Below are 121,896 nucleotides of genomic sequence, written 5' to 3'. Positions count from 1 at the left end.
GTTAATTTTCTATCAAGCCAGATCTGCTTTTTGAAATTTGCATGGAGAGCCTTGGAAATTAAGTGGCAGCACGAATCTCTCAAAGTGGAACATGTGCTGTTCTGTCAGCCTGGTTAAGCCAAGGTCAAGATCCAGTATTCAGTAAGGGGCCTATCAGCTCTATTTATATAATGTGCCTTGGAAAGTTGGAGGCAGCACAAGTCTCTCCTGCTTCCTTCAGCCTCCCTGACTGCCCAGAACTGAGAGGTGTAATGCCCTTCTCATGGCTTTCTGCCTGCCCTATTAGGTTGGGTCACACGAACCATTCAACCCAATATAAAGGGAAAGGGAAAGGACCCCTGACAGTTAAGTCCAGTCACAGACGACTCTGGGGTTGCAGCGCTCATCTCGCTTTACAGGCCGAGGGAGCCGGCGTTTGTCCAGACAGTTTGTCTGGGTAGGGGAACAAAAAAGTGGGCAGTTATCCTCACAGGGTTCACAGTCCAATCACTTCCCTACCATCCAGCACCTGCACTCAGACCCAGTCCAAGTGATTCCCCCCATTCTCAGCCCAATTCAGTATTTCCTGTCCCTCTCCAGGTGGTTTGTCCATCCCTTTTTCATAAACAAAGGGAGGGAAACCTGCAGCCCTCCAGATATTGCTGGACTGTCTCAAGAAGCTCAGCCAGCAAGTTCAAGGGTGATGGAAGATGTAGACCAGCAAACACTTATCAAGGTCATAGGTGCTCCATCCCTGTTGTAAACAGATCATCATGGAATCTTACAATGTTCCTGCCAACATTTCATTCTTTTTTTCTTTTTTAAAAAGAAAAGAATTAAAGGAATTTAATTCTGCCTAGGCTCAGTTCAATGCTGAGCTGGTTTAGGGAATGCTTTAAGAAGGCACCGCTATTGTGGAGAACGCATTAAAGGCCTTTACAAGAAGCAGGTGATTATGAAGCATTTGCTCCTGTGATGACCGAAATGGAAGGAAGAATCAAAATAACAATGCTGGCTTTGTTCACCAGCTGCTAATGATTATAGCATCACCCTTGGAAATGCCTGAAAAGAGATGGCAAGAAAAAAAGAATGTTAAATGCTATTGGGCACAACAGCTACGGCACAAGCAAATCTGGTGATCTTGTGTTTTCCCATGGTGGCTGTGCGGATCAACACACAACTGCTAGCGACTGCCAACACCATCTGGCATAATCGAGCAAAGGTGGCAGCAGCAAGAACAGGACAACCCACCTACCAAAGAAGAGCTGGATGAATGACAGACGTGGGGAGGGACATATGCCATGAAAAACTCGAGAGCAATGACTGGATCCTGGGAAATGAACCAATTGTGGAGGCGATATGTGGGAGTGCTAATGGGGAAGCTGCAGGAACAAGGACTGTGCTTCTTGTGGTGCGTACCAAAACCTTGCTGTATGTGGCTCTTAAGAACTTTGATCAGGCTGACATGGTATCCATCTGCTCCCAAAACTTACGCACTCAATAAGTTGTAATTTATATGCAGTGCACTAAGCTTTAATATGATTGGTGGCTCCCCCCTCCAACACGGGACAACAGCCCTCCCCTCCCTCATGGGAGATGTATGATAGCTTGGCAGGCTTTAATTACTAGGACGTAATTTTTGAAAATGAAATGTCCCAGTGTAGTTATTTGCATAAGGTGGTATCCAGTGGTTACTCATACAGACTCTTCAAAGTAAGATAAGTCCATTTATTTCCAAGTATGATTTAGTTGGACAAATATTTCTTTTGAGTGTATAAAGTATTTAAATCCTATTTATGGAGTGTCACATTTTACTTGCTTTTAACAAACTAAGCTCATGCCTAAATAGTTGAAATTCCAACAGTAGTCAGCAGAGGGAAACCTGGGCTTACACAATCCAATGCCCTCAAAATGCTGTTTCCTATGTGAAAGGCATATGGTTACCTACTTAAGTGTTTTAACAATTATCCATAGTACTCCCTTCCAGCCTCAAATCAGATGTTTATGCCTTTAATGTCCCTCCTCCTCTGCTTCTGTTTTCTACATATATAAACAACTTATCCTCTTTCTAATGTCACTGTCAAGATACCCACATACTCTCTACTTGATGGGAAAGTGCTCCCTGGTTCCATTTAATTAATGAAGCCCATAATTTCTCTTTGACCTCATTAATGTCTGATCTTGTCTTTCTAACTTAAACAGGGAGCTTTTTATGATCTAGTCTAGGCATGGCCAAACTTGGCCCTCCAGCTGTTTTGGGGCTACAACTCCCATCATCCCTAGCTAACAGGACCAGTGGTCAGGGATGATGGGAACTGTAGTCCCAAAACAAATCACATAAATGACATTACCTAGAAAGTGAGAAGTGATTTGAGTGAAAGGGTGGAAGCTTGACAAAGAAAGCGTCACAAATCACTTTTGCGTTATATCCAACACAAGATGTCAGCAAAGAAAAAAAAGGGGTGGGGACTAATGGGTTAAAAGAAATGAAACAAAGGAACAAGCACAAACAACTGTTTGGACAAAATGTATGGTGTTGCTTTTGTGTAGCATAATGTAGTGTGGTGTTGTGTTTGTGTGTGTTCATTCATTCATTGGTATGGGGAGCCTTGATGGAGACAAAACAAAGCTCAAAAGCAACTTCAAGATGAAATAGCTCCACTTTCTTGGATTCAGCATAAGTTTTGAATTATGAGCGTTATTTGTTACATTCTTTGTGGAGGTAGCATGCTTAGTATGCTATGAATTTAGGACAATAGGAATAGGTGACGCCAAGGAGGAGGAATCAGTTTCTCATTATGACATCAAGTCTCATAAACAATAGCAGCAGCATGTATATATTGCAATTTTATTTCATCTGCTCAAACAAAACAAAGTTAGCATTTTAAGAAATTTTAAAATGACACAATATGGTAAAAATAGCAGAGAATTAACTGAAAAACTCAAAAGGAGGTAAAACTAAATGCATGAAAATTCAACATTCATTAGTGTTTCATCTTCAGTTTTGATTGACACTTGATGCTTGCAAACTTTTTGAACAATGAACTTTGTTTCATGACAACTCTGAAGAGATTTCAGCACCAGCACTAAGATTTGTACATTCAGTTTGTTTGCAATTGACTTGTTAGCCACTTGTATATGAATAGGACAGATTTATCACAGATCAGATCACAGTGTTGAGGAAAGCAATACCTTCCTGGAATTAAAAGTGATCCCCTAAACCATATTCAGCTTAAGGCATCCGCTGTACAAAAGCACAGGAACCATCATAACATTTTTTTAAAAGAACAGTAATTAAAATAACCTAAGCTTCCTCTGTAGCTCATTTTAATTACAGGACTATCTAGCAATGGCATAGCTGTCATTAAAACAGCCTTAATTTACAGTTTAACTAAAATTGGATTTCCTGGAACGGTCCAATTCAGGATCACATAACTATGCATGTAGAAAGAGTACAAAGACCTGTTTCTTTTTTCCTTTTGCACAGAAATCATGTTATTTTTAGACCAAGGCACAAAACGTTTAGTGCATTAACCAGTTTCGTTCACAATCTAGTAACTCAGTTTTCTTACCTTTGGACCACTTACACCTCTAACATTCTGCTAGGCTATCTCTGAATTTTCTTTACAAACAAAATCAGACATGATTTCTGAAAAGAGTAAGCATTTAGGGTTATACTGTTTAATCAGAAATTACTTTTAAAAGATGAAAATGCCTCCTCTTAATTTGAGAGCAACATCTGTTTGCCTTGTTATTTTAAAAAATGCCTTCAACTAATGCATGCAGATAACACTTTAAAAAAAAATGTAACCACTGATTTTTGGATCATATTTTATATGTCATACTTCCATCTTACAGAAAGAGGGGAAACAGAGAATGTCCTCAATGAAAACTTGAAGCAGCAATAAGCAGCTGTTAATTTGCTTTGGTGCCCAACACTTGGGAGGATATGGTAAATAAAGCTTTCTTATGAACTAAACTGGATGAAAGTGGGTAATTCAAGAAAATGAGTAATTCTGTCCATAGCCACAAGTTATTTTTTTCAAATCAGCATAGCTCACAAGATAAATATGGCACTATTATATAGCATGGAGAATTTAAGAGGCAGTGGGAATTAGAGATTGTTGCACATTATTGGCCGAATTACAACATTTAAAATGGCAGGATTCCCCACCCCATCCCTTTCTGGAAGTCTGTATGGGATATCTTAGTAAAGGTTTGGACACTGGAACAGGAGATGGAACAAAGTGAATTTCATCTTTGAAGAATATGTTGTTGCCACCACTGTTCTTAAGACTTTCCATTGTGTGACTTTGTGCATCAATATTTGACCTAGACTACCTAGGTCAGGGCATGGCCAAACCTGGCCCTCCAGCTGTTTTGGGACTACGGTTCCCATCATCCCTGACCACTGGTCCTGTTAGCTAGGGATGATGGGGAGTTGTAATCCCAAAACAGCTGGAGGGCCAAATTTGGCCATGCCTGACCTAGGTCCACTGCATGGTTAAAGGAACAGGAGCAAACTGTAGGAAAATGTGCACCTTTCCTGGCATGACCTGCTCACCCCCCAGCTCCTTAACCCTGGTTACAGGCAGCACTGGCACCAAAAGCTTTTCCAGTCCTGGTTAAAATATGGTATTGTCAAGTTTACGGCCAGTGATGATGCAACCATTAACCACGATTCAGAGATGGGGAGAAGGGCAGGAGGAATTTACGTTGGGGAGAGGTTGGGAAGAAGTACATGACCTCATGACCTGCTCCTAGTCACTTAAACTGGGATTAAAGGATTGGCAGCATAAATAACCCTTGCACTATGCTCACTCCCAAATTAAGTAGAAACTGACCTCAATGCACAGGTTCAAGTAGCTGTTGTGGAAAGACTGCTCTGTACTACTTTTGTATGCCTCTTTTTAAAAAAATTACCTCTAAGTTTAATCATGATGCTTAACTTTATACCAAGTTAAGAAAAAGAAGCAAAATCGCTTAAGGGTTTCCAAACCTCTTACTGAAGCATTACTAATTTTGAAATACAAACAAAATGATACAAAAAAATTATTAAGTATCTGCTTCTATTTAACATGGTTACTGATAAGTCACAACATTTTCCTTATTATTACACATGCATGCAATATAAGGAAAAATAGTGCAGTAATTAATACAAATTTTTTTAAATAAAAAAAAGTCGCCCTACCCCCAACCCTACACCTCCCAAGTTTTGCCTGGGCGTTAACTAGGCCTTACTGTAAAAAGGCTACTTAATATTTGTGGCATGCAAGGATGTTTTAAATTAAAAAGTCAACTCTGTGGTTGTGTTATATTACAAAAATGTCTACATGCATAAATCTTAAAAGCTCAAAAACCTACGGTAAGTCTCTAACAATCTAACAATTTACATTTGACCATTGATTTGTTTTCTGGAGAAGTCTTAGATTTGGTAAAGCATTACAATTTAGGAAGGCATCTACATCTTTATACTCAGGACAGCATTTGCATTTTCCCCTACAAAAATGTACGAAGGCTAACTAGAGAGGCTTCCTATCATAAGATTCCAAAACTCAATATATCATCACATCCTAGAAGATCCCTCATTCACCAATATTGTATTTTACAACATACTCTTATCTGTTATTTATTTTGTGAACTGAAGTCATGTTTGATCTTTAATTCATGGAAACACCCCATATGATAGGAAGACTAACCTGAGATACATTTGTACAACAGTATAACTTGCTAAATCCTTCACTAAGAAAACCTCTCTGAAAAGCCTTCCCAAGCTTTTCTCCCTCTCCTCTCTCTCTCTCTCTTTTAGTCTTAATGAATTGTGAATGTGCAGCTTCATCTCGATATGAAAACATTTCAATGCACTGTGATCTCGTCTGACAGTATAGGATTTTCTGCATAAATCGTTACCGCAACTTAAGAACATTTTCCACCAGGTTTAAAGTCAGAAAACAGCAGCAAAGGGAAATCGTATACCGAAGTGATGTCTGAAAGCTTTCAGAATCTTGCCCTTCTTCCAAGTGTATTTTTTCCATTTTCTTCTAACAGCTCGCAAAATGTAGTCGATTTTGTGCCAAGACCAGTGGTCACAACGGCTAAGTCCTACTATGCTGTATTCGACTTGCTCAGTTCTTGCCGGATTGCTGATTTGGAAAGAGGAGGGAAATTGCTGTTAAAACTCTTCAGTATCTCAACAGAGAAAGGATGTGGTCTGTTCATTTGAGAAAACCTGTATCAAGACAGTGTTTCCTCAACCGTAGTACAGACAATGTGGCTATAGGTAAAAGGTAAAGGTATAGGACCCCTGGATGGTTAAGTCCAGTCAAAGGCGACTACGGGGTTGTGGCACTCATCTGTCTTCAGGCTGAGGGAGCTACATTATAGTGTGGTAGTCCCAAAAAGACTAATAAACTGAAAGTGAATTCTGACAAGATGAAGGCTCTGTTGCTAGGTGTTTCTAGGGTCTGAGAATTAGATAGACAGCACACTCTAAATGGGATTATCTTTCCCATGAAAAACCAGGTACATAGTCTGGGTGTTTTCCTGGATCCAGATTTGTCCAGGGAAGCCCAAGTGGCTCTGGTGGTGCTGAGTGCCCTTTTCCAGCTCTAGCTGGTTTACAGCTACTGTTACTCTTGGATGGATAGCCTTGTCACAGTAAACCATGCTCTGGTAATCTAATGTTCTGGGAGTGCCACAGCCAGCCCAAGTACATAATAAAGTGGGGCAGGGTCTTAGGACATTTACTATTTATCCAGAGCTTTTAATCTGCAGTCTGCTTTAAATTCCAAGTTTATATTCGAACATCACCTTTTGAAGGCAGGCCAGTTTAACAGATATTTACATCACCATTTTATAGAAAGGGAGGTTGAGGCAAAACAGTGACTTGCCCCAAAACTAGATATCAATTCAGGTAGGAGTGGATAGAGGCCTCATGGACCTGAAGCCAAACTCTTGATCAGTTGAAACATACTCCTCCATTCTAACTGTGATAGTGGAACATTTGGGGGTCAGGATCATTTGCCAATGAAAGGTGAGCATGTGAGGTCTGAGAATTTTCCATTTCAAATCCCTAACTCATTCATACAATTCCATTCTTAAAATCCTGAAAACCAGTCATAGGTTGAAATACTCACCATCAATTAACTCTTCTTTTAGTTTCGTTAATTCCTTCCTCATTTCATCTAAAATATCCTATGGTATCAGAACAGAATTAAAAAGTCAAAAGTTTTGCCCAAGGCAATTTAAAAGGTATCAAAATTGAAAAAGATTTAACAAGCCTACTTTTAAATTTCAAGTAGCGACACTCCAAATGAGGTGCTTCTATGACCTAGATCAAATTATAATTTCCCCCTACTTTTGTATAGCGCTTGTGCACAGAGAAAATCCAGTGAACACAAGCTCAAAATGTAGAGCTAATTCTTCTCCACCATACAAATCTGGGAATTGATCACATGCTGATTGTTGCATCTATTTGTGGAAACTCAGGGATCTCAGTGGCAAGATAGGCAAGGGTGATGGGATAAGGAAGAAAAGGGTGATTTTGCTGCCTCACTGTGTTCAGAAAAACCCCCTCCCAGAGGAAATGTTATGTAAAACTGGGGCAGTATTGATGTAATGCCTTAAAAAGAAGTGTTTATTTACAGTGAAACTAGCGAAGTAGCAATTCTATGTCAGATTAGGAGGTATTCTTACCTACTTCATAACCACAATTTATGAAGCCAGAAACAGGTTTAAGGCCTGTGCACTTTGCCCATGTCCCCTCTGCCATTCATTCAGAGATCCTGCTCATTTAAAACTAGAGTTCCTTATTAAGGTCAAAACTGGGAATTCTGGTTTAATGTCTGTTAATTAACCAGGATATTAAGCCCAGAAGCTTAATAATATCCGTGGGATGCATGTTTAACCACCTATGTTGGCAGTTTGACAACTGGTTATAACCTTTTCATTAAAGTGTTTCATAGTGACTGAAGGCAGCTATATTTAGATGTTTTCTGTAGATGTTTTCAATAGACTGCTTTAAGACCTGCATACTAAGCATATTTGTGGTTTTTAAAAATGTTTTATTGTTGTACTTTATATTCTTTCCATCATGTTGTACACCATCATGCTGCTCAAATGGCGGAGAAATTATAGAAATAAAGTTTGTTGTCAACCAGAAATAATTAAAGTCAATATCATAAACAACATTAGGACCAGAGTTCTAGTATAAAATATTTACCTGTTTCAATCTGTCATAGTCTAGCCCTTCAGACTGTACTCCATTTGTACTGGGTTGCCCAGAGGATGCAGATTTTGGTCTGTGAAGAACAAACAAACATGGTTCAAGTTAACTATGCTACCAGCAATTCAATTTATAAGAACAGTGATCTACTGCCTACCATGCCTTTACACACACACCCCGCCAAGTAGTTAAGAAGTTTAATTATTCTGTTTTCTTGACTGATGAGCAAACTGCTTCTGCTGGACCCAGATGGTCTTTTGCTCAAATTGAAAAATATCGGAAGAATGGCAGTCTGACCATTAAAAGTAGAATGCTGCGTTGTTGATTTTAAATGGAAGTTTCACTTCTGAGTGCATTCCTTTACATTAAAGGTTATATCCTGCCTTGATATAAAGTCTTCAAAGCAGCTACAATATTAAATTATAATTATAATAATTCTCTGTCCTTCTAAAAACACACAGCTAATGGAAGGCCATGGGATGTTTGGTTACGTGGCACATTAGTGTGTTCATTGCTGGTGAAGCTTGGACCCAAACTTCACTATCAGTGAACAATGGACTCCTTCTGTCCACAGGCTTTTGATCTAGTGGAGGAATCCACTAAAGGTATTACTTTAGTCAGGCACTGTCTCAGCCACCACACCAGATGGAGCTAGTAGAAAGCTGCCCCGGAAACAGAATTAACCAGCACCTCCATGGACAGATGTGAGTCCAAAATGACCCCACAGCTGCGCACCTGGTCTTTAGGCGCAGAGTTACCCCGTTCAGAACCAGGGAGTCCCCCACACCTGACCCCCCGAAACAGTACTTATGTCTTCTTGGGATTCAATGTCAGTCCATTAACTGCCATCCAACCGCATCCAGTCACTCACACAGGACCTTCACCACCATCACTAGTTCCAATTTGAGTGATTTTTATCTCCAATTTTTGTGTGTGAAATCACTGCAAGAGATCTTGGGAGTCCTTATAGGTCCCCAATAGAGAAGGTGGTTCTGTTCAATTACGAACTACCTGAAAGAGTCTCATGGAACTCTTTTCAGCAGATGCAATAGAGGCGGCGAAGAATGTCTTCTTCGCTGCTGCTATCACCACTTGGTAGGCTCGACGTTGAGCTCTAACTCATGTTTGGTCCGATTCAGAACAAATTTTTCTCCACCAGCGCTCTAGCCATCTCAGCAATTGTTTCACTGTCCTCAGCCTGGGGGAAACACTCTGTAGCGAAATCATTTTTCAACTCCTTATTAATGCTGAACTCATACACAATCTACTACTTAAGTTTAGTATAACTTTATTCTAAATATATTACTTGTTTAATTCCTGAGGGAAAATTGCTATGACAATGTAAAATTAATAATTCAATATCAGGCTTTCTTGAAAAAGGAAAGTAACCTCACCCTTTTTTATTACTGATCTTCATCTTTCACTGCATGCTTTGTCATAACAAACAAACAAAAATCTTTAAAGGACAAATAATTGAAGGGCTAAAAGGTATTTGATTCTTCCACTCCTTGGTACAAGATTCATTTGATATGGAACACTATCTATAGCCATAAAATACTTAGGTTTGCATTTTAATATCCAATTTTTAAAAATAAAACTCCTCTGTTCCAGTCACATTGGGGTGGGTGGGGGTTGTACCCTGCAAACAAAAGACAACTACCTCGAGATAATGGGTGACTTGCTTCCATTCATTGCACTCGTTCTTTCCCAAGGCTTTCTTGTTAGCTCTGCAGGAGATAAAAATCACTGGATGTTACTTACATACATTTGTTTACTGCTGTATAAAAGTCCTTCTCTGAGCTGTTAACAACAGTACTTTAAAAAGAGTAATCTTTATGAGCTAAGATGACTTGTACGGCTCTAATCACTTTGCGCCTGGCTGTGTACCACAGATTTAAGCAGTGATATTGAAAAACTTGCTGTCTTGTGTACTCCATCCATTTCCCAATAATCCATATTGAATTTTACCCCCAGCATGCCGAGGCAATGCTTTCAGTAAGTGATACACTGTGACCTGAAAGTCTTTCCAGGGAGACAGAGACAATTTAGACCCCAGCTATTAGGGCATTTTGTTCCCATGTACAACCATCGTACAAACTCAATCATCCTGTGGGCCTCTCACTTCAGAGATTTTTTTTAAGCTCCTGCTAAGAATTTTGCAATGCTGAATCACTGGTTATCATCTACCTCACTGCCCTTTACCTATTTCCTTTCAACCAGTCCTTTAAAAGGAAATATGTGCTATATTCCCCTTTTTTAAAAACTGGTTGAAAGGAAGAGTAAAAAAAAGGGAGCCCATATACAAGCCCCATTACGATAGGTTAAGATGGAAACGGTGGCTTCAATCCCACCTGATGTACACACAACACCTTGAACAGAGACCCCCAAACTCAGCCCTCCAGATGTTTTGGGACTGCAACTCCCATCATCCCTAGCTAACAGGACCAGTGGTCAGGGATGATGGGAATTGTAGTCCCAAAACATCTGGAGGGCTGAGTTTGGGGTTGCCTGACCTTGAAGAACTCACAAGAGGTGGTGGGCTCTCCTTTTTTGGAGGTTTTTAAGCTGAGGTTCGATGGCCATCTGCCATGGATGCTTTAGCTGAGATTGCTGCATTGCAGGGGGTTAGACTGGATGAGGCTTGGGGTTCCTTCCAATACTATAATTCTATTATTCTAGGAATTCAAACATTTCTATCTTAAGAAATTTGTTGCATCCATATTTACAGTAAGCAACAGCATCCAATTAAAAGCTGCAGAGATTGCTATTTTGCTTGTCAAACTAGAAATCTGTTCTAGATACAGAGCTTAAGTTGTTACTGACATACTTGATTTTGGAAAGTGAACCTTAAAAGCAAGGACAATGAATGCACAGAATTTGTGTCAGCTATGTGAATGTCACAGTTTTGTACAACTTACCAGGTGTGCTTGTTGAAGGAGGCTTTGAAGCTGAATGCTCTGGTTCTTCCTATTTAAATTAGATGAAAAATACAATCAACCTGCAAGTCTAGTCAAAATTTCCAGAAGTGAGGTGACATAATCAGATGGAACATTTAAAGTTATTGGGTTTTTTTTAGCAGATATGAAGCACCGAAGCAGTTTTCCCCATTAAGGCAAGTTAATCTCAAAAATTAAAATACAGGTAATTTGCATCTTATGTGAGGGTTTGGTTCTGAGGGTCCATGTATAAACACAAAAACGTGTAAAACCACTCTGCAAGGTGGAAGGCTGCTTACCCAGGTGTGGGAAGGTGGCCTAAGAGCTCTGGCAGGGTCTCAGAGCCCTCCTGCTGCCTTCTCAAAGCCCAGCAAGAAAGGCAGGAGGTGCAAGTGCTCTGAGAGGATGCCAGGTAAGCTCACAATCGCAGCTGTGTGGTGTGTGCAAAGCTGTGATCACGTAAATAAAATAAGCATAAGGTGTGAGTTACCTGTAATTTGGTTATATGATATGTTGCATATTGTGCCAGATTAATTTGTCAACTTACATTTTTTTCATCCTTTGTTTCTGCTTCTGATGATCCCTTCTCAGCAATTCGTCTCCTTCAAGCAGGGACAAAAAGTGAACTCAGTTACTCCTTATTCAACACTGCTTGCCAATGTATGGCTTTGCTATCGCTCCTTGGCAGCTTGTGAAAATTGTCCTCATTGAAACAAATGACACTCAACATGCAAAAACTTAAGTGTGCAACACTGAAAATGTGCTCACATCGTAGGCGCATCATACACTATGCATACCAAGAATCTGAGGTGTTTATAGCTCTTTGCCATTTGCTCCCATGATGGGAAAAACACACCTGCCAAACCTGTACAGTGAGAACTATATTAAAGATGTAAAAATTAAACTATCATCTTACCTTCTTGCCAGCAGGGCACTCATTTCTTCCATTAAGCCACTTCCTCCAAGCGGGAGCGGCCCATTCCCACGGCCAGTATCTGTTTTGGGCGAAGCAGAGCTCGCTCCTCCACTGGTATTAGGAGAATCTTCATTCTAAAATTGACAAGGCCCAAGAGTAAAGACATGTAAATTATATTGTTAGAATGAGGAGTCAGATTTTCTAGATGGCAACAAAGATCTGAAATAGTCTGGGGAAAGTTCGAAGTATTTTAATAATTACCGGTAGGTCGCCTAATTTGACTAAGCGAAAGCCCAGCCATACCCCAGGGCTGAGGAGCCTCCAAGATGTGCTCCTTGTTTTGTTTATTTGCGGAAGCAGCAGAAGCACAGCAGCAGCCTGTCCACCTATCAAATTTGACCTGCAAGGCCAATACTGGGTTACATCTGAACAGTATCCCATTACAATCGTACCTTGGATCCCGAACGTCTTGGTACTCGGACGTTTTGGCTCCCGAACGCTGCAAAACTAAAAGTGAGTGTTCCGGTTTGCAAACGTTCTTTGGAACCCGAACGTCCGATGGGGCTTCCGCGGCTTCCAATTGGCTGCAGGAGCTTCCTGCAGCCAATCAGAAGCCGCGCTTTGATTTCCGAACATTTTGGAAGTTGAACGGATTCTGTTCAACTTCCGAGGTACCACTGTATAGTTAATTCTAATAAAGTTAGATATAGGCATTTTAGAGACATTATTGATCACTGTTCTAGCCATTCGTTATGAACAGTCTGAGCAGATGAAGACCTTAATTCAAAAATTAAAATTAAAATGTCTGGAACTGTGCTTACCCGCGATACTTTTCTGAGTTTGGCTCCAGCAAGAGCAGCTGCTAGTCCTGTTAAAGGACGGTGGTCTTCATACATCGATCCCATGGAAAAACCCGCAGGAGGCAGAGGAGGGGCCGGAGGTGGGGGTGGAACCTGGTTAGGAAGGGGGGGAGGTGGTGGGGGAGGCGGCCCCGATGGTGGAAGAGGGGGAGGGGGAGGGGGTCCAGGGGGAGGGGGGACTGCTGGTGGTGACTGGACAGGGCCAGGTGGGAGAGGGGGTGGGGGTGGGGGTGCAGGTGGTCCTTGGATAACACCTAATTAAAAACACACACATAAAAACCAAACAAAAATTGTGACAAAAAGGGAAGACTGTCAGGAAACCAATTCTATACTACATTAAGGGGAAAAAAACCTAGATGGTCCCCATGCTGGTTTCAATATCAAAGAAAAACATTCCTTCATTCTAATAGTAATGAACAGACAATTCAGCTTGAAATAAAACTACCCTCAAAACTTCTTAAGAGGAAACAGAGATGCCACAAACAAAATTCATGTGAATGTTTTGAGGGACGTGATATTGAGCAGCCTTTGCACAACGTTATCAAAAAACAAAACAGACCCCTACTGTAAAAGACAGAGGTAAAACATGATGTACACAAGAAAAATCTATGCACAGAAGCCCAATGACATAGGAAGAGCCTGCTGGATCAGATCAAGGACACATTTAGTCCAGGACTCTGTTCACATGGTGGCCAAATGCATATGGGAAGCCCATAAGCAGGACAGGAACACAACAGTACTCTCCTGCTCATGATTCCCAATAACAGGTATTGAGAGCATATAGCCCTCATATAGTCATTGATAGCTTTATCCTCCATGAATGTACTGAACCCTACTTGAAAGCTGTGCAAGTTGGTGTCTATTACTACATCGTGTGGTACCAAATGCCATAGTTTAACTACGCACTGCATCAGGAGTGAGGAATTGGATTCAGCTGGTGGGCCAAATGCTGCGTTCTCTCGCCCTCCAAGGGTGACTCTGACCTGTCAAGCATCAGACAGCACTATGATACCAGGTGACCCATTTACCTCTGTATTCAAGCCCAGACAAGTGCTGCTTGAAGCTACCAATCAGCTGGTCAACTCTGGCTGGAATCTGCTGGCTATGGGGTTCCCCATAAGTAAATTCATAGGGCAGCCAACTCCAATTGGTTTGCTCTCACCAGCAATCTGCTGATCAGTTGTGACAGGGGGAGCCTCCCTTGGCAGTGCACTTTAAGATCCCCCAGGTGTGCACTGGCAGGCACATTTCTACCTGCCCCACACCTGACATCACAGATGATGTCAGATGTGAGAAAGATGGGTGTGGTTTGCTAGGGAGACAGCAATGAGGGGGAAACTGGGAGCTGTACTAGGAAGTTTCCCATGCCTAAACTAGGTGAATTAAGTAATTCATTTTGTATGTCTTTAATCTCCCAGGGTTCACCTTCACTGGATGATCTCAGGTTCTAGAACTAAAAGAGCAAGAAAAACTTGTCTATTCCCTTTTGTACACCTCCATTATGCCTACCCCCTTTTCACCAACGAAAAAGCTCTGAGCTGCTCCATCACCTTCATCATTTTGCCCACATTCTGCACCTTTTCCAGTTCTACTACATTTCTTCTTTATTTGTATTTATTGAATTTATATACTGCCCTGTATCTGAAGACCACAGGGTGGTTTACAACATAAAAACACAAAATACATAATATAAGAAAAATAAAAAATACCCTCCTTTCAAGGTGATGATCACAACATCAATAATGTTTGTATCCCCACTATAAGTCTAAAGAACATAGGCCTAAATTCCACCAATTTAAGCAAACCTAAGACAAGATACCTTATACATTTGCACCTCATGCCCGTGCTTATTTCCAGAAATATTAATACAGCATACATTAGTGAGTTAGAAGACTTTTAAATGTTGGTAGAATGAGTAGTTTTGCCCCACTGCCTGGATGAAAAATAAGATTAGATTTTTTATTTTTTTTAAATCCCTAACCAAGGGTGGTCCACAATTACAGAAGTAAATTTACTATGGAATGCAAGTTGATTTTCATCTGTCCTTGCAGTGGTGGAACACCTCAAATCAATAAAGGGTTGCCTGCTCCTGAGTTGTGAGTTATTTAGAGTAACAGACTCTTTAAAATGTTTAGCCCAGACTGAGGGAAACATTAAAAGGATCAATTCATCTTGTTATAAACCATATTTGTATCACAATAAGTAACTGCCTTTGGGTTCCTCAGAAATTTCAGCTACATATTAAATCGATGCAACACCTGAAATTTAAAAACTATTTTGGATACACAAACAAACCAAATTAAAGTATGTGTAAATGGACGTATTAAATCTTACTAATTATGCTTTCCGTATACTTTTTGTGAATAATACTGAACTGAGAAAAACCCAATTCACAGTCAACATTCTTCACTTAATGTCCAATGATTAAAAAGCAAGAAACCACCTAGCAAAACTCTTTCAGCTGACTTCCAGAAATGAAAAAACAAAAACAGAATACACTATTTAAATTTGACTGAAAAAACGTATCTCCACTTTTCAAAGTTTCACAATTCCTCATGACATTCTGCTGAACTTTTGCTGAGGGTATTAAGATCACTGCAGCTTTTCAACATGCTAATTCTTCAGGATAAATCAAGTTTCAGGTGCAAATTAGTTTTGAGTGCATTCCTGATTAGTTAATTAGTAGCAGTAACGGAAACCTTACCCTGCTGGGACGGAGGAGGTTCAATCGGCTGAGAGGCTGTCTGCAAGACTGGCTCAGAAGCAGAGGAGTCTCCCAGCACAGAGTTTAGAGAGTTCTCAACAGAGGCAGGGGGAGCTGCAGAGGGAGAAGGGAGAACACTAGGCTTGGATGAGGGAGTCGAGGCATATGGGGAACTTGGAGAGGAAGCTTGAGGTCCAGAGAGCGAGAGAGGCTGAAAGGAAGGTGGCGGCGTTGGACCAGAGGTAGGTGGCGAAGGTGCTGGATAATTTGCCAGTTCTGGAAGACCATTGGGTGCAGTAGGGGATGGGGACAACTGGGAGAGTTGAGCGGTTACTGGAATGGGGAGAACAGGCTTTGGGCCAGTGGCTTTGCCTGGGGGGCTGCTAATCATTACAGGAGGAGAAGGGGGAAGAGGTGCAAAACTAGAAGCAGACCAAGTAGTGGACTTGGTACTAGGGGGCAAAGGGGCTGGGGGGTTCACGGGTGAAGGTGGCCGAGAATTTTTGTTTACTTGACGAGGAACTGTGGCGTAATGCGGAAGGACGGGGTGAAAGGCAGAGCCCAAAGATGTAGCAAAACGTGACGCAGAGTGCCTTAGTGGTGGTGTAGGGGGAGAGGAAACCGATTGTGCAGAAGTCACATTAGCATAATCCGGAGTAGAGTCTGACATTGCTTTAGCATATGAAGGAGGTGGTGCCGAAGGAGGCTGGCAACTGGAGTATTCAGGAAGTGAAGTACTATACGGGGAGTTGTCGTAAGATGGAGCTGGACAGAAGATGGAAAGCAGCAGCAAAGGCAGGATAAAAGAGGAGAGAGAGAAAAAGGGAGCTAATGAAGCAACAAAACCAGCATTCAAACAAAATGTATAAATGTAGACTATAGTTAGTACCAGAGGATTAGGCACAAGTAAATTACTGTTAGGAGAATTTATACACTGTCAACAGATGCTTCCAATTTTGCCATATATATTTGTGCCAACATTTGAATTTACAAGCACATTCTGGAAATGCAAAAACAACAACAATGCCCAAACCCCTCCACTACACAGTAAGTTCTCAAAGGTAATCAGCAAAATCAATTGGCTGGAATCAAATGAAGTGATCTTAAGATTTTATTTTTTTTAAATACTACTGAATGACAATTTCAGCATATGAACAGTGCATTTTCTGCTCAGATGTAGGCACCATTGTCATGGTTTAGGTATCATTTTAAATCATAGTTAAAGTTAAACTATGATTTAATGTGAACAAACAGTGTGCTGTTGCACAGTCCTTGAAAGTCCCTGCTGTACTCCTCCCCAACACCTTCAACAAACCCGAGGCTGGTTTCACATTACATGTGAATCGAGACTAGCAGCCTGAGCAAAAGACAAAATTTCTTCTTGGCTTACCACTCATGGTTTGTTGAGAGAGAATCAACTCACAGGCATGGGATAGCATGCAACATACAGCCAGCCACCCTGCTCGTTCACATTAAAGCATAGTCTAAGTTTAACAATGATTTAAAATGGTATCTGAACCAGGCCACAGAGTTCAGCAAGACTTGCTCCCAGGTAAGTGAGAACAGGATTGCAGTTGAAAGCTCACACTTCATCAACAGTAAGTAGAAACTATGCCCCAAAAGTAAGAACTGCATGTGAAACATGAGAAATTAGAAAATTCTTCCTCAAAAGTGACTGGCTTATACAAATTTCCACTTTACAGATCGTTCATTCTTCAAGAAAATATTTTATTAATTAGAAACAGGAAATACAGTAGAAAAAAGTAGCTGAGAATTCAGGATTGCAAATAGCCATTTGCCTGCTTGCCTTTGTCAAGCAAGAACTGCCTCCTGTTTACAAGGCAAGGCAGAATCTAGCTTCAGGATATTGGAAGAGAAATCAGTTCTTTTAGAGTGCTGATGTGCCACTTGCGGCTATCAAAAATATTTGCAGGCATACTAGTAAAAAATGTGGGCTAATAATTTTTGTGGACTTATGAGCAAATCTGCACAAACCAAGTCTATGTTTATTACACCGAGAAACAAAATATTTTACACAGCTACAGGCATTGCCTGCATATGCTATTACACTAGCTTCATTCAGACGAGAACAAATGCAGGAGAGGAGATCAGAAGCTTCCTTTTCCATTTTTGTATTAAGTGCATTTCAGTGTCTCATCTGAAGCCTAAACTGTAATTAAGATTAACTAAAGTTAGCCAAAACCAACCAGCTTCACGAACTATAGTTTATGAAGTTGGCTTGTTGCTACTAACCATAGTTCCTCCAGGTTCAGACAACATGGCAAGCTGTGGTTAATCAAATGCAGAAGCAAAAGCTTCTGAATTCCTCTCACATTTACACCATAGAATAAAAGCGCTCATTCCCAGGGAAAGCTGGGCTACTGTTAATGTTATGTCCAAACAAGAACATTGTGCTGTAATGAACTTGCATCCATTCCTGAAGTTCTAGGTTTTATACTCAAGAGTGACGCACATTTCCTGAGTCATTTGGCCTCAAGAAAACACACACACACCGGCCTGCACTCCTGTTCAGCAATGAAGCAAGTCCTATGCTGTAGATTTATACACAAGTCTCTGAGGCATGTAGCCTTGGAAGAATATAAAAAGAAGAATGTCACATTCCCCAAAAAGAGATGACCCAACTTTCTGATCACGTAAAACAAAAAAAGATTAACAGTCAGGCATCCTAAGCATTCTGTGCTACTCTATCATAGCAAGGACTATTGGCTGGGTCATATTTTATTGGATCTGTTGCACCAATGGTCAGTTTATATCTCCTATTTTATTGGTTGGTCTTTGGAAACAAACTAAGATTATGAAAGTTTTTCTCAAGTTAACCATTTATCAATGTAGTCAACTACAACAACAACAACGAAAACCATAGCTCTGCGTTCAAAGAAGAACTAACCGAAGAATACAGATCCATCTTTGATCCAAGTAATTTTGTACAGTGACGCATCTAAAATACTATCCATACAACTTGCTAAAAGACTCTTGCAAGACTCTTTGCACGAGGTCTGCCTACTGACATTAAACTCTCATGCCAAACATTCAATTACGCAGACAACTGACGGACGTCAATGTCAAAGTTTCCTCTCAATAACCAAGTTTGGCTGGTAAAACTGCCAGAGAACTTGGCCATCAAATCCCTAGTGTGCTTATGGTTGGAGCCACACGGAGAGAACGAACACTGCCCAATATAAGCAGCATTTCTCAAGCACAACACGCCTCTCACCCAAGTCCTGAAAGGTAAGGGACATACAGGGCCCAAGCTGCAGGTGGAAGGCAACTGCCTAAGGTTACAGGACAGGATAGAGGAGGCTAAGGCGGAGAGGAAAGGGAGGACAACAAGAGGGCAAGAACAGAAACAGAGCCCAGGATAAGAGGAGGATTTAAAGTTCTGGCAATGGGATTAGCATTAAGGGACAGAGATACTGAGTTATGAGAATATGTAGTTCTCTTAGCACAGAACTCTAGGTTTCCTTCTTAAGTGATCAATGTAGGATTTCTTTCCTAACTGATGTTATATAAACTGCTTCTTAAGATTAACAGAAAAAAGAAAGAAGGCTCAAAAACACCATCCTACACATATACTATTTGAGAAATACAGAAAGTTTGGTTGCTGGCAATAAGGTTCCAATTTTTGGAAGTTAGTTTACAGGAAAACGGGAAATAAGCCATTTTAATTCATGATTACTTTGATCAATTTCATCACGTTAACAGTTCAAAACAACACACTGCAATTCTTACCAGCGCTTGACAGTTTTCTTTCTCTTTCCCATTCCAGCTGCTCTCTTTCCAGTTGGTCCTGGTGCTCCCTTTCTTGCCTTTCCCATTCTGCTCTCTCCTGCTCCTGCCTTTCCCGTTCTTGCCTCTCTCTCTCTAGGCGCTCCTGCCGGTCTCGCTCTTGCCGCTCCCGCTCCAGCCGCTCCCTCTCCAGGTGCTCCTGTTCTAGCCGCTCCCGTTCCAGCCTCTCCTTCTCCAGCCTCTCGCGCTCCAGTCTCTCTCGTTCTAGTCGCTCCCTCTCCAGCCTCTCGCGCTCCAGCCTGTCGCGTTCCAGCCGCTCCCTTTCCAACTCCTTTTGCCGTTGCTGCTCCTGCAGCTGCCTGCAACAGAGGAAAACGGGGAGTGTTAAAATGAAGAGCCAAATCCAAATTAAAGGCCACCTGGCTACGAACACATACACAGTGAGCCAGTGTGTGACATAATAATCAGTACTGGAAACTCAAGATATATAAGCTAGACATCAAATGGTTCCTTAAACCAAGGTTAAAGTAAAGGAAAAGGACCCCTGACAGTTAAGTCCAGTCACGAATGACTCTGAGGTTGCGGTGCTCATCTTGCTTTACAGGCCGAGGGAGCCGGCGTTTGTCCGCAGACAGTTTTTCCGGGTTATGTGGCCAGGATGACTAAGCCGTTTCTGGCGCAATGGAACACTGAAACCAGAGCGGTGCACGTAAATGCTGCTTACATTCCCGCAAGAGAATGTACATTTGGGGTCAAGATGGCTCTGATGTCTTTTTTTTTATTGATTATCAGCTAAACATCTGGCTAGTTCAGATGACAACCTTGAGCAAGGTCAAGAAGTTTGAGAACTTAAAAGTAGAAAAGTCACTTGATCTAGGGACAGTCCATCTATATGTTGGCCGACTCCGACCTCTTTTTCTTAATGGCGACACAGAGCATTCATAACGTAAGAATATTCTTCACAACTGTGAGCAAGCTACAATAATTAACTATAATATCGTTCACTGCTTCTGCTCAGGGGGCACAGAAAAAATCATTTTGGTTCTTGAAATTCATTCTGATTGTGCAGATAAAATATGACTGATAGAATTCTCCAGGATGTGGTATTAAGTGTGTGAAAACAGTCAAGAACCCCAGGCATGCACCTCAAGATGGTGGAGATGTCAGGTGCACCTGACACCTGGCTAATTTTGAACACAGCTAATAATTTATATCCCACTCTTCAGACAATAGTCTCCATACCACTTCTTATTGAATTTGAATTTTTAGCTTGCCTGTTGATCCAGAAGCATCCCCAAGGAAGTTTACGTAAATAATAATAAAAAGTTACTTCTACCCACATGGCACTGCTCTAGGATAGCTTTCAAATAATGAATCAAGAATTTTGGTAGGCTTTAAATGAGGTAATTACATGCCAGAGTGACGCAGGCCCTAGTCTACCTGGCAAAGGTGGAATTAGAAACTTCCCTATGCAAGGAATAAGGGTGACAGACTGAAAAAAGCTTTAGTTGTGGCAATATAGGCTTTTAGGGGCCTCAAGGGAATGGCAGGTCTTCTTAGTTGGGAGAAAGGCAGGAGAAAGAAGGTAACGGGTGGACAGTGGAAAGCAGACAAAACTTTGCGCTGGGGTTGGAAATGCTACTACAGCACTGAGGAAGAATTTTAGATGGTGTCCGTGAGGGGAGGAGAGCTCCAGAATGTCTTAGAACGGCAAACTCTGACTGCTACCACTAGGCGGAGCTCAAATCATAGAAATACAGTAATAGAATCATATAATTGTAGAGTTGGAAGGGACCCGGAGTCCCACATGACGTAGTCTTGCAAGCACAAGAGAAGCTATATGAAATATTGCACAGGTAACACCTTACTGCCACAAAGATGTAAATTATATAAAACCACTCAAGTTAGTTGTAGTGAGTAATGGGTGATAATTTCATGCATACATGTTGGGAGCATCTATTGTTGAGCCAATTTGGGGGTATGTGTGTCTTAAATAGATTATTTCCTGTTATTACAAACATGCTAAGATTCCGTTCCCCTGCAGCATATCTGAAGTGAATCTAGCACACCCTAAAGATAAGGTTCTTATTGATTTTTTTTAAAAAAATGACTACAAAGTGTCACGACAGCATATCGGAATATCCTGGGACCACTGAAGAAAGCACTTTCTTTTTTGCCGGAAATTCACTGGCCTGATAATGACTTTGGAACAGGAAAGGGATTTTCAATGAACTACTGCAGAGATTTGTTCCCTTTTGTTGCTTTCTGAAACAATGGCTAAAAATACTCAGAATGATGCACATACATTGTTAATACATTAATTAAAATCTCTCTCTTTTTGCTAAAGACTATTTGCTGCTATGTAACATTTGAGGTCCTGATATCCATGCTTACAGAGACACGGATGCATGACCCTGTTTCTCAAAATATTCTACAGCAAATTGATGCAGCCATTCCCACATTACAAAACTGATTTTAGAAAAGAATAAAGTGATACATGTGAAGATAACACTAAGACATCCAAGCCAGTCTCTAAGGTTGACTGGTAACTACTACGCTTTATAAAACAACTCATGAGCGGCACCACAATTTTAAAGATTTTTAGGGGTGTTTGCATATAAAATGCTGGTTCAACATCCTTGCAATCGTAATTTAACGCTCTGTGCAGCAGTGGATTTGAACCACCATGTGCACCAATTTCCTGAAGAAGCAATTCTTAGCACCAAGCCACTGAAAATTGAACCTTTTACAGCAAACCTTGTGAATTGCTGGATACTTCACAGAAGTGATTTGAAAAGCAAGCTCTGTTTTCTTCACATCAGAAGGATCACCCAACAGAGGGCAGTAGAGATTTACAGCTTCCACACATTTGTATCATTCTTCATTGTAGTTCGCCTCAATTCCCAAACCAATTTAGCTAGTTTTAACTTGTTCCCTTTTAATCTGTGCATTTTAAACTTTTTCAGTTTTAAATTTTGCTCCAGCTCACTTGGAATCACAATGACCCTTCTCATATATAGAATAACAGCACCTACAACTTTAATGTCCTTAGTAACGTTTCTGGAATTTTCTTGGAATTTTTGCAGAAGATAAAATGGAAAGTATCATATTCAACTATTATAGTCACAAGGTGACTGACTACATTCACACCTGCTTAGTTTCAAAAACTCTGCAGCATCAGCACTCTCCAAGTCCATTCATTAAGACTCCTATCCTGTCATCTTGTTAATTCAGTGCTTAAATTTCCAATTAATGTTTAAGTTATTGCTGCCATATCCCCGAACATGCATTATAAAGCCATAGATTTAGCTTCAGTTCATGTGGAAAACAACCTCCAAGCTAGCTAATTAGCAGGAAGAGATTATTCCAGCTGAGGTTCTATTAATTTACCCATCTCCTGTTTTCCCTTTGGGAAATGATTTACCTTTGTTTAAAAGATGCATCTCTCCATAAATACAAGCATTCGACTCACATAAAGAATGGTGGGCTAGTTCTGCCTAAACCTACCTCAAATACTGTTTAAGTAAGAATGAATGACCCTCAGATAATTGGAGGAAGGTTAGGATACAAATGCAACAAAACCCTACGCATGGATCCAGTGAAGAAACAGGATGAATGGAAAGGCCTTCCCTTAATCTAGAAGGGAAGTTCCTGATTGATATAAGCCAATTTCCCCCTCCTTCTACAGTCCCCTGTTGCATCTCATGCCATTTCAGAAGAAATTTCATTTCCCTGGCAGTGTAAGAGGCTGCAACACAACAGGGGAAAGCCCCACTCAGTTAAGTGCAACTCATCTTATTGCAAAAGTTGGATGCAACCAAGCCTGTCAGTTTTTCAGTTACTTCCTAAGATTTCAAACCCTAAAGTGTTGTAAGGAAAAAATGTAGGATAGTGAAATTCCCTTCACAATGATGCAGAATCAATTAAAAGTGATTAGGCTTGCCCCTGCAGTTAAGGAACAACACAGCTAATCTCATAAATCTACCTTTTTGTTTAGAGTGTTCTTTCCACTTACACCCAGGTTAAGTGGGGTTAATATATTAAATGCATTTCATTTATCAAATTAATTTATTTACTAATTTATTAACTGCATCATGTCCCAGAACTGGTCTCTGGGTGTCTCCCAAAGCAAGGCAAAACACTTAAAACTGTAACCTAAAATCATAACACAATCTGCAATTTAAAACATGATTTTTTACCAGACCCTCCGGGTGTCCCTATTTTCCATGGACAGCCCCAGATTTACAAAAGCTGGTTTCTGATTTGATCCCAGAATGTCCTGCTTTTCCTTAGTGAAGACACTGGGAGGGGAGGAAGACCCAAAGAAAATACGGGCGGCAACAAGGCCGTTAGGGGCAAAGGCAGGAAGATATCCTACTTCTCTCCTCCCACTAACACACACAGAGACAAAAATATAAGTAAACAAGGCTTCTAATGTAAATGTATATTTCTCTCTGGCACATGCTGCAGGCCACACCCCAAGAGGAACACAGTCGTACCTTGGTTGACGAACGCCTTACCAGTTGAACGTTTTGGTTCTAGAACGCCGCAAATCCGGAAGTGAGTGTTTTGGTTTGTGAACTTTCTTTTGGAAGCCGAATGTCTGGCGGGGCTTCCGATTGGCTGCAGGAAGCTCCTACAACCAATCAGAAGCTGCACCTTGGAAGTCAAATGGACTTCTGGAACTGATTCTGTTTGGCTTCCAAGGTACGACTGTACAGTGGTACCTCGGGTTACATACGCTTCAGGTTACATACACTTCAGGTTACAGACTCCGCTAACCCAGAAATATTACCTCGGGTTAAGAACTTTGTTTCAGGATGAGAACAGAAATCGTGCTCCGACAGCGCGGCGTCAGCGGGAGGCCCCAGTCGCTAAAGTGGTACCTCAGGTTAAGAACAGTTTCAGGTTAAGAACGGACCTCCAGAACGAATTAAGTACTTAACTTGAGGTACCACTGTACATGGTTCTGGTTGGCTTGTGAACACCCACAGAAGGAATACATGGTTCCCTGTTCCCCACCCCAGTTATAAATCTTTGGGGTTTTTATTGTCTTCATGAAAAAAATGGGAGAGGAATGAACAAAATAATCCACCACCCTAACTAAGCCATTTCTGTGGAAGGGAGATGCTAGAGACAGGAGTGGGACCTGCTGGTAGTGACTCTGTTGACTGGCTAAGCAGAAAAGATGGGCAGAAGCATCTGGGAAGCCTCTTGGTAGGTGGAAATGTATTAATAATGACTGTGGTCAGAGGAGAAAGACTGGACCGTGGCTTTGAGGGTCAACAGAGGAGCCTCCACTGTAAAAGCTTGACCCTTCTTTTGACCAATGCTGAAAGGGAGATAAAAATGTTCTATAAAAAAACAGTTTCTTTCAGTTTCTTTTTTCTTTAAGTCACTAAAGCTATTTTTAGTGTCCTACTTTTCTCTTCTTTAAAAACGCAAAAATAAATTCCTGTCCCAGATTTCTAAGGAATGGAAGTAGAGTAACTTTTTAAAAATGGAAAACTTATTTAACATCTTACAATTACTTATTTCTTGATTAAATAGCTAGTTCGGGTTAATTAAAATACCTATTCTCATGATTAAACTACCTTTTAGCTGCATTATACTCAAACTGGGCTAATATATCTCAAAAGGAAATTTATACTTCAGAAGAAAAGCATTTACAACTTGAAAAGCTGATCCTCATTTGCTTTTAATATCCCTTTAAAATATCAGCTTGGCAGATCTTTAATCTTTTCTTGCATGAAAAGAATACAAACTGTTTTTCCTGGTTTTATATTGTCAGTGTTGAAATATTCTAGACACAATGGCACAGGGGGAATCTTCCTTACATATCAATACTAAGAAGGATACCATGCTAACTCCTAAAATATACTAGGAGTTATTGTTATATCAGCAACAATATTTCCATGCTGCCCATATCCAAAAATTTTCTGGGTAGCGTACATAAAAACTGCCATATTATTATATGAACTGGGGAGGTGGGGTGGGAATCACTGCAGAGATTGAGCACTGCACAGCTGGAATGCTATCAGAAAGAAGGCCCTTCCTTTCATAGTCACCCATCAGGTATCACTTGGTAGTGACACTGCAACTTCACTGTCGAGGTAGAATATGGGAGGAGCCAATGCTTCAGGTAAACTGGCTCCAAGCCATTTATGGGTTTGAAGGTTAAAAACAGCACTTTTAATTGGTTCCAGAAATGGACTAGAAGAGTGGAGCTGATAAAATATTATAAATATTATAAAATATATTCAAAATGTTGACTTCTAGTTAACAACCTTTCAACCCTATACTGGACCAACTGAAGTTCCAAAGGCATGCTCAAGTACAATGCATAATGGTAATTTAAACTATTGTTGACTCCACAACTGATTAATCTTTATTAGGATCAACAAAAAGTCACAAAAATGTGGCAAACTTTTGAGTTGGAAAACTCTTAATCAGACTGCAAGATGAGCATATCTCGCCTAGGGTGCTACAGTTATCAAGCTGCATTGCTAGGTTACAAGCCAGACTTTATTTTCTTAAACAATGTGGAAAACAGCCACGACTGCTTTATTCCAGTAGTTAAGTGGAAGGCACGTACTTTATCTGTAGTTCCTGGAAGGGACAAACTGAACCTGCAATCCCCATTCTGGAACTAAGTCTACAAGCTTGCCTAATAGCTACAACTTATAGCCTTTTAAAAAACAAAACCTTTTCCACATCCCACCAGACCTGGATTTCTGCAACATCTTACAGATATGGTATTCTGGAGAACTTGAAAGTTTGTCACATTTTATTTTTTTTTACTTTTTGGGTTGGTCCGAATGAAGGCATTGCCCAGTTGGAGTTGTTGTTTTTCCCCTTATGTGCCTTTAAGCAAACTGCTGTAGAAAATACTGACATGTTACTGAATTCAGAACCTTCAAAGAAGTTAACAAAGGCAACTTCAACCAAACTAGCAAGCAAGCTTACAGAAGTTCCTAACCTACTTTGTTACTGTACCTTTCTACACGCACAAGTTTCAGTGATTTTGCTTCATCTACAGCCTGAGAGTACCAACACACACACTCTCCACTAGTCAACAAATATTTCTTGCCTGATCACCTGAAAGCGCTTCTGAGATGTCACACATGGAAAGCTTATTTAAGAGCTTGAAGACTACCTAAAAATAGAGTCTGCATTGATTTTTCTGGGCAAAAGTGTAATCAACCTCTTCAAAGATTAAAGTCACTCTGGTGTCTTAAAAGTCATTCAAAAGCTATTTTGAAATTTGCTAGTTTGGTTTACTAAAGTTGTTTTAAAAAAATAAATACTGCAGGATAGGTTAGGAATTTAAAAGCACACAGTAACCAAAATGTCTTTATTTACACCCTCATCACAAACATTCAAAAGCATGGATTAGAATCATCAGCCAAATTGTACATTTTCTATATTATCCTATATTATCAAATGGATATCAGTCTAGTTCAACAGTTCCTAATATTTTGGGGCCTGGGGGCACATTTGAAAATCTAATAAACTGTCACAAGCACCACAAAATGCCCATTTCACAAAAGAAAAGCTAGCAATACTCAGAAACCCTCCCCTTCCAACAAAACAAAAAAACAGGCAAAATACCCACTAAACACAGACAAGCTCCCCCCACCCAAAACAGAACAGGCAGTCACTCCAAAAAACCTATCTAATTTTAAAATTAAAAAATAAAAATTAGAAGGGAAAGGGTGCACAGTGGGCACCTGGAGCTGCCTGAGAGTGAGAAGCGCTCATGAGGTCCCAGATCTAGTCTATTATTTTTAAAAGCTGTAGAGCAGAATGCTGCTGTACGCACAGCTAAAAAACTTGTTTTGGTTACATACACCCATATTCAAATGCTCCTGTGATAGAAAAATGCCTATAAATTTACACAGAGACAAATCCCCCTCAAGTGATTTTCAAAAGTAATACTTCTAGGTATTTTCATTAACTTTCATTACATGAAGCCGGCTAGACTTTCACTAAGTGTGTGGAAATGGGTTAAGAGTAATTCAGCTTCTTTGGAAAAATTAAAACTGATTACTTACAGCAGAAGCCGGTCAACCTTTGGTCCATCATACCTCTGAAGGATAAGTGGAGGCCTATACACTTTCATTGTTTCTGAAGTCTATATACTAATTCTTACAGCTGCCCTCTTTATAAGCATAGGCATGTAGTAATTGCTTTATTTATAGATATTAACTCAATCAGCTACCAACTGATATAAGATACAGCAACGGATTTACATTCATGACATTCGCACCCCTTCTAGCTGCTATATTAACATCATGAATCGTTTAAAGATATATTATGAACTAATGCTCTATTTAAACACAACAGTTAGGATCTTTTATTCTGAGAATCTTAAAATGGGGTTCCGGATATTATATTCAACGGAGAATGCATTAGAACTGAACAAGCCCAGCAATTATTTTAGCTGTTTGTTGTTATCTGTGTTGGTGTCAACCATCCTGAAAGACTCTAGAACAGCAGAAATCAATGAGGTACCCTCCAGATGTTTTTGGACTACAACTCCCCGACCAGCACGAAGGCTTGCTGGGTGGGACTGGTAGTCCACAATTCCTGGAGAGCACGATATTGGCATGGGCAGTAGCTGCAGAGATAGCCAAACAGGAGGCAATCCACATTTGACAAATATTTACTTCACATTAAGAGAAGTGCTGTATGTGTACAACAACAAATGCACAATCTAAAACTATGATTCACTAGTTCTGATCATTTCCTTACTTTCAAACACTACCCATACTTTTGTGCTTACAAAAGAAATAACAGCAACAAGTTATCATTTAATCCTACCCTCCTGTCTCCCTAGAACATATTCTTATGCCTGAAGCACCCCTTACAGATCTATTAGCTACTATCAGTGCTCAAGTGTTCTTATAAGAACTTCCCACCTCCAAAATGTTTAATATCAGTAACCTATAATTGCTTGGTTCTTAGCCTTTCCTTGATGGACATCTTATAAATAAATCCCATTAAGTTTGCTGGTGCTTATAAGCGTATAAAGGATGGCTGCCTTTAGCACTTTAAAGAAAGCTGAAAATAATACAATTAAACCAGCAGTTCCCTTTGGGAATCTCCTTTTAAATACCTAAATTCCCTCTTTCCCCGCTCAGTCGTCTTCTTCTTCTTCCTTAGTATGCTGTACCCAATTCCTTCAGAACTGCTTCATAGGGTCTGCTTTCTAAACATGTTATCATCTGTGTACATTTCCGATGAACCTTTTCCAATTGTTGAAATTAAACTTAAGCTCAAGGAATCATTCCAAAACCCCAAAGAAAAACAAACTAGCATGAACAACTTGGGAAAGCTGCCTGTCCTATATATCTGACTGGGTGACATCACTTTATTTCTTACAAAAATGGCTCCTGTAGGCCATTTTGCACTTCAAAGTTGGTATTGATTGTTTTATATATTTCCTCTAACACTAAATATAAGACTGCAAAATGCAGAAAGTTAAAGAAATCAATATAATAACAAGTATAATTCTATTAGGTCCATTAACATTAAGTAGTAAACCATAGCCTTGGTAAAATGTAGTTTTACAACAGAAACAAAACAAAAAAACCCTCTAGAAAGAAATACATCAACACAAAAATTACTCCCCACATATTTCTGTTTATTAAACAATGGCTTTGTGTAATGTACACATCTTGCCCTGCAGCTTAACAAAACACAGTGTGAAGCCATTTTGGGGGTGGGGGTTGGCTTATGAACCTTGGTTTGTTTTAACTAGGTCTTGGCAGTACATGTGAACCCAATACCCACCATTAACCAAACCACAAAACTATGATACAAGAGCAGCTGGAAAACAAACCAATGTTTGGTGAAATAAATCATGGTTTGTTTGATCACCTTGCTAAATCATGGCTTAAACAAGCAATGGCTAGGCATCACATGCAAAATGGACCAATCTGTATGGAAATATACATGTTTACTCAGAGAAGCCCATGCTGCACTTTCTGATGTACTATGAAAAGCCTCACATGAACAAATATTTATTTATTAAATATCTACATTGCACTTCATCCAAGGATCAAAGGGTGGTTTACAATATAAAAACACAAAAATACATACCATAGTACCAAACAATAACTGCCCCCCCAATAAATACTTGCCCAATCACCATCATAATAGTACTGTTTTATGCAAAACCACACTAACCTTCTCTGGATTTCTAAATCTTCTTGTGATGGGCCATTTTGCACCTGTGGGGGAAGTTGTGCATTTTGTCGAGGCAACGTTGGACCTAGTAAAGCAAGTTACACTTCAGCTGTTATGCAAAAGTCACATGTAAAGTCCAATAAGAAATCAACTTTCAAATTTTGACTACTTATTAAATTTCCAGCAAATAGCCTACAAAATACATAAAACAAACTGAGCATCGCCATCAATATTGCTCCACATCTTTTCAAAATGTAAACTGATATATTCAGCAAGAATATGATGAGTGTGGAGAAAACACATATTTATAAACCTTTAAAAGATTCCAAAATTTTAAAACAATTCTTTGGGAAGCAAGATTACTGTATATACTCGAGTATAAGCCAACTTTTTCAGCAGATTTTTTACACTGAAAAAGCCCCCCTCGGCTTATACTCGAATAAGCTGACGGTCCTCTCTTGACAGTTTTACTACCCTCAAAAGTTTTCGGTGTGGCTGCCTGGAAAAGGACATTCTCTGCGGCCTTCCCTAAGTGGTGGAATTCCCTCCCTACATAACGCAGTTTTCCTGGGCCTCCAGCAGCTGAGCTGCATACTTTTAGGACCCACCCCATTCCCATGACTGTTAATTTGTTTTAAACTGTTCATAACATTGTATTTTAAATTGTTGTGAGCTGCAGGCCTTCTGGTGAAAGCAAGGTAACAAATTTATTAAATCTTCATCATCATCATCAGTAAAGGAGCTGCTAGAAATAATTGTTCTAGGATATGTGATCAACAGTTCAAAATGAAGCACCAGCTGCAGCGTGTTAAATAGCAGATCATGTGCTGTGTGGTGACTTACAGGTCAGTCTCATACATGTCCTCAAAATAAAATGCAAACAAGTTATATATGGTATTTACTCCAGGACAAGGGAGCCTTTTCTCCTGTGGTTTTTCTCCTAGTTTTAGTTCTGACAGTTATTTTGCATGCAACTTTAAAAAACAATTCTTTTTCAGGCACCTGACATATTTATTGAGATGTTTATTCTGCCTGTTTCTTTAAAAAATCAATCTTTTTTACTTGAAACATGATCCATGAAGTGTGGTGAGAGGGGCTTTGTGACTGTCACAAAGATGGCAACCTTATATAGCAGGACTGGTGAAACTTTGTCCCTCCAGATGTTGCTTGACTAAAACTCCCATCTGGAGTTCTGGCCACGCTGGCTGGGACTGATGGGCCAAAGGTTCACTAGTCCTGCTGTATGTTTGCACTCTCACAATAGCCATATAGGACTCTTGCATCAGTATCCACCCTAAATTTTCAATCCAAACTCCTTTTTTTAAGCCACCATCTCAAAGCTAAACTAGATGTGACTGCTGTCACATATTTGATGTTATATTTTGCAAAAATTAAATGAAAAAGCAATGTAGATGAGGACAGTGGATTGTTGGGCAAGATTTTTAATCATTCCACCCCACCTCATGGTACCAACTAAAAACATCCCCACCCCAAACCAATATTTTCTTTGTCTGAATAGCAGAGGAAATTGTTAAATAACCCCTGCCCACAGCCCTAATACTGATCAGAGCTATATGCTGCTGTTTAAATCTTTAACAACAGATAATTCACATATTTAATGTATCATCTAGTTTGTCCCTGAGGGGTTTGATGACTGTGAAGCACTGATGAATATATCAGTCACTTAATGCTATGTCTCTCCATTGTTGCAGAGAGCCCTGGGAAAAAGGGGGAGGGGTGGAATGGCTGGCTCTCTTTCAAGAAAAACCATTTTGCATACAGTATAGTTGAAAGGCAACAGGAATGCAACCAACTGCACTACAATGTATGATTAGAGTTCATTGTTATTCAAGCCTGAGAGGTCAGTTGAATTCAAAGTACTGCTGGATAAATCGGCTTGCTGGTCTTATTCACATTCATCAGATGGCACAGAGAACACCCATGTTCTAATTTTGCTGTTCATGCTCCATCAGAAGGCCAATATGAGACCACTTTAATGTTATGTTTTAAGCAATTGCTTCCATTAATTAAATCTGGGTCTTTCCTAAAAGCCATTTCAGGGAACGAATGATTTTTAGCAGGTCTTCTAATTAAGATGTCTTTGTTTTTGACTGACAGAGCTAAGTTTTAAAAATCTGAAGCCTTGGACTATTAATGCATTGACTTGCTGGGTCTTCTGCCTAGCAGTTGTTCCTATAGTACCTGTGCAAAGCTCTCTTCGCAATAAAGAAAACACCAAAGCTATTTCATGCTCAAAAGTTTATGTGGACTTCAGTTGTCAAAATGAGTTCAATAAACAGTTCTTTTTTGCACAGCTGGGAGCCCATCCAAGGAGAAGGAAAGCTCTGACCCTAAACCTCTGCTGCCTTGTGGCCATAATCATTTTAAGCTTGGTTCAAACAGTAGAGAGCCATGGGCTTCAAGAGGCACCCTTGGTTGGATATCACCCATTGTGTTATATTGCACACAAATGCTAATAATACTTGCATTAAAGACAAATATATGTATTTCCTAAGCAGGGCCACAATATTTTAAATGCAGTATTTTAAGGAATAAAGATAATGCTCTTCCTGAAGGTTTGTGGATCCAAACTGTAGTTTCATCTACGCATTCTTGAAGGTGATTCTTACCCTCTATTGAGGAAGTTCTTATTTCATTCCACCTGGTAGTTTACCTAACACAAATTCTAGAAATACTGCACAGGGACTTGCTGCAGTCTCTTCCCAAATATAAATAATTACTCACTCTACAATACCCATGAAGTGAACTGTGATGCACGTAAGACTGATTTGCTAATCCTTCACCATACAGGATAGCAGCATTCTGTTATGTACAGTCATAGGATTAAGGCATCTACTTCTAACTAACTCATGTCTATTGGAAAGATAACAGCTTAGGTTAAAATATGTATCTGGACCTTCTACTCCAACTCAAGATAAACAGAACGAAGTAAGATTGAACAATAAGCCACTATTCAAAAACTGTTGTGGAAATTTGTAGCAGCCTTACCAGAGTCTTGTGAATTTAACACTTCTAAGGCATGCATCATGGCACTTGCGAAGACATTGGCATCTTCTTTGCTGCCAAAGTTGAGCCCATACACTTGCCTAGCATCCCGCCACTGATGAAACGTCTGTGTTGCTTGATTGTACTTCAATCCTTTTGGAATGGCACAATTTATTACCACCTAAAAAAATAGTAAAGTATAGTTATGGCTTAAAGGTGCTTTGTAGCATTTTCACCTATGGATGTGTAGTGACTAGTGGGGTGCCACAGGGTTCTGTCTTGGGCCCGGTCTTATTCAACATCTTTATCAACAACTTGGATGATGGACTCAAGGGCATCCTGATCAAATTTGCAGAAGACACCAAACTGGGAGGGGTGGCTAACACCCCAGAGGACAGGGTCACACTTCAAAACGACCTTGACAGATTAGAGAACTGGGCAAAAACAAACAAGATGAATTTTAACAGGGAGAAATGTAAAGTATTGCACTTGGGCAAAAAAAATGAGAGGCACAAATACAAGATGGGTGACACCTGGCTTGAGAGCAGTACATGTGAAAAGGATATAGGAGTCTTGGTTGACCACAAACTTGACATGAGCCAACAGTGTGACGCGGCAGCTAAAAAAGCCAATGCAATTCTGGGCTGCATCAATAGGAGTATAGCATCTAGATCAAGGGAAGTAATAGTGCCACTGTATTCTGCTCTTGTCAGACCTCACCTGGAGTACTGTGTCCAGTTCTGGGCACCACAGTTCAAGAAGGACACTGACAAACTGGAACGTGTCCAGAGGAGGGCAACCAAAATGGTCAAAGGCCTGGAAACGATGCCTTATGAGGAACGGCTAAGGGAGCTGGGCATGTTTAGCCTGGAGAAGAGGAGGTTAAGGGGTGATATGATAGCCATGTTCAAATATATAAAAGGATGTCACATAGAGGAGGGAGAAAGGTTGTTTTCTGCTGCTCCAGAGAAGCGGACACGGAGCAATGGATCCAAACTACAAGAAAGAAGATTCCACCTAAACATTAGGAAGAACTTCCTGACAGTAAGAGCTGTTCGACAGTGGAATTTGCTGCCAAGGAGTGTGGTGGAGTCTCCTTCTTTGGAGGTCTTTAAGCAGAGGCTTGACAACCATATGTCAGGAGTGCTCTGATGGTGTTTCCTGCTTGGCAGGGGGTTGGACTCGATGGCCCTTGTGGTCTCTTCCAACTCTATGATTCTATGATTCCTTCCCCCTTCCCCTTGTTCCAAAAGAATGCGAGAGATTTGCTTATGGTCCTGCCTAAGGGGCCCAATGCCTTGGAATACACTTCCTGTTATCAGCAAATGTCCCCTTCCCTATTGATTTTCCTCAATTATATTGTTTTAATTATCATCCATAAAAAAACCCTGCAGTGCCAGCTAGGTCACTCCAAATAATAATTAAAAAAACACCCCCCACCAATATATTATAAAACAGTAATTTTCCAATGAAAATGCGTAAACGGTCGTTAAATAAATATATTTCACAGCGTTTGACTATATTGTTTAGCGTTAATAGAAATGGGCTGAGAAGAAACTTAAGAGGCAGTTAATGAGCAACTATGTGCACAGATGGAAGAAAATGCTAAGTACAACTCCTCTTGCGACTCATTCATTCAGACACGTATTTCTCATAGTTCCAACTTCATTTAGGGATTTTTCCCTTATTTTTTTAAAAAAGGCAGAGGTACATATATACCCCAGTACCAGGCATACCCTCTCTGACTAGAACAGAGGGCTAGGTGTAACACAGTATCACTTCTCTTCCATCCTCCTGCCCCAATGAGTGCAGCTCCAGGTGAGATCTTGCATTGGAAACAGGTGCTGGGCCAGTAGGGCAGTACAGAAGAGTTGCGCCAGAAGCGGTTTAGTCCTGCTGGCTACATAACCTGGAAAGCTGTCTGTGGACAAACGCCGGCTCCCTCGGCCTGAAAGAGAGATGAACGCCACAACCCCATAGTCACCTTTGACTGGACTTAACCGTCCAGGGGTCCTTTACCTTTACCTTATAGAAGAGGGCTAGGGAAGAAAAGCAGCACCTGCAGATGAGACCTGCCTTTGTGTCACTTGATTTGTCTGTGGGGAAAGGCTTGGGGATAGATTACAGAGACTATTATTCCCATGTTTTTATGTCCTCTTTCTCCATTGATCTTTGATTTATGTTTGGAACCGTTGGCATATGCAATTAGACAGAACAGAAAGATTTATGGTTTGTGCATGAGCAAGTGGAATTTAGATTAGCTTTGTCTGAAGATGATTTGCTACTATTTGTTAGCAGGCCTGAAACAGTTATATCAGAATTTATCAGATCAATGGATAAGTTTAGTCAGATTCCAGGATGAACAATAAAGTGGTTAAAATAAGAATGCCAGAGGGCAAGTCTAAATTGCCTGCTGTGTATGTCTTTCACTAAGCATTTTCACTAGGGATTTTGGTTTCTACAGATATTTCTCAAATCATTAAATTAAGCTTAAATAGGTTCATACCTGAGATCAGGCACTACTTAAACTTAGCACTTAGGGGTAGAGTTAACACATTTAAGATGTACTGCCATGAACAATAATTTTTCTTAGCGGTATTTGTCAACAAATTTCCAAGCATATTTTCAGAAGTTTAATGTATTATTTCTGATGTTTATTTGGGGTAATTCACCACCTCGTATATCACTTAAAATAATAAAATGGAAAGATGATTTAATTTTCCATATTTTATGTTATACTACAAGGCATAAACAAGTGGCAAGTTTCTTTTTCTAGGAGTACCCCCAGCATGGGCAATTCGATTTTTTTTAAAAAAATGATATTTATTGAAAATTTTTGAATTACAAAAGAAAACAAAGAAGAAAAAGAGAGAGAAAAAACAAAGAAAAAACAAACCAGTCAAACAATACAGATTAATAGAAATCAAAATCAAAAAATAGCACAACACGCTCAAAAAATAAAAATATACCACAAACATTTAAAAACAAATCCAATATTCTCAAATCCTTAACTGTCATTACCGTCTTTCTTTAACCTCCTCCGCCTCCCTTTTTTTGTATCCTGGTTATTAATTGTCGCAGCAAATCCTTTCCATATTTCATAATATTCTGTCATTTCTTTACCTTAATCTATTTTAATCTTATCTTACTATAAAAACCTTAAAGCTTAAAACTTAAATCTTATTTTTACCAATTTCTCATAACCATAATATTCTTACATAATTCTTTAAACATTTTTGCTAAAGCCAAATAATTTCGTTCCAACATTTTTCTAACATTCATCAATTTTATAAAACAATCCTAATAAAAAAACAAACAAACAAACAAACAAACAATCCAATCTTCATCCAGCGTCTCTTCCTCCTGGTCCCAGGTTTTGTCAGTCCTTTCTATCTCATCAATCTAGCGCATTAACCTGGCAATCTTATGTCCGAGGCCCTTAAGTCCCTTCCATATCCCTTCCGCAGCTCTTCTTCATATTTATAGCTGTATTTTCCTTTATCTCCTGCTCCTTTCACTCTTGGGAACTCCAGCTTGACAATGCTTTTGACCCATCTCGACAAATCAGCCCCTTTTCCATAGTCCAGACTAAGCTCCATGTGGTATTTAAGAACATGTTTCAAAGTCCCTCCAAAATTAAGAGCCCCCACAACCCCAAACATCTCACGGCCCATTGCCAGACTTGAAAAGTCCAAACCTCCCTGCATAGGGGGGTCTATCCAACCCCCCATTTCCAAACCAAACCAAACTTTATCTTTCCAAATCTGGCCCAGCATGGGCAATTTGAGAGGTGGCTCATGTAATACCTCTTTTGGGATGGGTGGTGCTGCAGTCTATACATGTAAAAAAGGGTCTACATCACCAATTTCAGCAACTAGGGAGTCACTGTGTATGCTGGCTTGCCGGCTATAATTTGATCCATATGCTGATAGTTAAATTAACTTCATGGGGTAACCCTGATTTAAAGATAATTCTTTCTATGGAAGAAGTGGCTAGATTCTGGGATTTATACATTAGATGAGCTGACAGGAACAGATGGAGAATTTTTACAGTTTTCTTTATTGAGGGCCAGTTACTATTTACCAATGAGTGCTGAATGACAATATTTTCATTACAGCACCTGTTGGTGTCTATTTATGGTCCATCTGCAGTGCTTGCTTATACCCCAGGTGAGAGATGGGGTGGGATTCCCGTACAAGATGGCTTTGTTCTGTTTCTCAGCTGTGGCTTGACATCTTTATGGTGGGCTGTACATGTGACCTATTGTGGATTGATGTCTGCATGGCCTGGTGGCATGACAAAATGTGTATTGTTACTTTTACTTTTGTAGAGTGTTCCACATACAGGATATGTCTTGAGGGAAGGATATCAGAGTAGAAGGTGATCGAAGGGAAGGGTAGGCATTACAGAATGAGATGTTGAAGGGATGATGACAGGTATTTGTGCCTGATATTCCTCATTAAACTCCCCCTTATCGCAGCATCAATGGATAATCTAACACTGTCCCCTTCAGTCTGCTGGTTCTTCTGCTGGATACCAGGTCAGTTCGCAATGAATGCTAATCCATGATCTGAGTGTGGTTCAGCAGGCTGACCTGGTTGAGGCTGGGTCTCACCGAGACCTGGGTGGGGCAGCCGGGTAGGCCAATTTGACTCAGCTCTGCCCACCCAGGTACTTGGTGTGACATCAGCCCAGAATGGAGAGACTATTCACATACCACCATCATGTACCACCTTCCTTGGAGCAGCACTAGAGGGTCTGCATCTGACACTGGGCCTAAGAGACCAGTTAAGCATGCTATTGGTGTACTGGCCACCCTGCTGCTCATCAGCCTCCCTGACTGAGCTTGTCTCAAGTGTGATGCTGGAGAACCCCAGTTCTGTGGTTTTGGGTGACTTCAACATTCATGCTGAGCATGCCTCAGGTCCAGTCTGGGAGTTCATTGCCTCCATGGCAACCATGGGCCTGTCTCAAGTGGTCATGGGTCCAATGCAGAGAGCAGGAAATAGCCTTGATTTAGTCTTTGCTCCATGTGGTGTGGGAGGTTGTCTGGAAATGGGGTAGTGGTGAATATCACTTCGTTGTCATGGTCAGTCCGGTCATGCCCTTTACTGAGCCCTTTCCAGCTCTACAATATTCTTCTTGAGGTGAAGCAACCAGAACTCTACACAATATTCCAGGTGCAGCTGCACTAAAGATTTGCACAATGATCTTCATTTTGTCTTCAAAACATTATCAATTACATACCTTCGACTCCTCGGTCATGAATCTGTTGCAACAAATGTTTCTGTTTTCTAAGTCCCTGATACCCTGATCCTTCAAGAGGTAAGCAATACACATACTAATATTGGTTTTTAAAAATCAGAATGTTGAAGTCACAAATGCAATCCTTTCCGCTTAAGCAGACTGGGACTTTAGTAAAGTTCACAAAGAAATCACACTGTGAGGGTGAGTACAATGAGGGACCCTTGCTATTTTCTAAGTGGCATGATGTAAAAACATAATAATCCTATTTTCTTCATCTGAAACTGTGAATAGGAACTAGCTGGCTTGTTAAATCAATAAATGAAACTTTGATCTCACCTACACCAACTCTTTGGATTCTACATTCCAAAACCCCCGGGTACCGTATTTTTCGCACCATAGGACGCAATTTTTCCCTCCTAAAAAGCAAGGGTGTGTGTGTGTGTGTGTGCGTCCTATGGAGCGAATGCAGGGGGGAGGAAGGCGGGAAAAGCCCCCAAGAGCTGCACACAAGCTTCGTGTGCTCTTGCGGGCTTTTCCCCAGGAGGGAGAAGGGACTGACTGGCTGCATCAGTCCCTTCTCCCACCTCCCAGAAAAGCCAGGAGAAGCCGCGCAGCCCCTTTAAAGAGCTGGCGGCTTCTGCGGGCTCTCCAGGAGGTGGGGGAAGCTGCAGCGGATTCCCTCCTCCCCGGCTCCCTTTGAAGCAGCAAAGTGGGAGGGGTGCAGCTTACACTCGTGTAAGCAGCTCTTCTCCCACCTTCCTGCTTCAAAGCAACCACGGAGGAGGGAAAGAAGGGGACCATGGATCCTCTGCTTGCGGCTGCAGAGGATTCCCTCCTCCTGGGCTCCCTTTGAAGCAGCAAAGTTTCCTGCTTCAAAGTGGAGGGAATCCACTGCAGTTGCGAGCAGAGGATCCATGGCTCCGCTTCCTTCCCTCGAAGCAGGGTGCGGGGGTGCAGGGGGGAAAGAGGGCAGGAAATAGATGCCGGGCAGGAAGACACAACCACACTTTGACCACTGGAAAGTCCACCTCAGCCTCCCCAGATTTCCACTGAGACGGCCAGGCTAATCTCGATGGCCATAAATCAGGCTCAGCATTATTAACTGGACTTAGATAAGCCATGGTTCCCCTTCCTTCCCTCCTCTGAGGCTCGATTTAAAGCAGCAAAGCGGACAGGAGCCGCCCGCTTTGCTGCTTTAAATAGTTTAGTGCAACATTTGATTCAGAATATTTTTTTGTGTGTTTTCCTCCTCTAAAAACTAGGTGCGCCCTATGGTCAGGTGCGCCCTATGGTGCGAAAAATACGGTAATTCCACTCAGTTGGCATAATTTATTTTTTGGTAAAAGAGACAAGAGATGATAAAAAATGTAGATTTGTGGTGAAAATCGCCTGAAAGCCTCTGACCTGTTTGACTGTCCTATTATTCTATTAAGTAAAAGGATCTGAGGTGGATCCAAAAGTTCATCTCCTTCCATCAATGTAAGAGAACATTTACATCTGACCAACTAAAATAAAAGGCCATTTTAATTATTTGAGCTTAATCACTTACCTGATGATCCTGAATCTTTCTGCCAACTACTCTAAATGTATTGTTGCCTGTATGATGATATATATGAACTCTGCTAAATCCAGTAGATCCACCAGCTGGTACCCACTTCTTATTAGCATCATCATAGACCATTACAGCAGCCCGTGCTTGGCAGATGCTCTGCTCACTGTGAAAACAAGGGAAAACAAATTATTAAAAGGAAAAAAACAACAAGTGATGTTAAATGTCCTATATGAAAGGAAACACCTTTTCAAAACAAAGGCAACATTCTACCACTCATTTCCCATTCTGAAACGTTCATACATAGTTTCATTAGTCCAATCAGACACTGTTCCCAAACAGTTCATCTAATTCTTCTGAATAGGGGAAGAGGAGGGATGACCACAGTGGACCAATTTATGTCATTAAAATAATAATAATCCAATCTTGCAATTCATACGTTTCTAACCCACTTTTCAAAGCACAAATCTTCACAAAATGGCTTATAATATTAAATTGGTATAAATACAGCTTTAAAATGACTGAAAATAAACATTGTAAATACAGCAACAACTTGGGCTCACAGTGCCTTAAGGACTGCCTAAGCCTTTATATCCCAGTTTGATGACAGAGGTCATCCAGAGTAGCACTGCTAGTTATCCCCCCCCCCCCAATGTTAGAGGCCTGACCGGACTCAACCAGAAGTTCAGTATTTAGTGACACTGGTCCCAGGTTATGGAACATTCTTCCAACAGAGATTCAGTAAGCATCCTTGCTTTTAACTATTAGGCTTCTCTTTATTTATTTATTTTTAAATACAGGTAGGCCTCCACAGTTGCTTAAAACAAACCATGGTTTAATCTGAACGTTTAATATGCTAGTGAATGCTACTCACAGAGCCCCCCCTCCCTCCTATTGCACCATGGATGAAACAAGCTAGAATCTGGCTTGTCGTGCCAACAGAACACAGGCTCCTGGTTTTGTTTCCTCAAGCAAACCACAAAACGCTAGCCAGTAAGAAACCTTGGCTACCACTTATGACTTGTTTGGAGGAAACAAACCAACAGCCCCAGATTTGGACAACATAACAAGACAGACTGTGACTTGTTTAATTTGTGGTGGAAAAGCAGAGATGGGATGCCACAGGAACCTTTGAACATTGTGTAGCAGTATACTGCTCATTCTCATTAAATCATGGTTTGTTTTAAACTAAGGTTTAATATGAGATGTGAACCAGACCTATTCAACATGCAACTTCAGAGCACAGATTCTTCTTCCATTTATAACTGCCCAAATATTCAATGAACCATATTAATCTGGGAATAACTGGCTTTTAGCCCAGATTCCAAGGGACATAAAGCAGAGTGTGGCTCAATAGGATTTACAAAAAGGATCATAATGTTAAAAAGCCTGCTAACATAATCTACTGGTCTGAACAAATAGCTGCTAGGTTCATCCAAGGCATTATCCAACCAGCACAGAACACATACTTGAGTATTGGAGACTGGCTGGAAATTATTCAGTATGGCAGGGTTCAAGTCAAACTGGGCAACTATAAAGTAACCTGAATGTTCTTAGTCAAACCTAAAATCAAAAGTTGCATTTTAATCTTTTCAGAAGACCATCTCTCACTACTACATATTTATTTATTAAATTTTATTATAATTTCCAGTGCTACATAATAACATGAAGCAAACTGAAAGCAACAATGCATTCAGAAAAATATAGAAAAAATAACATTAAAAAACCCTGCTATCTTGTAGGACAGGGGTTAGCAACCTTTTTCAGCCATGGGCCGGTCCACCGTCCCTCAGACCATGTGGTGGGCCAGACTATATTTTTTGGGGGGGAATGAACGAATTCCTACGCCCCACAAATAACCCAGAGATGCATTTTAAATAAAAGCACACATTCTACTCATGTAAAAACACCAGGCAGGCCCCACAAATAACCCAGAGTTGCATTTTGAAGAAAAGGACACATTCTACTCATGTAAAAACATGCTGATTCCTGGACCATCCGTGGGCTGGAGTGAGAAGGCGACTGGGCCGCATCCAGCCCGCAGGCCTTAGGCTGCCTACCCCTGTTATAGGAGGATCAAATATTTTGTCAAATGAGCCATTAACCTGCAGATTTATGTTGACAACACCCCAGGCAGTTTTCAGCACTTTCATCCCCCCACCCCCAAAAATTAAATAGCAGTATAAACTTCCATATATTTAGTTGTCATGTCTTAAAATATTTGTCTGAACTTGTTTCATTATAATAGTTAAACCACACTAAATACACGTTTGAAATATGTCAGTTCAACTATTTTTTTGCTTTTGCGATTATATAGCATATAAATTTAACATGAAATGCTAGTTTTGATTTGTTCTCTAAATATAAATTAAATAAAAATGTTAACACAGGCTGTATCAATTAAGGGCAGCAATTTTTTTTAAAAAATTCTTTCTAGAAAACCACCACATTACTCTATAGAAACGGGGGGTGGGGAGAGTATCACATTCAGCTATTTTTTAAGTATAAACCATTTATTCAGTATAATCTTGAAGTATAAACAACCCATTCAAGTTCTGCCCTTCCCCGCTAGAAAACATCCACCATGATACAGGAAAAACAGGACTAAAAATACAATAGAATCAGATATCAAAAATGAAACATAAAAACAATGACTACATAGCTCATCCTCAAAGAAACTGCAAGGACATCTGCTTCATGAGTGAGACAAACTAGCTTGTGGTGTTTGACGCATACTTTCCCAGCTGTTATTTGGATAGCTCTTTTTTTAGATACAACAACCCTACTTCTAGATCCAACAGAAATGCCCAGAGTACAATGCCCTTTCCTCAAAGACTTGGGAAAAGTTAAAGTCAATGTACTTCAGTAAAGTACACTGAAACCAGACCATTTGCACAGTCCTAAAACATTCTCAGGTCATGGTTGTTGAATAAAAATGAGAAGATAGTCTGCTAGTTTAAGAGAACACAAGCAGTAGAGTCAGTGCATAGATGAGCGTTATGAACATCAAGAGTGAAGTCCGTTCTCTATCACAAACTATGTTAATCTATCTTTAAACATTTGTTACAGCACAATCCTAGACATGGTCTACTCACAAGTAACTCCCAGTGTGCTCAAAGGGGCTTATTCCCAGATAAGTGGGTACAGGATTTCAGCATGTATAAACTGAAGTGTTGGTGGAGGAAAAAGAGGTCACAATTAACCTGGATTGGGGTTATTTATGAAGACTTAGGATATTACCTAGAAAACTATAACCTGTTTTATATAGCAGCCTTGCAGCAAGACAGTCATCTCTTCATATTTAACTGGCTTACTGAAATAAACCTGCACAGAATTAGTCCAGATCACCCACCAACACAAATGTAGCAGCTCTGCTGCACTAATAAGCGAGCAGCTAGAGCTTGTGGTTTGTTGTAGAAGCCTTTTAAGCAGTGGGTACCAGCATGCTACTAATCTGTGTTAAACCATAGTTATTTTCTAATGTTAAGTGCTAACTGCATTCCAATGTTAAATGCTGGTTCCTGACCAAAGAGCTCACCATGCTGACTAGGTTAGCTTTTCTGGCATTTAAGATCTTAAGCAGATACTCAGTGGTAAAGCATTTAGGGGCATGTTAGTGATATCTCCATCACAATTCTGATGCAGATATTGGATGCAAAACACAGATCATGCCACTTGCCTTACTCAGACTTTATACCCCTGTCTATACTTGGTACAAAGTAGAAGTTATTTTAGTTAAGGCTGTTTCTAGAGTACACCAATGTATGTCAGCTGTGTTATTTATTGCAAAGGTATTTAGTCTCTTCATGCTATAAACGGAAAAAACCAAATCAATAACCCCAGAGTATTTGCACCGTCACCAATAGACAACATGAAGCCTAGCTAGACAAGACAAGAATACTTAACTAGTTTTTCCAGAGGGAATTGCAGTTTGAGAACTAAATCAAAATGTGCAAGCACAATAACTGAGAGCTTTCAATGCACAGTGTATCAAAATGAGGTACTGGAGAAAATGCAGTATTTTACTGGTATGCATTGTTTGTTGGAGCCTCCCCCCTAACTCCTGCTCTGAATCCTTTTTTATACACATTATATATATTTTTATACATATCAGACCTACTCATTCATTACCCTGCTGGATGGGAGGGAAATCAGGTCTTGGGTTGATTAACATCCGATACCCTTTTAAATGTGTTGTGGAACCATGAGCTAGTTTTCAATTAAGTTTTACTCAGAGTAGAACCACAGGAATTAATGAGCTGGGTTAGGCCCATTATTTTCAACAGGTCTACTCTAAACTTTAGTAGAATGCCACCCATGATTTACAGTGAACAAACTTTATCTATTAAAAGGTAAATCAATTCAAAGTCGCTTTTTCTTTGCCTTTTCAGTTGCAGTTTTTCCTCTAGATTATGCTACTGTTATATAAACTGAAGATTTGTTTTCCTAACAAAATAATTTACTATGCTAGTTAAATGTAAGATTTATTTGGATTTAGTTATAAATGGCATTACTGAGATAGTAACTGTTCAATCTTAAACACTAACTTTGTTTGGAAAACCAGTAATGACTCATTTTCCCCTTTTAAAATGTTTTTGGAAAGCAGCATGCTTTAAGCAACTAAGATACAAAATTATATTGGTACAAAAACCTTTTCTTGGCACACAGCCCATTTTTGTTTTTTGTTTAAAAACATTTTATCTATGATGCAAGGAGAAACCAGATCAACCTTTCTGTTTATCCTAATAATAAGAAAACGAGTAGTACCTGAGCAGTTCAAGTACTGTTCAGTAAAGAATGACTTTCACCATTAATCCTAAAAGGTTCAAAAGGATAAATATAACTATCTTACAAGTACTCGGAGAAAACGCTTCATGTGGGATATCAGTCACTCCCTTATGTCTGTCAGAAAGTCACATATGCAGGAACATCTTCCAAATGTACCTTTAATTCTTATTTTGTTAATTGTTTTGTAGTGCTCAAGCTATTTGTGCTAAAAATAGTTTGCTGCATATAAAAAACTACGCGCAACAATTAATTTCTTGTTATCAGAAAGAGATCAACCTCTTTTCAACAACAATTTAAATTAATTTAAAAGTTTGTATTATCTTTCAGAAGCCGAATTTCTGTACGTTTTATCACAAGCAAGAGCTATGGTGTGTACTTACATTGCTACAGGGAGCTGGAGCACAGCCAAGGGTATATCTGCCAGTTTCATGGTTTGCTGCTCTTTGTCAGACAATCTTAAAATTCTCATAGTAAAATGTATAACCCCACACAATGGGTATTTCTCAAGACTTTTGAGTGCTCAACTAGACTAGAAGCTTGAAAGTAATGTCCCAATTTCTAATTAAGTCAGAGAGTAGTCTTGCAAGAATGTAACTGGTCCCTAAAATAAACATGCCACTGAAATCTTAGCCATATGCTATAATTCTTTTCCTTCCTGAACTCATTCTCTAAATGTAGTAGGTAACAGTGAAGTGTATGCAGGACTCAACTGGAGAAACTCTTACCAAGCTACTACAAAGTAACTATCACAGGCATTCAGGCAAGGGCATTTTCTTCTGCATAAAGTGTTATGAAGGAATACAAGCAGAAAATCGGCATGGAAGATTTCACAGGTTGTGCAGAAAAGATCGATGAGCACAATGCATCCATCCCAGCAATTCTGTTTAAGGGCAGGTTAAAAATACCTTAAAAAATAGAGCAGCACAGACAGGTCCTACTCCTGCAAAATCATTCCTCAACTGTTTAATCATGGTATTTCTCCACAGGAATCATTCCACATCGCTCCTTCATATGGGAGATTACACCGAAACAGTCCTGCTGAATGCAACTCGATCCGCAAGAAATTAAAATACACAATATATATCTGACTGCCTCTCCCAATACGAACCTATCCGGACCCTTCATCTGAGGGCATTCTCCATGTGAGGGAGGTTCACCAAGAGCAAAGCCTTTTGCGTTGGGACTCCCTAGCTGTGGAATTCTCCTTAGTGAGGTCTAAAAGGAGGTCATCATTAACCTCCTTTTAGCACCAAAATAAAACTCATCTTTTATCCCAGGCATTTGCTGGGAATATGACAAGCTGGTTGACGGCCTACTTGATAAGAATGTCCTTGCTGTTGAAATTTTTGTTGTTTTTCTTTGATGGAATGATTTTATTGAAACTGATTTTATTGAAACTTCAGCTGCTTTAGAATGCAACTGCAGTTGGTCCAAAATGCAGACACTGCCGGTGAGATGATCAGACCACCTGGCAGGATCTTACTGGACATAAGGGTGAGGGCCCTTTTACATGGGGACCCTGTGACACTGGAAGTCCCTCTCAGTAGAAAAGCAATCAAATGCCCTGGCTTCAAGGATTTTGGAATAACTTTTTTCTTACTTGCCTTCCATAAGCGATGTTTTGTTGTTCGGACTATGGCTATTCTCTGCTGTTCTACTGGATTTTCTGGGGGGTTGGGGGGCAATTCTATTTCTTTTGTAGAGTCATGTTTTTCTGTATGTTGCATTTTATTGTTGTAAGCCACTTTTAGCAGGCCCCACCTAGAAATGCTTTAAAATAAACAAACTCCCATCAACCCCAGCCAGATACAGAGCACAAAGTTTTGGAAGACTGGCCTAGTCTTGGGCAGAACTGTCTGCCCTCTTTGATCACTAGATGTCCTTAGGCTGCAAGGAAGCAAGGGGTCATCATAGCACATGACAGCTACTTGAGGCAAGTACCGTATTTTTTGCTCTATAAGACTCACTTTTTCCCTCCTAAAAAGTAAGGGGAAATGTGTGTGCGTCTTATGGAACGAATGCAGGCTGCGCAGCTATCCCAGAACCCAGAACAGCAAGAGGGATCGCTGTGCAGCGAACCCTCTTGATGTTCTGGCTTCTGAGATTCAGAATATTTTTTTCTTGTTTTCCTCCTCCAAAAACTAGGTGCGTCTTATGGTCTGGTGCGTCTTATAGAGTGAAAAATACGGTACTCATTTTTTGTGACATCAAAACTTGCATGGGTGTCTGAATATGAGCACAATATGCACAATATGCAATCCATCAAGTATGCTATTTTTAGTTTTACTTTTAGCATTTAAAAATGCTTATGAATTAAACTATTAATAGTGCAGGAAATTTTATTACTATATGTCAGGGACGTTCAACTCCCGAGAGACTGCGATCTACTCCCACAATAAAAAGCTGGCAGTGATCTACCCATTTTGGGGGGGAGGGACACCAAAATTGTTTTTTTTTTTTTTAGGGGAGCGAGTGAGGGCCAGGGCTGGATGCTTCCCCCCACGGAGGAAATTAATTGAGCCGCTAGCTGCAGTCAACTTGTTGGACATCCCTGTATATGTTAAAAAGAAGCATCTAACAGATTCATTTTCAGCTGTAAAGGTTCTGGCACTCGCCTACTATCAAAGGACAGCTTCACAATACAATGAATGCTCACTACATATTCCAATGCTGAACACTAATGCTTGAAGGCAAGCTTATGGCAAACAAGTAAATACGTGCTTGCTAAGCATGTGCTACTTCATGATGTTCATGATGGGAACATGCTGCAGAATAAGCAGGATACATATTAGACAACCAATCCTATTCTGGGAATACCAGCTGGTATTCTAAGGCAACCTGGAATTGTGATGCATTAAACCACATCAGTGTACGCAGTCTTGCCTTTCACTTTCTTGTAACAAACTTTGAGCAAGCTGTACAGAAAAGCTTACAAGATACAGTTGTACCTTGGTTCTGGAACACCTTGTTACTCGAACATTTAGCCTCCCGAACACCACAAACCTGGAAGTGTGTGTTGCTGTTTTCGAACATTTTTTGGAAGCTGAACGTCCAATGCAGCTTCCGCGGCTTCTAATTGAGTGCAGGAAGCTCCTGGAGCCAATTGGAAGTGGCACCTTGGTTTTTGAACATTTTTGGAAGTCGAACAGACATCCGGAATGGATTCTGTTCAAGACCCAAGGTACGACTGTACCTACCATGTTAGAGCAGCATTACCATTCCTGCATTAAGTCTATGCAGTCTCTGTCAGAACTCTGCCATAACTAATTTACATGGAGCAATTTTTGAGAAATGACTTAATTCCTCTCACAGTCACAACTGCTCAGTATACACATATAGAATATATGGAGGGAAAATGTATTCTTGTCTCTGGTGCAGATTTTGAGGGTACACAGAGGGTTGCAGAGAAGAGGAAAGGAATGAAAAGTCTATTGTGCAAGCTGGATACAACCCTTAGTTCTTGAACGAGTAGATAGTAATCTAGATTCCCCCACCCCCAAACAAGGGGTTAGTTACACACTATAGACAGGCGAACTTTTAGAGATAGCATTGAAACAGTTTACCATTGTAGCAGATCACTTTACAAGAGGTGTATGTGTTGTTTTCAAGTACTTAAGCACAATTGTTACTCTTCTACAAGAACCGTAGAAGTAATTTAAGACTTACTGGTGGAATTTTTTTTAAAAGAAAAATTGTCTTTCTTCATATACAAATAGAATAATGTATGGAGTATGCATGCCACCTACCTAAGTGTTATAAATCACTTGTGTAGAACAGCCCTTGGGGAACAAGAATGCCGTATCAATCAGCAAGTGCTCTTAAGCTTTCTAAAAAGTTCTATTTGCTAAATAATAAATAATTGTAGACTAGGTGGCATTTCTTAACCTGTTTGCTAATCATCTGCAGGGTTTTTTGTTTGTTTGTTTGTTTTAGCATTCACCAGATATTTTAAAGGAAAACAGTTTCGTCTCTTGCACTGAAGAACCACTATTCATATTGTTAATTAATGTTATGTTCTGAAAAGCTTTGCACAAATTGTGAAGTGAGAATCAGTACAAACAAGGAGGCAGGGGGGAATGCCTTAAAAACAGATGCAAAATATTCAGTGAAGACTGCAAAACATAGTAGATGGCAGGCGCTAGCCTTGAAACTCCTCCCAGTATCTTGACAGCTAAAAGGAAAAAAAGCCCACAATGGCTAGCACCACCTTTTAGCGAGTATTACTTGATTCAACTAAAAGCCAGTCAAAAGTGCCTTTACTGTAGCTCTCTATCCTCTTGCTGGCTATAGGGGAAATAATTTTGCTTAAGTAGTGTCAAACCATTTGGGTATGTTTTTATTTTATTTCAAAAACTGAAAGACCACCCTTCAGCTAGGGCTGGGCAGTATCTGGTTTTCAACATCATGATATACCACCAGTTAAACAACGTGATACGCCAATATATCACGATGTCTGAGATATAATGGAGCTATGTAGAGACACTGGCTGACTTCACTGTTCCCCTCCCCCCGTTGTGATTTTTGCCAGCCCCTGCTCTTGTGATTCACTGCCACTTGCAGGAGGCAGAGGAGAGGTGAGCTGGCAGAGTTAATAGGGGCTACAGGAATCAAGAGAAACATTGGCTGGCTTCATGGTTTTTCCCACTGTGATTTTTGCATAGCTCACACACACACATCATGATTTGCGATATATTGCCAGGTCAAAAATTATGAAACTGATATCACAATATAGACGTCCAACCACTTTGGATGACATACCGATATATTGCCCAGCCCTACTGTGGAGGAAGCTTCTGAGATCTTCAGAACTTGAAAAAGCTGCTCTCCCAGACCACATTAACTTACTGGGTATGTAAGGGATAAGGCAAGTCTCTCAATCTGCATTCCAGATCTTTAGTGTCATTATTATTAGCACAGCATCTGCTAATGAATATTTTGATGACGCTCCAGTAAGAAACAGTAGTCCTAGTACACATGCCTAGTACACCCTTAATGAAGGTCAAACAGGTGCTGGGGAGCCTTATGTTCCATAATTTAAGAAAGGTGGGCTATAAATCACTACACATAAATAGTAAAAAATAATGGTGACTGGAAGTGTTCCACACAACATATCAACCGTTTTCATCTATTTAAAAAACGGTACAAATTGATGTTATTATCTACAAGGTGCCTGAATTCTGCATACAGATGACGACCATTTTGAACAGGGGTTCCATTCCTGGAGTCCGCACATGTCAGTGGAGAATGCATAAGCCTGTTCCGCCCTCTCCCGTGTCCCAAAAGACCCACACATTGGCTGTCTTGTGTCGACTGGACAAGCGCAAAATGGTTGCGGCTTGTACTTAAGTGAACACTTTTCCTCATAGGAACTCTCCCATTGGTTGAGATTGAGGGAGGAAGGTTCACTCCCTTCGTTCACATAATGAGACTGCAGGACATTGCCTCCCGTGTAGAAGTTAAATCCACAGCACACCCAAGACAAATTTTACTACAACCCAACCACGATTCAGGAGACAGGAAACATTCAGACATATGTCTGTACTGTACTTATTATACAGTAGTAATAGACGTAGTGTAGTATAGCAGATAAGACTAGTACCTGAGAGACTATGTTTCAAATCCCAACTCAGCCATAAAGATCACTGGGTGACCTTGGGCCAGTCACTGCCTCTCAGCCTAACCTACCTCACAGGGTTGTTTGGGGGATTAAATGAAGAGGGGCAGAACCATGCACACCACTTTGTGCACTTTGGAGAAAAAGTTGGGATACAATTAAGCAGTAAGGGTATTTTAAAATCTTAAAACGTTCACTGCTTCTTAAAGCTAATGCAATCAGGTCTTCTGCTCATACTGACTTTTCATAAATTGAGCTCTCATTTCTATCATTCCAGGGCTAGATAAAAAGCAGTAGTTATTCAATGTGTGCATACAGATGAACACATTTAAAATCAGCTCTTGAAATGTCAAATCTCATAATGGCACCGTCTGTGCCTTTTCTATTGTGCAGTTTCATTTAATTGCTATGGCACATATCTCTAAGTTCCAAACCAGCACAGTATCCCAATGCCCTTATGCCACAGAAAGTTGTTCAAAATGCATCTAAATTTTTAGACAACACCAAATATAGAATTATTGTTATGATAAGCAAGCCTCAACAGCTCAGTCAAGAAGTCAGTCAAACCATGCTTTGGCCATCAGAAATATGCTCCCACTAACCACAGTTAGTACACAGGGTACCACCCAAACCAGAACTAGAAATCCATTTTGAGGAAATCTATAGTTAGCAGTAAACAGAATTTGTGGAGTTTAGACATCAGAGCTAAGTATTTTTATTTTTAATTATTTATAGAAAATATTTGTAGCAGTTTACAACAATATAAAATATAAATGCATAAAATACAACATATTTAAAACAACCAAATAAAAATAAAAAAGTAAAAAATTATCCAGTAGCACCTTATAGACAAACTAAGTTTGTTCTGGTATAAGCTTGGTTGGGCTATAAGGTGCGACTGGACAATTTTTTACTTTTTTATTTTTATTTCGATGGCGTCAGACCAACACAGCTAGCTACCTGAAGTTAAAACAACCAAGATATCCAATTCACCTAAAGAACATACAACTAGCATACCGTCAAAAATATCCCAGCTAGATCTGACAAACAGCACTTAGAAGCCTAGATTAGCCCCCAAAGGCTATGATGCCAAAAAACAAAACAAAAAACAAACAAACTGCAGGGCAGGAAGTACAGGAAAGAAACAGAGCACAAAAGGAGAGAAGCAGCCAAACATGAGGCACATTCCTATAAATTGAGCCAATAGTTTCAAGGTACTGTACATGTTTTAGCAATCCATGTTACAGTCCAAGCATTCAATTGTATGCATCCTTTAGATGAGCAGCGTTATTTCAAAAATTCACACACTTTAATGACAAACTCTCTGCTTCATGACCACAGGAAATAACCTATACATCATCTACCACTGACCTATATATAATTGGCAATGCTAGTAAAGACCGTACTACTGACTCACTCCACTAGTGTGGCATATGGCCAATATTCTTTTAGAGGGATTACCATTCAATTATTTCCATGCGGACTTGAACAGGAAGTATTTTATCACTTCAGATGCTGTTAACGGCAGTAACCTTCTAAGACAAAAATGGACTCCCACAGAAGGTGGAGGAGGTTTTTAAGCAGAAGTTGGGTGGCCATCTGTCATAGATGCTTTAGTTGAGATTCCTGCATTGCAGGGGGTTGGACTAGATGACTAGAAGGGGGATACCTTCCAAATCTACAATGGTATGTTTCTATGACCTTGCTCACATTTGTTTATGTAAGTAGTTTTCAAGTTGGAACTGGTGAATCCTGGAGTTCTTTGGAAGCTTATCAGGGAATCATCTATGACTCAATCAATACTGGCAGAAAGGCTTTTCTGAAGACAGGCTTGTCCACTGCTACTAAACATTCCCTACAATGTAGATAAAAATGGCTGAAAAGATACAACCAATTGTATAGTGTGCATGTCTGTTTGTTGAAACATTTCACTGAATGTACATGTACATCCAGCTATTCTGTCCAGCTCAAGAGATTCCTATCAGGCCCACTTAATTGTTAAAGCATAACTAATCTGTGTTAAGTGGCCCCGGGTATGCATTCTTATGGATCATGGAGATTTCCCTATTTTAGACTATGCAAGACTGACTTCAGCATAGCCCGCCTCAAAGCATGAAACCCAAAACTGTTTGCAAAATGCTGGGGTTCTGTGACAAATGACAAGAGAAGGACAGTATTCCCTGGAAGTGGAAGACAAAGAATTTGAAAACCACTTTTAAAGTGACAAACAATATCTATCCTATTCAAAGAGACATATTGGTTTCAAGAAAATGCATTAACCCTCGGGGCCCCTTCCAACTCTACAATAAACCAACAAAGGAAAGATATGACAAATGTGAACAGCACTAGTTTCAAAACATATTCTTGGGTGTTCCAAATGCACTTAAAAATCACATCCACACATACACTATGCCCTACTCAGTAGGGCCTACTCTCTGACAATTCTCCAGTTACACTAGCTCACACACTGGAAGACTTCACTCAATCTGGCCCATCATTTTTTATGGGAGTCAGTTCTATAGTTTAGCTATGAAGAAGCACTTTCTTTTATCCACCCTGAATCTTCTAACACTCTGCTTCATAGGGTGTCCAAAAGATCTAGTGCAGGGATCTGCAACCTTTAAGACAAAAAGAGCCACTTGGACCCGTTTCCGAAGAAAAAAAAACTGGGAGCCGCAAAACTCGTCATTATAAAAATAACTTTTTTGTCACTTTTTTATTATTTCTTTGTTTGACCCCTCAGAATTACTCCTCCTCATAGAAATAAACGTTAAATTAACAAGTTACCTTTTTTTGTATGTGTGTTCTTCACTCCCCTTCAAAACAGTGACCAGCGTACATGCCCCCTTTCAATGCAGTGACCAGCGTACATGCCCCTTACAATGTAGTGGGCGGGCGGGAAGGTGACGTCGGGCCGGTGCGTGACTAACGCACGCACTGCCCCCATGCGACGTCACAGCCAGTACAGTGCCCGCCACAGTGGGGAGTGTCGGGGCGCACAATGCGCCTCCTCCCCTTGCTAGTATCTGCCCCAGAGCCGCGGCAAAGGTGTAAAAGAGCCACATGCGGCTCCGGAGCCGCGGGTTGCCTACCCCTGATCTAGTGTTATGAGAGAGGGAGAAAAACTTTTTCTATCTACTTTCTCCAAGCTGCACATAATTCTCTATACTTCTATCATGCCGCCTCTTACTTGCCTTTTTCTAAATTGAAAACTCCCCAAAGTTACAACTTTTCTTCATAGGGGAGTTGCTTTATCCCCTTGATAATTTTGGTTGCTCTTTCTGAAACGTTTACAACTCTAGAATATCCTTTTTGAGGTGAGGCGAGCAGGACTGTACAAAGTATTCCACATGTGGCCGCACCACAGATTTATATAATGGCATTATGTTCCTGGCAGTTTTATTTTCAATCCATTTCTTAATGATCCCTAGCATAGAATCTGCTATTTTCAGTCACCACGCACTGGGTTGACATCTTCATCGAACAATCTACTATGACCCCAAGGTTCCTGGAGGTTCACCTCCAGTTCAGACCCCATGAGTATTTATGTGGAATTAATGCTTTTTGTCCCAACATGCATTACTTTACACTAGTTCAGAACGAATTGCATTCGCCATTTTACCAACAATTCACTCAGTTTGGAGAGGTCTTTTTGGAGCTCTTCATGATCTCTTTTTCCTTTTATTGACTCTGAACAATTTAGTATCTTTGTCACCAAACTTGACCACCTCACTGCATGCTCCTAATTCTAGATCATTTATGAACAAGTTAAAAAACACATGCCTCAATACCAATCCTTGTGGGCCTCAACTTCCTACTTCTCTCCATATTTCCCCTTCATCAATTTTACTTCCTGCATGCATCCCATCTTCTTATACCTCTACATCTAAACCGCCATGACATTCCCAATATCCTATGCCGCCTCAGTGTTTAACAACTAATTACTGTAAACTCACACAGTTCAGGAACAGTCCACAGGACAAGCCCCCCCCCCCCCCCCCGCTGCCAATATTGGAAGGTCTGGGTTATTCCAGCAATCCTCATTGTAATCACAGGCCTAGCAGGCCTAACTATTACAACTGCCAGCTTAAAATGTTAAGCCTATTAGCCATGCAGTCTTGTGTACTCCAAAGTAAACCTCACTTAGTTTAGTGTGGCTTACTCAAAGGTAGTAGGTGAAGGGTATACAACTGCAGCCTAAGGCATCTTTAGAAATAACTGTTTAAAAGGCTATTTGCAGGGTACATGCTGAGAGAATGTGAGTTAGCAACAGCCAAGACTCCATCATAGCAGGTCTATCATAGCATGATGTAGAATTTGGTGTGCTTTTAAACCAAGTTTTTATTTTCTCATGGAGCACAAACAGCTTACAATAAACAATGCAGCATAATGCCAATTATACAAATAAGGCATTACTGGCGTAAATTGATACTCCGAAACACTCATTTTTTTTTCTGCCAATGCTCCATGTATCCGATTAAGCCCTTCTATGTTCCACAGAAATGATGCCAGCTGCATTTGCTGCTGAGTGCCTCTAGAAAGTCAGGTTCTAATCTTGCCAATTTCATCTGAATATCTCATGGTTTAAATCGCAAATTACAGATGCCATGAGAAATTCCATCACAATTACAGGTTAAGAACAAAGTACACATTACCCTAAACACACCTCAAACGGTCAATGCTGGAGGCAGAAAAACACAGAGCATTAATTTTAAGATGGAATTTGGCTGGGTAGAGGACAGTAATAGAAACCTCTGGTTGAGAGAAAGCCAGGATGCTCTCCTTTCCTCCAGTCAAGAGACTTTTGGCACTGCTCCTTTAGTTTACTGAGACTGGGAGAGTGAGATTCGCCACTCCAAGTCTGACCCATTTTGTCAAGAATCCATTCACCAGCACAGTTCTGCCATGAACTTGCTAAAACAGAAAATGCTAAATGTGAAATTAATATTATATTATTTATTAGACTTGTGCATCTCCTATGCCAAAGCTTCAAGGCAACTTTCAACAAACAAGTAAGAAGTAAAATTAATAATTACATAAATATAATTACATCTCATAAAATCAATCACCACATAACTACGATCACTACATAAAACTTTTGGCTAGAATATTCTACCTCATACAACTCCCCCCCAAACCCAGCATTCCTGCTGTAGATGCTGACAATGGAATATGTTGCCAAAAGTTTGGAAAAGTGAAGTATTAATCACAAAGAAAAAATTCCATATTGTCAGTGATACTGCAGATGGGTATTTTGAAATTTTAGGTCTCTGATCAATTGCTGAAGCACAGCGAAGTGTTTCTTGTTACCAGCATTTGCACTACATCATATTTAACATATTGCAGTAACTCCAGAGTGAAGAATCGCCTTACAACTTTGAGAGGAGTATTCCTAGAAGGCAATATATGATTTAGCCCAAAGTAAGAAATAGTTTCATTTACCTATTGCACTTTCCAAATCTCTATTTTGATGATAAGTGACTATTATTTCTAGGTTGCAGATCATATTCCCCAAGCCATGAGACTGAATAATTGCAGATTTGGTTGCTGAGGCAGCAGTACTACAAGGACAAACAGTGGGAATCCCATAAAGGAATTAAGCTGTTCCAAACAGGCTCATCTGCTATCATGAGGCATTTCACAAACTGTACATATTCCTATTTCCATGTGACATATTGACCCAGTTCAGATCATCACCATCCAAATGCAGTCACTTGCTATAAAGTGGTCCACAAAACTTTACTTAACTAATACAGCACAAAGAATAGAATTTAATTGGAGAGACACAAGTTGGATTGGCAGTGCTTTGAAGGGAACCTAACTGCAAAAAGAAATAGCTTATTGTTCCTTAGTCACAAATGAGGGGTTTTTTTCGGGGCGGAGGCAGGGAGAACAGTGCCAGGCTTGCAAGCCCTAGAACAGTTATAGCAACAATTTTCTCTCCAAAACTGCATATCAGTTCTTGCACATCATGTCATCATAGATGAGAAGTTCCAACCATAAGTTTGATAACTGCACATCTCTGTATGAAATAATACATTTAAAAGAATGGCCAGCATTACTTGTTCAGTACTTAGACTAGATACAAACTACTATGGACAATTTTTACAATATTCAGGCTACAGGTTTACTGCCAAGAAAATCATCTGAAATGAAGTTTATTTTTTTTAAAGCTAGGAAAAATAGTTCCATATATATTTTGGTGCTCTGTGAACAGGTGGAAAGATCAGATGCACCTGCCTTGTCAGCCATTTGGTACAGCTGCAAGATTAAAGACACAAGTACTGCTAATTACATCTCAGTGAAATTAGTTATAATGTATTCAGAGTTATTCTTCAAACAAAAGGCACTTTAATTTTAAGATTCTTCTCAACTGAGAGATTTTGCACTAAAACGAGCTTACTGATATATATTGCATTAGAAGAATATATAAACATCTACATGCAATTACAGACTATTGTCTATTTTGAGACAAGCAAACTGTGAAATTGTAAATCAATGCTGTTTCTAAACTAGCATATGTTATCAAATAAGAGCTCATAATACAAACTTCCAATAGCGCTGTGATGGTTTATGCCAGACATTTTATGAAAATCAAAGCAATTTTAGTACCACACGGATAAATAAAAATCACTGAACAGAACAGTCATGTGACCACAGAATAGGCAAAATTTACCCATGAATGTTCATGTGACACAAAGCAGTCAAACTGATCTATTTTAAAAATTATGATTTGTACTCTTAGCCCACCCTTCACTCCATGGTCCAAGGGTGGGTTCCAAAAATATAACCATTAAAATAAACACCATTAAAATAAGAAAATAAGAGTGGTAAGCACCACCAGTATCAGCATAACACTTTAAACCATGGATAGGCAAACTAAGTCCCGGGGGCTGGATCTGGCCCAATTGCCTTCTCAATCCGGCCAGCAGACAGTCTGGGAATCAGCGTGTTTTTACATGAGTAGAATGTGTGCTTTTATTTAAAATGAACCTTTGGTTTATTTGTGGGGCATAGGAATTCGTTCATCTCCCCCCCCCCAAAAAAATATAGTCTGGCCCCCCACAAGGTCTGAGGGACAGTGGACCGGCCCCCTACTAAAGAAGTTTGCTGACCCCTGGTTTAAACTAATGGGCACAGTTCCAGGTGAGTTGCAATTCCAAGACCGCATGCAAGCGTTTTCCCATGTCACAATGACTTCCATCATGTTGGGCATATACCATCACCAGTAAGTAATGTGGCAGGGCTCACGGGTTTTATGCCTTCTAGCATTTTAAAAAACGTTCAAGATGTGACTGAGTGAATGCAAGCAGCATGAAACTGTTCCTCCACTTTACAGGGGAAAGGCAATGATGCTTTATGACTGGCTAAGTACTGGAATTATGCAATACTACATTCCTACCTTTGAAAGAATACCAAAACCAATGGCAGATTTTCAGTCGTCTGATCGCTTATCATGGCACAAATAAATGCTATTTTATGGGTTATGCTGGGAGGGGGGGACAGGACCAGCGAAACACCTTAGCTATACACAACAGTAGCATATATTTTATTTATTATATATACAGTCCAACTTTCCTCTAAGGAGCTCAGGCCAGCATACATGGTTCATCAGCACCAACACTTTATCCACAACAACCGGAGAACATGATGAGAGTGCTACCGTGCTCATGGCCCTGCTTGTGTGCTGGTTTGCAACTGTGGGAACAGAAAGCTGGACTAGGTAGGCATTCAGTCTGATGTACTCAGGTTCTTAAGTAGGTTAGACTGAGAGATATGTGGCCGCCAACGGTTTGGCCTCATTTGGAATTTTGAGGGTACCATGGGCACCAACACCCCTGGGCTGTTTCTTACCCTGATTCCACACATACTAGGGGGGGAAACAGGCATGCACATGCACACATGTGGCATTCGGAAGGCAACAGAGTTAACGCAGATTTCCTGAAGTGTACATGGTTTTGCATAAAGGTAAAAGGTAAAGGGACCCCTGACCACTAGGTCCAGTCGTGACCGACTCTGGGGTTACGGCGATCATCTCGCTTTATTGGCCAAGGCAGCCGGCGTACAGCTTCCGGGTCATGTGACCAGCATGACTAAGCCGCTTGTGGCGAACCAGAGCAGCACACGGAAACGCCGTTTACCTTCCCGCCAGAGCAGTACCTATTTATCTACTTGCACTTTGACATGCTTTCGAACTGCTAGGTTGGCAGGAGCAGGGACCGAGCAACGGGAGCTCACCCCGTCACAGGGATTCAAACCGCTGACCTTCTGATCAGCAAGCCCTAGGCTCTGTGGTTTAACCCACAGCGCCACCTGCGTCCCACATGGTTTTGCATAGGGTCACACAAAAAACCCACCATTAGATTAAAGCTTACATTGGTAAACTGCACAGTAAAAATCAAGAGTTCCCATTCTTTTCAGCACCACAGAAACACTGATCCAAGACACAGGTGCTCATGGGATCTTCATGATTTTTTTCCCCACACAGTAAAACCCATTGCTAAATTAGAGAACACACTGTGGATACAGAGCAGGCCTATGATTTCATGGCAGGGTGTGTGTGTTTTTTGGGGGGGAGGGGTAAATTAGGAATAAACAGGCATGTGGAGGATAAATCAGGACTGAGATTATGATATGTAGGTATGGGGGAGGCAGCAATAGTAATCTCTTCCCCTGTGCCATGATCTTGCTATTGCGTCCTGGTGTCCCAAGAACAAAAAAAGCAAAACAAAACCCAGATCTGCAAAATGCAACCACACACCACAAATCTAGTTTGGCCTTACAGCAAATGAAAAAGCAAATAAAAACCACAGAATTGCAGGTGTAAGAGAGATACCTGACTGCCAAACCTACTTCGGTGAATATAGATCCCTCTTCGCAAGCAGCAAGCATTTCTGTACAGATAGAAACTTGTGTTGGAAATGCACAGAGGCCAGTCCTAGGACATGTGGACAGCAAATTGTAAGAGAAGCATGTAATCCTAGAGTCAGCTGAAAGATTCTTTAACATGTCAACAAAGACTCAAAGGTACAACCTCCTATGTTGGGTAGTATTATGATTACAATGGTACACCTCAGGTTAAGGACTATTCTTCTACTGCCTGGGAACTGAAACAAAACATCCCTTCTTGGATTACTACTGATAGACATGGTACGGCTCAACAGTGAATCTTCGTTCCAAGGTAAATGAATGTGCAGTTTGAGAACTATAATACATGCTCCTTTCTCAAAGACACTGGCATGAATGATTCTTCAGTATTTATCTATAGCAGAGTGCTATAATGCATGCATCTTTAGACAGTGGCACAGCCCTAAACGTGTCTTCCAAAAATTGTGAGGAATCTTCTGAGAAACTGCTAGATCCTCATCTCAATACCATTATGAAGTTTCCACCCCAAAATGGGAAAGTACTACTGCCCAAAACAATAAGGCTGGCATTTAAGATCAAAGCACATTTATTAAAGACAGACTGGTATTGCCCTATGATCTTCCAGACAAATGTAGAATTTAATTAAAAGGCAGCTAGCTGCTTTTTCCCTCACTCAAGTTTGTTTTATTACTTCTGTTGTATCATGTATCAACATGCATCTATTAAAAAACAAAGTCATAAAAATAATGAATGGAAAAATGAGCAAGCAAGATATAGCCTAGCTATATATCCTCTCCCTTCACCTTTCTCCAATCCACTGCCTTAAAACCATACCTTGTGCCAGAAAACTCGAAACAAAAATATCCAGAACTTCAAGATTTCATGCTCAATATGTTGTATATAAACCATCCAAGACAGATAAATATTCAGCCAACATCCTCTTACCTGTCAATGACAATCTCCAAGTTTTCCTCTGCAACTTGTTCCATCATCCAACTATAGTTATACATATTTTAAAAGCCCTTTGAATATTTAGATTAAAAATTGCCTTTAAAAAAACTTTACACGGGGGGAGTTGGCTTTTAAAGTTAAGCCTCAAAAAAGCAATCGATCAGTCATGCATTGAGTCCCAAATGTCTGTTTCATCCAGTCGAGGAGAAACAGGTGCTGCAAACTCTCAAGGCAAAGAAATTTAAGAGTAGATTTAGCACGGCACAAAACAGAAGTTAAAAAAAAAAAGCAAATTACCAAAGTTAAAAGCTTTAGAAGTTTAGTAGCTCTGAAGCTGTGATCTACACAATATTGATCAAATGTTAAAAAGCAGCTTTGACTTTTAAAAGCTGTTTTAAGTTTGCATTCACTTTCTCAGACTAGCTGCTATTATAATCTTTCTCTGTGAGACTACCGACAGAGTATCCTTAATATTGTTACAGCCCATTAAAGAGCACTGGTGCAGCCCAATGTGAAGAGGAGAAAAAAATATACTCAGGATAGCATCATCAGGTAAAGAGGCAATATAAAATAATCTTTTCCTGCCGTCCAAGGAGTCCTTGTGAGCTACACTCTTTTCTCAGCTCTGAACCATCCCTCGACTGTCTGCTCTGACAGGCAAGCTTCTGTAAAAGGATGAAGCAGCTTTTTCAGCCTTTTCAGGACTGGATCGACAACTGGCCACCCACCTGTCAATCACATGACATCAGACAATTCAAATTTGAAACTGGGAGTAGGCACAACTTTGCTCTTTAAAAGCCAGCAGCAGAGCCATATCTCCTAACTTAGCACTGTGGGAAAACTTAGTGCTGACGTGAGGAACCCTCCAGATACTGCTGTAGTACCACTCCCATAATCCCTAGCTATTGACCAGTCTTGCTGGGGATTATGGGAATTATATTCAGCAACATCTGAAGGGTGAAGGCTTCATCACTCCTGACTTAATGCTTAGATCAAAGGTAACAACAGATCTCTGTGCCTGATATCATATGACATCATGATGTCAGGTAGCTGATATGTAGGCATAGCCTTGTAAGCCAAACTGAGAGGCCTGGGAAGCCTAAGTAGGCCCACAAGCTGGATGTTCCCCACCCCTACCCTATAAGGATCATTCTTGGGTGTTCAGGTTTCTCTATTCTCTGCCTTGTTTCAGATGTATATTCATTTCCTGAGATTGTAATAGAACTCATTTGAGCACAAGCTGGGGTACAAGACATCAAATTTTAGATGAGGTACCATGAGGCACCTATCTACATGGAAGTGATGTGGTGACAGTGATAGGTGTCTGCTTCTTTCACAAAAATCATATTTTACTAGAAAACCAGTTTCTACCATGCAATCCATGGTTTCCAGCCAAGGCTGAATGAATGTCATGATTCTCTAGAAAAGAGCAGCAAATTGTGGTAAGTTTGTCTGATATGGGACTTAGGAGGAAAACCAGTTTCTGAACCTTAAGAGCATCCCCACACCATTTCTTGCAAGTTGTTCCTGAAGTTCAGTAGACTTTCAGAGGAGCACAGTGAACTGCCAGTAAGTGGGTGGGAAAGTCTATTCCAACCTATTCTATGTGTAAAACTCCACTTAATGATTGTTAGGATCATAGCTGTCAACTTTTCCCTTTTCTTGCGAGGAATCCTATTCGGAATAAGGGAATTTCCTGTAAAAAAGGGAAACGTTGACAGCTATGGTTAGGATTCAACCCATAGTCTAGAATAAATCAGCAATTTTTTTTCATATGGTTGGAAATACAGGTGTGTCAATCTTCGGAGAATAAAGACTATGTCACTTTTTATGTAACCAGGGTTATAACATACGTTAAATGATCTAAACTTGTATCCAATCTTTAACAAATTTAAGTGTTGTGTCCAATTCTTCCATTTGCAGAAGAACCTTGATCTCTCGGCTAATGGAAATGGAGGGGAGGTGGTTTTTGCAGATTCCCTGTTTCCCCTGTAGCTCCCTACACCACCTTCCACGCTGCTCTCTTCCACAATGCCTCCAACCTTCTGGAGCAACCGGGGGTGTGGGCAAAAGCTTTATCCCCTCCTCTTCCATTAGCAGAGGCTTCCACTGGATCAAAAGCTCTTCTACCACCTGAAGGCACAACAGGATTCAACCCTGATGTTACAACAGGTATATAGAGGAATAAAATGAATATGCAGAGCAAACAATTTAACATATTGTGCTCCAAGTAACACTGTTGCATGGCAACAAGAATCTACTGCAGGGAAGTAGAAAACCTTTTGATTTGCCAAATTACAGTTCTTTCTGGGAAAAAAGGGAAGTCAAGCAGTAGAGGAAACTAAACCTAGGTCTTGAGGAAAGCTGCAGTTCATCTAATGAACTGATTGTCCACTGCCAGAACTCCCTACTCAGCCTGCTCTTTGACTCTCTCCCATACACCCACAAGACCACATTTTCAGTGCCTTCAGAAATTGTGTCCCAGCTTACTCCAATAACAAATAATTCTAAAGAATAACTACATCCTCGGTAGAAATTTACCATTTCCAGAAATTATGAATCCATAGGGGGGGGGGGAAGTGTGGTGGGTTTTTTTTTAATGGACATTTTGGTAAATTCAGAAATATGCAATACTTATTTTTGTAAGTATTTGCAATACTTATTTTGGTATCAGAGCTAAGCTTCCTTCACTACTTTGAGAGCATAAAATTTCTTCAGTTAGCTCCAGAGAAAAACTAGTAAAGGAAGAACTTTTCCCAGAAGCACCCATACAAAAACCTTTTCCAATGCTCTAAATTAGTTTGTATTTGCTGACCTCAGCTAATGAAATGTTCTCATTAAGCATGCATACCAGTAGCTCCAGACATGTATATGTCTCCCTCATCTTAGTTTTGATTAACACATAGCTGATTAACACATAGTTTAATCAAGCTATCCAAAAGCACACCTTTAATTCGACTCTCCAGAGAGCCTGGATGAAGTTAACAGGTTACCTGTAAATCACTACCACCGTTTTTTGCATCCATTCTGCACCCATGGCAACTCCTTGTCACCTATCAAGACCCTTTCACTTCTGGATCTTGAGAGGAAATTCTCACCAGGTGTAGTCTGGCCTGTTTAAGCAATAGGTTTCCACCTAGGTTTCAGTGTTCAGTCTTGAAGTTCAACTGTTTGGTTCAGATCAGGCTGCTCTAGCCCCCATCATGGTGAGCTTTGGACACATTCTTGGATGGGCTGTACTATGGGTCTAGGAAGAGGATTACTTCACCGGACAGGCTGCTCCAACCGTTTTCCTTTATTTAGCTAGCTTGGTCCCCTTTTCCTTCCCTGCTCCTTGATATTCCTTTCCATGTTCTGGTTTGTTGTTCTGAACTTGCTTCAGTTAGGAGATTTTATGGAACGCGCTTCCTCTCCCAGTGATACTCAAGCTTAAGTTTCACAAGGTCACAAGATTCAGGGATTTGCATAGCTTGGACATCCACAGCTCCAGTAAGTCCAGGGACATTAATCAGTCTGGTGCTAATGAAGAACTCCAGGCTCACTCCCACCACCTCCTCCTCTCACATCTAGAAGGACCTTGTTGAAGCATCCCTTTCCTTTTGAACTCTGCTCTTTTCTTCCGCTTTAAGTTTATTCCCACTGGCACTAGCAATGTGTACTACTCCAAAAGATAATCTCATCCCCTACATACCTAACCAATCACTGTACTTTGCAGGAGAGTGCATCCTGCAGATATCATCCTATCAGGAAGTCTACTTCGCACAATATTGGAATCAGGCCTTTAGTCATGGTGACACCTGCCCTTTTCAATTCCTTCGTTGCATATCAGACAGGTTGCTGTAACGGCTAAAGACATTCCTATTTTAAGGAGTCTTCAAAAATCTTTATCACAGTTGGTATCTGTATTAAATTTGAATTGCTTTTATGTATGTGCTGTTATTGTTTTTGGATAGGCAACTGTTTTATATCTGTAAACTGCTTTGGCATGCCCCATGGGAAGTGATTTATAAATGAAATTGACAATGATAATGATGATATCTAATTCCTCCTCTTATACCAGTTGGGCTCTACTTATATCTCTCTCTCTCTCTCTCTCTCTCTCAACTCTCCTTTTATTTGGTCAGGGGCTTTTCCCACCTCAAACTGCCCTAGCTGCAACTAAGCAGCCAATCCGACTTTAATGCTACTTGATTAATCAGTCCTTTTTCATTCTGTAACAACTTTTATATTAATCAATGTCTTAACTTGTAATAAAATTCTACATTTTTAAAATTCTGAATTCTGGTTTGTTGTTGACTTCCTCTCTCTATATATATATTATGACTTGAAGGGTAATCTCCCTTTGGGGTACCATGTCTCTAAACTAGAGATATATTATTACATGTATCAGTCAAGTACAAGTGTACACAAGTGTGTTTGCATGAATGTATGATCTAGAACACACAAGTGACATCCACACAATATACTCAAAGCTGTCTTATATCACTTTAACCATCAACACCCCCCCCCCAAAATCATTGGAACTGTAGCTTGTAAGGGTTCTCAAAATTGTAGCTGTAAGGAGCTTCTCAACCTTAATAAACTACCTCCACAGCCTCTCTCAACTCAAAGACCCACCCACACTGCAAGGCACGCTCTTGGCCTGTCCCCCCCCCCCCCCCGCAATCTAAGATGATGGGGGATGGGGGCTTAATCTGAATCCTTTGTTATGATCCGTTCAGTGATGCAGTTTTTATTTTCAGGAACTCCAAACTCCCCTCTTTCTTTCACTGGCTGGTAGAAGTCTTTTTATTCTAGCAGGCTTTTGCCTACTGCAGTCATTGTTAATTGTCATCTCCACTGTTGTTACATTTAAATGGATTTTAATGCTATATGTTTTATCTATTATTGTTGTTGCATTTAGTAATTTATATTTCTATTGTATTGTGATTTTTTTGAGTCTGAAAAACAACATATACTTTTAAAAAAAAACAAACAGTGCAACTGAATTGCATCTGAAAACCTATTAGTCAGTGGGACTCTTATTACATCAGTGTAGTTTGCTCTTTTTGGCCAGGACCAGTTAATAACTGGTGTTCCATATTCTGGATCAGCTGATATTTCTGAATGATCTTCAAATGTAACTCAGGTGCAGGGCATAGTAGTAAATCTGCTCAGGTATTTTATCAGTGAATGTTTAACACTGACAGTCAGTTCAGTGAGCTGTTTACAGTACTGAGATTTTAAAATATCCAAATGAATTTGCTTTGGCAAATGGGAAAACTCTTTGACAGAGTGTGATCGGATTGCTTAAGGAATGTGCCCAACACCCACCAAATTATGCAGTAAAAGGTGGGCTGGTATTAGTGAACACTGCATTCAATTTGCAAAGCTGCAATGACATTAGTGGGCTCAGTGATCAATATAAGTGATGCCAGACCCATTATAAATATGACCCCCAATTCCAACTTCTAAAAATGAATGGGCAAAAGACAAATCAGAATCTACTAGTGGGTTGGTAGATGACTTGAAAGACTTTCCAACTCATAACTGTTTAACAACAGCAAGAACAAAAGTCCTCTTCTTTCTTCTTTCGTATTAGGCTGTTAGGATCCCTGCTGATCTGTAGTAAATTTGTACGTATTTTTGCATGTCAACTGATAATAGTGTACAGTAGTCACACTATATGTGAAGGTCCAGTTACAGAGGCAGCATGAATACAGTGGTACCTCGGGTTACATACACTTCAGGTTACATACGCTTCAGGTTACAGACTCAACTAACTCAGAAATAGTGCTTCAGGTTAAGAACTTTGCTTCAGGATGAGAAGAGAAATTGTGCTCCGGCGGCGCGGCAGCAGCAGGAGGCCCCGTTAGCTAATGTGGTGCTTCAGGTTAAGAACAGTTTCAGGTTAAGAATGGACCTCTGGAATGAATTAAGTACTTACCCCGAGGTACCACTGTACACAAATTCACATACTGTATAGCCAAAATTTACCTGGTTGCTTTCTGGCGGGAAGGGTGGCAGGATGAAGTCCCACACAGAAGCCCTCTCAGTGTCTCCATTATCTCTCCTTCACTCCTCCACACATGGCAGTTGCATACCGCTTTCCCTCCTCTTTGGGGTATTGCAGTGAGAGTCAGGAGCAGCAACCCAGTTCCCTTACTGATGACCATGACAGTGGGGTGATCAGCTTTGGTGGCGGTGGCAGCCTTCTGGGCAATGGTTGCAGTGGAGGAGGAGGAGAGACAAAGGTGGAAGGGAGGAGACAGGGATGCAGACAGAAGTGCCAGCTCCATCCATTCTAGCCTTTTTCTTTAGCCTGCATCTCTCTCTGCCGCCGCCGCCGCCCTCCTCCTCCTCCTCCTCCCTTCCACCTTTGTCTCTCCCGCACCACAACTTCCCGGCTGGTTGCCGCAGCCAAGGGAGCTGGCACTGGGGCCCCCTGGAGAGAAACAAAATACTGAAAGCTACAAGCTGGAGTTGAGCACATGTAATTGATTCAGCGCAAGTTAAATGTGCATGTGATGCGACAACACTGTATATAGCTCATGGCATGGCATGGATAACGAACTCTGTCCCTTGGGTCACCATTTGGTATCTGACTCCAAACCCATCATTTTGCACTCTGGATTGGTGAATCTTGAAAGAGTTCTAGTAAACAAAAACAAACAAACAAACAAACAAAAACAAGTTGGATCCCTCAACCCCGACATCTGCACACGCTTGCTCTGTAAGGCAACGGAATTGCACAAGCCACTACTTTTTATCAGGACAGAATATACAGTATATTGCCTGCAACATTGTTATCAAGCGTGCGAATGCAAATTCCCTCGGAATGGTTTAATAATTTGAAAGCAAAGGTCCTTTGGAGAACCTACTAGCCAAGGTTTTGTTTTTAAATGAAGAAGTTGGGGATCAAACCTAGGCCTTCAGCATGCGACACATGTGCCCTACACCTATGCTTTCACATTTTCACTCATTACAATGAATGCTTCACTGCTCAATAGCAGATGTAGCAAACGACAGCCTCCCTCACAAATTTGGAGGTGAAGAACTGAGCAGCAGTTGGTTAGCAATCCCCAGTTCCACAACACGATTGCTTCATTTAAGACAAAAGTCACAATCCTGGACTTAGCTCAGCATGACAGCATGAAGACCAAGTGTCTAAGGCCTTCCAGAAGTAATTGCAGGGCAAAACATTTTATTATTCTTATTGTTAAATTTGTATACTGCCCTTCATCTGTAGATCTCAGGGAGGTTCACAAAATCAAAATACAATATGAAAACACAAAATACATAATAAAAACAAACAGAAAACACCCACAAACCAATAACCACCCACAAACAGATTTAAAAGTGTATATATAGGAAGTTAACCAGCCCAAAGCCTGCTTGAAAAGGAATGTTTATCCCTCATGTCAAAGGGAAACACTTTTGCACAAACCATGGTGTTGAGTATCCCCACTATATTGTTTGTGTGTGCTCAAATGCATACACATGCATGCACACACACACATTTTATTTTTAAAAAGAACTTGTTTTGGTATAGCTCCAGACCAGCAGGACAGTCAGACAGACATTTATTTAATTTGTACATCACTCTTCATCCGAAGATCACAGGGTGGTTCACAACATAAAAATATGACATGAGAACACAGAATACACAAGACAAAAACAAACCAATACCCCCTCCCAAAAGCACATTTAAAAGGCTATAGAATGTTTAATCAGCCAAAAGCCTGGTTATAGAAAACTGTTTTTGCCTGGTGCCTAAAGATATGTAATGAAGGTGCCAGGCAAACATCCCTGGGGAGAGTGTTGCTTCATGCTAACCACAATTTAGAACAAACGATGGTATAAGTTGATAAACCATTGGTCTAATCATGTTTACAGTGCTTGTCTGCTTTTTCTGCCTTCCCATCTCCACAATGAAGCAGTTTTTCGGAGTAGAAAATTTGCCTCAACTGCAATTTGTCAATTCGACATTATGCCAAACCAACCATGTTTTTCAAACCCACTTCAACACATGGATTTCAATTCCAGTTTGCAACTATAGTTCTTCAATTCAGCTAAAAGATGGGAGGTCAGAGGTACCCATGTTTGACTTTATGTCTGAGCTTCTTCCAAAGTCCACAATTTTTTGACTGGAATTTGTAACCAAGCCAAAAACTGTTGCCAGATTGTTGGCCCTATACCAACAGCAGCTGCAAAGAAGACCTCTGCACCCCTCTTTCCTGCTTGAAAACATTGAGCCAAGCTTGACCTGGGCTACTGTTCTGCATGTGTCCTGTATCTCTGCACAGCAGCAAAAGCATCCCTCCCTCTCTTGCTCCAGAGTAGAAAATGGAATCAGTGGGGCTCTGGACACTTTGCCATGTAGTTGCCAAACACCCAAACATGGACATAGGAAGGAAGCAGGATGACCAGAAACCTGCCAGACAATCCCCACCCACCTCTCTATCTGCAGCGCTTCAAGTATGTGAAGAAGTCTTGCTCATCATGCTCACCCAACAGCAATTCACTATGGTGAATAAAACTGCCAGGGCCAGTTTCATTGGACGTTCATTACATCTGAATCAACGTTTGACTAGCACTGCAACCCAGATTTGATCCTGGGGTTCATTTATCAAGGTGTGGTTGGAATTTATGACTGAACACAGACAATGTCAAGGTGACACTGAAGTTTTACCAGTACAGTTGAATTTGAACTTTTATGGCCATGCACTCCCGAAAAATCATAGATAATTCACCAATGAGAGCATATGCTTACATACAGTCATACCTCGGGTTAAAGACGCTTCAGGTTAAATCTTTTCAGTTTGCATCCCGTGGTGATCTGGAAGTAACGGAACGGGTTACTTCCAGGTTTCGCCGCTCACACAGACGCTCAAAATGACGTCATGCGCATGCGCAGAAGTGGCGAATCGTGACCCACGCACGTGTGCAGACATGGGTTGCGTTCCTCTCAGGTTGCAAACGGGGCTCTGGAACGGATCCCGTTCGCAACCAGAGGTACCACTGTATGTATGTATGTACGCATGTATTTATTTATTTATTTTACATATGGCGCATGTAAGACGCTAATTCAGTATGTCACATCGACTTAAAAGGGCATCAGACAGCTGAGCAGTAAAAAACATCTGCATCAAACATTGTGGATCCAACATCATCGTGGATTCAACAAATGGGTTAAAGCACTTCCTAGGAAGATATCGTTAGTCTGTATCTCTGTCCCCTGCATGTCACATTTCTGAAAAAAATCAACGGGCACACTTCCCTCAGAGGCTAACAGGGGGAAAGGGCCATAGTTCAGTGGTGGAGCAACTGCTTTGCAATGTAGAATGTGTCACATTCAATTTCTAGCCTATCCAGGCAGGACTGAGTGAGCGCCCAGACGGAAAAACTCTAGAGAATCACTGCCAATCAGTATACACAATTCTGAACTAGATGGTCTGATTCAGTATGAGGTAGCTTCCTAAATGTCTATAATCGTATAAAAGAAAATCCTAAAGTGGGAAACGATGACTGAAAACAGCAGGGCCATTCAAGTCAAACATTTAACCCACAACTGAACCAAAAGGAAATGTGTCTAGGATCTGCACTGGATTAAAACATGTTCAACTATTCATCCTAACAATTAATATGGGGGGAAACAAGACAACACCCTTGTACTCTCAACCACTGTGAGGTAAACCTATTTTCCCCAGGAACAAGCAACACTGATATTTCCCCAAGTTGAAATTTGATTTTTCAGTTTATGGTATGACTATAGTCATGCCAATAATATGTTCAACACACTTTGAGTTTATATTGTTTGTACTGTTGTCACCCTCTGGTAAGGTCTTCTCTCCTTTTATCAGACGTTGCATTAAAGCTTGGTAAAAATGTATAAACATAGACACAAGTTATAAATTACATTTCTAAAATAACATGAAGCATCTTGGTGTCTCAAACAGAGTATCAGATTGTTCTAAAGTAACTGAAAATACTTTCTTTGGAAAAAACACAGGAAGTTTGTTTTCTTGCTAATGTGCTGAATTTACTGCTTTTGATACTACCAATGATTTCATATTTACATATTAGCAAAAACTTATTTTTACTTTCAGCTGAAATTTCACATTATGGATGTGCACATCTGCAAGGAAATGGATATCTAATAAATGATCTCAAAAATTCTGCATGACCTTTAGAAAATTCTCTCTCCCCATTACCCCTCCCCACAATGAAATGTAGGAAAACTTGAAGTTACCAATCTATAAAAACACCACAGTGAAACATTACACCAAAAACACCTTCCTTTGTTTTACAGAAGTGACCTGGTTCACACATTACACTAAATCATTGGTTCCCAAAGTGGATAGTACCACCCCTTGGGAAGCAGTGGGATTGCCTAGGACAGTGGTTTTCAACCAGTGTGTCGTGGCACCCTGGGGTGCCTTGAATGATGGTCAGGGGTGCCGTGGGCAACACTGGCCTCTGTCCCTCTTTCCTTCCCTCCCTCCTCTGATGCCCTCGTATCTCTGCCTCCCAAAGGCTTGTGCGGCTGTTTCTTGCAGCAGCCCTGGCTACAAGCTCCCCAGGCGAATGGTGCCTCTGGGGCTGGCCAGGGGGTGCTTTCCAGGCCCCTGTAGGGCAGTGTGAGGAGGCATCTCTCTTTGGGGCAAGGGGGGCAGCTCAGAGACCAAGGGCGGCAGCAGTGGCTCCCTGGAGGACTTCCAAGGAGAGAGAAGAAATTGAGGGAACACTCCACAAAGGAGGGTGTTTGAAAAGGGGTGAGGGGCTGCCGGCTCTGCAGGCAAAGGGTGACATAATCTGGCTCCTGAGCCCCACAGGGTGCCGCAGAAAGAATGTAGTTGATCAAGGGAGCCGTGGACCCAAAAATGTGGACCCCCCCCCTGACCCTGGGGGTGCTAAGAGGCAAGGGGGCAGCAGAGAGGTGCTGGACACATAAATGACTTTAAGACTTTGAAAATCTGGCATCCCTGGATCAAGTTCACCAATTTTGATGAATTAAGCTAAATAGTTTTAATTGGATTTTTAATAAATGTCTGATTAATTGCTACTGTTTTGAATTCTTTTTGTGTCGTTCTCTTCCTTAGTGGGTAGTGCAAACCACTATTCTGTATAATGCTTTTTATAGGGTTGAGTAGGGGGTGCTGCCCTAGAATTTGCTCTTGGGGTTCCCCTAACCCTCTGAAATAGAATTGTGGGTGGTGTGAAAGGGGAGGGGAGGATACGTCATCCTCAAAGTCATTCCACATGTGCAATGATTTAGCTGAATATAACGCAAAAGTTTAATATGAACAAGCAGTGCGCTGATTAAATTGTGTCATTCTTTCTCCCATTTCCTTTTATGCTGTTGGGAACAAACCATAGTCTGGTTTGTTGAGTTATCTGAACCCAAACTTGCAGTTTCTTGCCCCCAAACAAATCATAAGTGGCAAGTCAAGAACAAACCTTGGCTTCTGCCTTATGATTATTTGGAAATACACAAATCACAAGTCCAGGTCCAGATGACACAATAAGCCATACCAGGTACAAGAGTGGGGGAGGAGTGAAGCAGCAACTTTGACACTGCTTGTCCATGATCAGAAAAAAACAAACAAACTGTGGTTCAGGCTTCAGACTGCGATTTCTTTGGAGTGAAACCAGAATGTAGCTCATACACAAAATCATTTGCTTATCTGCAGATTGTGGCTAAGTGTGGCATCTGACTGAAACCACTAGTGAGGAAAGCAGAAGGAGGGGAAATGTTTCAGAAACCATACTCAAACTCAAGCTTTGGTTTTATCACATTTCAAATGACAAAGTAAGAAAAATCCCTGGACATTTTATATAAAATGATACATATATCTTCAAGATGGCCCATTATTGGTTCATTCAAGCAACACCACTTAATGAACCTGAGTCCAACGGAAGTAATACATATGTTCTGTACCCAGATAGAATGAAAAACTCTACATTGCTTTTTTATTGCTGAAATGTTTCTCTTTTGTATAGCCTCTGTATTGCCTAGATTCATATTATAACCAAGTTTTCATACATGTTATTAGTTGCATAAATGCACTAAAACATCTAAATTACTTACTATTTCAACATGTGCAAAAGCTCACAATGGTCTACAGCACTTGTTCACTCAGATAACTAAAGTTAAAAAAACCCAGCTATTCATATAGTCTGCTTTACAAATACTTCAGATTTGACTCAAACATGTTATCCCACCACTCTGCAGTACTTGTTTATACTCAGAGACCTTACTACTTAAAGGTATTGAATATCACCAACATTAGACATAACCATTTTCAAAGGCACCAACAGTAATTGTTGCAAAGGAACGGAATTTAAAACACCAATGGCATATCTAACTCCTTGACTGCGTACATTCCTGCCTGTGGTCAAAATCACTAAAAATATTCAATGTTTCACCATACTGGAAGATGAATAATCTTCCCAACACTTCACACAATACAACATTTACCAAGATGGCAAAGTGGAGGGAGGTCACCCACCTGACTGGCCTACTTGTCTAAGTGCCCACAGCAATGCATCTCCTTGACTTCGTTTCATTTTTTCAGAATCCTAAGTAACCAAGAGGAGAGGAGAGAAAGACTATATACTCTTTTCTTGTACTGTCTTCACAATCCTTCCAGAGTAGATCAATGAGAGGAGACTGAGAATCAGGAGTCCTCCTGCCCCAATTCCCATGGTGACTTGCAGTTCTAAACCAGAGCAAAACCAAAGTTGCTACATTACATGTCTGTACTGAATAGAAATAGTGATTTCACTACTTCCTGGGAAAACACGCAATCCATACTTCTGCGAATTCATGACACTGGCTTAATAGGACCATGCCACAGAAGATGTTCTTGTAAATGCTAACAGAATTAATGAGGTTTTAAAACAGCTGTTCTTGTTTTGTTTCATACATATTAACTTGCCATTATATAATTATATTAACTTATATTTATAATATTGCATTGCTATTATATTAAATTACATTTCAAAGCCATTATTTGTACCTGAATATAGCTATAGCAGCACCTATTGTTTCAAACTGGTATTATCAACCCATTACGAACAATAGGCCACAAAACTTGAATACCTCTTAAAGATACAGCAGGGACATAAAGTCACTACTAAACAGTTATGTTCTGGCTAGGATAAATTCTATGCTCATAATAATAAATTAGCCAATAGATCACGGAATACTTTTTTAAAGTATGTGTTTTAAATAGTAACAAACTTGTTTGCTCCCCCTTCATGTACTTGCTTAGTTAAAACATTTCGTGTGCATTAAGGACCTTAATACTTGCAATAAAAATCCAAAGAACGTACGTTCTAGTCTTTAAAAAGTATTGAAAATATTAAAGTTTAAGAAAACTAATTGTGCAAGTTTTGTTGTAAGTAGTTTGTACAGTAAAATGACTGACTGAGAAATCAAGGGCAGCCAATTTAGCATACTAATGGCCTCACTTCTGAAGAAATGTTTGCCAGGAATACAGCTTACTTCAGCTAGCCGACATAAGTTTAAATACATAGTAGCCCATCAACACCAACACTAGAACACATATCAATACATCTTTTTGCCATGTGTTCAACACATTACAGACATACCCTACAATTAATGGGAGGCACTTTTAAAAGGGTTTCAGTGTGTCCACAAAAGGACTCACAACCATACAACCATCCTTAAAAAAAAAAAAAATCTGTAGTATCTGGGTATTCTAAGACACAATCAAATGCAAACGAAAGTTGTAGAAATTCTGATATTTGAACTTAAAACATCAAATATCAGATTATAATTTCTAATCTGTTTCTAATATTCTAATACACACTTCTGGAAAAGTAAATGGGAAGATTTCAGAAACGCTACTATGTAATCCATAATAGACTGAACTAAAGGTAAACAAATACATAGGGCACTCAGCTCAAATTCAGTTAGAACACACAATATATAGCATTTTCTGGTTGTGTGTTGTATAAATATAGCTGGTTTCTTCAATATATTCACAGAGGATTTGTAAAGTACATTTATACCTCGCTCACACACTAGGAGGACACCCAACAATGAAATGAATGAACAAAACCACAGATTTATAAACGGACCAAGTGAGAGCCATGAGAAGTACTAAACGTGGGTGCAGGCTGCCAAGACTGCACAGCTTATGTACGTTCTCTGCTAAACTTTTTTTCAGAAGAAAGTACTTAAAATTCCTGGTGAAGTCAAGTTACTTGACATTTTGTCTCACTAAAAGAAGTGGTGGGCCATATCATGTGAATCTTATTGTATTACATTCTAAAGGGCTTGGCAACTGTTGGTCATTAATCTTTAACACAAAGGAAATTCAAATACAGTGACAACATTTTTTTTTTGGGGGGGGGAGTAATTTAGTCCCAGTCCCAATAGTTTAAACTACAAGGATAGGGTCCCCCTGGAGCCTGGTCAACAGCCTAGCAAGTCCCCTGTTCAAAGTCTTGCGTCAAAGTGGTGAAAGAATATAAAATACAGAAATTAAAAACCGTTTAGCCATGGGAGTGGGGGAGGGGAGATACCCACTTCACTACTGACAATATGTGAAGAAACCCCTTTTAAAGCAAAAACAGAAAACCCACTCAAACACATATTCGTCATTGCTAGTGTTGTGTATGTGATTTTCTCCTATTTATCGATTACACAAAGAAAAACCCAGCAGGGGCTGCTGCAGTGCAACATACGCCGATTTCAGATTGGAGCGGGGAGGGGGGGGGAGATTCTTTTTCACTTCTACGCCTTGAATTCTGTAGCTGGGGCGAACGGATAGGTGATTCTATGCCTTGCTTTTAACCGCGAATAAAGGGCACCGAAAATAGCCCGTCCTCTTTCCCTCCAGCTCCAGTTGCCCCTCCCAAAGAAAATAAAGGTGGTTTTTCAACCCTCCAAACGAACCAGTGTCACCTTTCCCCCTTCCTTTCTGTGCAACCCCCCCCCCCACACACCCCAAAAGCTCTTCCACAACCCTTGCTTGCAACAAAAGCTCTGCACGCCAGATGAGCCATTATTATCCCTATGGTCACACCATCAGCACAATCCCTTTTCTTTTTCTCCTGCCGGCAAACACGCACACGCAAACTTCCCCCCATTCTAGAGAAAAGAACAATGCGGGGGGGGGGGGGAGAGAGATAGGGAGAAGGACATGCAACTACAACACCGCGGGCAACCAATGCAAAATTTGGAAGGGAGGGAGAGGGGGAAAACATGGGGGTGAGAAAAGAAACCCCCCCCAACCCTTTTTCGCCGCAGCTCCTTCCCTCCAAACCGGCCGACACTTCCCATATCCCGCCCGAGGCTTCCCTATTAAGACGACCCCCCCCCCCAGTCATGCCCACCCCGTCGGGGTTTCCCCCTCGAGCCCTCAGTCGCTCCACTCGGGAGGGGGCCCTTCCTCAACCCACCCGCGCAAGGCTTCCCCGTTCTCGGCTGCAACCTCTTCCCCCTCCTCCACCACCCCAAACCGTCGCAACAACAACAAGAAAAGCCCTCCATGGACACGAACCCACAAGGCCCCCCTCTCGGCATAATGGTTCCCCTCCTTGCAGAGGAGGAAAGAGCAAAAAGGCTCCCCCCAAACACACACACACCAATGCATGCATGCATGCACACGCACACACTTCACCTCATGTTGCTGCCCAGGGGCCGGGGGGGGCGTCTTCCCCCCCGCTCCTCGCTCTTCTCTCCTCAGGAGCCGGCTGGGTCGTTCTCAATAGGCGACGAGTGCGGAGGGAGGGAGGGGAGGAGGAAGAGGAGCAGCAGCAGCAGCAGCAGCGGGGAGGGGGGTCCCCCCGCAGGCGCCAGCCAGTCCCTGCCTTGGCAACCCTGAGACTGGCTCGCCTTGCCTTGCCTGCGCCCTCCGGCTCGGCTGCTTTGGCCCAACCCGACCACAGCGGGGAGTCCAAGGAGGGAGGGAAGAAAGGGAGGGAGGAGGGAGGAATGGCGCACGCGGGGGGGGGAGGAGGAGCGGGAGGAGGGGAGAACAAGAGAAGGTGGGAGCGTCGGGAACGCGAGGGGCAGCGCGCGAGCGGCTCGCTCGAGACGCCGGCTTGCATAGGGGGGGCGGGGACGCAGGGGGGGGACGCCAAGGGGGCGGAGCAGAGCAAGCCCCGCCTCCTTGGCTGCTCTGCATTCCCTGTGCATTCCATGCGGCTTCTGGCGCGGGGTGGGGGGGAGGTTGGTGGAAGCGCCGTAGAGAGATGTGGGAGCAACCAACTGCGGAGGAGGAGGAGGAGGAGGAAGCCACTGCGGTGAGCTCATACGCTTTGGCGACCCCTGCTGACCGCCCGGGTGGTTCCCTTGCGCACCTTGGGCGCGTGTGCGGGTGTGGCGCGCAGCTGAACCCCCCCCCCGCCATCGCAGACGACGGTGGTGATGGTGCACTTCCCGAGCCCACGACCGAAAAGGCTGGAATCTGCAGTCTCCAGAAGACTGCCCTCTCTGGAACGAGCCGTTTGCAGATCGTCACAAGGGACTATGGGCACGGAATGGCTAATTTTCCTCTGCTGGTTTCTCCTCCAGGCTTCCCGTGCTTAAAGCATACGGTATTTCGATGTTCTGCTCCGCACAGCATCCTGCATTTGTTAGCGGCTGCGTGCCGTGTAGGTTACTAAGGACACGTGCGTTGCATATATTACTGTTCAAGCCGCTGGTTACTGTTCAGTCCTTTCTACCGCGAGACCTGCCTTGAATTCTTTATTGCTCAACGCCCCGGTTGCTTTTCTGCTTTGCCTGGTTCTCATGCGCCTTGTTATTCAATCCACATTTACCTAAAGTTTCTGGACTTTAGTCTCGGCGTGGTCCTCCTGTATTCAGCGTGCAGATTGCCACCAGTGCGCACCACTTTCCAGTTAACGCGTCCCAATTGTGAATATGACTCCTGTTTCAATTCCAATCTTGGTTTCTCTTCCATGGTTCAGGAAGAAGAGCATATTAAATCCGTGGAAGAAATCCCACTGCTGTACCCAAGTTTAGCTGCACCTATGCTATGCATAACACCAGTACTCAGCATATTCGCCTGGAAATGAATCTCATTTGTTTCCATTGTTCTATCCTGGAAGTGCACTTAAGGTCACATTTTGAAATGCACACTTGAGAGTAGGTCCCATTGAACTCAGAAGGGCCTTATTTCCAAGTAAGTATAACTGGATTGGGCTGTATGTCTGGTTGTATCCAAATATTCTGGCTTCCTGCTCAGTCCCATGCGTGCCTCTTCAGAAATAACTCAAACGAAATTCAGTAGGACTTACAATCAAATATTTCCGGGGATGTAGCTGTGTCCATCTGTTGCAGCAAAAAGCAACAAATAGTCTCGTGGCGCCATAAAGACTAAGAGACTTTATCATGACATAAGCTTTCGTTGACTTGAGCTCACTTCATCAGATGCATAAATCATTAGTCATCAGATAAATATGCACACATATGGATTTGAAGGGGTGGGTGTAAGGTTGGAATTAAATGACCGTGCAAAGGGTATACAGGCTGTGACAACCTGATGAAGTGGGATTCTAGTCCATTACGGCTTAAGGCATGATCAAAATACTTTGTTCATTTTCCCAAGTAAGTGTGTGTATAAGGTTAGGTATGAGGTTGTCTTGTTTGAGGATTGGCATAAGTTCTAAATGCAACAGACTATTGTGGTTAGGTCAAAGGCTTGACGAAAGTCTAATTTTAGGCCATGAATAAATGATATGTACTGCCTTTCTGTTCCTTCAGCTTCTCAAATTAATCATTGAAGCTGAACCCCATAACAATGACATTTGCCTTGTTTTCTGCATTGTTAGCTTATATTGCTTTTGTTTTTTTAAAAAATAATGACATGTTTATTCTCCATGGATAAGAATTTGCTGGCTACTTCCTTGTTATTTCTAGCTGAGTTATTTCTCCAATTTATATATGATTAGTCTTCTGTAGAAATGCTGAAATAAAAAGAAAATAACGCTTCGTAAGAACAAGGTTGAAGAAGTGCTAATGTTGCATTTAAGAGTAACCGCTCCAAGGTTTATCCTGGAAAGGAAAAATACTCCCCCCATCTTTGCGCACTGTTTATTGATTATTCATCCTGACTTGTTTTGAGGGAGATTAGACAACATTGGCTCTTCAATTCGCATTCAGTCTTATTTGTTTGCAGGGAGATTAGACGATGTTGCATCAAAGCAAGGGTCATCCCACAACTTCCCAGTGCATTTTCCTGACTCTTTCCTTATCAAGAAGAATCCAATCTTTTGGGGGAAGTGGGTTTGTTGCACAAAATGTCCCAATCAACTATAATTGCACAACCAGAATTTGCCAGTGTGTGATTGAATTGATCTTGAAAATAGAGACAACCTGGAAGCACCCACTGTGTGTAAACGTACCCGTGTGATGGGAACGGGGAACCCTTTTCAGCCTGAGGGCCACATTGTCTTCTGAGCAATGTTCCAGGGGCCACATGTCGGTGATTGCGGGTGGCAAAGGCTAAAGTGGGCAGAGCAAAATACACACACTCACACATCCCTCTCTACCCTCCATCAAATAGATTGTTTCTGTGCATTTCTCACCTAGGTATCTGCAGTGATGCATTTATTTATTTATTTATTTATTTACTTACTTACTTACTTATTCATTAACTTCCTTTGAGTGTATTTATGCCCAAGGCAGCTTATACTATAAAACAGAGCAAACAATGTCAGTGCTGGTTCCGTAACATTTCAGTTAAAACAATACAGTCAAGAGACTTCCGGGGTGGCGCCATCGGTAATGGTGGACTCCCTCTGATCCGGAGGGACTGGTTCTACGGGAATCGGGTCTGTTCCGCTACAGCGAAGCGGGGACCCTTGAAAAAATCACAGGCGGGTGAAGCCTGTGACCGTGGGACTCGGCGGGCACCTTTTGCGCCCCCCCAATCTGCAAAGGAGCCCAATTACGGGCTCCGGAGTGAAGCCGGGAAGCGGCGCGGTGCTGAGAGTCAACTGCTTCTTCCGTGGAGCGAAGCCGCACAGCCGCTACCGGAGAGCGCTACCTTTTTCCTGTGACAATCTGGCTACAAAACAACTACCCGTGAGTAAGTTAATTTTGGAAATAAAGGAGAACAAAGACGTAATTTGATACCGAAGCGGGGAGGCATAAACAGGAAGTCTGCCTTCCGTTCTTTGTAAATAGAGTAAAGCAATGAACTTGTAAGCTAAAACCTTGAAAGACGCTTGAAAAAGACTATAATTCTAACATCAAAACAAGCAATCTCCCCCCTTGGCTGCAGGAGAGGAGGGGGGAAAGGTGTGAACTGTATTTCCCTGCAAAAAGAGAGAAAAGGAAGCTAAAATCCACCGCTTAAAACCTGGGAACGGGCTGTCAATGGACAATAAGAATGCCGTACTGTGAAATGCGCTGTTGGTGAATAGAGTACTTTTTGACAGCTAACTCTGCTGGTGAGATACAGTGTTTCTGGCTGGCTTCTCCTGGTTTTAAAGTAACTGGAAAATAACTGAAATTGAAACTGTTGTCTATTTTGTGAATTGGGGGATTAAAAAAAAGGTCATTTATTTTAAGGCAACAACTTCTGACTGCTACTGTGTCCCCCTGGAGGAAGTTTGAAATTGTTACCATAACAACTGGGCCAGGGGAATTTTCCACTTCAAAACAAGCCTGGAATTTTCCACTTCAAAACAAATCCTGGTCGTGGGACTGACCTTGGGCTTTAACTAGAGTGTTATGGCAGATGGAAAAGAGAAGATAGATTTGCCTCAGGAAAAAACAACGAGGTCTGGTAGATCTTTTCGCCCAGACGCTGGGCTGCAGCGAAGAGCATCAACATCTGGCCCTTCTGGCCCCTCTGCATCATCAGGGGCTGCATTTGTACAACCTAGACCTAAAGGAATGGCATCCGAAGATGTTTTAGCTCAGGCATTAGGCAAAATTAATGAATCTCTGGAAAAACTAAGTAAACAAGTAGCTGAAGCATCAATTAAAATTGATCAAAATACTACAAGTATTAACAATTTGGGACAGAAGGTAAATACTAATACAGAAACTATTGAGAAACTGCTACAGGAATCTACTTTGACCCGAAAGACAGCTGAAGAAGCAAAGGAAATAGCAGTTGCTGTAGAAGAGAAGATACCACCGATACATAGGCAACTTGAAGACCACAGGTCGATATTGTCTATGATTGAATGGAAGGAGAAACAAACGAATTTGAGGATCAGGGCCGTACCTGAACTTGAGAAAGACAATCTGAGTGACTTTCTTATGCAGGAATTTGCAGACTTTTGGAACCCAGATTTGGAGAAGGAAGATTTTAAGATAGTGAGTGCTTTCAGGCTTGGAAGAGGAGGGAAGAAGAACAGGGTGAGAGACTGTTTGATCACCCTCCGAACAAAAGAGGAGAGAGACAAAATCTTGAGTCTGCACTTCCAGAAGACTTTGGAAATACATCAGTCAAAAGTGGAGATATTTAAAGATATTCCGAAATATCTTCTGGACCTTAGGTCCAATTATGGAGATTTGGTTGCCCTGTTGAGAAGCAACAGAATCATCTTTAGGTGGGAATTTCCCCAAGGCCTATCTTTTAGCTTCAAAGGAAGAAAGATAAAAATAAGATCAGTGGACGACAAAGAAAGATTTTTGAAAGACCACGGAGAAGACCTACAGAAAGAATTTGGAGAAGAGTTAAGAGCACTAGAAAGAGGAATATTAGACATAGCAAAACTACCTTTTGGATTAAAAGACTGCCCAGAGAAGGTGATACCACCGACAGAGCAGGAACAGGCACTTGGTGCAGTTGGAGGAAAAGTAAAGTAACTACATCATGGCTCTGCAACTATTAAGCTGGAATTGTAATCGTCTCAACTCCCCCCAGAAAAGTAAAAGAGTGCTTCATTTATTAAAAAAGGAACAATTGGACTTGATTTGTCTACAGGAAACACATGTGATAAGGCTACATAGAAAAGTATTGATCAATAAAAGACTGGGCCAGGAGTTTATTTCATCGGATAAAGTTAAAAAAAGAGGAGTAGTGATTTATGCAAAGGAGAGACTATCACCGAAATTTATCTTTAAAGATGACCAAGGAAGATTTGTGGCAATTGAAATTCAAATACAAGGAGAGAAATTCTTAATAGTAGGCGTTTACGCACCAAATGAGGGGAAATCTGAATTCTTTAAAAAGTTGCATGAGACCTTGATGGACTATTTGGACTATAATGTGATTTTGATGGGAGATATGAACGAAGTGGTATCTACACATATGGACAAGGCACAAAGACAGGTAGTCACTAAGGATGGCAAACTACCGAAAACCTTTTTTGAGATGACAGATAACTTGGACATAGTTGATATCTGGAGAACAAAGAATCCCTTGGCTAGAGAGGGAACCTTCTTCTCTGAAGCCAAAATGACATGGACAAGAATTGACCAAATATGGGTAACTAGAGGAATGGCACCAAAGACAAGAAAAGTGGAAATTTGCCCAAAAACCTGCTCCGACCATAATGCTGTGAAGATGGAGATGAAACTAACACCAATTGGCTCCTTCAGATGGAGGATGAATGACACCTTATTTAGAGATGAAGAAGTGACTAAGAAGGCCCAAAAAACCTTGAGAGACTATTTCGAGACAAATATGAACACTAATGTTGAAAAAAGAGTAATCTGGGACGCAAGCAAAGCTGTTATGAGAGGGTTCTTGATACAACAGAATGCAATAAAGAAGAGAATTCAAAATGAGAAGAAGGATAAAATATTGGAGAAAATAAAGGAAAGTGAAAAGAAATTGAGAGCAAAACCAAAGTCGCAAGAGATCTTGAGAGAAATAAAGTTATATCAAGTACAATACATGAAAATGATGAATCAGGAGATAGAATGGAAAATTAAACAAATGAGACAAAAGACATTTGAGTCGGCTAATAAATGTGGGAAATTGTTGGCTTGGCAAATGAAAAAAAGACAAAAACTAAATACTATTATAAATTTAGAAGTGGAAGGAAAGAACATACAGAACCCAGTTGAGATTAGAAACTGTTTCCAGAGGTATTTTAAACAACTATATGCACAAGGGCCACAGAAAGAAATTGATGTAGACCGATTTTTGAAAATAAATGGATTACAAAAAATCTCTCAAGAAAATAAATTAATGCTGAACTATAAAATAACTGAACAGGAGGTAGAAGGTGCCATTCAGAATATGCAATTAGGTAAATCTCCAGGACCGGATGGACTGACTTCTAGATACTACAGATCTCTAAGAGAATGGTTAGTACTACCTTTAAAGGAAGTCTGCAACGAAATAATGGATGGGAAAAGGGCACCTGAGTCGTGGAAAGAAGCATATATTACACTTATACCGAAAACAGAGACTGAAAAGACGCAGCTTAAGAACTACCGCCCCATATCACTGCTTAATGTAGATTATAAAATCTTTGCAGACATTTTGGCTAAAAGACTAAAAAAAGTGTTAGTGGAAGAGATTCATAAAGATCAAGCAGGCTTTCTCCCGGGTAGACACTTGTCTGATAATATGAGAAACATAATCAATATTTTAGAAAAATTACAAGTGAATATTAATACCAAGGCAGTTTTGATATTTGTGGACACGGAGAATGCTTTTGACAACATTTCTTGGAGTTTTATGAAGAAGAATCTACAGGGGATGGGGGTAGGTCAGGGTTTTGGAAACGGTATAAGTGCAATTTATTCAGAACAAAAGGCTAAATTAATTGTTAATAACGTGGTGACGGAGGAATTTAAGATAGAAAAAGGGACACGACAAGGTTGCCCAATCTCCCCACTGCTTTTTATATCGGTCCTGGAGGTCCTGTTGAATATGATTAGAAGGGACCAATTGGTTAAAGGTATACAAGTCGGAGCTAAACAGTACAAATTGAGAGCATTTGCAGATGACTTAGTATTGACATTACAGGAGCCAGAATCTAGTACCAAAAGAGTTTTGGAACTGATTCAAGAATTTGGTCAGGTTGCAGGATTTAAACTAAATAAGTTAAAAACAATGGTCTTAGAGAAAATTTTAACAGAGATTGAGAGAGAGAGGTTTCAGAATGAGACAGGTTTAACAGTGGTTGAGAAAGTGAAATACCTGGGGATTAACATGACAGCTAAAAATGGGAATTTATTTAAAGACAATTATGAAAAATGCTGGACTGAAGTGAAAAAAGATTTAGAAATCTGGTCATAGAATCATAGAGTTGGAAGAGACCACAAGGGCCATCGAGTCCAACCCCCTGCCAAGCAGGAAACACCATCAGAGCACTCCTGACATATGGTTGTCAAGCCTCTGCTTAAAGACCTCCAAAGAAGGAGACTCCACCACACTCCTTGGCAGCAAATTCCACTGTCGAACAGCTCTTACTGTCAGGAAGTTCTTCCTAATGTTTAGGTGGAATCTTCTTTCTTGTAGTTTGGATCCATTGCTCCGTGTCCGCTTCTCTGGAGCAGCAGAAAACAACCTTTCTCCCTCCTCTATGTGACATCCTTTTATATATTTGAACATGGCTATCATATCACCCCTTAACCTCCTCTTCTCCAGGCTAAACATGCCCAGCTCCCTTAGCCGTTCCTCATAAGGCATCGTTTCCAGGCCTTTGACCATTTTGGTTGCCCTCCTCTGGACACGTTCCAGTTTGTCAGTGTCCTTCTTGAACTGTGGTGCCCAGAACTGGACACAGTACTCCAGGTGAGGTCTGACCAGAGCAGAATACAGTGGCACTATTACTTCCCTTGATCTAGATGCTATACTCCTATTGATGCAGCCCAGAATTGCATTGGCTTTTTTAGCTGCCGCGTCACACTGTTGGCTCATGTCAAGTTTGTGGTCAACCAAGACTCCCAGATCCTTTTCACATGTACTGCTCTCAAGCCAGGTGTCCCCCATCTTGTATTTGTGCCTCTCATTTTTTTTGCCCAAGTGCAATACTTTACATTTCTCCCTGTTAAAATTCATCTTGTTTGTTTTTGCCCAGTTCTCTAATCTGTCAAGGTCGTTTTGAAGTGTGATCCTGTCCTCTGGGGTGTTAGCCACCCCTCCCAGTTTGGTGTCATCTGCAAATTTGATCAGGATGCCCTTGAGTCCATCATCCAAGTCGTTGATAAAGATGTTGAATAAGACCGGGCCCAAGACAGAACCCTGTGGCACCCCACTAGTCACTCTTCTCCAGGATGAAGAGGAACCATTGATGAGCACCCTTTGGGTTCGGTCAGTCAGCCAGTTACAAATCCACTGAGTGGTAGCATAGTCAAGACCGCATTTTACCAGCTTCTTTACAAGAATATCATGGGGCACCTTGTCAAATGCCTTGCTGAAATCAAGGTAGGCTACATCCACTGCGTTCCCTTCATCTACCAGGCTTGTAATTCTGTCAAAAAACGAGATCAGGTTAGTCTGACATGACTTATTTTTCAGAAATCCATGCTGACTATTGGTGATCACAGCATTCCTTTCTAGGTGCTCACAGACTGTTTGCTTAATGATCTGCTCCAGAATCTTCCCTGGTATTGATGTCAGACTGACTGGGTGATAATTATTTGGGTCCTCTCTTTCCCCCTTTTTGAAAATAGGGACAACATTTGCCCTCCTCCAGTCTGCCAAATTAGCTTTCACTGCTAGGCCGTATTGCTGCGATAAAAATGAATGTATTGCCTAGAATGTTGTTTCTGTTTCAAACATTGCAAATTTTGGATAAAATTGATTGCTTCAAGAAGTGGCAGAGAGAGATTTCTAGATTTGTCTGGCAGGGCAAGAAGCCTAGAATAAAATTTAAAATACTAACGGATGCAAAGGAAAGAGGTGGATTTGCCCTGCCAGACCTTAGACTTTATTATGAATCAGCAGCTTTTTGCTGGCTGAAAGAATGGCTGCTTCTTGAAAACACAGACATTTTGGATTTAGAAGGTTTTAATAATGTATTTGGATGGCATGCATATTTATGGTATGATAAGGTCAAAGCACATAAAGCATTTAAAAATCATATTGTCAGGAAAGCATTGTTTAATGTCTGGATAAGATATAAGGACTTACTCGAAAATAAAACCCCAAGGTGGTTGTCACCGATGGAAGCGAAGGCTCAGAAAAAGCTCAATATGGAGGCCAAATGGCCGAAATATTGGGAAATTTTGGAACAAGAGGGAGACAGATTGAAATTGCAGAGTTTTGAAAAACTAAAAAATAAAGTGCGAGATTGGCTTCATTATTATCAGATAATGGAGGCATACAATTTGGACAAGAAAATTGGCTTCCAGGTGGAAAAATCAAAATTGGAAACAGAACTGTTAGAACCCAAAACCAAGATTTTGTCAAAGATGTATAACTTTCTGGTGAAATGGAATACTCAGGATGAAACGGTGAAATCTGCTATGATTAAATGGGCACAAGATGTTGGACGTAACATAATGATGGCTGACTGGGAACAGTTATGGACCACAGGTATGAAGTTTACGGCATGTAATGCCTTAAGAGAAAATATTATGAAAATGATATACAGGTGGTACATGACCCCAGTCAAGCTTGCAAAAATCTATCATTTGCCCGATAATAAATGTTGGAAATGTAAAGAAACTGAAGGTACATTCTTTCACCTTTGGTGGACATGCCCAAGGATTAAGGCTTTCTGGGAGATGATCTATAACGAAATGAAAAAGGTATTTAAATATACCTTTCTGAAGAAACCAGAGGCCTTTCTCCTGGGCATGGTCGGCCAATTGGTGCCAAAGAAGGACAGAACTTTCTTTATGTATGCCACAACAGCAGCAAGAATACTTATTGCAAAGTATTGGAAGACACAAGATCTACCCACTCTGGAAGAATGGCAGATGAAGGTGGTGGACTACATGGAACTGGCGGAAATGACTGGCAGAATCCGAGACCAGGGAGAAGAGTCGGTGGAAGAAGATTGGAAGAAATTTAAAGACTATTTACAGAAATACTGCAAAATTAATGATTGTTAGAATGATGTCAGAATGAAGTTAAGTGGCTTTAGCAGCAATGTTATAAAGGAGTATGTAAAAATGGATTGTTAACAGGTGAGAATCTAAAGTTATAATATATTAAGTTAAAGGATTAAGATAAAAACAAAGAGGGAAAGGATTTGCTGAATTGACTAACTGAACTGGAATACAAAAAAGGGAGGTGTGAGGAGGTCAGGGAAACAAGTAAATGAAAGACAAGACATGGAAAGATTGATTTGTTTTTAAGTGTTCTTATTTTTCTGTATTTTGTATTTTTTCTTTTCTTTTTTTTTCTTTTTCTTGTTTTTGTAACCTTTTCTGAAACTTTAATAAATATCATTTAAAAAAATAAAATAAATAAAACAATACAGTCAAACCTTGGTTGTTGAACGTAATCCATTCCAGAAGACCATTTGACTTCCGAAATGTTCGACAACTGGAGCAGTTATTTCCAGGTTTTCGGCATTTGGGAACCGAAACATTTGAAAACGGAGCTGTTTGACAACCGAGGTTTGACTTTAATATAAAACAACTAAGTTCAAACGTGTGGCAGATAAAATACCAATAATATGGGAGACAGATCCAGACTTGCTTCCTGAAATAGATGCATCTTTAAAAGGCAGTGAAAAACTTGGCAAAGGTGCCAAATTAATCTCCCAGGATGGAGAGTTCCACTGCACAGTCACAAAGGAGGGAGAGTGATATGGCACTAATGTCCTGCTTGTTTGGTCACTGCAACAACAGAATGCTGAACTATTTAAGCCTTCAATCTGATCCAACAGGGCTCTTGTGTTGTCTCCCGTGTTTCCACCACCCAACATGTAGGAGAACCTCCTCAGACAATGTTTGGCTCATACAGGAAGAGAAAGCCCTTCAGATATCCTGTACCTGAGGCAGCAACCTTATTCAGGGAATGGCCTTCTCACTGACCCAGAGCACCTCTGGTTTGTCCAGATTAGTAACTGTCAGTTTATTGAACTGAATCCAGTCCTAGATGCTGCTCTAGGGTTTCCAGGTAAGAGTGTGAATAAATATTGTCTCTTGTTGCTAGATAATAAAGTCGTTACAGCAAGCAATTTCTCTCTTTCCTTTCTCTTCCACACAACAACTGATTGTATTATAGTTGATTTGTGTGACATTTGATGCATGACCAGATGTTGATGAAATCAATCCTTATCCAACTTCACGGCAAAGCAGTTGTTTGTATCATCAAGAATGCAGGCTGCTCCTCAGCATGCAGTGAAAATTGTGCTTTATTATTATTATTGCTCGCTTTATCATACCACTGCTATCTAAGCTGCACAAATGAAAGTATTAAAGGATTCACTTCCCCATATCAGGAGCTTAAATAAGAATTAACTAAACAATTGAACAGTTATGAGCCAAAGGGAGACACCCTCCACAGGTGATTGAAATGCCCCAAAGTAAATAAATCCTCCTAAATTATCAAAAGCAGTACTATAAATAACACAGTTTGTTATGGTTACAGGTAGGTAGCTGTGTTGGTCTGCCATAGTCAAAACAAAATTTAAAAAATCCTTCCAATAGCACCTTAGAGACCAACTAAATTTGTTATTGGTATGAGCTTTCATGTGCATGCACACTTCTTCGAAAGCTCATACCAATAACAAACTTAGTTGGTCTCTAAGGTGCTACTGGAAGGAATTTTTAAATTTTGTTTCGACAGTTTGTTATAATTATCCTTTGGATCCCATACTTTTAAAATTAAATTAAGTTTAATAGAGTTGATGTTAAACATTTTTGTTCTGGACAGTAAAAAAGAATGGTTAATGAACTTACAGGGCATTGCAATTACAGATAGCTAATAACAGTTATATCAGGGCCCTTCCAGACCGATATTTTATTATGGATGTATTCTTCAGCATATTCTTGACACAATGATAGTGCACTAATGATGGGTTTCCCATTGGGCCATGGTTATTGAATGGCCAAAATCCTGGGACCACCTCACCATTGCCACTGTTACCTCCTCCTCCTTGACTGTCCAGTCAAGGAGGAGTCGGTAAGTTTTGGAAAGAGTTTTTCTTTTAGAATTTACAAGATCAGATTCGAATCGGGAAATTTCTACTGAGAACCCCTTTTGTTTGTCAGATTTAAATTTTTCAAATAACTGATGGTATTGGAACCAGTGTGAAATGTGTTCTTTTATTTCCTCAAATTTTTTAAATTTTATTTGGTTATCTTCATTTTTTAGAAGTATTTTATATGTTGGCCAGCTTTCCTGAGTATTTTTCCGTTTTACTGCTATGGCTTCTACTGGAGAAGTCCACCACGGGACTTTAGGCTCCATCAGGTCTTTATATTTTTCCCATACAGCAAAGAGTGACTTTCTTATTATATGGTTGGTAAATTTTTTATGAATTTTCACTTTTCCATATATTAGGTAGGCGTGCCATCCCCAACGGTTGTCAAAACCTTCCAGGTCCAGGAGGTCCGGATCCTGCAACGTGCACCAATCTTTTAGCCAGGTAAAACAGACTGCCTCGTAGTAAAGCTTTAGGTCGGGTAGGGAAAAGCCTCCTCTCTCTTTTATGTCTATTAAGATAAGGTGTTTAATCCTAGGTTTCTTCCCTTCCCACAGGAATTTGGAAATTTCTCTTTGCCATATCTTGAGACAACCTGCTTCACCCAGTATCGGAATCATTTGAAATAAAAAGATTAATTTTGGAAGCACATTCATCTTTATAATGGAAATCCTACCCAGAAATGTTAATTTTAGTTTACTCCAGGTTACCAAGTTTTTTATAATCTCTAACCAAGTTTTGGTGTAATTATCCTGAAATAAGTTTATGTTCTTGGGGGTGATCCAAATACCCAAGTATTTCGCTTTTGAAGAGATTTTCAGGCCCAATATTTTTTCTAAGTCGTCCTTTTCTTCTGTGGTTACATTTTTAACAAGCATTTTTGTTTTTGTTATATTCAGCTTAAAGCCTGCCTCTTCTCCAAATTCTTTAATCAATTCCAGCACTCTTTTCAGACTTTCTTTAGGGTTTTCAGTCATAACTAGTAGATCGTCCATGAAAGCTTTAATTTTATATGTTTTGTTTCCCAGAGTGATGCCTTTAACAAGCTGATCCCTTCTTATCTGATTGTTCAAGACTTCCATCACCAAGATAAATATCAGTGGAGACAGTGGGCAGCCCTGTCTGGTTCCCTTGTTTATTTTGCACTCCTCAGTAATTCTTCCATTGATGATCAATTTTGCATATTGTTCCGAATAGATGGCATTTATTCCTTTACAAATATTTTCTCCCAGACCGATTTCTTCCATTAATTTTTTCATAAACTTCCAGGACACGTTATCAAAAGCTTTTTCAGCATCTACCAACATAATAGCTGCTGGTTTATCAATTTTAATATCCAAATATTCTAATACATTAATCACACATCTAATATTGGATTGCATAAATCGTCCGGGAAGAAATCCGGTTTGATCTTTATGAATTATCTCTTTCAGCACCATTTTTAATCTATTTGCAAGAATGTCTGCTAATATCTTGTAATCGTTATTTAGCAGTGCAATGGGTCTGTAATTGGCCATGTTTGAGGCATCTGTTCCCTGTTTATGGATAAGAGTAATAAAGCTGTCCTTCCAGGTTTTCGGAAGCTTTCCATTTGCCAGAATATTATTCATTAGGTTTTTCATGGGAAGAAATAATGCTTGTTCTAACTTTTTATAGTAATTAGCTGGAAGACCATCTGGGCCCCAGTGTCTTTCCTAATTTTGATCTCTGTATAGCTTGTTGCACCTCCATAGCTGTTATTGGTGAGTTCAAGATTTCAGTTTTTTCCTTAGGTATTATTGGTAGTTTATTGGTTCAATGGGAAAATTTATGGAAAATCAATTGGAAATTCACAAACTGTTACACGATTAGAGAGAACTTTCAAAAAATGCAACATCGATGGTATCTAACACCATGGAAACTTGTATAAAAATGTATAAAAATGTGTCAAGTAATTGTTGGAGATGCGGAGACTCAGGAACATTCTACCATATGTGGTGGATATGTAGGAAAATACAGGTATTCTGGGAGAGTATACATGCAGAACTGCAAAAAATGCTAAAGATCTCTTTCAATAAAAAACCAGAGGCCTACCTCCTGGGAATAACAGATTTGGATATTCCACAAAAGAGGAAGTGTATCTTTTTATATGCGATGGCGGCAGCAAGAGTTTTGATCGCAGCAAAATGGAAGAGTAATGAAATCCCCTCTATACAAGATTGGATCCAAAAGCTGACAGAATATGCCGAATTAGATGGTTTATCAGAAAAAATAAAGAATAAATCAAAACAGGAATTTGTTTCTAAATGGGAGGTTTTCAAAGAATATCTGAAAAATAAATATAGTAGTTTAAATTCTGTTGCAGCATTCGAGGAACTTCAGTAATAGTTGCTAGGTAGATAGAAGAAATTAGATTTATTGAGAATAAGTTTAATTATGAAAAAAATGTGTATTGGCAATAAGTAATATGAATTTGAAATATGGAATAGACGGGAAGTTGGGTCTTTAGTGTTAAGACCAATAGATGTTTTATTGTTTGCCAAGAAAATTATGTGTCTATGGTTATTTTTGTAATTTGTGTGTAATTTGGTATTTGTGTTTTTTTGTGTGTGTGTTTTTCTTGTTGTATAAATAAATATTTTTTAAAAAAAGATAGTGCACTAATGATGGGTTTATTCAGCTTTTGTTTGTTATGTGATGCTTCCCCAGTGCTACACATACATCATTGCTGTCTGGAATGGCTATAGCTCAGTAGTAGCAGCAGCAACAACAACAACAACAACAACAACAACAACAAGAACAGCTTCCAACAGAATACTAAAAACAGAATAAAACTTCAAACATTAAAAACTTCCCTAAACAGGGCTGCCTTCAGATGTCTTCTGAAAGTCACATAATTGTTTATTTCCTTGACATCTGATGGGAGGGAATTCAACAGGGCGGGCGCCACTACCGAGAAGGCCCTCTGCCTGGTTCCCTGTAACCTCACTTCTCGCAGTGAGGGAACCGCCAGAAGGCCCTCAGCGCTAGACCTCAGTGTCCGGGCAGAACGATGCAGGTGGAGACGCTCCTTCAGGTATACGGACCGAGGCTGTTTAGGTCTTTAAAGGTCAGCACCAACACTTTGAATTGTGCTCGGAAATGTACTGAGAGCCAATGTAGGTCTTTCAGAACCACTCCCAGTCACCAGTCTAGTGCCCACATTTTGAATTAGTTGTAGTTTCCGGGTCACCTTCAAAGGTAGCCCCATGTAGAGTGCATTGCAGTAGTCCAAGTGGGTGATAACTAGAGCATGCACCACTCTGGCGAGACAGTTTGCGGGCAGGTAGGGTCTCAGCCTGCGTACCAGATGGAGCTGGTAGACAGCTGCCCTGGACACAGAATTGACCTGTCCCTCCATAGACAGCTGTGAATCCAAAATTTATCCCAGGCTGCACACCTGGTCCTTCAGGAGCACAGTTACCCCATTCAGGACCAGGGAGTCCCTTACACCTTCCTGCCTCCTGCCCCCCAAAAACAGTACTTCTGTCTTGTCAGGATTCAGGCTCAATCTGTTAGCCACCATCCATCCTCCAGCCGCCTCCAGACACTCACACAGGACTTACACCACCTTCACTGGTTCTGATTTAAAAGATAGGTAAAGCTGGGTATTATCCACATACTGATGAACACCCAGCCCAAACCCCCTGATGATCTCTCCCAGCAGCTTCATATAGATGTTAAAAAGGATGGGGGAAAGGACGAAACCCTGAGGCATCCCACAAGTGAGAGCCCAGGGTCCAAACATTCATCCCCCCCCCCACACTTTCTGAACACGGCCCAGGAGGAAGGAGCAGAACCACTGTATAACAGTGCCCCATCTCCCAGCCCCTCTCTAGACCATGGGTAGGCAAACTAAGGCCCGAGGGCTGCATTCGGCCAAACTGCCTTCTAAATCCGGCCCGCAGCCAGTCCAGGAATCAGTGTGTTTTTACATGAGTAGAATGTGCCCTTTTATTTAAAATGTATCTCTGGGTTATTTGTGGGGCATAGGAATTCGTTCATTTTCTTTTTCAAAATATAGTCCGGCCCCCCACAAGGTCTGAGGGACAGTGGACCGGCCCCCTGCTTAAAATGTTTGCTGAACCCTGCTCTAGATGGTCCAGAAGGATGTTGTGGTCGAAGGTATCAAAGGCCGCTGAGAGATCCAGCAAAAGCTGAACAAAAATAAACCAGTACCTTTATGGTACAAAAAGTTATGGGATTTTCACCAGGAAGTTAAGGGATATGTACTGCTTGGAAGCAAAGCTGTTTGACCACCCCAAAACCTTTGTAGGGAATGTACAAACAGCACTGAAAAATGGGATAATGTGTGACTGCTCTTATACAGTGCTGTAGCTACAGAAGGGCTAGCCAGTTTTTTTGCTGTGGGTGAAGCCTCCAGAGGGGTGCCATTGAGGCTCCCAACCTGTGTGTGTGTGTGTGTGTGCAGATGTGTGTGTGGGAGGGGGTGCCAAACTGGGTCTTTGACCCGGGTGAAATAAAGTCTAATTTTGCCACTGCCTTATAGCATCATAAGTACAAATCATCATCAGTGTGTAGCAACAAAGATATCTGGAGGACCCCTCAAAGAAAGGACTCCAGGCAAGAGATATAGCTGGGACAAAATGTCTTCCCTTTGTAAATTCTGCAAATAAATTCTATTGAGAGGGGTTCTGTGTAGACAGGATGCGAATGTTCTTGAACTACTCTAATATATGACTATTCCATATTATTACTGGGTTATTTATTTTCTTGTTGCAATTGATAATGAACAATAAGATAGCATAAACTTATTGGGCTGGATACAGACTGACAGTGCACTCCTATACATGTTGACTAAGTACTACTGAGCTAGGTGAGGGACACACCTCAGGGCAAGTGTTTCTTAGGCTGAAATCCTAAATTAGGCAGCAACCCTAATCCCACTTATCAGTGGGAATTAGCTTCTGAGTATACATGGTTAGGATTGCACAGTTGGTCATTTTTTCCCCTTCTTTTTTTTTTTTTTTTTTTTTTGTCCCATTGAAATCACTGGGGCAATTCAGTCCTAAAGTTCAACTAACATATAGCACAAACTTATGCATGCTACTCAGAATTAAGTCCCAAAGAGTTCATTGCAGCCTGATTCTGGATCAAATGCTTTATCTTCTTAAAATATTTAGATCAATATCCATACTCTCTCACCCACAACATTATAAGCAAAGTTATACTAGAACCAGGAAGGAAGAATAAGGCTCAGTTCACAAGCAGAGGCAACACTTATATGGGACTTCTCTGGGGGCTCTTTGGATAAAAGGAGGGGGTTCCTTTCCACCAACTTGAAGGATAGGGGGAGTCTCCACCCCCATCGTTCACTGAGGTCCAGCTCAAAGGGCCTTCTGGGAGTTCCCTCACTGTGAGAAGTGAGGTTACAGGAAACCATTGGTGGTGCTCGCCCTGTGGAGCGCCCTCCCATCAGATGTCAAAGAAATAAACAACTATCTGACTTTTAGAAGACATCTGAAAGCAACCCTGTTTGGAAAAATTTTAATGTCTAATGTTTTACAATTTTTTATGTGCTGTAAGCCGCCCAGAGTGGCTGGGGAAACCCAGCCAGATGGGCAGGGTATTATTATTATTATTATTATTATTATTATTATTATTAGTGGGGCAAGGGTAGACTGGTTTACTGTTACCGAGAGAGGGAAAAGGAGCAGGAGGCAAACCTTTTAAGGAGTTATTTGTGGAAGACAGCAAGCTACAGTAGTATCTATACTGCATCTATGCCACGCCTTCCGAAAACCCCACTGTACTATTTGGGAACAGCGAAATCTACAGGTTTAGAGGAAATGCATAGTTTAGAACCTAGAAATATTGGAAGCTGCCTTATACTGATTCAGATCATTGGTCAATCTAGCTTGATATTGTCTACGCTGACTAGCAGTAACTCTCCAGAATTTCAGGGAAGGCTCACAGCCACCTCTAACTAGAGATACCAGAGATTGAATGTGGGACTTTCCACATACATGCAGAGCAGATACCACCACTGACCCATGGACCTTCCCCTACAAAATGAATAAGCCTTACTCGTATGCAATGTTCTGTGTTTATTTCAGCCAGATTCATTTGTGCATACTCATTGTCCACCCCCAAAACAGCACTTTAATGGTGGAAGAAGAGTAATATGCCTGAAGGATAAAGGACCCGAGTGACTCAGAGGGATTTGGATCAAATCCCTTGGTTGCACTGAGGCATGAATCATATGCTCCCTCTGTGTCCATAAAAAGCTGATAGTATGTTCCAAACTCTATATGTGATTATCTTTATACTGATGATGCAAAACTGAGTCTCCAGCAGCTACTTTAAGATAAACAGAAATATATTATGTTCTGTATACTGATAAGCCTCCATTTGGTATGCTGGGGGTGGGGACGGACATGGAAAAAAGTCAAAACATGAAACTAAAGACTTACACCTGTGACCATTTCCCACCTACCCCCAAGCCATAAATACCACTGTAGGGAGACCACTGTAAAAACATAAGCTGCCATCATTTTAAATATTTCTTGATATGGCAAAGCCTTCCTGTTGGTGTGCAAGGAGGAAAGGTGTATAACATTTGCATAGATCATCAGGGGGTTTGGGCTGGCTGTTCATCAGTATGCAGATGACACCCAGCTCTACCTATCTTTTAAATCAGAACCAGTGAAGGCAGTGAATGTCCTGTGTGAGTGCCTGGAGGCGGTTGGAGGATGGATGGCGGCTAACAGATTAAGGTTGAATCCTGACAAGACAGAAGTACTGTTCTTGGGGGACAGGAGGCGGGCAGGTGTGGAGGACTCCCTGGTCCTTAATGGGGTAACTGTGCCCCTGAAGAACCAGGTGCACAGCCTGGGAGTCATTTTGGACTCACAGCTGTCCATGGAGATTAAGGTTACTTCTGTGTCCAGGGCAGCTATCTACCAGCTCCATCTGGTACGCAGGCTGAGACCCTACCTGTCCGCAAACTGTCTCGCCAGTGTGGTGCATGCTCTAGTTATCTCCCGCTTGGACTACTGCAATGCGCTCTACATGGGGCTACCTTTGAAGGTCACCCAGAAACTGCAATTAATCTAGAATGTGGCAGCTAGACTGGTGACTGGGAGTGGCCACCGGGACCATATAACACTGGTCCTCAGAGATCTGCATTGGCTCCTCCTAGTACGTTTCCGAGCACAATTCAAAGTGTTGGTGCTGACCTTTAAAGCCCTAAACAGCCTCGGTCCTATATACCTGAAGGAGCATTTCCACCCCCATCGTTCAGCCCAGACACTGAGGTCCAGCACAGAGGGCCTTCTGGCGGTTCCCTCATTGCGAAAAGTGAGGTTACAGGGAACCAAACAGAGGGCTTTCTCGCTATTGGCGCCTGCCCTGTGGAATGCCCTACTATCAGATGTCAAGGAAATAAGCAGCTATCCTATTTTAAAAAGACATCTGAAGGCAGTCCTGTTTAGTGAAGTTTTTAATATTTAATGCTGTATGGGCAGGGTATAAATATAAATTATTATTATTATTATGTTGTTGTTGTTGTTGTTGTTGTTGTTGTTGTAATTCTTTGGTTTGTAAGTTCCAGGGTCTTTACTTTCAGATGAGTGTGTATGTATCAGGGTTTAACAAATCGTATCACTTTTCAGGGCTCTGCTGCTTTTCAGCTGATTATTCTACCTTAATGGCTTTGTCAAATCTCCTCTACTTACCCTGACTTTGCTAAGGATTGCTATATTTCCCCATATAAATATAAAATGTGCCCCATGTATTCATAGCTCCAGAAGTTATTTTTATGTAGGAGGCAGGCTCACTCTGCACAATCTGCTATTTCTCTAATATTCCTTTGGAAGATCCAGCTTTTTATTGCTGGCTGCCAGATTGTCACTACTACGGGCACTGGTGAGTGCTTGGTTAAAATGCACCACTGTTGCATACCTGCCCTGCCAACATTTCTCCAATGAAAATAGGGGTGTCCATAAAATAATAAGAATAATGATAATAATTTTATTACTTATACCCCGCCTATCTGACTGGGTTGCCCCAGCCACTCTGAGCGGCTTCCAACATATATAAAAACATAATAAAACATTAAACATTAAAAAAACTTCCCTATACAGAGCTGCCTTCAAATATCTTCTGAAGGTTGTATAGTTACTTATCTCCTTGATTCCATACCCCCCAACATTTCTCCAATGAAAATAGGAACTAAGGAAAAGTGGGACATTCCAGGATCAAATCAGAAACCGGGACGGTTGCTCCTTGTGGCCTTGAAATTTTGACTTTCCAAAGCAAGGACTTCTAAGGTTGGAGCTGATCTATTTGGTGGAACATTGAATTGCCATTAGTTCCTTTTCAGGCCAACCAGAAGATTCATTAAACAGAGATTGAAATCCGGGTATCTTGATGTCAAAGTTCCATTGGGACCACACCAGCACAACTATACACATAGAGAGTTTCTCTCATGGACTTATTTCAGGAATATTTGGATTGCTTGGCTTTGAGATACTGAGTTGCACATGCCATTATTATTTTGGGTGGTATATATTGTCTAAGACTACATGTAATAGAAGGTGTTGAAATGCTGTACATTATTGATAATGAGTTTTTGTAAACCACAGAGTTGTTTAGTTTGTGATTTATCTCTCTGTATTCCTTGAGAGTGATATTGGACTCCAAGTCTCATCAACCTCATCCACCATGGTCAATGGTGAGGGATGATGGGAGTTGCAGTCCCAAACTTCTGAAAGGCATCAAGCTAGAGAAGGCTGGTCTACATTGATTGCCAGAAAGTCTCCAGGGTTTCAGATGGTATATTTTCTAGACCTGGAGATACCAGGGTCTGAACATGAGACCATCTGCATGGAAAGCATGTGCTCTACCACTGAGCTATGCCCCCCTCCAGACTTGACTGAAACACCGAGCACATACAAAAAGAATTAAAGAAATGTTTTAAAATAACTAATGCTTCAAAAATATATGTACAGGGTATGATTCACTTAAAGCGTTCCACCAGTTGGGAGCCCTGCTCACGGACGTTTGATTGTGCAGTAAGGTTCCTATCTCCCCACCTCACGGCCCCCAAAATAGGTTCGGGTGGGTCAGGAGAACCCCTAGAACTGGAGGGGGGGGAAGAGAGAAATCTCTCTGTCTGACAAGCAAAAATGCTTGGTATGGCAGAATGATCACCTTCATGCAACGTTGAATTCCTCCCCTGATGTTTTCAAGCAAACATCTAGAAGGGAGAATCATTCATGCCCTCTGACATCCATGTTTCCCCTCCAAAACAAACACAGTTGAAAATGTTTATTGATAGAAAACATGGGTTCAACAGGGCCTTCTTGTTGTATCTCCTGGGTTGAGGATCTCCTTTTCAAGAGAGTTTAATTGCTCTCCTAATTGATTATATTTAGGTGGGCAAATTTTTCCTTCCACCAGGCTTTTGATTGAATTTCTACCTGCTTGTGGATTTGTTTTGGTTCTCTTTCTAATGCTTTCTGTTTTTATAACCATTTAAAATGGAATTTGTAATGTTGTAAAGCACCTTGGGGTCCTTTTTGAGGGCTAAGGGGCGTTCAATCAATCAATCAATCAATCAATGATTATCATTGATATTGCAAACTCCCACAAACATGTCAAGGCATTCTGGGATTATTGCTCTCTGCTACTGATATCTGACTCAGCTGTCCTTCTCTGAACAAGGTCCTTAGTAACATGTCCTGAACTGCCTTGACCAAAGGTGACAATCCTAAAAATAACTCCCGTTGTGTCATTACATTGCAGTTCATGTGCAACACTGTCTGTACTTTGACAATGATGGTGTTCATTCTCTTAAAATATCTTCCAGGCATTCCATTCTTAAGGACATCTCGTTGACGTCAATGGATTCTTAAAGTATAAGACTAAAAACACAAACTCACATGAAAACTCCAAGGCCCATTGAGCTTTTTATACTTCTGAACAGAGTACTTTTACACTTTGTGCTGCACAGAATTATGCCAGCATTTACACCAAAAATTATGAGCAACAAATGACTTTTAACCCTCAGTTCTGCTCATTTACATTGCATAGATCTTATTTATAAAAATAGGATTGTGCTGTAAGAATAAGGAATCTTACAGAGCAACTCTAGACTTGAGACCTGTCAGTTGAGGAGCTTCAGGATTTGGCAAAAGCCCCAAGAGATCAGTGGAGTGTTAAGTCTCACCGTTGCTTTGAAAAATATGTTCCCTATCCTATGGAGTGAACTACTGATCAATATGGGCCTACAGTTACCTTTGTTCCATGTCCTGCCCCATGCCCTTAGCTCCTTGATTACTGAATCATTTCCTTCCATGGATGAGTCTGCTTGACCCTTGGTCCCAGGAAGTGAGCTATGTGAGCTCTCTGCAAGTGACCTGCCAAGGTAGCTATGGGTGTGCTGTGTTGTGTGGATTCTCCTTCCTCCTCTTTCTGTAGTGTGCTCAAAAAAACAATGGCGGGGGTTGCATAAGGGGATTCAAATTCATGCCTATTGTTTCGCCTGGAAACTTCCAATAAGTGGCCTCACTGCTGGCTGTGCCACTGGGGCTGATGGACTGTGGGTGCTGTGATTGTGGGGGTGGTGATGCAGTGGGAGTGTCCCTGTCGCTGTGAGTTTATTGGTTCCCTCCATGTATGCGAAGCATGTGGGCACTGTCACCAGCACAGTCTCTGATTGGTTGCCAGGGATGTAGGCATGTCTGTCATTTTTACTCTTTTTGTTCTGTTGTGCATTTCCTCCTTCCATTCTTGGGCCAATCACATATAGGATGCAGCAGCTACTCTAAAAGAATCTCCCCTACCTCCACCCAGGTGTAATTAAGAGTACAGGATTGCTGTAGGACAGATTTGTGTATGCACTATCATGACACAAGCTTACTTGTTTTATATGTTAAAAAGTAAAAAGTACACGTGCAACGCACCTAATTCTAGTAACACATCACTAAAAGCCTCATGCAAAGCTGCTCTTCCTCATTCAAATTCTTTAATTTTGTGTTTATCCAAAGGTTTGCAGCCACGGTTACCTTTCAGGAAAGGCATTCAGGCTATGCATCCACAAATCAGAGCATTTTCTTGACTTCAAAGACTTTGCTCCAGGAAAACTAGTTGTCAGCCTCGGAACTTACTTTGCATATGGTTATGTATAGGAGGCATATTGTATTTCAGTTCGACATATTATTTTCACTTACAGAATACATACATTCCTAATAAGGCATAGTCAAGTTAGGAATGTGATCGGCTACCGTTACAGAACCATGGTCCTGTTTCTCACTCAATATATTTCTTCAGTCTCTTGTCTTTTTCCTGGAGGGCCATGCCAGCTTTCTGACTGCAGATGAAACCTGTCTCAGACACTGGGCTTTTCTTTGAAGATGTGGCTTATGTAATGTGGAAAAAATGCAACCAAGATGTTTCAAACACAAATGGAACCGAAGCATTCCAATCGCAGGGGGAAATGTTGCAAAATGTTGCCTTACTGAGTTTTCTTTTAATATAAAAAAGATTGAACACAATTTAGACAAGCGTCAATCTTTTTTGTTTGTTTTCAGGCAGCTACTGGAAACTTACTTTTAAAAAGAGGTTTACCTGACCATTTTATCTTGTTTACTATACATAACTTATGCAACTTTGTGTTTTTAGGATCTGTTGTTTAGATCTGGGTTGCTGTTTTTTTACTTTCCTGTTATATACTGCTTTGGAAACAATGGTTTGAAGTGGCTTATAAATCCCAGTCGCCCATCCCAGCATGCTGGGGGTCGTCTAGGTGCAGCTCATTTGTGGTCTCAGTGGTGGTCTTGATTCTGGTTCAAGTACCACTGCACCACACTGGTTTTCAGCTGAGCGATCCAGTTTCTAGCACACCCAAATAGTCCTGCTTTCCAGCCTTAATTCCCCTTTGAACTCACATCCAGCCGACTAGTGTCTCTGTCCCTGATCCCATGTTATTTTCTTTTAATATGCAGACCTGCTCCAAGCAACCGAACTTCAATCGGATATCACAGCTGCACCATTCCTGCTTCTAAAAGCTTGGGCTAGGCTCCAACAAAGACAGCCTGGCAGCAGACACTTGGAGCGACTTGCTGACTATACAGCAATATGGGACATGGTCTACTCTATTATAATCGGGAGTTACTGCCAACAGCAGGTGTGGTGGCAGGACCCCCCTCCTGTGAAAAGTTGCCCATGAGCCTCTGGCACTGTCTACCAGATCCATGAGCAAGTTCCCCTGGTAACCTAGGTGTTGACTCCAGCTTTCTGTATTCTCTCTACTCTATAACACAGACAAATATAACATTTCCCGACAGCATGGCTGTAATAGAAAGAGGAAAGAAGAAAAAGTTAACTAGCTCTTTATGGGGCAGCAAGTAGGTGCCATGCATAGACGATGTTCTCCAGAAAGGAACCCTTGTTTCAGAGCATCAGTAATGGATGGTGGCCCTAAATTAAGGAAAATAAATCTGTTCGTGTGCATTTATGAACCTATTTATAGCAAAGGGTTCATCTTTGCCCCTCCACCAATGAAGGAGTATATTCCATGCTACAAATTATCATTTGTAATCCAAGACCTTTCTATAACTATCACATGCAGCATACATGGAAAACACTAGCTCGTGTATTTGTTCACCCTCTTGTTTTTCATTAGCTTCATCTTGCCAGATATAACGCATTACAGACTTCTCACACGGTTGGTTTGGTTTTTAAAAAAATTTGCTATGGTTTTCATCAGCATCTTAATTTAGGTCTATGATATCATTGACCTCATCCTTTCACTTTGCAGATCCGAGTCCTTGTTCCTCATCCTGCCTCTTAATGGGACTATTTACCACCAGTCTGTATATACGTGCATTAAGGGATGCAATTTCATCACTTATATCGCTGCTCAGTTGACTTCTCTCAACTTTGTTGGAAGTACTGTACCTCACTTCTCATTTATACCGGAGATGCGGCTTGGCATCCAAATGGACAAGGATTAGGAAAAAGCTATCTTTGCAATTCCGCGTATTTAATTACGTGGTCTGCTCAGAAGCCACAGTCATCGATATAGATCTTTAGTTTGAGTGCCAACAGTAAACTTGAAGATATATATATAGACCACCGTCCCCTCCCAATGTCTCCATTCTGATGACATCATCAGCTGGCCAACCGCTGCTCAAGTGGCAATCAAGAGCTTTTCTTTTTCATAAAAATTATACCCCTGGTCTTTGCTGATTTTGTGCCATCAAAATCATTTAGAAAATGATTGGATATATATAACCCCAATCTCAAGAGCCCTGCTGGATCAGGTCAAAGACCCATCTAGCTCAGCATCCTGTTCCCACAATGGCCAAGGCCACAAGCAGGACGTCAATGCAACAGCAGTCTCCCCACTCACAGCTGGTTTTCCAAGGCACACGGACTTCAACAGCAAAGGTAGAAGAACATTGTCAGCTTGGTAGTAGCCATGTATAATCTTATCCTCCATGAATTTTTAAAGCCATCCATGTTGGTGGCCATCGTTACACCTCATGGCAGGGAATTCCATAGTTTAATCATACATTGTGTGAAGAAAGACACCACTTAGATTTTCACCAGTTCCCCAATCTTCCTTCATTCCCACCCCCCAATTTTTATTTTTATTTTGCTCCAGGGGTCTAGGGGAACCTTCATAACAGCATAGGGCATGGTGAAGGGTGCTGTGGATTATGGGTCTTTTTGGCAAAAATCACCCCTTCAAGAGCCTTCCATTAATAGAACCATATCATTGGGGGTTGGGAGAGAGACTGTCATGTGTGACAAGCTCTTTTTATTTCCCCACAACAGAAACTTGCTGCTAATCTGATGTGTATGCAAGATGACATAAGATATGGTTAGGCTTCTCGTGGTGTTTCCTACACTGAAGTGGTAGCCCTCATGTAGGAATTCTGTCTTGTGTGAAACATCCCTCAAGTTGGAAAGTCAAAGGGATGATAATTGGTTCTTAAGTACTTGTCTCCTTGCAGCATTTGCTTCCTGGCAGCAGCCATAGCCAAAGTCACAATTTGGATTTCAAATTTAGCAAGTGATACATCATCCATGCAAAATACACAGAACCACAATTGCAAAAATACCCTTTAAATGTTTTACAAGGAACATCACAAACATGTTGCCAGATGAATGAACGTTTCTATAAAAAGACAGAAAGGGTTCTATAATATTCTATATCACTAGCACATGCTGTTATAATTACTATATCTAGCAGTAAGCTCCAGGGAAAGGTAAAATCTATACAATAAATTATAGTGAAGTATTCACAATAGACCTCCCCTTTCATACTTTAAAGAATATGACATTATATTTTGACCATTTTAGAGATAATAAAGCATTAGTTCACAGCTCTGCTCAGTACTTATTCTGCAAAATGTTCAACATCCCCATCCTATGGTTCATGGTAAGAGGGATGCCATGTCACCTTTGCTTACACCAACTAACCTAAGCAATATTCTGACTGTGCAAGCAGCAATACAGTTACGAACTTAATTCTTTCCAGAGATCCGTTCTTAACCTGAAACTGTTCTTAACTAGAGGCGTGCTTTCACTAATGGGGCCTCTTGCTGCCGCTGTGCCGCCGGCACACGATTTCCATTCTCATCCTGGGGCAGAGTTCTCAACTTGAGGTAACTCTTCCAGGTTGGCGGAGTTTGTAACCTGAAGCGTTTGTAACCTGAGGCGTCTAACTCGAGGTACCACTGTAGTTCAAATGCAGCAACAGGCTATAACTAAACGCTGTGATATATGAACTCAGTCTGAATGAACTCAATCCAGTTGTCCATCCATTCATCAAAACTGAGTGAAAGAATTCAGGACAAAAACCCGAGTATACCTTTTAGGAAATAGCCCCTGTACACAGGGGACTCTCTCACACCAAACTTCTGTTTCAACACCATATACATCCTGACCTACCAGACAAATGTCTTGTTTAGTAGCAAAGAAGCATCCTAGGTTCTCTCCTGCTCCATGTGCCTTTAATAATTAACAATTAACAGACCACTTGGAGAAACCAAGTGTTGATTTAAAGCAGAGTCTCGTGCCCAGCGGAAGGATGAGGAGTACGTGCTGCATACTCTATATTGCTTTATTTACAGTTCAAAGCTGGTATATTACAGAAAGACATCTTGCCTCTGCTGGAGCAGAAATGCATCCTCTCTCCCTGACAGCTCGGAGAGAATCACAAAGTGAAAACAGCAAAGTACAGTGAAAAACAGGAAACCAGTGTACGTCACATCCAGTCTCCCTTTCCCGTGAGAAACTCCAACAGTACAGACTGTGGAATGTAAACACCTGTCTCGTGACAAGCCCTTTCGCTGCACAGTGAAGGAAAGCAGAAACCAACATCCTCCCCCTTTCTGTGAACATCACTGGGCAGCGTGTTCGTACAATATCAGTACAAACCCAACTTCTGCACATAGGTACAGTGTTGATCCCTTGATACAATCTTGGACAATACATCAGCAGGAATTTCATTACCTGGCATATAGGACACCGTTACGAGTCCCTTCTGAATACATTCCCTAGCATGCTGCAACTTTAATTGCAAGTGCTTTGTGCTTTGCTTACAACCTTCAGACTTCAGCAAAGCCAAACATGCTTTGTTGTCCTGGTAAACCTGGATTGGACATTTGACAGGAATTTTCATATCTTTGCACAATTGTATTAACCATTCACAATCCTTAAGTGAATACGATAGTGCATTCAGTTCGGCTTCACAAGTACTTAAACTAACTGTTGTTTGCTTCTTGCATGACCAATCAAACAGACCTTGATTGTACATGTAGCAAACTCCAGACATACTTTTCCTGTCTGTAGTGTCACTTCCAAAACTTGCATCTGCAAATATCTCAAGACCACCAGACTTCTGATTGTTAAATCTCAGTCTGTAATGCATAGTGCCTTTCAAATACCGCGCTATGCGTTTCAGAGCTTTCCAATCCTTGACACTAGGATTGTTGACTTGTCTGCTTAGCAAATTACAGCTAACAGCAATGTCTGGTCTTGAACATCTGGCAATGAAGTTTAGCTTGCCTAGCACACTTCTGTACAGTGTTGTGTCAGAAAATGCTTCTTCAGTGTCATCTACCTGATAACCTGTTGTCATCGGTGTGTCTACAGGGTTAGCATCCATCAGATTTAGTTTGCTTAACACATCAGCAATTTTCCGTGACTGGTGTACTAGAATGTTACCATCTTGATCTCTCTCTATTTCCAGAGATAGGTAGTTGTTTACCTCACCAAGATCTTTCATGTCAAAGTGCTCTTTCAGTTGAGCTAGGGCGTTATTGTACATTGCGACATCTTTCCAAAAGAATAATAAATCATCAACATAAAACAAACAGTACAGTTTCTTTTGCCCCTCCTCTTTGACAAATACACATGGATCAGCTTTCCCTTGCTGAAAACCTAGAGAAAACAATACTTCAGTGAGTTTTGTGTGCCAACACCGTGCACTTTGTTTGAGACCATAAAGGGATTTCTTCAGAGCACAAACAAATCCCTGTTTTACCTGTACGCCATCAGGTGGAAGCATATAAAGTGATTCATCCAGAGATCCGTACAGAAAAGCTGTGTTAATATCATGGTGACTAATGTGTAGATTTTCCTCTGCAGCTAGCTTGAGCATAAGCCTAATGCTTTCATATCTCACTGTCGGTGAGTAGGTCTCGTGATAGTCTTCACCTGGTACCTGTGCAAAACCTCTGGCTACCAATCTGGCTTTGTGTCTGACTATCTTGCCATTTTGATCTGTCTTCGCTTTGAAGACCCATTTGCTTCCAAGCAGTTTCATTCCTGGAACTACTGGAACTAGCTCCCATGTTTTGTTCCTTTCTAAGGAATCAAGCTCAGCCTTCATGGCATTTAACCATGGCTCAGCTTCCTTTGAATCCAAACCCTGGATTTCTTGGAAACTTGAAGGTTCAAATACCTTCTTGGAGCTTTTAACAGCTGTTACTGCTATCGTAGCAAACTCATCAGCAAATCTCTTTGGAGGTCTGCCTTTTGTGGCTCTCTGTGACCTACGAATTAGCCTTAAGTCTTCAACACTCTCCTCTTCCTTCTTAGGAGAAAAACGACCTACTGTGAACAATGGTTCCTCCAATTCTTGATCAGAGCTTTCAGAGGGTCGCATAGAGGCTTTCGCACTCTTGAAATCCTCTGAATCACCCGATTCAGTTTCAGATTCAGACTCAGAACCTTCATCAGTGGGTGTGGGTTGTTGTGGTTGCCTTTGACTATCCTCAGTCTCATCACCGTCATCAGGATAACATTGGAAAATTCCCACATTCTCCCCCCACTTTGCATTGTACTCAACACTTCTCGTGAGCTTAATTGTCTTAGAGTCAGTCATCATTATTCTGTAAGACCCTTTCTGATAACCTAGAAAGATACCATGCAATCCACGCTTGTCTAACTTGGAATTTTGTGGTGAGTGAACCCACATGTCAGAACCAAAAATCTTCATGTGTTTGATGTATGGCTTCTTGCCAAACATCTTCTCATAGGGGGTACAACCAATCGCTGAAGATAACCTGCGATTGTAACTGTAAACAAAACACGAGAGAGATTCGGCCCAATAACTCTCTGGAAGATTGGCATCATGCAGCAAGGTTTTTAACCCTTGAAGCAATGTCTGATTTGCCCGTTCCGCAAGTCCATTCTGCCATGGCGAGCGAGGACTAGACAAATCGTGTTGAATTCCTTTCTCAGTCAGAAAAGCTTCAAACTGCTGAGAAGTGAATTCCCCCCCGCGATCAGTGAAAAGAGTCTTTATCTTCTTACCATGCACATTTTCCAACCAAGCACAGAATTCCTTGAACCTAGGAAAAGCCTCTGATTTCTGCTTGAGATTGTACACAAAAATATATCTAGAAAATGCATCAATGAGAACCATGAAGTACCTATTTCCACCCAAAGAGGGCGCTAGTGGTCCAACTAAATCAGCATGAACAACCTGGTATGGTTCTGTAGCTTGCCTACTAGACACCTTACCTTTCGCAGCCATTTTCACCTTGTTTGCTGCGCATGCTTTGCACTTCATGTGGTACCTGCAGGGTTTAATAGTCATACCTTCAACCAAGGCAGGCATTTTAGATACTGCCTCAAAATGCAAATGACCAAATTTTCGGTGAAAATCATGAATACATTCTGCATGCAAACTTTTGTTAGAACCTGCAATGCAACAAGTGTCATCCTGCACAACATCATCATAATACAAAACAAACAAACGATCAACATATTCAGCATGCAATACATAATCATTTTTCTTTGTGATGATGCACTTCCTGTTCTTGAAGGAAACGTCAATGTTCCGCTCATTCAGCTGTCCAACGCTGAGCAGATTATGTTTGGCGTCTGGCACGTAAAGCACATTCTGTATCGATAAGTCCAAACTGTGAAGAACAACAGTTCCGTAGCCTTTACTGGGAATAGTGTGGTCATCCGCCTGGTGAATCGCACCTTCCTGCGGTGTAAAAGACACAAACAGTCTCTTATCGTTGCACATGTGGTGGGTCGCCGCTGAATCAACAACGAAGAAAGATCTAGACGTCTTCTGGACCTCTGCAACCTTTGGAGTGAAGCGTGAAACCATAGCCTTGTGCTGCGTTGTCCTAGACACCGGACCTTTGCCTTTGCCTCGGCCTTTTCCGCGCGATGAGCTATCGCTGCGCTGTTCTGTCTTGGCCCTGGGATATCTGCATTCCCTCTTCATATGGCCTAGACGTCCACACGAGTAGCATTTCACTGCCTTCAAAGCTTTGGCGCCATCTGGTGGTTCCACTGCACTATGGGATGACGTCTGTGAAGACTCCCCCTTGCCCATGCAGCTAGCATCCCGGCGATCTGCTTCATTTAAAATCACGGCAGTAACAAAGTCCACTGTCAGCTGAGCGGTTGGTTGCACAGCAATCTGGGTTGCAACAGACTCCCAACCTGAACCCAAAGATTGTAGTATCATGAAAGAATACACAGCCTCTGGAAAGTTGAGTCCTCTCTGTTGCAGCTCATGTCTCAGATTTTGCATCTCCATCAGATGTAAACGCACATCTCCACCTTCAGCAAGAGCCATATTATGCAGCTTGTTAAAGTAAAACATAGTGGACCCAGCTTCTGTCCTTAAGTGAGCTTCTCTCAAAGCGTCCCAAATTTCTCTGGCTGAGGTCTTATCACGCAATAGACAGAGCTCTTCTGGGGATACTATCAATGTAAGAGTTCCCCTTGCTTTGGAATCCTTAGCTTCCCATGCATCTGTAACTGGAACTGGGGGGGTTTCTGTAATCACCTCAAACAAACCCTCTTTCCGCAGAATTGCCTCTGCATACAGAACCCAGTCCGCGTAATTTTTCTTGTTGAGCTTAGGAATCCCACAAGCATCCTGAAGGGCCATCATGACTCTGGCATTAGCCTTCAGCGTCATATATGCTGCTTTAAATCTTGCTGCGTCACTGCTGCAGCTGCTTTATTCCAAAAGCGCACTTAAAAGTTACTTTCGATTTCCCCAGCATAGTAACTTGTGCCTGGGAGCCTTTTGCCTATTCCCGGCAAAACGGCTTTGAAAGTTCAAAGTCCAGCCATAAAGCCATTAACTAGAAGCTGGCAGGCTGCCCGGAGCAGTAGCACATACCTCATCAATCACTTTTACGCGCAGAGCAGATTCCGTTCCGATCTGTCCCTCTGCATTCCGATCCTTTGCCGGCACTCCGATTCGACTTCTGGAGCCCATAACCACGTGTTGATTTAAAGCAGAGTCTCGTGCCCAGCGGAAGGATGAGGAGTACGTGCTGCATACTCTATATTGCTTTATTTACAGTTCAAAGCTGGTATATCACAGAAAGACATCTTGCCTCTGCTGGAGCAGAAATGCATCCTCTCTCCCTGACAGCTCGGAGAGAATCACAAAGTGAAAACAGCAAAGTACAGTGAAAAACAGGAAACCAGTGTACGTCACATCCAGTCTCCCTTTCCCGTGAGAAACTCCAACAGTACAGACTGTGGAATGTAAACACCTGTCTCGTGACAAGCCCTTTCGCTGCACAGTGAAGGAAAGCAGAAACCAACACTTCAGAGGTAAGTTTGCAAGTGAAAAAAGTCAGACTGCAAGGCCAGTCTTACCATTAGGTTGAGTGATGGCATCCCATCACCTGTCTTAGAAGTAAGATTCAATTGCCCATCTGGTCAGCTTCAGCATATGGAAATGGAGATGAGGCGTCATTTCATCATTAGCTTCAGGCGGGCCAGCCTTGTTCCAAGTTGCCGATTGGCTCAGAGAACTAAGAACATAAGAAGAGCCTTCTGAATCAGGCCAATGGGCCATCTAGTACAGCATCCTGTTCTCACAGCAGCCAACCAGACACCTGTGGGAAACCTGCAAGCAGGACCTGAGGGCAAGAGCATTCTCCTCTTCTGTGGTTCCAGCAACTGGTATTCAGAAGCATTCTTTCTCCACAGACTGAAGTAGGCATGTATCCTGTTTTACAGCAGACACTCTACTCTGAAGGACCTGTCTGTTTCAGGGATGGGGGACCTATGAGCTTCCAGATTAGCCATGCTAGCTGAGGCTGATGAGAGCTGGAGTCCAACAACATGAGGAGGACCACATCCCTACTCTACCTTAAGGACTGCCTGATGCAAGTCCTCTTTAAAATAAAGAACCATGAGAAGAGAGAGCAGGGTCCTTGAAGATTTTCATCAGCAATTAAGATCTGGACAGCAAAAGGAGTAGATCAGGGGTCAGCAAACTACAGCCCGAGGCCTGGATGCGGCCCACAGGGCTTGTAAATCCGGCCTGCAGACCCTGTCATCTGCTCAATCAGTCCCCGTGCTAAACTGGCATCGCGCAGAGGCCTCACCACACAAGGATTGACTTCCGCGACGCTGGCATGGCTTCGGATTGGCTGCAGGAAGCCAATCTGAAGCCGTGGATGTCTCTGGGCGATGCCCCTTCCTTCCCGCTGAGGCGGGCACGTATGGCCAAGAGCCAAGTGGGAGGAAGTGGTGGTGGTGGGGAGGCTGCCTCTGCCGCCCAGGCCAGTGGCATGGGCTCTGCGCCCAGCGGACCCCTGGCCGAGGCAGAAGACAACGCTGCCGCTGCCGAAAATGAGGCAGCATTGGCAGCTGCGGTGTGAGTGGCAGCGGTGGGGGGGTCCTTTTAGGAGAGGGTGGGTCTGGCCCCCCACAAGGTCTGAGGGACAGTGGACCGGCCCCCCCTGAAAACGTTTGCTGACCCCTGGAGTAGGCACATACCATAGGTCACCTGGTCACACTTTTCTCCACTACTGTGAGTTATATTTCGATTTAAATTATTGTAATTCTTTCTAAATGTTCGTTTATACATATAAATCAGCATAAGCTAATGTTGTGCAAATCTGTGTGATATTTTGACCACTTTTTTGGTGATACATCTGTAACGACACTAATGTAGACCCAAAGTAGAAAAGTATTTCCTTCTTAAATTGTCTGTTTGCTGACATCTTTGTCTCTCTAGATTTCCCCCAGAAAAATACTCTTTTGGGCTGAAATACTTCAAAGTGGAGTAATAATATTCAATAATATCCACATGCCTAGACTAGGGCTAGAGGAGAGCTTTGATGCACCACACATTTAAAGCCAAATCTATCAAATTCACACTTTCCAAAACTGTGTGCCAACCAACACACAGCTATCCATTGAAATTCACACTTAGGTGAATTTTGTGATACAGTCCTCCAACCAAACAGTGTTTGCAAAAATGTACTTATTAGGTGAAATTGTGCATAACATATTAGTGAAAATAATATACAAAAAGCATTATATTGAAGATAATTGCTTCCAAAAACGTGTGCATTAGTCAAAACTACATATTAAAAGAGTGTATTATGCTAATGAATTTTCATAGGCATTAAAAAGAAAACCACAAATTTCTGCAAAAAAATAAATGAATGAGAACCAAATTTGAGATTGGAAAAATGAGAAACTGAGAGAACCAAAACTGACAGATCCTTCCAACTCTAGTCTTTGAGGCCCTCACAAACTCATTTGCGGAAGACACTCCTTGCTTGGGGTGGTTGATCTAAAGCCAGCCTGGTCTACAACAGGCCTGCTCTAGGAACTTCTCTATCATCTTCAAGCCTGCCTAAATTGTGACCTGCCAAGCTGAAGGCATGTTTTGCCATATTTTGTGGCACACCAGCAGTTTACTATAGCGCTTGTTTTTTATGCTTGCCTTGTACTGCAAAATTGGCGTATAGGGAGAATGAGTTGTCAGGAATCTGGAAGGGCACAATAGGTGCTTTCAGCTTGGTGAGTAACACAAGTTGTGCAGGCCTTATCCACTTATACTTAGTGCTGAGGCTTTATTTTAGTTATTTAGTGCCACCAGTGGGCTTGGCACTTTGCAGAGTTACTTAGCTAAAACAAAGAGCTTAAAACTAAAATTAGAACAGTGGCAGGGCAGAAGGAGGACACTCTGTAATGCTACCTTGCCAGAGTAGCACAGGTAAAGAAAATGTCCCCTTTGTTCACAGATGTGATCAAACCTTCGTTTGGGAAAAGAATGTGGGTCACATTTTATTTTCACTTTTAAAGGCTTTTCTGCCTTCCCTCAGTGACTTGAAAAAGTCACACCTGCTCAAACACTCCAGCTCTTGAAGCAAGAGGGACTCTGCCAAATTCGGAATGTGTCTCTACATGAAACGCATTTCACAGGTTTGCACAGATGCAGTGGCCAGGGTCCAAAGAGCTACTTTAGGGATACCTAAGGGAATGGGAAGATCTAGCAGGATTGTTGCCTTTCCCTCCCTGTTTAAACACTGCTTTGGAAATTACATCCCATTTCAAGAGAGGGTGGGTATGCTTTGTAACATGGAGAGTTGCTGCTGGAAACACCCAGTCTAAAATGTTACCTTTGAGGCATGCAGAACTTGTTGGGCACCCTCTTGGATCCCAGCCAGCAGCTCTCTGTGTGCACAGCCCAGCACTCCTTTGCATCCCAATACTCAGAGAAAAGGTGTGGTCACAATCGGAGGATACAGTCAGCATACATGAAAGGGAAGTAATGCTAGCAATGTCAACTAGTTGATAATACCAGTGCCCTAAGGGATGCTCTTGGAATCAGTTTACTTAACTGTGGTGACTGGCTGAACACCCTTAACACTGTAATTGTTAAGGGAAGTTGCCTTGAGCAATAGAAAAGATGCTGTAAGAACTAACCAGTCATTCCCCACAGCAACTGTACCAACAAGTAGAAAGAGGAAAGAAACTGACAGCTTTGTAAAGTTTTAAAGTACGTTTTAGGCTGCAATCCTATCTACTTGGGAAGATATCCTACTGAATCCAATAGGACTAACTTGGTGGGTCTGTAAACTGCCCTGTGGTCCTCAGATCAAATAACAACTTCTGAGAAGACATGGTTAGGTTAAGATTTGCAGCCTTAATGTCCAAGTTGCAACCAAAGAGGTATCAGTTCCATAGCATTCTGTGTTTTCGCTCCTTCTGTTAGGGCACTGACAGACATTTGAAGGGCAGCTATTGAATGTGATTCAGGTTGTAGCACAAGGTGTCAAAATACAGACATCTAAGTGGCTGCACACACAGCCCAGTTCTGCGCCACATATGGAACAAGCCGTGCGTTCCGAAGAAGCCATTAAATATGGCTTGGAGATGAACTGGAATTTTCGGCAAGCGGCGCTGAATCGCTTGCTCTGCTTCTCAGATTCTTAATGAGGGAGCTGGGACTCCTCCATGGCGGAGTGAACCGTTGCCAGGGGAGTCACAAGGCCTCCCACTCACCTGCTGTGGGGCAAAACAGCAAAACAGCAAGCAGAGGAGGACGGCATGCAAATGAACTGCTGTCGCACAGCGGCAGAAGACTTTGCTCCAGAATACTGTCTCAAATTCAGCAAAACAAAGATGGGGAAACTTCAGGCCAGGGGTCAAATGTGGTCCTCCGGAACTGCTCTGTCAGGCCCTTGGGACTCTCCCCAGCCATACCTTTCCAGAGTGCTTTTGCCAGGCTGGAATATAGATCCTTGAACTATGGCAATGCTTTGATGGAAAGAGGTGTGGTGGTGGTGTAGACACTCATGACTTCTGCATGGCTGGAATGTGGCCTAGTGTAGAAAGGTAAGAGTCAAAATCATTACTTTGCCCACTGTTGCATCTGGTATATGCCCACAGAAGGTTGTCCATGAGGCAACATGGCTCTTGGATTGGAAAATATCCCCCACGCCTGCATTAGAGCAATGCACAGAGTGCTAAACATCTGCTAGATTCTGCTAAATTTCCAGAAGTGGCTTTTACATGATGTGGAAGATTGCATAAAGCACAAAAATGATCAGGTAAGGAAACATCAGGAAAACAGCACAGTCCATGCAACAGAGTCCATGCAGAGTAACAGAGAAAAAAGTCTGTTCCATTTTCTTTCTGCCCTTTAGATATTTGAAGATCACTGTCTACACACAGCCCATTCATCCTTATCTTATCATCTCCAGGCTAAACATACTCAGTTCTTTCAACCGTTCATCCTTGGACTTCGTTTTCAAACTCCTCACCATACTGGTCCCCTTTCTCTGGACCAGCTGCAGTTTGTCAGAGCGGCACCCAGAACCAGAGACAGGACTCCACAGGCAGTCTGGCCAGCACAGAATAGAACAGAACTTTAAATTTCCTGAGATCTGGATACTATGCATTATGAATACAGTCTTGCGTTAGCCTTTTTTTTTTTTTTAGCAGCCTCATCGTACTGTGGGCTCATTTTCCCTTTGTGATCAAGGAAGTGATCTTCCAGATTACCTTTTTCCTGAGGAGTCATTCATCTTGCTTTGCTTGCACAACACTTACACAGAAATTAGGGTTCATTCACACTTACCTTTTGCCCTGCACTTTCTAGGTACAGATCTTTATTTTTCCAGTCTGTGTCTGAGCACTTTTCTTTTTTTGCCCTGCCTCTTTCCCCAGGAAAACCTACTCTTTAATGCTGAATCGGAACAAATGGCAATTTGGTTTTTCTGCAGAATTGTTTTCAGCAAGAAAAAGCAGGTTTTCATGGGGAAAGTGCCAGCCCCCCCCAAAGGCACTCAAACACAGAGCTTTAAAACATGGACCTGTGCCTAGAAGCATGACACAAAAGGAAGGCTGGATGAGCTCTCAGAAGATGGCTGGTCTTTAATGAGCATTTGTTTGCAGGGAGGTTGTACAGCAGAGCACATTTGCCCTGATTCGCTTGCGTGGGGGTAGTTATATGTTTTCCCATTAATCTATTTATTCATTTAAAGTGCTTATGAACCACTCAGTTACCAAAGTTTCTAAGCGGTACAAGTTTATTTTTAGTACCTACACTTTTTACTGCATTTCCCTGCCCCTTGCTAAGCAGAAAAGTCTAGGTTTTTATTTGTATGTTTGCTTTAAAGGGAATTTGTTGCATCAGAGCATTTAAAAACATCTTAACTATGCAAACCTAAATTTCTGTATGTGACTGACTCCCTGCCAGGTTGTCCATTTGAAAACAGAGGTAGGTGGTCCCAGCAATAATGAGTGCATCCACACCTGCCCAGTGACATTGTGGGTGGGCATACAGCAAGATCGCAGTCACACATCCTTCTTAATTCACTTGGGTCATGTGTGGGGAGAAAAAGGCACAGATAACCTAATCAAGGGGGGGGGGTGCTTCAAACATGTATCAAGTAACCACACTCACCCTTGTGGATGGCAGGAGCTGGAATCAATCGAAATGGAAAGCAGCACGTTGAGGATGAGCAAGCATGATTCTAGATTGAGAAAATCTACGTTTTTGTGCTACAAATGGGTTTCTGTGTATGCAGCCACTGCATTAAAAAGAGAGAGTACATACTGGTTGGCATGCATATATACTGAGCCACATGGACAGGCCAAATCAGGAAGAGAAAAACCTATAAAAAATGAACCACTGTGCAGACAGAATTTCCAGGAAGAGGATTCTCTAATGCATCCCCTTGTGATTTTAATTGGTCTATTTTCTCTCATTTTCTCATATAGTTTCATTGGTTGCTGAATCCATAGCTGCCTGATGAACTGCTATCACTGGAGCGATCAAGATCTGCTAACTGCCTCAGCAATTCAGCCCCAGAGTCTCGCAGCAATATCTCTGAGGCCCAGTAAGAGGAAACATCCTGCACTCCTACTGCACCACTACCCCTTCAGCACTTTTGCTTTGAGGCTGGTGTGCACAAAAGAGCTGAATAGTTCACTCTTAAGCATTTCAACACTGTGCTGCCACACATTCCTTTCACTGTTGTACAGCGGTTCCTTTTCCTCTCAGGTCATAGCTACATGATAAGAGATATCTGAAAGCAAGTGCTAGGGTAAAATCATCTGTCAAAATGGATTTAAAATAGTCTGGCTCATATTAAAGGCAGCCTTGAAACAAAACCTGCAGTCGAAATGTATCCAAATTCTGCACAAATTGCATGTTTCCTGCTTGTATTACAGGGATGAGGAAACTGTGACCCTCAGATGCCACTGGACTCCAACTCCCATCATTCCTGGTCTACCTGGCCTATGGTCAGTGGTTATGGGAGCAGTAGTCCAGCAACATCTGGATGGCCAAAAGTTCCCTTTTCCTGTTGTATTCCATCATGAATGGAAAAGTTCTGACTAAACATTTGGAAAAACTTTCTGACAGTAAGAGCTGCTCAGCAGTGGAACAGACTCCCACGAGAGGTGGTGGACTCTCCTTCCTTGGCGGTTTGTAAACAGAGGTTGGATGGCTGTTTGTCATGGATACCGTACTTTAGCTGAGATTCCTGCATTGCAGGGGGTTGGACTAGATGACCCTTTGGTCCCTTCCAATTCTATGATTCTATGATTGAATCTGCTTTATGCATGTACAGTGGTACCTTGGTTTAAGAACAGCTTAGTTTATGAACAACTTGGATTAAGAACGCTGCAAACCCGGAAGTAGGTGTTTAGGTTTGTGAACTTTGCCTTGGAGGCAGAACACGTTCCACTTCCTGTTGAGTGTGTTCCATTTGTAAATTGAGTCCCCTGCTGCTATGGGAAAGCACGCCTTGGTTTAAGAACACTTTGGTTTAAGAATGGACTTCCGGAACGGATTAAGTTCGTAAACTAAGGTACCACTGTAATACTAAACCATTGTTTATGGTAAGCCCATGGTTGCTCAGAATGCGGGTGTTAGTAGACCAGCACATTGTTCTCTCTGTGTGCATATCTCTCTCTCTCTTCACACACATTAGGGGCTGCCATCCCTGCTCACTCGGATTTCCAACCTCACATACCCACCAACGCCTCTGTTAACCCCCCCTTCCCCCACACCTGGCCACCCTCTCCATTTTGTTGAACTGCAATTCCCATAATTCCTTACCATTACCCAGACTGGCTGGGGCTAATGAGACTTGTAGCCTAGCAACATCTAGAGGGTACCACAATGGCTACCCAATGTTTAATATTACACCCAGTGCTTGAGGGGGCTGGACAAAGGTCTTGATAAAGGTGCTATGGAAACCAGCACAAAATGATTGCCACAGGCAGCAAAAAAAAGGCAGGGGGAGGGAGAGAGAGCTTACAGTACTCTGTGCTGGTGCTCACCATCACACACAAAAGCACATATTACACCCCAAAGCAGTTTGTATGTTGAAAAATGCAACTGGGATATATATATATGCAACTATACTATAAAGCATCTACGTGTTTGTGGAGATGCCTTGTGTAGGAGTGTGGGATGAAGTCCAGCAAAATGCCTTGTACAGTGGTACCTTGGGTTAAGTACTTAATTCGTTCCGGAGGTCCGTTCTTAACCTGAAACCGTTCTTAACCTGAAGCACCACTTTAGCTAATGGGGCCTCCTGCTGCCGCCGGGCCGCCAGAGTACAATTTCTGTTCTCATCCTGAAGCAAAGTTCTTAACCCGAGGTACTATTTCTGGGTTAGCGGAGTCTGTAACCTGAAGTGTATGTAACCTGAAGCGTATGCAACCCGAGGTACCACTGTACTTTAAGGCAAGGAGGGTGAGTTTCAAAGTGTCCTTTAAGACCACTTTTTGGGGGGAAGGTTCTAGTACTATGATGTAGGCAGCTCATGTCTAAATCCAACCCAGGAACTTTGTTTTAACAAATTGAAGAAGACATATAACAACCATTCAGTTCAACTTCAAGACCTCTAGCATGAACTGAGAACCATATGGAGGGGTGGGTGAGACCCTGACATCCTTTTTCATGTCGTCTAATAATACATTCTTCTGCAATTAACTCCTATTGAAACCAGTCCCCTTTCAAATTAAAACAGCCCTCCTAAAGTATCATAGAATGATGTCAAATCTGAAATGTTTATGTAGCAACAAGCCCCTGAATAAACTGAGGCTTGGAAATAATCTTCTAAAATATGAACCACCTAATTAATATAATTATAAGTAAACTCTTGTCACCAGAAATTCACTGCAAGGGAAGGAAGACTCATGAATTGTTTCCATACGGGATTATTTAAGACTTGGTTGTGTGGAAGTAGGATAGGTAATAACACCAGGCCCAAAAGTATTTGATTATCATAATTTTGTTCAATGAATCTAGGCACTATTGCATCATATTGGGAAGACAGTCTGCTACTTTTCTTATGGACCAGCCCTATGTTTTGATTGGGCTGAGCACAGTGGCATGCAGTCATTGGACTAGGCGGACTAGGCTAGTCCCCTAAATGTTCCCATGGCACCACCTTCCCAATGCCCAGTAAGCTTCTGCCCAGCTTAGGGAGGGAGGTGCTATGCTCACACACATGACATCCGTTCCTCATCGCTTTTGCAAGCTGGTGCTTATAGCCCTAACTGTTCCCCTGCAAAAAATGTCACTGCACACCAGTGGTTGAGCAGTGTATTTGCTTATTGCCATAATATTTAAGGACTGGCTAAAGTCGGAATGGCAGAACTTAGCTAAAAGGAATTAGCCTCAGTTTCTCAGAGTCACTGCTACATTTTTTCAGAAGCAAGCAACAAAGGCTTGAGCACAAACACATGTTCAATATGTGTGGTCTGCAGCTGTGTTTGTGATCCCCTGGAACTGGGCAAGCTCCTCTTTTGTGTACAAAATTGCAAAGCAGAAAAGCGAAATGACCAGCTCTATGTCCAATAGCTTCATGGGAATGTGCTCCTACAACATATTTGGGTTCCCTATTATTCATGTTCTCTGCTTATAGAGATCCATCTTCTCTTATTTCCACGTTAGCATTCTGCAGCGCCAAATTTGTGGAGAGCAACAGCTATGATGTCACCAAGCACATCCCATTTCTCATGGAGTTCCCCAGACCATCTTTGTACTGCAAGAGACCACACCCCCATTTTGGTTCAGTGCTGTATCACCGGGTGCGGCGTTATATTTTTAAATTACTGGAATTCTTCCAAAATCAGTTGCCACCTGCAACTGCAACCAGGGGATCTCTCTGGTCCGTCTTCACTCTCCAAGAGTTTTGGTAAGAATTTCCCAATTATACTTTTATATATAAGCTAAGCATCATTTCATGCTTTCATCTAAACATGAGATAGGAAGTTCCAGGCTTTTACACAATCAGTTTCCTTGCAAGGAAAAGGTCTTGATGCTTATCTGGCCTGCATAGCTCAGTTGGTTAGAGCGTGGTACTGATAACACCAAGGTTGCAGGTTTAATCTCTATATGGGGTAGCTGCATATTCCTGCATTGCAGGGGGTTGGATTAGATGATCCTCGGGATCATTTCCAACTCAGCAGTTCTATGATTCTATGATTCCGCCTGCATGACATGACTATTACCATTTTACAGTGTCAAAACCCTATTTTGGGAGCAAGCAAGGAAAGTCAGCCTTACCGGATATGTGTTTATGTTGCATTTCCTTTGTTTGTTCCTCTCTGCTGCACACACTTTCCCCCCTGACAATGACTTCCTAGAAAGTGTTTCCACCCAGCTTCCAAATTCTAAACAGAGCACACCACAACATCTACTGTCTCCAGTCAAGCCACTCAATACAACTGAATCTATTCAGGCTCATCAGACAGAGACTCATAACTTAAGAATTTACATTAGTCATTCCTCAAACTACAATAGCCACCTAATGTACTATGAGTCTGTGGTGGTACGGATGATGACAGATGAACAAGTCTGGCCTGATAGCCAAGAATAATTACTGAAGGATAGACATAGAAGAGAAAATGACAGAAAATTACATGTCACTTATAATTTCAAGCTAAAACCACTCAAATGTATCATCAGTGATCTACAGCCTGTCCTGGACAATGGCACTTCCATCTCTCGGGCCCAGAGTGGCAGGCCTGAACTTGCTAACAGACAGCCCTCCAACCTAAAACAGCTACTCACTAGCAGCAACAGGCCACATAACAGAGATACAAACACATAGAGCAGTCCTGTGGCCGACCCAAAGGCCAGCTGTGTCCCCATGGCTACTCCGGCGACAATAGTACTGACCTAATATCATTTTTGCTGCAATACATTCAAGGGCCAGGCCATCTGTGAGGCAATGTGAGGCGGCCAACTTGGGTGGCAGGATCCGCAGAGGCAGCAGATCTGGCCTGCAAGAAATTCATTGCTTGCTGCTGCCACCACTGCCACAGTGGCAGTGATAGTTGTGGTGTGCTCACTGGAGGCTGGATCTGCTACCTTCTCAGCAGCCCTCCCTCAAATGTTGATGACCAGGAGGCAGTGTAGGTCTCCTCCCACCCTTGTCCCCATAGGAGCCAACTCCTAGGGGCCGAGGTCCTTTTGCCCCCCCTAAAATATTTGAGGGGTCTGGCTTCGCAAAGTTGATGGGCACCACCATTCAAATGGGGGGGGGGGGTGTCACATCATGTGATCGATTATGCAGGGCAGGGCTTACCTGGGCTCCCCAATATGTTATTCAAGTTGGCACCCCTGTTGTTCCTGATGTAACTCTTCAATCCTTCTTCCCTGGCAGGGCAGGGGGCGGGGGCGGGTGTCTGCCATTTTGTAGTTCACCTCAGGTTCCAACATGTCTTGGGCCAGCTCTGAATGTACTCTACATCATGTGCTAGTCCCAGGGGGAGGTTAACGTGAGGCGTGGTCAGGGGCCTGGGTGGAGGGTTTGTAGACTGACCTCCAAGGGCGAAGCGGGGTCCAAAGCGAGGAGCCGGGCAAGGACGGGAACTCTGGAAGAACAGGTCTGGGTGCTGACCGAAACAGGTCTTCAACGACGTTGCTCCCGCAACCTGGGACCGGGCTGGCTGGCCTTTATCTTCTCTGAGGCCAGGGGTGGTCCCGGCCCCCAGGTGACCCGCCTCTCCTGGCCTTAAGGCGAGCATGCCTCCTGGGAGAAACCAGTTCCCACCGCCTCTCTGCCCTGAGCCTCTGCAGCTCAGGAGAGACTAGAGGGTTACTGGACCCAGGGGGAGACTCACCTTCCCCTGACAGGGCTGGGAGAGGCGCATCTGTAGGCAATGCGTCCTCAATCACCTCCGGAGCCAGAGTGGATTCACCTGGTGCCTGCTCCTGAGGATTCGGCACAGGTGCAGGCGCTTCAGATTCAAGGCCCTGCCCCAGCTCAGCCAGCCCTGGAGGCGGGGACTCCTGTGCAGGCTGGGATTCCTCCGGTTCAGCCTCTGAATTGGATTCCCAGGCCATCACACATCAGCTCAAGTTGCTGATACTGGTATACAAAGACCTATACAGCATGGGATGAGGATACAAAAAATAATAATAGTCTCAGCCCTTCAATCATAACAAATTGCTAAAATCTGCAGGACAGGGCCTGCTGCAGATACAATCTTACCAGCTCAGGAAGTCTGCTTTGCAATAATATGGGATTTGGGCTTTTAGCATGGTGGCACCTATTATTTGGAACTCCTTCCCTTGAGATTTATTTATTTATAAAAATATATACCTCCGAATATAGGGTGGTATATAAATTCAGTATGTGTATATATATATATATATATATATATATATATATATATAAAATAATAATAATAATAATAATAATAATAATATACAGATCGCACCTACTGTCAAATCTCTGCAGAAAGAGTATTCCACAGAATGGAACCCAAAACAGTGTAAAAACATCATAAAACTATTGTTCTTGTCAAATAAAACAGGCCTGGACGACATGTTTCTTGAATGCCCAATTTTCCTTGGGCACCCATGGTGCACCCACGGAGAAGGCCCTGTTTTGGATCTCTGTCCTTCCTGCTATTCCTGTCGATGGAGCCAGGAGAAGAGGCACCTGCCCACCCCCCTTCACTGCCCTGTTAGTTGGCTGCTCCTAATAATAAATTAATAATCCATAGAATTGGGGCTTCATTCCCTTGCTCATCTTCCAACAGGATATATATCCCTTCCTCTGCCTGCAATGCCTTCTACATATGTAGAACAAACAGGCCAATCTCTATGCAAAAGAATAAATGGAGACAAACCTAACATCAAAAGTGGCAATATTTCAACCTCCCCAAATACTCTGAAGTGACCTCAGAATGGCCATCCTAAAGCAAAGGAACTTCAAAGGGAGACTGCAATGTGAAACCACTGGCTTGCAATACATCATCAGGAGGTTCAATGCTATCACTTGTGGACTGATCCGAGACAAAGGATTTTTAGCACATTATATGTCTGAAACCCTACTTTGTACTTCCATCCAAGTCAAGCAGTGAAGCAAGGCACCCACCCAAATAATCCTTGATTTGGTAGTTTTTAACCTATAACAAAGATGCATTTATGATTATACATTTTCTATACTACTGTATATACTTCTCTGTATTTGTTAGAAATTGTGTGATGTGAAGGGAATTAAGGTTGCGGCCACATTTGACACAAAAGACTGCCAAGATCACTTAGTTGCATGCTTTTATGAAAACAGTTTTAAGCCTTGATCAGCTATGGGAACCTGAAGTCTTGCTTTGGACAGGCAGAAAGGGCTCAGGGCTCAAAGAAGTTATTTTCACAGCTTGGGTTTATTTGGAAACATCTCAGTAGTTCCAATATTGGTAAAAATTGTTCAGAAGTACATGGCAGGCTTGTTTTTATTATATATTAAATTTGTATACAGGAAGAAGAAGAAATATTTCAAGAAATGTGGTTTAGTGAATATGGTTTATGAAATGCATGCCTCTTGAGACAAAAGGAACTACTTGTAAAGGAAACAGACACCTCCGATAAATCCAAAGTGGAAACACATAACATACTGGGAAATATGAAAATAAGGTCAGCATACTTAATGGAACTAAAATCAATACAATTAATATTTTATGTTGGGGAAATCAAAAGAAATTGTAGTGAATCAGTTGGGGATTTTAAAGATGAAGTCTAATTAAGGAATTATTCATGGAACTGGTTATTAAGACCTTTATTCCCTTTAGCTTTCATTACAAGCACTGAGGTAAAGCTACTACGCACTGACTACAGGAATTTCTTCGTTTTATATTTCTTACCCTTTTTTGACATGTGCTGTCCAAATTTTTATATATGGGTCAAAACTATAGAGCTTCAATTAAAAGCCTTGGGAAATGAAAATGCCTTGCCACCCTGTAATCTCAGAAATAATGTTGGTGCCTTGTGGATCTGTCAGGTTGGATATTCCACAGGTAGGAGCCACCACCAAAAGGACCCTTTCTCCCATTGCAAACTGTCTAGCATCTGAAGGTGGGAGCACTCAAGTGAAAGCCTCTGAGGGTGACCTTAAGGACTGGCAAGTTTATAGTGTGCAGAAAGTGGCCCTTCAAGTAGCCTGGTCCCAAGATACTGAGAACTTTAAATGGCCAAACCAACACCATGGATTGTGGATTGAAACATACTGGAAGCCAGCGAAGACATTTAAAGACAGGTGAAGTATGTTCAGGCTCATGTGTTTTAATTAGTAAGCTTGCTGCCATATTCTGAAAGTCTTTCAAACAGTCTTCAAGGGCAGTCCCACTAGAAAAGCATTGCAACAATCTAATCTGACCTCACAAGAACATGGATAACTGTTGCAAACTCATTTTTGTCTATGAAGGGACTCTGGCTGGTGTACCAGTCTAAACTGCAGAAAGGCTCTTCATGCCACAGAAACAACTTGAGCACCCAATGAAAAACCCGGGTCAAACATCACTCTGTGACTATGAACCTGCTGTTTAAAGGGGGTGGCAGCCATCCAGAGTTGTCTAGACCTCTAAGAGATATTGAGGCATCAATGCCCCTCCTGGTTAAAATGAAAAGGACAAATAGAGCTGCGTGTCATCATTATATTGAGGGTACCTCATGCTACATCATCTTTAGCGGAGATTCCTGCATTGCAGTGGGTTGGATTAGATGAACCTTGGGTCCCTTCCAACTCACTCAGCGGCTTCAAGTTGATGATAAACAAG

At 41.5% G+C, this 121,896-nt stretch overlaps 1 protein-coding gene and 1 long non-coding RNA gene across 9 annotated transcripts; one reads left to right on the top strand and one right to left on the bottom strand.

Annotated features, from left to right (window-relative positions):
• Positions 1–2,811: 2,811 nt before the first annotated feature.
• Positions 2,812–75,520, bottom strand: ENAH (ENAH actin regulator). 7 transcript variants are annotated; one of them, XR_013984508.1, is made up of 15 exons: positions 44,528–44,631; positions 39,360–39,525; positions 32,567–32,744; positions 29,558–29,642; positions 19,370–19,725; positions 15,620–16,384; positions 12,877–13,169; positions 12,056–12,189; positions 11,687–11,741; positions 11,122–11,170; positions 9,864–9,930; positions 8,201–8,279; positions 7,116–7,173; positions 4,467–6,122; positions 2,812–4,311 (listed from the first exon to the last, which is right to left on the bottom strand). XR_013984508.1 is itself a non-coding variant. In XM_081000141.1 (14 exons), exons 1-14 carry the CDS (start codon positions 75,218–75,220, stop codon positions 6,085–6,087), a joined length of 2,328 nt encoding a protein of 775 aa, XP_080856267.1. In that variant the 5' UTR covers positions 75,221–75,520; the 3' UTR covers positions 2,812–6,084. The 7 variants fall into 7 exon arrangements, 6 of the variants coding, with proteins under 6 accessions (XP_080856267.1, XP_080856266.1, XP_080856265.1 ...); XM_081000141.1 differs by lacking the exon at positions 44,528–44,631 and adding an exon at positions 75,216–75,520 and having other exon boundaries at positions 2,812–6,122; XM_081000140.1 differs by lacking the exon at positions 44,528–44,631 and adding an exon at positions 59,575–59,633 and having other exon boundaries at positions 2,812–6,122.
• Positions 75,521–75,692: 172 nt separating this feature from the next.
• Positions 75,693–101,195, top strand: LOC308474235. 2 transcript variants are annotated; one of them, XR_013984598.1, is made up of 3 exons: positions 75,693–76,724; positions 86,305–86,537; positions 99,555–101,195. It is a non-coding gene; the product is annotated as an uncharacterized lncRNA (long non-coding RNA). The 2 variants fall into 2 exon arrangements; XR_013984599.1 differs by lacking the exon at positions 99,555–101,195 and adding an exon at positions 95,930–96,567.
• The last annotated feature ends 20,701 nt before the right edge of the window (positions 101,196–121,896 follow it).

This window comes from Podarcis pityusensis (genome assembly GCF_964106645.2).
Source record: "Podarcis pityusensis genome assembly, chromosome: 3".
NCBI classification, from domain to species: Eukaryota; Metazoa; Chordata; class Lepidosauria; order Squamata; family Lacertidae; genus Podarcis; species Podarcis pityusensis.
Note: the sequence above shows the minus strand (reverse complement) of the source record. Positions and strands in the feature narration are given on the sequence as shown.

Coding starts and splice junctions, on each gene's coding strand:
- ENAH (XM_081000139.1), bottom strand. CDS start 44,616: ATGAGAATTTTAAGATTGTCTGACAAAGAGCAGCAAACCATGAAACTG. Junction 39,526..44,527: donor CTCCAGCTCCCTGTAGCAAT/GTAAGTACACAC, acceptor TTGTTTTCACAG/TGAGCAGAGCATCTGCCAAG. Junction 12,190..12,876: donor AACTCAGAAAAGTATCGCGG/GTAAGCACAGTT, acceptor TGTCAATTTTAG/AATGAAGATTCTCCTAATAC.